Genomic DNA, 144,179 nt, shown 5'->3' on the forward strand with positions numbered 1-144,179 from the left:
TCTGGCAGGCACTGAGGGCACAAGACGCTGCAGTTTTGCCGGCGCCGCAACCGACCCCATACGTTCCCGCCCAGTACCCGACTCCTTTCCAGCCAGTGACGTACGCGGATGTCGTGCGCCGCGCGGCCCCATCTCCTGGGCCTTCGCCTTACACCAAGCCATTTGTCGCGGTGCACTCGCCTACGCCGACTCCTTACTGGGCGGATCGGCGCCAGGCACTACGGAAGACTGACCTCTGGCGCACTCCGGATCAACGACCGCTCTGCTACCACTGTGCTGAGGCCGGCCATCTGTACCGGCGGTGCCCCTATCGCGAAACGGGACTACGCAGATTTTCTATCGACAGCCCCCGTCCACGACCTGGAGAGCGCCCTCAATACATCGCCGAGTATGTCACCCGCCAGCGTAGTTCACCGTCTCCTCCGCGCCGCGAATCGCGATCGCCTTCTCCACGCCGGTCTTCGCTCTCTGGGTCCCGTTTCGCATCAGAACAACGTGGTTCCTTGAGCCCTCGTCGGCAAAACTAGCTCCGGTGGCCTTTGGAGGCGAGGCCGCCGAACGCCGATCCGCCGCAAAGCTTCCACCGCCGCAGCCACCGAATCGCCCCGACGTCGCACACCGCATCGCTGCACAGTTTTCCCCGACGCTCCTTTCCAATCGCCGTGATGCCGCAACCCCAATCGCCGACCAGCTTCCGCCTCCGCACCGACCCAATCGCCCCGACGCCGAACGCCGCATCGCTGCACAGTTTTCCCCGACGCTCCTTTCCAATCGCCGTGATGCCGCAACCCCAATCGCCGACCAGCTTCCGCCTCCGCACCGACCCAATCGCCCCGACGCCGAACGCCGCATCGCTGCACAGTTTTCCCCGACGCTCCTTTCCAATCGCCGCGATGCCGCAACCCCAATCGCCGACCAGCTTCCGCCTCCGCACCGACCCAATCGCCCCGACGCCGAATGCCGCATCGCTGCACAGTTTTCCCCGACGCTCCTTTCCAATCGCCGTGATGCCGCAACCCCAATCGCCGACCAGCTCACGCCTCCGCACCGACCCAATCGCCCCGACGCCGAACGCCGCATCGCCGAAGAGTTTCCCCCAACGCGCCGCTTGAGTCGCCCCGACGACGCAACCCCAGTCGCCGACCACCTTCCGCCGCCGCACCGACTTAGTCATCCACAACAGCCATCGAGGGGCCGCGCTGAAGGCAGGGCCTCCTTGGATATCCCTGTTCTCGTCGACACAAAGGACGTCATTGAGTTAGTCGATACGGGCGCAGATTGCTCTATCCTTAGCGGACGGCTTGCGACGGCCCTGAAAAAAGTGACGACACCCTGGGACTGTCCAGACATGCGTACGGCCGGCGGACATATTGTCGCACCACTCCGTATGTGTGCGGCCCGGGTTACGGTTCGAGGCTGCACATTCGTTGCTACTTTTCTCGTTCTGCTCGAATGTTCTCGCGATGTCATCCTTGGCATCAACTTTCTTCGCGAGCACGATGCTATCACGGACCTCCCGAATCGTTTGGTGACGTTTTCTACCGCAATGGCCACAGAAGAACCTGCACACCAGGATTCTCGGTCCGCCCTGCGAGTCGTCGACGATAACGTTACGGTGCCACCACGTGCCAGCATTCTCGCTAGAGTTACCTGTGATGAGCCACATAGGGGACTCCAGGTTGTCGAGCCTAATGTGTCCCTCGTACTCACTAAGGCGGTTGCGGTGGCACGGGGCCTTGGATCCCTTCATGACGGTTGTACAGAGGTCCTTCTCACCAACTTCTGCAATGAGCATCGACATCTGTTTCGTGGCAATCTTTGCTTACGACGACCACGCTGAGGAAGTGGCCGAATGCTTTGCTTGCGAGGAGGGCACATCCGAAGCTGACGCCGAAGCGGTCACTAACGTCGACATAAATCCAGGCCTTCCACCCGCTGAAAAGAGGCAACTCCAGGACCTCTTGCGGGAGTTTGGTGCGTGTGTAGCTCCACCTCACGTGCCAGCGTGTAGAGGACGATGACACCGAAGTTCCTCCGAATGGAGCTCGACTCTGGTGCCGGCGAGATGCACCGTTCGGTCGCACGCCATCTTACATCTTAGCACTCCAGCCAGTAAATCCATCATTTCCTTCCTCGTGCCGGCCTCATACTTTTCGGGTGCAACAAACTGGTGACTCCGGACGTCCGCTGGAACACCCGCTCCCACCATGGTCAACGCCGACGGCAACGCCTTCGCCATTCCCGGTGACGGACCCTCCAGCACAGTCCCAGCGCTGTCCCTTAGCCTTCCACAGTTCTCGGCCGCCGATCCTCAGCTCTGGCTCACTCTCACAACTGGTGACCGCGTACTTCCGGACATTCGAGGCAAGCAACCACGCCGACTTCCCCTACACAACCATTCCTTCGCTACCTGCGGCGCCATGGCCACGTCACACTCGGCCCGATCCAGCCAAGGCGAGTCCGTTCTAATGCCTTGCAGTCAGACTGACTTCCCTGAGCTGCACGGCTTAGCGCCTTTTTACATCAAAGACCCACCCCTCTGGTTCGCGACGCTTGACTCCCATTTTTACATTCATGGCGTCTCAAGCCAAGCCATCCGCTTCTACCTCGCCAAGCAGCGTCTTCCGTATGGCCTGTTCCAGCACCTCACCTTGCCACCTCTTGGGCCCACGCTATACGATGACTTGAAGGCGGCCGTCATCAGGCACTATGGTTTCGCGCTCGCACGACCGCCGCATTTTCTGCGTACCTAGACGGTGCAAGCGGAGCCACTGCAGTATCGTGAGCAGTCCTTCTGCGTCCCGACGCAATCCCTTCGGACTACCACCGCAGACCCGTTGCCATATGTGCGTCTCAGGAGTTGGTGTCGCCGGATTCGCACCAAGCTATGACCCCTCACCACATCTTTGTGCCTCAATCGCTGAGGTTCTTCCACACAACGGTGAGACATCTAAGGACTTTTGTATCCAAGCTTCTCCTGCGTTCAACCGTAGCTGCGATGTGGAATCCTTGCCACCAAAAGGGACTCACACTGCTCCCGGCCTGGCAGCTCGAGAGGCCTGTTCCACCGCGCAACCGTCTCCACAGCAACGCCAAACGCCTGCCTCCAGTGTTCTATCATCTGCATCCTTCAGCAGGCAACGTCACGGCCCACGCCTACAGACTGTATCGCTGATTTGTTTGATTGAGGTGGCGGATTACAGCCTCCACGTTTCACGAGCACAACTTACAAAGGACACCTATCAATCGCAGCCCCAGGCATGTGGTGCACATCTCTTTACCACACGGACCTCCACTGTGGTGACGCTCCCAGCCTTTCAGCCCGGCGGCGGCGCTACCACCAACGCAGATTGCAAGCCGCCGCGAAGCCAGACTTGCACCGTCTCACCAGCTTTTGTCCGCCATGCTTTGCGAGCGACGTCAAGGTTTGTGCGTGCCGAGTTTTCAGACACAATACAGCCCACGAGAGTGGCTGCCACCTCTGCTGTCCCTTCCATCTTCTGACCGTCTTCCGACTGCGTGCCCGCCCTCACGACGACTTCTGCTTTACCGCAGCGCAGCGGTACCTACTGGCCGCCCTCTACATTTCACTCAAGCGCGACCTCCTGAACTTCGATTTGGTTTTTCCTGATTAGCCATCGGACTACGACCTGAACGCGGACTTACTGTACATACGTGTAAATAGTTAGTACATAGTGTCCCCATCACTCTAATTCACCCCACCCCCTCATCTCTTGAGCTTTATTTTTTATCGACCAAAGGTCTAGGAGGGGGGCCCTGCAGCACCACCTCACGTGCCAGCGTGTAGAAGACGATGGAGTGAGAGGCTTCGAGTGAACGGCCATGGCCGCCTCGCAGAGCTGACGCGTCGTTCAGCTCACCGCTGCTTTCTTCATCAAGTGTCATGGGGCTTCCTCAATAAATGTAGACCACTCCTTCCACACGTGTTTCACGTCGTCGTCTAAAGTGCGACAAACATCGATAGTTAAACACCGCATTATCACGCATGAAGGAGCTCGACCCATCCATCAGCAGCCCTATCGTGTGTCCCTCGTGAGCGAGATGCTATCCAAACACAGGTCGAAGAGATGCTCGCAGACGCCGTCATCCAACCGTCAGGCAGTCCGTGGTCTTGAGAAAAAACAACGCTTGCAGACAAAGGACCAGAAAAAGAAGGACACACAACTGCGCTGACTAACAACTTTTATTTCGGAAGGTTGTTGTTGTTGTGTTGTGACTGAGAGAAGGATGAAAAGGAAATTGCACGGCCCTGCTACTGGCTCGAGCCAAGCCACCACCGCTGCTACGTGCAGATAGAGGAGAGTTAAGAGATCAGAGGAAAGAGAAAAAGGAAAGAAAAGACGCGCGTCGCAGCAACAACTGCGTCCGCCGGAGCGGACGCTGCTGAAAAAATCAGATAAGCGGCCGAAGCCGCGCTCGCCGAAGCCTATTTCGGAAGGGGGCCGATCCGCGCCTTTTATACAGAACTAGAGGGAATGATGCGCACGCGCACAGATCAGCAAAGTGGGAGCATGGAAAGAGCCAACACATAGACCAACTATTCTTATCGTCACTGATAACCAACAACGCAGCCAAAACAAGCGAGAAAAGAAAAAAGAGATAGAAACAACGGGGGAAACAAAGGCAGGGAGCGTAAAGAAACAATTCCAAAAAGTTCTAAAAAGATCCCGAAGAAGCCAACAACCAACACGGCTAAACGAATGACGATGAAAGGTGACAAAGATGAAGGCGTTAAAAACTGAACAGACAAGCATAAAAAGTGCAGTGCAAGTGCAAGCATAAAAAGTGCCTTCATCTTTGTCACCTTTCATCGTCATTCGTTTAGCCGTGTTGGTTGTTGGCTTCTTCGGGATCTTTTTAAAACTTTTTGGAATTGTTTCTTTACGCTCCCTGCCTTTGTTTCCCCCGTTGTTTCTATCTCTTTTTTCTTTTTTCTTTTCTCGCTTGTTTTGGCTGCGTTGTTCGTTATCAGTGACGATAAGAATAGTTGGTCTATGTGTTGGCTATTTCCATGCTCCCACTTTGCTGATCTGTGCGCGTGCGCATCATTCCCTCTAGTTCTGTATAAAAGGCGCGGATCGGCCCCCTTCCGAAATAAAAGTTGTTAGTCAGGGCAGCTGTGTGTCCTTCTTGTTCTGGTCCTTTGTCTGCAAGCGCTGTTTTTTCTCAAGATGTACCCCAACCAACTCGCCCAGCAACACACCTTGCTCAAGTCCGTGGTCGTCTCCTGTCGCCCTCGTGAAAAAGAAAGACAGGGCACTACGATTCTGTGTCGACTACAGGAAGCTTAACAGTGTGACCAACAAAGACGTGTATCCGCTGCCGCGTATCGACGACTCCCTCGACCGACTTCGTCAAGCCAAGTACTTCTCTTCGGTCGACCTCAGGAGTGGTTATTGGCAGATAGAAGTTGATGAGAGGGTCCGTGAGAAAACCGCCTTCATTACACCGGACGGGCTGCATGAATTTCGCGTCCTCCCATTCGGGCTCTGCTGTGCTCCTGCCACGTTCCAAAGATTGATGGACACCGTCTCACAACTTTGAAGTGCCAGACCGGTCTTGTTTATCTTGATGGTGTCATCATTTTTTCCGCAACGTTCACGGAACATCTGCACCGCCTCAGGACTGTCCTCGAAGCCGTTCGATCCGCCCTCCTCTCCCTCAAACCAGAAAAATGCCACTTTGGGTTCACCGAATTGAAGTTCCTCGGGAACGTCATTAGTGCTGACGGAATCCGAGCTGACCCAGACAAGCTTGCTGCCGCTGCTGCCTTTTCGGTCCCAGCCCACAAAAAAGCCGTCCGACGTTTTCTGAGCCTGTACTCCTACTATTTCCGCTTCATTAGAAACTTCGCCCAGCTCGCCAGCCCTCTGACGCTACTAACATGTGATGATACGTCATTTTCCTGGGGCAACGAACAGCAGACTGCCTTCGACGAGCTACGACGCCGACTCCAATCGCCGCCCATCCTGGCACATTTTGACGAAGATACCGATACGGAGGTGCACACGAATGCGAGCAACGTCGGTCTTGGCGCCGTTCTAGTTCAGCGGCAAAACGGTGTCGACAAAGTAATTGCCTACGCCAGCCGCGCACTGTCGCGCGCTGAGTTGAACTACTCTATTACGGAAAAGCAATGTTTGGCGGTAGTCTGGGTCGCCCTAAGTTCCACCCATACCTGTATGGCAGACCATTTTGCATCGTCACCGACCACTACTCGCTGTGCTGGCTGAAAAATTTAAAGGACCCTTGCGGCCGCCTAGCACGTTGCGCATTACGCCTGCAGGAATTCGATTTCACCGTCACCTACAAGTCAGGCCGGAAACACACCGACGCTGATAGCTTGTCACGTGCTCCCGTCGTGCCGCGCCAGAGACGGTTTGTAGACTAGAAGACTGAATCGTTACCTTCGCACCAGGGGTGCCCCGTCAGAGACGGTCTTACGATGAGTTGGGACGCAGAGATAAAAAAGGAATTACTTGAAGATTTATATACATATATTTGCATAACATACAAATTTAGGCACTGGAGACAAATGTAGCGGCAAAAAGAGAAATTAAACAACAAAGATACAAAACAACCAAAAAGTGGATCTGGCTAACACTAGGGGAGGCCCCTACACGGCATAGCCGAAGATGCATAGCATCTGACCTTAGCGCACAACCCTTATTCCGGCTCCGGAGCCTGGTTTTAAAGACCTAGAGGCCCGGCCCACCCTTAGTAGCACCCAATCATGTTATACTCCTAACATGATTGGTTCATCGAGAGCATGGCCAGCCCTCCAGCTTCCGTAGGGTAAATCACCTTCTCCACCACAAAATACAATTAAAAACACACACACGCACAGACGTGCCCGCACGTGCGAGGTAACACATCCTTTCCTTCGCACAAAAATACACGCGGGGCGGGGAAGACCTGTGCTTCCAGGCGCATTGGCGAGCGGCCGCGTTCCGAGAAAGGAGACACTTCGCTTTGAGCGCCCCGACCGCACCTCTTCACGCCTGTGGCGTCCATTGAAGACGGCAGGTGGCGAGGTCGTGAGGGAGAACAACCGGTCCCGATGACCCCGCGTACACTACCGATCCCTTACACGCCCTTCCCAAGATTCTACAAAGGGCTCAAATGCCACTTTTAGAATTGCAACAAAGAAGGGATCGGTCCAACTCATGAAATCGCCGCTAGGGCGACGTACATAGAACAGTCACATATCGTGTCATCACAGGGAAACAAAACCTGACGCAAAATGCACACGTGCACCAACAAAACAATCGAAATGCACACATTCAAGTACGCGTTTCACACGTTCAAATACAGCGCCTTGACTGAAGTCCAAGTTGTCGCGCTACGACCAGTTGCACCTGCATGCACACACTCGTCCTCGCGAATGAGCACACATACACGCAGACACTCGCAACTGGAGCGTTCATTGGCATTTATATGGGGTCCGTAAGCGGCCACGTGAGCCTCCTTAGTCGCACCGAGTGTCCCTGTGTGCGTTCGAGCCAACACGTGTCTCAATCGACACGATTAACGCCTAATGGCCGCTATGCTCACTAGACTGGCGCCACAGCGGGGCGATAACTCAAAAGTTTCTGCCCCCGAGGATCTAAAACGTCCTGGTCCTCGACAGGTCCAAAACCCTGACCACACAACGCCCTTAAGGGCACTCTCTCTCCGGCGCCCCAGCACGAACAGCGTACTGCGTAATGAGCATAGCCCCTGGCCAGTCTAACCGTACCAGTGCGGCCGGCGTTGCTACACTTATTATGGCGTACCGTAGCACGGAACGTACTGTTCCACGCGCCGACTCTCAGTGTGAAAGCTATGCGCCTGCCTCCTGTTACTTTGTCTCGCTTCGAGCCATTTGCACTGCTCCTGCACGGGCAAACCTCGAAGTTTCCGCTCCCTGCATTGTAGGCGCTTGCCGGCTCCGTAGCACCGTTTAACTCTGGGGCTGCATTAGCCCCCTCGCAGTCACACGGCCTTAATTTGCCTTCTGGCAAGTCGCCACGCATTCCCATGTCCTCAGATGACCTGATCGGACATACATCGGGCGCGTTCGACAACTACGCGGCGCTCTGCCCGGTCGGCCCAGCAGGCCCACCTCCGTTCTCTGCCTCGGATGGAATGTCCCTGCCATCAGTAACGCTACGGGGCACTTCATGCCCTATGCCCGACTCAGTGTGTGTTTGCGGCAACGTTAGACTTTCACCTGTTACTAGCTCGCCGATCTGACATGTGTATTCGCTGGCCGTTTCATGCTGAACGAACTGCTCTCTTTCGCAGCTTTCTTGAGACCGCGTGTTGGGAACTGTCAGACTCGTTTCCAGCATTCCTGAACTCGCGTTGTCGCACCTGGTCTCATCTCGAGTAGAGATAACCTGGGCGGCTGGATCATGTGCGAGATCACTGCCTCCAATTTCGTGGGGCTGCGTTCCCTCAGGATGCTTTCTTCACCTCAGATTCCAGTTTTTCTACAAGCTGACTCACTTTTCACTTCTGCCTGGCTGTTTTTCTTTCGTTCTTCTGATATGTCGGAGGTCACAACCTCCGTCATCGAGCCTGCAGGAATTTTATCGCAGTCTTGTTTGTTGTCAGACAATTCGGTCTCGACTGCCCTCGGATCATCAGGATTTGGCCGCTCCTTTTCGTTGCTAGCCGCCCGCGGTGGCAGAAAAGCTGTGATCTTCTCGCGCCTTCGGGAATATTTTCACTTCCTGCGCTCTCTGCGTCCTTTACTAACAAAGAAGCGTTCTTGCATACCGGCAGAATGCCTCCCAGCACAGGTGGCCTCTCCTCTCGGGACTCGGAGTAGTCCACCCTCGCTTGTTCACTAGCTCCTCTAGCCTCCTTCAGCTTAGAGGTCTCAAGCTCTACATGCTGGCGTCTTGCTTCTATTACCTTCAAGACGTATTTAACATCCTGAGGTTTTTCCTCGCGTAGCGGCGCCTTTCCACCATTCACTTTGGCAAGAGCCTGAAGATACGCTAAGTGCACTTTCGCCAATTCTACTTGGTACCTCACATCGAGTGAGGGCCGGCATAGATAACCCTCCATACCGCCTTCCGTACCTGTCAACTGTTCTACCGGCTCGAACACATCAACAGGGACGTGAACAACGCGACGAAGGAAACTCACAGTTTCGATGTGTCGATCCGCATTGCCAGCTCCTTGGCGTCGGAGTCCACCGCCACTTTCACCAGACGCTGCGATGAGCTGTCGCACGCCGCTGGCCCTGTGCACGTTGTCGTCACTTGCTGTGACCCGCCGGTGACCGTCGAGTTCTCAACGCGCTGCTTTCCTTGACCGGACGCAGTCTCGCGTCGCTGGACTACTGCTGTGGTCCTTGCCGCTGTCTCTCCCTGCAGGTCCGTTCTCGAACGCTGACCTGTTCCCTTGTCGTCGCATTTTTTCCCTGCCTTCAGTCTTCTTTCTGCGCCGTCTTCCGATGGCCGCAGGATCCTCGCCGACTGCGCCAGTAGTTGCTGTTGTTGTTGTTGTCCTCTAGATAATGGCGCGTACCCACTGCGGGGGATTGGCCAAGACACCCCAACAAACACAAAACCTCCTCAGGAACTCCAAAAAAGGATGGAATGTCCCAGTCCCAGTACAGCATTTATCAAACGTTTCCAGACCATAGAGGCAAGACATAGAAACACAAGAAAAAAGGCAGAGCTCCCACTAAAGGTCTAGAAACGTTCTTTCGAGAGTTTTAAGCAGCAACAAAAAAGAATTAATGCATTTTGGTCCCAGAAAGGTAACTGGGTATAACGTTTTCGGGACCAATGGTTTTCAACAAGAAATAAAAATTGACAGCTCGCTCTCTTTTCTCTCTCCCTCGCGCCACAAGCTGCGGGGAGAGAAGGTTTTCCTCTTGCACTCGTCGTTTTGAGAGATGAAACGGTAGTTTCATTCGAACAGCCGAAGGAAACGGTAAACCCCGCATCTCTCTCGGCGCACGCGTTTCTCGCACGTGGGCCGTCGGCTCCATGCTGCAGGCAGGCGGCGGCGGTCTGCATTTTCATCGCGGCGCCGGCAGCGGCGGTCACCAGCTTTCACGTCTTCTAGCGTTTTCCCAGCTTGCGCCCAACTTCAACATTATGTGGTGGTCCCTCCAGGCGTCTCCGACTATCGGCACTCCTCGCTGCGCCGCTGTCTACCAGAAGTGCAGTAATGGCCTCCCGTCGCTCGCCCGGCTTCCTCGCTGGACGGACGCCATTTTGCGCGCGCTTATTCGCGCTGCCCCAGACGTTCGAGCACAAGCCCCAGCGCGCGGCAGTTCTTGCTCTCGTCACTGCACCAACTGGGCTGTCGTGGACTTCGTAGCTACGGATTCACGGAAGTTTTCCCGCGCACCTCGGCGTGCCCACACCATTCCTTTTGGCCTTTTGGAACTGATGCCGCGGCGGCGCATCGCAAGATAGCTCCACGGCCCTACTGATGCCGCTCGAGGCGGCGTTCGCGGCAGCGGAGTTCGTGGCAATAGGTGACTCCTCGCACGCACCCTGCATTCCTCAGCGCCTCCGACGACTGCAGCACGTTGGTGGTGGCAGCGTGGCCGTCTACTACGGTCTGAGGCGGGAAGGACCTTCGGAGACCCACCACTCTCTTTCTGCGAGTGCCCATGGATTAGCCTGCTCTACCTACTTCGCCACCGCGCAGCCATCCTGCCGCAGCGGTATAGTTTGTGCAGTGTTCGCGTGGTTATATTGACTCTCTCCCCCTGGATTAATCGTGCCTTGATCTCGACTCCCAAGCTGGACTATGCCGCATGCGCGGTCTGCCGCACCATGGATGCAGCGCGCCACCGCACGTACTACCTGAGCACGTTCACCTTCCCGCCTGGCTCCAAGCAGTCTTATCCCCACACTTAGTCACAAGAAAATAAAACTCCCAGGATCGTTACGAGGGTGTAACGCGTACGTTTGAGCGCTCGCTGTGCTATGAGAAGGCCTGCGCAGGACAGAAGCCTGCGTTTAATTTATGGTTTCAGCTGCTGCAGCCTTGTATTTCATCCCTGGGTTTCCGTAGGCAACGTCGTCAAGGTATGTTTTTTTAATTGTTTATTTAATTTATTTATTTATTTATTTAAGCATACTGCAGGCCCTTTTCGCACTTTTTTTATTTTCGCCTAGTAGAACTAATATTTTTTTTCTGTTCCGATAACACGTCGCTGAAGCTTGCTCCGAGTCTCTAAGCGTGAGGGGGGTTTCAACTTGAAGAAAATCCGTGACCTGAAACTGCGTGTCTGCAGCGTACGCCTATCTCGTCTTTTCTTTTGTCACCCAAGTTGCTCTTTACATACGTTTGCTTTTGCGTGTGCATATCTGCTTTTGTAGCCCTTACAATGCTCGTTTAAGGTGCATCAATTTGCAGCCTGTATTCTGTTTTACTTGCTTCATATTGCAGATTTCTCAGGGCTGGAGAAAAAAGTGACCATCATTATATGCACGGCGCCGTAGTGTTATGTACACTGTGTATTAAATGGTGCATACGTTTGCGTCTGCTGTTTGTATTCATTCAGATTTGCGCCGTTGAACGTAAGTTTTGTTCGGCACGGACTTTCAATTCGGTCTGTATTGTTTTTCTTTGACTGAAACATGAATGCATTTTGATTGTAGTGGTGTATGGTGCGGTCGCCGGCATGGACGACAGGATGCAATTCGTGCTAAGAGCACAGCTAGTAAACTGAAATTACTTCTGCATGGCGCTGCTATTTGCTCTTATATGAGCCAAATCGGGTTACTTTTTGAGTTCATATTTCCTTTGTGTGCAAAATGCTAGGGCATTTCACGTGAACGGATAAGTGCAGAACGGCCGGGCCAGCACGCATTCAGACGAGTGGAAAGGTGGATTACACCACCTGTAACGTAAGTATGCACCTGAAATTTCGCACATATGTGCGCTTGGATGCCTGCAGGCTGCATGAAAAAGGAGGAATAATTTTACTGAACCAGAGCCGAGAAATCGAGCATTAAAGGGACACTGAGGAGAGCACTATTAATATATTTTTTATAGCAAAATCCGATAGTTCGGCATGTCATGGCTTTGTTGCCACTTGGCCGGCAGCGAAAAATGCATTTATTTCTAAGAAATTTGGATTCGAAGTTGAAAAGGTTTTTCCCGCCGCTGTGATTCAAACTTGGGATTCGGCTATGACGACAGAGGACTAAGTGACGTGAAACATGACGTGATGCAGACTCCGTGATTTCTGGTTGCCAGCAGTGCGGCCTAGCAGCAGCCGAAAAGAAAGCTACCGCCGGCCGCACGTTGAAGGCATCTATCGGCTATTGCGGCCGTCGCTACAGTCGCTTCGCTTACGTTTGCACCGGCGTTTTCCAGCAAACCATGAATATGCAGAGGATGTCCACTAATGGTCCTAACGTCCAATGTCTATGTATGATATCTCCCCGCAGGGAGGCGTCTGCAGCATGCAGACGTTGGTGAGTGGCGACACCACGGGGTTAACCCGAGCATCCGCAGGGACATCCCCGCAGGGGGATGATGGTGAACAATGCGTCACCACGGACCCGAGCATCCGCGCTTAGCCGTGCGTGGCATCGCCGTGTCCGGGGAAAAGGGAATCCTGGTGGTTGAGCCGATGCCGAGCGTTTGGACCTTTAAGGCCCCTCGGCGGAGGCAACACACCACTTTGGCCCCAGCTTCCTGTAGACGGCACCTCCGGCCTGACCCGACCGGGGGAAATCGGCAGTCGCCTTTTCCTGTTCTCCTCTCCATCTTTCACTTTCCTATCTCCTTTCTTACAACTCTCCTGTATCCTCCTCCCTTCTTGGTTTTTTCCTCTTTTTCCTGGCGGCGAGGGTTAACCGTGTGTGACCAACTACCCTGTGTTGAGTCATATTAGGTTATAGTTAAGGTGTACAGCTGGCGTGGGCAGGACTTTCTTTCAAGTTCCTGTCGCGTCCCCTTGTTGGACTCCATGGTGGGTGGCTGGCACCATGACCGAAAAACATCAATTTTTTATGGCTCCCCCCCTTTCCAAACCTGATCGCTCTCTTAAAAGAGTGCGGAACGAAGCAGAGAACTTTTTTTCCAAAAAGAAACCAACATTTGCCAAATTCCATGTCATCCAGTGAAGTTCAAGATAAACAGGCCAGAATTCTATCCCCCTTCATGGTATCGAAGTGCTTAACAGAAGCTTTGGGCCCCGGCTACAAAGTATCCAAAATGACCAGTGGCGATTTATTGCTGGAACTCCGAGAAAATGTCCAAACCACCAAACTCTGTAACATAGTGTCTATTGGGGACACACCTGTCTCCATCACTGCACACCGATCCCTCAACACTGTCCGTGGCGTCATCTCAGAAAATGATTTTCTACACCTTACCGAGAAAGAAATGCTGGAAGGGCTTTCCGAGCAAAATGTCATTGATGTATATCGAATCAAGATCCGCAAGGACAACAAAGAAATAGATACCAAACACCTAGTCCTGACTTTTAACACATGCACATTGCCCGAAACCATCGACGTTGGATACCTCAAAGTAAATGTAAGACACTACATCCCTAACCCCCGAAGGTGCTTTAATTGTCAACGGTTTGGCCACGGATAGCAGAGTTGCCGCGGCCACAAAACTTGCGCGAAATGCGCGTCGAAGGAACACCATTCTGAGGAATGCGACGCAGCTCTACGCTGCGCTAATTGTGAAGGAGAACATGCTGCGTACTCCAGGGCGTGTCCGTCCTGGAAGAAGGAAAAGGAAATCATCACCATTAAGACCAAGGAAAACATTTCATTCAAAGAAGCCAGAAGGCGTTTTGCACTGACAAATACATTCTCTTTCACAGCCAAACCCAACTATGCTGACGTGGCGCGCAGGGGCGGTGCACCACGCAGCACTCCGGCATCTGCCGCGGCCACTCCCACCGCGCCTGTGGTAGTGCCATCAACGCCCCAGGCAGAGACAGCCAAGGCTGCTCTGCCAACTCCAAGCCAGGGAGTGCCGGCCCATGGGCCAGCATCCCGCAGGACTTCCCCCCGTCGGGGGAGGCCTGACACCAACACATCCGCGGCTTCGCGGTCCTCCAGCACCTCTGGTGAGGTGATGGATACAACTACCACTCCGCCCGCTTTACGGCGGCGGACCGGCTCTCACGAGCGAAGAAAAGATAAAACCCCGGTAACGGGCCCAGAACAGTAAATTCCTTCAGTTCCATTCACACCCAAAAAAACAAACATGATATTTGCGATTCAATGGAACTGTAGAGGAATGTTAAGGAACTACAGTGATATAACACATATTCTAGGGTCCGTGATGCCTCTAGCTCTATGTCTCCAGGAGACCAATCTTGGTCCACAACATTCAAATATCTTAAAGCATTATACAACTTTTAGGCGTGATCGCGAACATGCAAGTAGACTCTCGGGAGGCGTCGCAATCATCATCCAAAGCGGCGTCCCGGCTCAAGAAATCAAACTGAAAACAAAACTTGAGGCGGTTGCGGTTAGCGTCATCAGCTACAAAACCATAACAATATGTTCTGTATATCTTCCCCCACACATCACATTAACATGCCAAGATCTAGAAGGCCTGATCGATGAACTGCCGGAGCCATTTCTGGTAGTTGGCGATTTTAACGCTCACTCTCCGTTTTGGGGAAGCGAACGCTGCGACTCTAGAGGCCAAACAATTGAAGATTTTATACTTTCGAATAATGTCTGTCTTTTAAATACGGGAAAAGCCACATATTGCTGCCCAAGCTCAGCAAAAATGAGCTCTCTCGATTTAGCCTTCGCATCACCATTACTTTTTAACGATTTTAAATGGGATGTTTTAAATGACCCCATGGGCAGCGATCACTTACCTACCGTCATCAGGCTCTCATCATCCACTCCAATCATCCCCACAAGGCCACGGCGCTGGAAAATTCAGCTTGCCGACTGGTCACTCTTTACAAAAAGTGCCACTCTGGAAAAGGAATTTTGTGACGACCTTAGCACAGATGAAATTAATCAGAAGTTTACTGAATGCATAATATCGGCCGCAACACTCGCTATACCACAAACAACAGGACTTGCACAAAAGAAACACAAAGTGTGGTGGACAAAAGAATGCACATTAGCAAAAAAACAACAAAACAAAGCCTGGAGCGCTCTGCGTCGATATCCCACTGCAGAAAACTTACTTACCTTTAAGAAGGCAAAAGCCAGAGCGCGGTATGTCCGAAGAAATGCAGAAAAAACCTCTTGGCAGAAATATGTCTCCTCAATAAACAGCTCAACAACATCAAAGAAAATGTGGGAAAAAGTGCGTAAATTTACTGGTGACCATACCCCTTTCACACTTCCTCTCTTGACAGCACCCGGGACACAAACATCTTTAGAAGAACAGGCCAACATACTGGGCGAGCATTTTGCTGAGATCTCAAGCTCATCCAACTACACAAGCATGTTATAGCGGGACAATCTTTAGGGCCAAGCAACCCTGAGCTACCATGTGTCACGTGTTGGCGGCTTCCCCGCCAGTCTGTACCCTGCCACCAGCAATAAAGGACGTAACATATAATTGGCGACGAGGTAAAAATGGCAACTGCGCTGGGCACGATTGAGGAATTCGTTCCAACAGAGGCGACGTCTTGGCCCTTGTATTTGGAGCGCCTCGAATTTTTCTTTCAAGCAAACGACATCGACGGTAACGAGAAGAAGCGAGCAACGCTCTGCAGCGTTTGCGGCCCAGCAACGTATGCCATCGTTCGCTCCCTTTGTTCTCCGGATGCGCCGTCGGCCGTGGCCTACGATGAGATCGTCAGGCGTCTCTCAAACCACTTCTCGCCGCGACCGTCGGTGACAGTACAGCGTTTCAAGTTTGGCACACGTCAACAGCAGCCCGGTGAGTCAATTGCTGACTACATCGCAGAATTGCGACGTCTCTCGGAACACTGCGATTTCGGTGCGTCGCTCGATGACATGTTGCGCGACCGGCTAGTGTGCGGGGTGCGAAGCGAGACCCTTCAGCGTCGGTTGCTGGCGGAGCCGGAGCTTACGTTTGCTACAGCTCGGGAGAAAGCCATTGCAATGGAATCTGCGCAGCGACAGACCGAGCAAATTCGCGGCAGTGCCGCATCGTGTGAAGTTGGCAGCGTGAGCGGGCAGCGTTTCGACCCGTGTGTTGCGAAGGTCTCTGCGCCAGTGACAGCCAAGGAGGGTACCCATAAGCAGGCTGGTTCGCCTGGAAGCACAAGCGTATGTTTCCGCTGCAAGGGTGCGCATTCGCCAAGCAGTTGCCCATTCATGAATATGCAGTGCCACTTCTGCAAGCAACGAGGGCACATAGTGAGAGCATGCAGGAGGAAGGCGGCAGCTCGCGCTTCGGCTGAACCCAACTCTCAGAACAAAAAACGGGCCAGTGGAGGCCGTCACAAGAATGCTGCGTCGGACGTTTACGACGTGTTCGTGCTGTCTGGTGAAGAGCCAGCCGTGAGAGTGGAAGTGCGCGTCAACGGAAGTCCCCTAGAGATGGAGGTGGACTCTGGTGCAGTGTGTTCAGTCATCAACGACCGGACTATGCAGAAGCTGCGAATATCGAAAAGGGCGTTGCGCCCAAGTACTCTTCATCTCCGAGCTTACAATAACAAGGAACTACGAGTGTTGGGTGAACTGACCGTGAAGGTGGAATTCAAGGGGCAGGAACATCGCCTGCGATTGGTGGTGGTTAAGGGTGCTAGTATCGGACTTCTCGGTCGGGACTGGTTCAAGTCTTTGGGAATAAGTCTGAGTGGTGTTCACAGTGTGTACGAGCCGAGTCGAACTGGCAGTAGGGGAACAACAGCCTTGCTCAAGAAGTATTCTTCAGTCTTTGAGCCTGGACTTGGGACAAGTAAAGGGCCTCCTGTACGCATAGAGGTGAACCCGGCAGCTCCGCCGCGATTTCTGAAGCCACGACAAGTACCGTTTGCATTGAGACCGAAGGTGGACGAAGCACTGGACAAGTTGGTGAGCCAAGGCATTTTCCAGCCTGTGCGGCACTCGAAGTGGGCAACACCTGTCGTTCCAGTTGTCAAAAAAGATGGATCGATAAGGATCTGTGGGGACTACAAGAGCACAGTCAATCGTGTAGTGCAGTGGGAGACGTATCCCCTGCCGACACCGGAGCAGCTGTTTGCCAGGCTGGCAGGTTGCTCGAAGTTTTCAAGGCTAGACCTCGGACAGGCGTATCAACAGAAGACTGTTGATGAAGAAACAGCTGACTTGTTGACGGTTACAACACATCGGGGACTGTTCCGCGTAACCCGTCTTCAATTTGGCGTGGCAGTGGCAGTGGCTATCTTTCAGAGGTACATGGAAGAACTGTTGCATGGAATTGATGGTGTTCTTGTGTTCTTGGATGACATCTTGATCGGTGGAAAGGATGAGGTGCAGCACAATGCTCGTTTACAAGAAGTGCTCAAAAGAATTCATGAAGACGGTCTGCGACTAAAGTTTGACAAATGTCAATTTGGTGTTGAGGAAGTGTGTTACTTGGGATTCCGTGTGAACTCTGCAGGTGTGCAGCCGACAGAAGACAAGGTGCGTGCTATTCACAAGGCCCCAGAGCCGACATGCAAAAAGGAACTTCAAGCCTTTTTAGGAGCTCTGAACTTTTACAACAAGTTTCTTAAAGGAGCAGCTCATGCCTTGGAGCCACTGTACCGGCTGTTGGACAAGGGTTGCGAGTGGCGTTGGATGGAAGCTGAGGCGGAAGCATTTCGCCAGGCGAAAGATCTGCTACAGTCATCGCATGTTCTGGTGCACTATGATGTCAACAAACCCCTAGTGCTGGCCTGTGACGCATCCCCGTACGGACTGGGTGCTGTGTTGAGTCATGTGTGCGAAGATGGCAGCGAGAGACCGGTTGCATATGCGTCGAGAACTATGAGTGCGGCAGAACGGAATTATGCCCAGACAGACCGAGAAGCGCTCGCCATCGGCTTTGGCATAAAGAAGTATCATCAGTTTCTATATGGGAGACATTTCAAAATTGTGACAGACCACAAACCTCTCTTAGGACTGTTGCACCATGCCAAGCCCATTCCCCAGGTGCTATCACCACGGATGCTGCGTTGGACCCTCATGTTATCGGCTTATGACTATGAAATTGAGTATCGACCAGCGGAGAAGCTTTCCAATGCTGATGCATTCATTCGTTTACCACTGAGAGCCAGTAGGGCAGAGGAAGAGGAGCAGCGTCTTTGGGAAGTACGGATGCTGGAAATGGCGCCGGAAGTAGCATGGAACTCTAGGAAGGTGGCAAGATTCACGTCAAGGGATAAGCTGTTGGCTAGAGTCTGCAATTGGGTGCAGCATGGGTGGCCAGAGGGTAAGCTGCCAGAAGAGTTTGCAGCGTTTGTGAGCCGCAAGCATGAACTGTCGGTGTACCAAGGTTGTTTGCTGTGGGGCAGTCGTGTGGTCATTCCAGAGCCAGCTCGACCGTATGTCATGGACATTCTTCACACAGCTCATCCAGGAATTGTCAAGATGAAGGGGCTTGCCAGAGGAGCCGTGTGGTGGCCAGGAATCGACAGAGATGTTGAGCAGAAGGTGAGAGACTGTGCACGTTGTCAGGAATCCAGGTCTGCGCCAGCAGCTGCAAAGATTCACCCTTGGGAATTCACCAAGCGTCCTTGGACAAGACTACACATCGATTTTGCTGGGCCCTTCCAAGGCAAAGTTTTCCTCATTGTGGTGGACTCTCACTCAAAGTGGTTGGAAGTGTGCCGGATGAATTCCATGTCGACAGCTACAGTTTGTGCGAAGCTTCGTTTCCTTTTTGCTACCCATGGCATTCCAGAAACTGTTGTTTCTGATAATGGCACTGCCTTTTGTTCGGAGGAGTTCAGAGACTTCATGTGCCGGAATCAAATCCGACATGTGACCGTTGCCCCATATCACCCTTCTTCGAATGGTCAAGCAGAACGCATGGTGCGCGAAACCAAGGGAGTACTCAAGCGAATGGTTGGAGGCGATATCGACACACGTCTGGCTAGGTTTTTAATGACCCAGCATATCCTGCCTCATGCTACAACAGGCAAGAGCCCGGCCGAATTGCTAATGGGCAGGAAACTTTCAACTGTGTTAGAGCGTCTGCATCCTGACCTGCAGTCCAGTGTGCAGCAGAAACAAGAGCAGGTGATGCAGCGCCGTAGCCAGGCAGTGCGACTGTTTGATGTGGGGGATCGAGTGTTTGTGCGCAACTATCTCTATGGGCCCAAGTGGTTGCCGGGCATTGTGGATGCTGTCACAGGACCAGTGTCGTACTTGGTCGTCACCAAGGACGGTCGTCGATGGAGACGTCATGTTGACCAACTCAGAAGTCGTTCTGCCAGCTACGCATTGGACAGTTTCGCTTCTGGGATGTGTGAAGAGGAGGAACCGCTGGTTGCTTCCCCGGCAGGGTGTTCCGGGCTTGGCATTCCTTCAAGCCTAGAGGACCCTGGAAGACGGGACCAAGGAGAAAGACTGGAGGAGGCTGCAGCGCCCAGTACCGAATCTGCTTCCTGTGGTGAGGACCGTGAAGCGAGTGCTTCCCTTCAAGTCCAGCGACCACAGCGCCAACGCAGCCGCCCTGCGTATCTGAAGGACTTCGTGACGTAGGGGGGAGGAGTGTTATAGCGGGACAATCTTTAGGGCCAAGCAACCCTGAGCTACCATGTGTCACGTGTTGGCGGCTTCCCCGCCAGTCTGTACCCTGCCACCAGCAATAAAGGACGTAACAAAGCACATTTCAAAAACACAAAGCAATAGCTGAAAAACAAAAATTTCCATCTGGAGCAGGTGTTCATGAGGATTACAACCAGCCTCTCACACTACAAGAAATAAATAAGGTATTATCTTCTGGAAAAAAGACAGCACCAGGACCAGACAACGTGCATTACGCTATGCTTGCACATCTCTCCGAGGCTGCTGTAGAGGCACTGTTAAAATTCTTTAATAAAATCTGGATAACTGGAAATATACCTGACGAGTGGAAAAAAGCAGTCATAATACCCTTTCTCAAACCCGGAAAACCACCAATAAGTCCTAGCAGTTACAGACCAATAGCCCTCACCAGCTGCATTGCTAAATCTTTCGAAAGTGTAATAAACATTAGACTGACCTTCGTACTTGAATCTCGGCAACTACTAGATAAACACCAGTGTGGGTTTAAGAAAACATGCTCCACCACAGATCACCTTGTCCGCCTAGAAAACACCATCCGGGAGGCGTTCATCCACAAGCAGCACTGTATTGGAGTCTTCTTCGACTTGGAGAAGGCCTACGATACTACGTGGAAGTTCGGCATCCTCCGTGACCTAGCAGAGCTAGGTATCCGCGGCAGGATGTTGAACTGCTTGAACGACTTCCTGGCTAACCGCACATTCCGAGTCCGCCTAGGAGCAACTCTCTCCATGACTTTCACCCAAGAGAACGGCGTACCCCAGGGGTGCATTCTAAGCACGACACTCTTCATAATAAAAATGAATTCCTTAGCTAAAGAAATACCCAAGTCCATAATGTATTCAGTTTATGTAGATGACCTACAAATAGCATGCACGTCCTCCAGCATATCAACCTGTGAGAGACAAATACAAATCACACTAAATAAACTAGGTTCTTGGGCAGACAAAAATGGATTTAAATTTTCCCCTCAAAAAACAGTAGCTGTTCTTTTCTCATTGCGACGAGGCCTACAGGTCGATCCCAGTCTATACCTGAATCACACTGCGCTACCAATTAAACAAGAACACAAATTTTTAGGCCTAACTTTCGACAAGAAACTCACATTTCTACCACACATTAACAACCTTAAAAAGAAAGCTTCTCAAGCCCTCAATGTCTTAAAAGTGCTCTCACGGAAGCGGTGGGGGTCCGATAGAGCAAGCCTTTTACAAATATATCGCTCTCTGGTGCGCTCCAAGCTGGACTACGGGTGCATAGTATATGGCTCGGCAAGAGCATCCTACTTGAAAAGATTAGACCCCATTCATAATCTTGGTCTCCGCCTATCATCTGGAGCATACAGAACATCACCAGTAGCCAGCCTATACGTTGAAACTAATGAGCCCGCTCTTGAGGACCGAAGAATCGCACTAACATGCACATACGTCTTAAAAATCCGTTCTCTTCCGAAACATCTCTGCCATCCAGTTGTCACCAAGTGCCCATCTAAAAGATTATTCATCAACAAACCACATTCTATCAGGCCATTACTACTGCGCTTTGAAGATAAATGTGAAGAGCTAACAGTACTAGATGCCCTACCGGATATTGCACAAAGGAATGAATATTTGCCACCATGGTACAGCCTGCCTTCAGTATGTGACTTCACAATGACACATTTAGACAAAAAGCAAACGCCAAACGAGTACATATTACAGGAATTCTTTGCACTACAAGAAACGTATGACACCTACATTGAATTTTATACCGATGGCTCAAAAACAGAAAGTCATGTTGGAAGTGCAGTAATCCAAGAAAAAAATAAACAGATAATGCGACTACCAGAATGCGCATCAGTTTTTACTGCTGAGTGTTATGCCATCTTCATAGCTGTAGAAAAAATAGTAAGAGAGAACATCAAAAATAGCATCATTTACACCGATTCCCTCAGTATGCTCAAAGCACTGCACTCCAGGAATGCTACTGAACCCATAATAGGAAACATCATACATAACATAGTTAAAATCACAAAACAAAAGCGCAACATTAAATTCTGCTGGGTTCCTAGCCATGTTGGAATTGTAGGTAATGAGAAAGCAGATGTATGTGCTGCACAAGCCCGGAATGGCCAAATAAAGCAAGTGAACATACCGCACAGCGATTGTTTAAAGTTTATCTACAGTAAACTCAGAAATAAGTGGCAGGTAGAATGGGAAGAGCACGCAAACAACAAATTACATTCTGTTAAGCCCATTTTAGGGGAATGGCAATCGTGTAGGCATCAAGAACGTTTTACCGAAGTTATTTTATGTCGGCTCCGCATTGGACACACCCACCTCACGCACAACTTTCTGCTAACCAAACAAAACAAACCTCTCTGTGAAATGTGTGGTACTGAACTCACAGTGAACCACATTTTAATTTCATGCATAAAACTAGAAGAACTAAGAAAGAAATATTTCACAACATTTTACAGGGAAAGCATCCCATTACACCCCATGCTACTCTTAGGTGATCGAGCACTGGTTGACATTTCATGTATTTTTAGGTTTCTCAAGGAAGCCAACGTTTTAAACAAACTCTAAGTATTTTTAAAAAAAGCTTCACCATTAACAAAAACTCTAACCTTGTGTTTGGCGCATCATAGCCTCAGTTGCTTTTGCGCCATAAAAATCAATATAACTAACTAACTATGTATGATATCCTCTGCATATTGAGATGACTATCGGATTCAGATATCAGTTAGTGGATATTCAGATGACATTCATACATGTTTTTCTTTCAGCACAGTGGAAGATTTGGAAATGTGCAAACAGCTTACCAGGAAACACATTAAAATTATGTTGCCTTTAGATTTAAATTTTTCTTGCTTTCGCAATCTGAAGTTTTCAGGAATGAATTATTTAAGCAGTCAGCAATTACATGCTTTGATTTTATTTTATGCAAGCAAATGCATGTGCAGTACGATTATTTGAAGAAACTTCTCAAGTTAGACTGAAAGCCACAAACGCCGCGAATTTCAAACCAGAACCATAACTAGAACTCTATTGACATTAGGCAGCCCAACGGCCATGGGCATCATCATTAGCCGCGGCGGCCGCGAAGCGATGTTTTCTTGGTTCCTTTCAGCGTTCCTTTGCACATTTTATTTTTTCGCGTGTTCACATTTTCTTCGTTGTGGCGGCAAGCTTGTGCGCGGCGTACACCGTCCTGTGCCAGCATTGTGCAGTGTACTGGGGGACTACGTGAAGGACGGCAATAATGGTGAGTTTTTGCACACTTTTCTTTCAAACAAGTGTTAGTGTTCGTTTGTGCCATTGTGCAGTTTTCGTGCTGGCGATTTCACCAGCCGGTTTATCGGTTCGTGGAGTGCATAGATAGCTTAAAAATGCGTGGCGTTTAGTTAACTGGATTTGTCCCCGAAGTGGAGACATGGTACAGTAGTGGCGCGGGAATGCCTGCGGCGGCCGCCTGGCATGCTATGACCCTCACTACAAAGGTAGACAGTTTCCAGTCTCCGGCGGCTCCAGAAGACAGTTTTGGCAGATCTTGTGTTGGTGTAAAATTTGCTAACAGGTCCCCTTTCGTTGCTGCTCTTCTCTTCAAAACTAAATGGGCTTTGTTTTAAGTCAAGCTCTTCTGTTTAAATTTGCCTTTTGCGGTCTGACATTGCTTTTTCATCTTTGTGCTTTTAAAAAACCTTTGTGGGTTCTTTCTTACTTGTAATTTTCTCCTATTTCAGTTGTTGCTCACTTCATGATATTTGGTTCTTGACTATTTTTGTCTTTCAGCTTGTGGTTTCTATAACTTTTGCTGAAAATTTCTTGTTATTGCAGTGTGTCAATGCAAGTAGTGCTGTGAAAATTCTTGCTACTGTTCGTGTGCCCCATTACGGGGTTACATTATATAAAATGAGAGTTGCAAATTGTAAACCTGTAATGCAACTGGGTGTGACCATTCTTCTCTCCTGTTCATTTTCAGGTATTTTGGAGAGCATGTTCAGAAAAGAGGCTGTCTGTATGTTGTCACTCACTAGCTGCATTTGCTCCATCAAGACAAAGAGCTGGTATGAAACTGTTTTTTGTGCTTCATTCTTACCCAGCCAACCATGAATACCCTGAGCAAGGCGAGTTCTTTTGTTGACAATGAAATAGACGGTGAGCTTACTGGGTAGCACTTGTGTAAGCTCACCGTCTATTTCATTGTCAAAAAAAGAACTCGCCTTGCTCAGGGTATCAACGTAATCGTGCACTTATCTTCTTGGTCCTGTTAGTCTCGGCAGCTATACTGTGTAATCTCACACATGCAGTTTACTGCCGTGTCATAAAAGCGTTCGAGAACTGTTTGAAGCACTTGCGGTTTTACGAAATAAACAGTTGGAAGTAGCGCTCATCCCTGTCTGTTCCCTCTGCGTCCTTGTTGTTTTAGCGCTTTGAAAAATGTCAAAACTGCACCAACTAGCCCGATCCGCTACCCTTCTGAATAGTGTTGATGAAACAAGAGGAAACAGATGAGCTGCAATATTTCGACTGTTCATTCATTACAGATGCCGTGAAGTCCAACAAGCTGTTCACAACTACAGTGTGCGAAATTGAAGCTAACATTAAAAAGTGGCTTCAGCACGCTTCATGCCGTTTGAAGCTTAAGGAGGAGAGGCGTGTCAAGAAGCAGGAGGAGGTAAGCTGCATATTTCAAGGTCAAGTTTTATGTACACTGTAAAAACTAACAGGACACACATTTGCATTTGATCTCGTATTGCCAAAGCTTATATCCCTGTGCATTGTGCTGCCCACTTTGTTTGGAAGATGGCCACTTTAAGCGCAGTGTGTGCACACGTGTAGCATGCACCAGCTATCAGTTTTCACAAGTTGCCATGTTTGGATATGAATATCTTGACCTATACCGACAGTCATTATTTCAACTGCAAGGTGCTTGCCTGCATTGCTGCTGCTGAGTTACTTTTTCGAAGCCGTGATTACATTGATGAACATGGTTTCCTTCATAGGCACCCATTTTAACATTTTCTATATTTGTGACATTCGTGTTAATTGTGACATCACTACTGTTTGACACTATATGTATCTGCATTGCTGTATTTACAGGCCTCCAGTGCACAGGCCCCGCTGGATGACGCCTAACCACCATTTCAAGAATTTCAGACAGAAAAACGCCGTAGAACATGTGATGAGAAAGAGCACGGCGACACAACGGACTGACTAGCAACTCGATTTTATTCCGCCAGAAGCGAAACATATACAGCTGGGAAAGGTATGAAAAACAACAAAACACTAAGCATTTTAGACAACCTAGATAAAGAAAGTGCAGTTATTGTAGGTGCTTTGCGCAGGTCGAAATGAGAAATAGCATATTTCTTTTTCTCGCGGTTTTGTGGATGGCTTGCTGACGCAGCTCTGGCCTCTCGGGTGAATGGTAGCGCCTCAAAGATTTTCGTTGCTTTCTTTGTTTTGTATTTCTTAATGAGACTTGTGTGGTCCAGGAAAGGTACGCAGTTTTTTTAAGGGGCAGTTCTTGCAGTGTATGATTATATTGCTGCCTGTTTTATGCAACATGGCATGCTCGCTTAGTGTGGTGTTCAGACAGTGGCTTGTTTGCCTCACATACATTCACCACAAGATACTGCCATATCATACACCACACCTCACTGACAGTCAGTTCTTGATGGTGCTTAATGGCTCGTCATTGTTGACACACCCGCGCGCCAAGTTAAGTGCTATGCGCTGACATGTCAACAATGACGAACAATTATGCCCCCTATGTGACAAACGATCAAGAACGTTATACTGACTGTTAGTGTGGTGTGGTGAAGGATACGCCACTATCGTGTGGTGAAATGTACGTCAGGCAAATGGGCCGCTGAACACCACACTAAGCGAGCACGCTGTATTGCATAAAATAGGCAGCAATATAATCATACTCTGCAAGAACTGTCCCTCAGACAACTGTGTACCTTTCCTGGATTGCACGAGCGTCATTCAAGAGATACTAAGCAAAAAAAACAATGGAAATATTTGAAGCGCTATCAATCACCAGAACCCATGGCCGTGTCAGCAAGCCATATGTAAAACTGCTTGAAAAAGAATTACGCTATTTCTTGTTCCGACCTGTGCAAAGCACCTAAAATAATTGCACTTTCTCTATCTGGGTTGTATAAAATGTTTTGTGTTTTGTTGTTTTCCATACCTTTCCCAGCTGTATATGTTTCGCTTCTGGTGGAATAAAATCGAGTTGCTAGTCAGCGCGTTGTGTTGTCATGTTATCTGTTGTCCAGTCTTCTGCGCCGTTTTCCCTTAAATATGATGTACCATGTTGCCAAAGCCTCCACCCAGGTAGCACTGAAACATTGCGATAATGTTACATTTTTGTTACGCTCAAATGTTATTTCAGTGTCCTTTTTTCTAATGTTTTTGTAATGTTACATATGAACGTTCGAATAGCCTTCCCCAAACATTCATGAAACATGTAAACAACATAAATGCAACATTCTCGAAAATGGTGAAGCAGCCCCGCACAAGCATTCAGGCCTGCCAGTGGTGACGGCACACAACTTGCAACACTTTGCAAGAACCAACAAGAGCGACACACTACAGCACACCAACTCGTATTCACTCACCTCCAAACGGATATCATGCCGCCGAGCTTATATACTCGCTACTGCGGGATGCCCCATGAGTGACAGTGGGGAATGGGTAATAACTAAAGTTTTGTGACAAAATAGTGGGGCTCTTCATGTAATCTATGGCGAGTACTATCTAAAAGATGTGGTTACAAGGTACTGTTAGTTGAAAAACATCTTTACTCTAAGAACAGTGAGAAAATGTCTGGAAATCCGTGCTCGAAATATATTTGCAATGTTGTTTTATAGTTGCGACTCTAACATTATAATAAAATTTAGAAGATTACATTAAAACAACGTTTGTTTAGAATGTGAAAGTAACGTTTCCTATGTAACTTATAACGTTATATGTTAATTTTTAATGTAAAGTTATTATGCAACATGTAACATTACTCCAACTTACATAACATTTTTACAACACTATTCTAATGTTCGGTGCTACCTGGGCACATTAACACCTTTTCAAACTTGTAAATAAATTTGAGTACACACAGAAACAATGTTGGTTTTTTTGGCAGCTACAAAGTATTGCGGCCATATAAAACTGATGTAGTATTCTATATATATGTTTAGGGGAGATCCCCGAAAATTAGGTATGTTTGCAATAAGGTAGCAGTTTCTCCTTAATGTCCACCCAAGTGCAGCATCGAGGCTACATTCCAGTTGACAGCAGCACCATAGGTGAAAAAAAGTTGCCATGAAAGCTGTATAGCTGTCCTTTGTAGTTCATATGGTTGCACTTAGGTGGACATTAATGAGTAATTACTGCCTTATTATAAGGTTATGTAGTGCTATAATGTAGCTCCCTGTGCCAAAAAAAATGTTGCCTAAAAGTCTACAGAATGTCATTGAATATTGCATCAATATTGCGTGTGGACATGCTGCGGGTTTTCTATAGATGTCCACTCGGGACAAAGTTGACATTGTATGGATCTTATGTCAACATAATATTAACTTTTATAGACATCATGTGGACATCAAATATCTTATGTCAGATATTTAATAAATGTCCAGTGGATGTTAAGTGGTTGGCTGGGGGATCTCGTTCTCGAAGTCGTCAACGAAGTTCTCGCAAATAGACACCTTTAGCATACCGTGTACCTTGATACCGCTAGCGGAATACCGGGAGCCCGCCTAACGCCGGCGAGCAGGCGCTGATTGGTCCCGATGCTTCAGGCGAGCGCGTAGCTGCCCGGCACGTGGCGCCATCTGGCGACGTCAAGGAGATTTGCGCATGCATTGGCTGCGCCTGAGTGATTTGTGCTCCTCGTGTCCTAGTGTTGCTACAACCATTGGTTCTAGCAACACTGTTTTGTCCTATGACGTCATCACGCTTGTACTTGCGAGTTTGGCCTGTGGCGGCGATACCTGTATTTTGGTTCTTGCTCTTTTCTACGTTACAAGAGCTTTGTTGTCAGTATGAGTGGCGTTTTTGTAATGAGGAGCTGGTATTCTGTCGATACAAGCCAACTTCAATTTCTCCTCAGTGTCCCTTTAACCTTTTGGGGCTTTCCATATGGGACGCACAACTTTTTGGACATTGCTAGTTGTGGGGACGTTTTTTAGATGTGTTCGGGAAAAATGAGCACCTCCTGGGCAGATTCCAGATGTCCCGATGGGTCATTTTTGGGAGATTTTGAGGAGGTTTTGTGTTTGTTGGGACAGGCGGCAACTGATAGGTGCACAAAATGTTAAACAAGAAAATAATGGTGGGGAAAAATAAAATAATGATAATAATAGCAATTAGGAAATAAATGAAAGAAACTCAGATGTGTAATTGAGATAAGCTAAACAAATACTGTGAGATCGGTGACTGAAATAGAGAACGGGGCTAAATATCCCATATTTCGGAAAGTTTTCGTTCCAGAGAAATATTGATCATGAGAAAGAGCAGAGCTTAAGACGGCAGCCGTTTAGTGTCTGTAAGGAAGTTTTGCATGGCGAAGAGCACATTCGAGTTGCTGTGCCCAAGGGAGGAAGCCCCAAGAGACAGAGCAACCCCAGCTGACAGACTTAGACCCAGCTGTCGTAACGGAAGCTCCAGCAGGCGGCTCCGTAAAGAGGAGAAACGGCGGCAGGTCAACAAGAAATGATCTATCGTTTCGGGTTCTCCGCAGAACGGGCACAATGGGAGACCGCCAGACCAGATCTATAAAGGTTTGGTTTATTGGGGTTTAACGTCCCGAAGCAACTAAGGCTATGAGGGACGCCGTAGTGAAGGGCTCCGGAAATTTCGACCACCTGGGGTTCTTTAACGTGCACTGACATCGCACAGTACACGGGCCTCTAGAATTTCGCCTTCATCGAAATTCAGCCACCGCGGCCGGGATCGAACCCGCGTCTTTCGGGTTAGCAGCCGAGCGCCGTAACCACTGAGCCACCGCGGCGGGTTGAGATCTATAAAGGTAGAAGTTTAAGTGAGGCACGCGATAACGTAGACGCGTGAAGGAAACCTCAAGCTTGTGTGATCGACATCCTTTACTGCGCAGTAAAGTTCAGGTTCTTCTTCCTCGCACCAGAGGTGCCCCGCTGTCACCCAGACTTCGCGCACTTTTACGTGGGAAGCTCCCAGACACCCTTAGAACGTGTGGGGGTAGCGGTCTCGGACTCAAAGGAGATGCCCTCGACTCAGCGTGGCAAACTCAGCGGAACCCAGCTACCAAGTGACAAGAGGTTTTTGGGCGTTCGGTGCCCAGCTTTCGCTGGTCGCAAGCCAGAAAATGGGTCGGAGCCAAAGGTTCACAAACAAAAACAAAGTTTATACAGCAAAGAGACGATACAGAGGATTTCACAAGCACTAATACAAACACATACAGAGTGATTAACAAGCAATGCAACTCAGGCAAAGTTAAACTCGAGAGAGAGACTACAATACAGAGGCAATATTGCACCTAAAGTGCACTAACACGAGAGAGAGTTAAACAAACAAAACACAATTTGTTCACCGGGCACTGCGGCAGTCCGACGACCAGAGCTCCACGACGATGCCGTCCCGCAGACTGGCGAACGTTGCCTCGTTGGTCCGTGGCTGGCCGAGTGGTGTTTTCCCCGGGAGTCGAACAGGCGCGCTTCTCCGAAGCTTAAACGGCGGTCCGGACTGACTTCACAGCGGTCAACGTCCTTCTTTTATAGGCTCGCTCTCCCGTCTGTTTGTTGTAGGCGCCAAAGTAGGCGCGTACATACACGCAGCATTTGCAGTGCTGTCTCCCTTCGTTCTTCTCACTGGCCGCTCGTCCCCATAGGTCAGAGGTCGGGGGTCGCATCTCGAAGTTTCGAGCGTACGTGTTCTTGAGTGGCGCCGTCGCCGACGGGCGAGGGGGACGTGCACGCAAGGCTACGCCCTTTCCCCCCGTCTGCTGCAGAAGCAACTCGTATGTTCCAGAGAATTCAGCGTGGATGACTCATTCCCTCGGCACACGCCGTGGCGGTGGAGAGAGAGGCACGCGCTCGGCGGGGGCTTTCCCTCTTTCCCGTTGGGCTCGCGCCGGTGAGACGCCGTGCGCGCGGCGGTTTTTCTTTGTTTCTAAAATGCGCCGAATTTTGTGACACCCGCCAGAGACGGTTTGTAGACTAGAAGTAAGACATGATGTTGGGCTAGTCGGTTCATGGTTAGAGCGAAACACTGAATCGTTATCTTCGCACCAGGGGTGCCCCGTCAGAGACGGTCTTACGATGAGTGGGGAACGCTGGCTCCATGCCGCCGGAGCAGACGTGTTCACATCGGCTCTGTCACTGCTAACCAATTACGCAGTGCTAATTGCCTCAAAACAAAGTTTTCCTTGCACCAATGTGTCCGTGAAGGCGAGCGGCATCGACCGATACCAGCTGACCCTAGACGTGCGTTTTTCTTTGCCAAATTGTGTGACTTTTTCTACCGCTGCCGTGTGATAGAGTGCTAGGCCTAAGCTTGTCCCGCGGACGCTAGGCCCTGCACCGTCGCACCGGTCGCCGCCTGCCGCACTCCTCGGCGGCGGCCGAGATGGAGGCGTCCGTTACGACGAGGGAGGCGTCCGCTACGTCTACAATGATCGTGGACAACCAAATGTGCGTTCAAGTTCAACCGTACTCATCGGCGGCGTCCGAGATGGAGGCGTCCGTTACGACGAGGGAGGCGTCCGCTACGTCTACAATGATCGTGGACAGCCAAATGTGCGTTCAAGTTCAAGGCAAAGAGATATCACCAGAGGAATACCACAACGACGCCGGATGGACGCTCGCGGGGGAACGCATGTCGAGGCTGCGCCAGCGTACCCCCGACGGCGGCAAGCCTGACGGACCCGGCGGGAGTCAAACAAGCCCGAAATCGAAATTCCACAAGAACGTCAGAGCCTCGCCCATCAAGGCAGCACGCATGCCAGCCATGCCACTGGAAGAGAGCAAGATAGTCGTCAGACCCAGAGGGGGACTGGACATCGCCAAGACCGGCACCACCACCATCGCTGCGGCCATATTCGCCGCGGCCAAGATCACGAGCGAGGAAAGCGCCGCGGACACCATCTGCCCCAACACGCAACAGAACATCATGGTCGTCAGTACACAGAACGAAGACAACGCGGCTAGGTACGCTAAAATCCAGGAAATCTATATTCAAGACAACTCCTACGAAGTCAGCGCATATCGCACGGCTCCTCACGACACCGTAAAGGGCGTCATCAGAGGCATCCCCATCGATGCGAGCGCCGACGAGATAGATAGGAACATCGTCAACGAGAGAAACCCGCTAGCAGTGGGCGCAAAGAGGATCGGCAGCACGACCACCGCGATCGTGGTGTTCCAGGGACCCAACCGAACTTCGTCCGATACGGAGTCACCCTGATACCGTGCCGCCTCTACAGGAAACAGATCGACGTTTGCAAGCAGTGCGGCCGAGTGGGACACCGAAAGGACGTGTGCCCGACCCCCAATATCAAGACGTGCCTGGCCTGCGGACTCGCCAACCTCAAAGAAGACCATCGCTGTACCCCTAAATGTAAGCTGTGCGGGGACGAACACCCGACCGGAGACCGAACGTGCAAGGCGAAATACAAGATCCCCTACGTAGTGCGCAAGCGACAATGGGAGCGCCGACAGGCCGAACGCCAGCTGCTGTCGGAGAGCGATTTCCCGCCACTCGACAAGCCACCAGCTGCGGGAAAGTCAAGGACTCCATCAGAGAACCGCGCGCCAAATTCCAGAGACAGCAGCTGCAAGAGAAGCCTCAGTAGGAAAAGGTCACCATCACGTGAGCGAGTCAGCTGGGCTGACGCAGCTAAAGGGAACAATATAAGGAACGTGCATAAAATCACCGAAGCCACGAAGAAAGACGATATAAACAAGATGCGAGAAGCCAACGAGACATTAAGACAAGAGAACGCGGCGCTGCGCACGACCATCAACAGCTTCACGAGAGAGATCGCCGAGATCCGTAAGTTGCTGCTATGCAACAACGAGCCTCCACAGAGACTCACGCCAAGCACAAGCACGACCGACGAAACAACCATGAACACCCAGGAGACAGCCTTAGAGGAACCGGCACCTAAGAAGCGAGCCGTCGAGGCCACGCGCAAGCAAACAGAGAACAATCAAATCGACAACCCCGAGGCCAAATTCGAAGCGACGTTCACCAAACTCGAACAATTAATCACGGCGAACATCGCAGCAGTGACAGCAATGAAACAAACAATGGAGACCTACCAAGCCGAGAACACGAACAGATTCGCCTACATCGAAAGGACCCTACAGCCGATAGTGAGCCACCCGACGTTTGCGCCCCTCTTCGCGCAACATCCACCCAACCAGGGAACCGCGTACACACCAACGCAACCATGGCTGCCAACGCAACAGCAGCAGCAGCCGTAACAGCGTGGCAGTGGAACTGTCGCGGCCTCGGAAGGAAGAAGGCAGTCATCCAACAGCACATCGCACATGTCGCGCGCAAACCAGACATGATCCTATTACAAGAAACACTCACCGACGCACCGTCCCTGCCCGGCTACAGAGTGCACAAGGGCCAGCCCGACGGGAGAGGCCTGTGCACCCTGGTCAGGAAAGGACTCACGTTCGTTGAGCACGAGCTGCAAAGCAATATCAAGATCGAGCACACACTCACCGAAATCATCCCGGGCAAGAAGAGAAAAGGAAGCATTTTTCTGCTCAACATATACAGCAACCCATCGCAGAGAAAACAGAAATTCAAAACAATCCCAAGCAACCACAGATATCCGTCGGACGTCCGAGCTAGATCCGAACGTCCTTTGCCGAGATCGGACGTCCATCGGACGTACGAATACAATCCGATTTCGGATATCCGTATTCATACATCCGCCGGACGTACGGACAGTATCCGCTTCTGTATATCCGCATTAGAGACAAGGTGTACGTCCGAGGGATGTACGGTGGAGTATATTCTCAGGATATGAGTATAGAGTTCTTTTCTAATTTTTCACACAGAAAATTCGCGCCGTTCGAGTATGTATATTGTAGAGTTCGCTTTTTTAACCTAGAAAATTTTATTCGCGAAGGAAATTTTGTCAGTTTTATTGGATAGTGTGCACGAAATTGCGTTAATATCTGCATATCTGCTTTGGAGAAATTATTTCCATGAGCTACAGGGGTTTGACTTGAGGACTTTTGTAAATTCGCGCAATTCCCTAGTTATATACTTGCAGTGCAAGGGCCACTGCTGAACTAAATTTATTTAAGGGTAGGAGCGAGTGCTACACAATTTTACACTAAATCAATTACTAATTTACATCTAGAAAACATCTAAAAATCAGTAGCGACATCGTGTCCGCCGTGGTCAAACGCGATTGAAACCACTTGTAAATTCAAAACTCCCGCCGAACTTCGCTATCATCATCATCATAAATGCAGCTTGTAGTCAGCCCAATCCAATCCATCAGCCACAGAGTGCAGCGGCGTAATGGCGGCGTTGTTAGTTTGGCGCGAAGCGTGGTGCCCCTTTTGAGCTCTGTCACTGGAATGTGTGGCTTTTGTTAGTCTGCGGACGAAAGTGGTGTGTAACTTGAACAATTCGAAGGATGCGGCAAGCGCCTGAAGCCCTCCTGGAGTGCTGGAATATCGTACTACACCGACTTCGGATGAAAGAAGGCCTAGTGTAATTGCCTACGGCATGACCTACGGAGGTAAGTACAGTACACTGCTTGGGAATTACTTTTATGACAATGGAGCAGGATCTGTAACATTCTCTCGCGGGAGAGTTGGAGTTATGTTATGGCTATACTGTGGTGTGGGCTACAGATGGGTTGAGACTTGTGCTACGTCTCTTGCCTCTTTGTGCTGTAGTGGTCTTCATTAACATGAACAGCATTGACTATAAGTGACTAGTTGCCGAACATTCTTGAAGTTATCATTATCTCTTGCAATTTGGCGCAGGCATAATCTTTTTGTCAGCAGTCCTGACACTGGTTTTTGCTTGAGTCTAGGGAAAGGAGGGCAGAACTTCTCTGAAATTAGAGACTGCATGTAACAGGTGGGTTGTAGGGCGGGTGCCATCATGAAAAATGCTCAATTTCCTAGCTCTTGGCCCCTCGCAAGCATAGAATACCTTCTGGTGTCAAGGATGATGACTATGTCGGTGTGTCTCTCACCTCTGTGCTATTTTGGGCTTCGTTAACGTGAATACCAATAACAAAGTTGCCAAGCATTTTTGAATGTATCATGGTCTACTGAGATTTGGCGTGGGCTTGAGTACTAACCTTTTTCTTTTCATTTTTTACAGAAAGCTGTTTGCTTCCGCTTCGTCATGGAAGTAGGAAGATGGTTGTGCGCTCGAAGTTTTACCGTCATGGAAGTAGGAAGATGGTTGTGCGCTCGAAGTTTTACGTCTTATCGAGGAGTTATACACTTCACAGTAACTCAGTCCTGTGCTGATGTACAATCACAATAAAATATTCTCGCTGTACTTTCAGTTGCTTTTTTCATTTTATTGCCCCGCGGACACGAAGAAAGTATGCATGTGCCATATATGCAAACATCCGAGAAAGATCCGGGAACGGACGTCCGAAATCGATGTCCATTGGCCAGACAAACATGTCCCTTTGGACGCCTATAGGACAGCCGACGGACGTCCACCGGCTGTTCGCGGACGTCCGTCGGCCGTCCGGAACATCCGAAACGGACGGCCAACGGCCGGCCGATGGATATCTGTGGTTGCTTGGGATACTACAGAGAGCCAGCACCGCGGCAGGCCGCAACACGCTAATCGTCTGCGGCGACTTCAACGCGATGAACCCAGCCTGGGGCTACAACAAGTACACAGCAAAGGGCCGCGACCTGTACCAAGACGCCATGGAACTCGACTTCACCCTCATCACGGACCCGGCGCACCCGACGAGAATCGGTAACTCTGTGTCCCGGGACACCACTCCGGACCTCACGTTCGTCAAGAACGACGTCCGGGGAGCGATCACCTGGCGAAACACGGGAACCGACCTCGGCAGCGACCACACCATCGTGGAAATCAGCATACCGGAACACAACGACACCAGCATCAAAACACACAGATGGGTGACTGGGATGCCTTCCGAGACGCCAGAAGCCAGAAGACAGACGCTGACGGCGAGATCGAAGACATAGAGACGTGGACGGCCGAAATCACCAAGAGCGTACGCGACGCGACCAAAGAAATTGAAACGGACGCTGCGATTGATAAAGTAGACAGCCGGCTAGCGCATCTCATCGAAGCCAAGCAGTCAATACTCAGTCGCTGGAAGAACCAACGGCTCAACCGCAGACTCAGAAAGAAGGTGGCGGAGGGCCGATGGCCCGATGTACTAGAAATGAAATTTGTTAACACAGATGCTTGGGCAAGTTGGTAACTCATTTTCACCAGAACAGCGCGCACTAAGACACGGACAGGCTGTCTAGTGTTCTTCCTTGACGAGAAAAGCCAATGATCGAGCGTTGCATACGGCGACAGCAATGCAGGTGACGAGAATACATGGATGAACGGACAGACAATTAATAGGGCCCGATGTACTAGAAATGAAATTCGTTAACACAGATGCTTGGGCAAGTTGGTAACTCATTTTCACCAGAACGTACAGCGCGCACTAAGACACGGACAGGCTGTCTAGTGTTCTTCATTGACGAGAAAAGCCAATGATCGCGCGTTGCATACGGCGACAGCAATGTAGGTGACGAGAATACATGGATGGACGGACAGACAATTAATAGGGCCCGATGTGCTAGAAATGAAATTTCTTAAAACATAAGCTTGGGCAAGTTGGTAACTCATTTTCACCGGAACAGCGCGCACTAAGACACGGACACGCTGTCTAGTGCACGCTTTTCCGGTTAAAATGAGTTACGAACTTGCCCAAGCATCTGTGTTAACGAATTTCATTTCTAGTACATCGGGCCCTATTAATTATCTGTCCGTTCCTCCATGTATTCTCGTCACCTGCATTGTTGTCGCCATATGCAACGCTCGATCATTGGCTTTTCTTGTCAAGGAAAAACGTGTGCCAACGTACGTTCTGCAGCTGTTTGGAGGATTCCAGCCTTCCAGCCTTCGCAGGGCCATTGCTCAAGAATTTGCCACATCCTGCTGAATGGAACAGACAAGCTCGGTTTTACAGGTGCAGTCTTTTTCTTCTGCTGCAAAGACCCGAAGCCCCACCACATAGAAAGAAGAAATGGAAAGAGTTTTCTGATTTAGCGAACGCAACAACTGACTTTCTGTGGCACCAAACCTTTTTCTAGCTCCGGGCATCACCGGCCAGAAAGAAGCACTCGACAGAGAATGTCATCCACACCGCAGGGAACGTGTCGCTGCCTACGGAAGTGCGTCGTGTTCTCTCCCAGGGGCCGAAGTACGCCACGGAACCCAAAAGGTCGCCCGCAGAACTTCTGAGCATGGTGAGGCAGGTGTCCAGGTTGGCACCGGTGGCAGAATCCGATAGGTGCGTGTCTGAAAGAGTTGATGCGCTTCTGCGTTGCAAGGCCCCAGTGAACACCGTCTCGGTTCGGCGAACTGTCTCGTATTTGAAGGGAAATTCGCTGCGTTTGCTCCCAGCGGACAAGGAAGGAGGATTCCTAGTGCTACACTCTCAATTGTACGCAAAGAAGGGTAGGGAAGCTATTCTGTCTTCGTTTTCTGCGGCCAAGAACCTTAACCTGAAAAGAATTAACCCCTTCACCGTTTTGTTATGTCAACGAATTTCTTAACAAAACTGCTTATTTTTTTTATTCCTGATTTCAATTAATATTGCAATAAAAACCATGCATTCGATCTTTAAAAAATATTTCAAGCAAACATGAAGTGAAATTAGCATATTCAAGTTTATTATTTCTCGCAATACTGAAAACCAACTTCCTGCAGGTAATAAGTGATAAATATATTCAAGCAAGTCATCAGATGAGCTTATAGTGGTCTAACCGGGAGCTGCGAAAAAAGGAATCCGAGGGAGTCGCGTAGGGATGTTGCTGACGTCGATCTACATCCACTGACGTGCGCTCGCGATGTTGCATCAGAGCTGCCCTCTTCTTCATCAGCACAACGTCATCACTATCGTCCTCGCTCCCTGAAACAATGTACACTTCGGTGTCTGAATCACCATCGTTTGAAGAAGGTGACGAGGAAGAAAAGCGTCTTTTCCGAGAAGACGGCTCAACAAAACATGCATCGCCTCCGCCGGACGCCATTTTTAAAACCCAGGTTGCCATACGAAAAAACGTTTATGCGGTAGAAGAAAACGAAATTATCAGGTCAGTGCTGCCATCTGTCGAGTAAAATGCCATCTAAGCCCCACACGAGCGCTGCTCGTCCAAAACGCTGAAAGGAAGAACCTATTCAGCGAGGACGAGCTACAGTCGTCCAAAACGGTTTGGGGACGGCTTGGCAAGGACGAGCGCAGCTCATCCAAAACGGTTAAGGGGTTAAAGCTAAGGCCAAGAGAGTGTGCAAAAAACTTAACCTTGAACTATTAACGAAAAGAGCCGATAAAAGTGAAGGCCTTAGTTTACAAGTGTTTTTTAGCGCAAAAACCCACAAACCAGAGTGCCCGTTTCGTGTGATCGTATCTGAGAGAGGCACATGGCAGAAAACTGTAGCAGTTTTTCTAAAGAAGATCTTAAAGGGTCCCTGAAACGGTGTCCATGTAGGCAAAGAGAAGTCGAAGTATTGATACACATTGAACGATCCATCATCCTACCGCAAAAATTTTTTATCTACCTTGTGCGGAACCAGAGATAATGGCTATTAAAAATGACCACCAGCCTTTTCCCTCTCAACTCGTACACCGGAGCGAACCATAAAAAAATAAAGATTACAGGCCGGGACCATGCTCCGCCCACAAATACGTCATCGACGAGATCGGTTTGTTTACTTCCGGTTGACGCGCTCTTTCGCTCGATCGCTCGCTCGCTCGCTTTCCCGCTGTCTGCTATGTTCACCTGTGTCTCGCAACCGTCGCTGCGGCTTCTCTCGTACTATAGACCCCGAGCTGAAGGAACGACTTTTGCGGATGAGTGCCGAAATGGGATTTCAGCCTTAAGGCGGGGACACATGTGCGGAAAGTGTGTGCGATTCGCTGCGGCGCGCCGTTGTGAACGACGTCGTAACAACCGATCGCAGCTCGTCGCCTGCGTACAACCTGCTGGATGTCTACGACATGCCGCGCGCGGAAAACGCAACGACGGGAAGCGGGAGTCAATACGAGTGCGGAGAGCGGCAGCGTCATGATGCCGTACAGCGCGCTGCTCAGGGCGCTCGGGGCCGAGCCAGGCCGAGCCACGCCGGACCGGCCTGCCAGCCTTGATGCCGGCCACCGGCGACTGAAAAACGCGCTAGTATTGTTTGTTCTCGTCCATAGCAAGCCCTTGGTTAGATGCATGTCAAAAATGCATAATTTCTGACGATCGTTGGCCAATACCGAGTTGCTGGTAAAAGTGATGACTGCGATACAAGCAAATTTCATCCGATTTGGTGCTGCTGCTACTTGGTGCGGTTCGCCTACCGTCTGCTAGCTCCGTTGCTGAAGGCATCGTGGAAATCGAACATATCGAACAGTAAAGCGATGTGAATAGTAGGCCTTTTATTATAGCGCAGGCAACTTCCGAAGCGCCGTCAGCTGCGGTTTCAATGCGAAACCAGATAGGCCTAGCGACGACTAGGGCAGCCTGGGACCAGCGCGCAGTTCGTCGCGCGGCGTTGCCGCAGGCGGTGTCGTTGCCGAAAGATCCACTTTTGCACAGACATATTTTCGTTGATCGAATCTAGGAAGCATCCTCGCTGGTATCATGGCTGTTTTGCATTTTCTTGTGCGAACGTGATGTACGCCGAGCATGCCGGCCGGCCGGCCAGCCTGGATCCCGTCTGCCGGCGACATAAAAACGAGCTAAAGTGTGTTCTTGACGTAAATAATAAACCCTGGGACAAGAAATGTGAAAAATGTGTCATTTTTGAGGATCGCTGACCAATACTGAGCTGCTGGTAAAGGTAACGACTGTGATACGAGCAAATTTCTTGCCACAACCGTCTCGCAGCTGCCGCTGGCCCGACGTGGGGTCCGGCTCGCCTGGCGCCCACTCGCTTCGCTGCAGAAGGAGTCGCGGAAAGTGACCATACTATTATTTTATTGTGAGATGATGCTGTTGACTGCAAAGCGATGTGTAGAGTAAGCCTTGTATTATAGCTCAGGCGACTTCCGAAGCGCCGGCCGCTGCAGCTTCGATGCCAAAGAGGCAATAGGCCTAGCGACGACCACGGCAGCCAGGCAGCAGCAGAGCTCGTCGCCCGGAGCGCCCGCGAGCGGTGCCGTTGCCGAAAGCTCGCAACATAAGTAGGCGTGCTTTGTCGCTGCTCGAGAAGTATTTCTGATAACAAGGCGATCTTGCCTTGTGATATTTGTACACCATCCCAAGCAGCGCTCAGGCATTGCTGCACGGCGGCGAAGTGCGACACCGGTTGTGAGCGGAGCTTGGGTAGGGCGGCGCAGCGATGCTCACCGCTCCGTGTCTCCCTGCTTGTAGTGGGGCGGCAGTTCGCAAGCGACGATCGGTGCAGCGCGTCGGCCAAGCTTTTAAGGACACGCCGTTCAGAAATCGAGCGCTGAATCCTGACGACGACGACCGCTCGCTCACTTCCATCTTTCGGCAGACAGTGCCGAAGGGCAACATCTTGCCGAACCCTGGCTTTGCAACCAACGACACTGCACGGCTGGTCCATTTTGATTGCGCATGCGACGGAGGTCGCGACAGAAATCAGTAGTGCGGTGACTCCAAATCGCACCTCGATTCTCGATTCGGTTCGACGGCGGCGCCGGCGGAGTGACACAAGCGGCACGAGCAGACGAAAACATTGTAAACCGGAAGTGCAGTACTAATTTCTGACACCGAACACACAATAACTGCGTAAACATGCATATAAACGACAACTCTGCTTGCTGAAATGCGAAATGTTTCCGAAAAGAGTAAGAGTGTGAAGTATCTAGAGCTTCTAGTTTGTTAAATGCGTGATTTCACGTTGGCACCGCGAACCAATCATAGCCCAGCACTTGTGACGTAAAGAGTACAAACTGACGTAATGAGTACGGATTCGGGCGGAAGTTCACCGCCGCTGGTCGCCGCGAGGCTCGGGAGAGGTAGTTTTTGAAAATGTATTGTAAATTATCTACTCGCCTTTGATGTATTGTACGCGGCATGAACGTTCAGTGGCCTACGCTCTACATAATGCAAGCATTTGTTTGCCAACCTCAGACACCCCTTTCAGGGACCCTTTAAATTCGCTCACGTTGGATGATCCTTTCCAGGTAAAAAATCCGCAGGATGTAATCCAGTTTTTAGAAACTAAAAATAACAAGGGACTGATGGCCTGCTCTTTTGATGTCAAGGACCTATATTATTCACTACCACATGACGAGCTTTTCGCGTGCTTAGAAGAATGTATTGACCAGCAAGGAGTAATTGAATTCCAAAACAAGAACGCATATCCGCCAAGGGCTTTTTAGAACTACTTCAAGCTATCAGGTGCTGGGATTCAGAAGTCTGCACTGGCGCTCTGTGATAACACGGAACTATCTCCAAAAAAGGATTAAAACGGCCGGAAAAGATGGGCTTATGTTATTCTTTTCGGCAAGAACACAAAAGATGTTTCGCCGTTAATATTCTATATTTTATATTTTGTATATTTTTCTGTATTTCTATATTCCTTCTATATTTATATTCATGTATGACTGCTGAACACCCCTGTACCACCTCCCCCCCTTATGTAATGTCCCTAACGGGACCTTTAAGGGTTAATAAATGATGATGATGATGATGTTCCCATGCGCGCAATTGTCACGGATGTAGGATCTTGCCAAGGTGTCCTTTCCAGTTTGCTCAAAAAAAGTTCAAATCTCCTTACAGTTATCGACCCATTAGAGTGCCTAATCTGAAGGAAGCAATTTAATTTTTCTCTCAAGAAGGCCTGTCTTTTGGGGGCTAAGCTGGCCTTCTCCACTGACATTGAAAGGCTTTTCTACGCAATTCCCTAAACCAATATTTTAATAACAGTAAAGGAGAGGGCACAAAATAAACACACTGCAGGTTTCCAAAATGATGTGGGAATTCCCCTGATAAAATTTTCAGCGCTTTTAAAATTTTATCTTCCTAGAAATTTCAGTGAGACAAAAAACGAAACAGGCTTCATACTATGCGTTCCCCATGACATCGCAGAGAATGTGCAGGTCCTCGGAAAGTCTTGTTGTGTTAGCTTAGATTTGAAGAGGGAACGGAAGTGAAGAGGAAGCCCATTAAAAAGTTTGCAGTAAGACGGTCTTGCACAGAGGCTTCCTTTCTTACTAAAGCAAAACCAATGCACTGGGCCACAGAAAATAATAATCGGAAAGGTCCGTTTGGTCAGTGTGCTCCAGAGTTCACACTGATAATAGAGCACGCTTCTTCTCTCGCCACCTGACTGCACCAGCATGACGCTAAACACATTTCAAGACAGTGCAGAAACAGTGAGAGTCTTGTTTATTATTGCAGATCTAGAGGCATATTAACATTCATCGGCAATTTCTGAAGCAGGCAACCAGTGACGCTGGAGGGCTTGGATAGAAGCCGCAAGTGCTCACTTGGCCATCAAAGGCCGAAATCCTGGCATTCCGTGGCAGCCTGGTGAGCTGTGACACGTCCGAGATGGCCAGCTTGGCAGCTCCACACAGGGCCCTGGTCACATAGCTGGGACCCTGTGGCGAGGCAAACAGGGAACCCCACGCCTCGGACAGCAGGTACTCGGCCCCCTCCAGTGGCGGCCCCTCCCCAGTGGCCGCCTCAGCCGCCAGTTCCTCGATGACAGTGACGCTGTCGCAGCAGCCCCGGGCAGCAACCGTGTCATCCACCAGGGAATCACCAATGTACAGTGCTCGCCCAGAACCCAGCCAGTGTTCACACAGGGCTGTCCAGTTGCCGCCGCAATACAGCACACCGGGTTTCAGCTGCTGATCATCCTGGCTAAGTGCTCCCAGCGAACCATCATCGTTCAAGGCCTGCAGAAAGCATGTGATACCAATCCAATAAAAAGATTAACTCGAATATGTAAAAATGATAATGTACTCTTAGCCTGCCAGCTGATCCGACAGTGACTGAATGCATACATGCTGCCAGTAAAGAAATGTTCACCACAGCCACATTTAGATGCAACGATCTACACAGTTTTCAACATAAAAGAGAGACAGCAGTCACATACAGTGCCCTCTGCTATTTTGATAGGCAGAACCTCAAGAGACAGGAAGAGGGCAGAGTGGGTCAGCGATCGGACACTGGTTAATGACATCCTATTCAAATCGAGAGGAAAACACGGCTTGAACAGGGCATGTAATGCAAAGGCAGGTCGTCCTTAAAGGAGCACCACGATGTTTTCTTCAGTGCCGATTAACTTGATTAAATGGACTCATCAGGCATTCCAAAGACTGGTGCAAAAAGAATTATTGAAATCTGAGCAAGGAAACAAAAGTTGTCCCACTTAGAAAATTCAAAATAAAATTATGAGACGAACACGTGTTTCAGCCGCTCATCTCACTCACTCAGTCCAGGCATTGGGTGCTACCAATCTGAACCACGCCTAGCACACACACTGCGCAACCTTGCATGTAACTGTTGCTTTGCCGGGGCAGCCAAGCATTTTGTCAGTGTCATCCCCCCGTACATGCGCCCTAGACAGGACAGGTATGAGAACTCAGCAAAGGAAGCTCCCGGGTATTTCTTTAGAATGAAGGCCCCCCCCCCCCCCCCCCCCCCAACCTTGCCTGATGTCTGGCCTTTCTCTCCACATTTTTGGGAAAGGTGTGTCTACCAGCATTTCTTTTCTCTTGCTGCATTCTTGGTGTGTGTGTCACGAAAAGAGTGACGCGTCCCCGATTGGCGAAGGGGAACGCTAATGCGTGCAGGTTTGAAGAAGAAAACAAATGAATCAAACAAAACAAAATGAATCGTCTTGATGCTTTAAAGGAAAGGAGCCAAAAAAAAACGAAAACACCAAGAAAAGCACACACTCGACACGCTACAGGTAAAAGAGTCCACCAGATACACAGCGTCCCAGGTGGAGCGGGAATGCCTTGCAGGCAGCAAGGACGCGGGTTGGCGACTTGCGATGCGTTGCTGGCATTGCATCGAAGGAAGTGGTGGTAGACAGCCAGGAGGTGAGGAACAGAGATGGACACGGGAGATGCTGATGAACTCCTGTCAGCCGCCCCCAAGAACTGGGCAGCTGCAGCAGAAAAACCGTAGCCAGGCCCCGTCGACGGCGTCCCAAAACACCGTGGACTTATGCAGCCCATCCACGGAAGCCTCGGCAGCACGGACCTTCAATCCATTGGCTGCCACTTCCGAACTTGAAAGGGACGCAGTAGGCCTGCGTAGGTGATCCAAGGGAAGTCTCTGGCAGCACAGACCCAATGTCCAACGGCTGCCACCTCCACGCTTGAATGACCAGACTTCCGCTGCGGTGTCTTCATTCACACCTCGGTTTACTGGCACATCAGCTCTCCGCTCCTCGTGCCCGCCTCACACGCACAATTCGCACATGCACAAGAGCAAAGCGGAGCTCGCATGCATGGCACTCCGCTGTCCGACGCACTGCGTTCAAAAATGCCCCGACGATTCCGTGTGCACATCCCCTTCAGAAAAGTTTTTTCACTTAGAAAAAACTGCCGTTGGTGCACACAACACTTATGTTCATGCGGTAAATCGACAAGTTAGATGTCACCAAAGTTGCTTCACACAGTCACATATGGAGGCACATGGAAACGCGCACACAGGGAACATAAACATTATACATCTGGCAAAAGGCAAAACAAAAACCATTCAAAACATCAGACACAAACTTTAAACAGGTCTGTACCACAAAGGTGAATATGTACACACTGAACACTCCATAACCGGAGAACGAAGGAAGAAGAGAGAAACAACCCACAAACACTACCACACTGCATTTACACAGCTTACGCCCCGCCGCGGTGGCTCAGTGGTTACGGCGCTCGGCTGTTGACCCGAAAGACGCGGGTTCGATCCCGGCCACGGCAGCCGAATTTCGATGGCGGCGAAATTCTAGAGGCCCGTGTGCTGTGCGATGTCAGTGTATGTTAAAGAACCCCAGGTGGTCGAAATTTCTGGAGCCCTTCGTTACAGCGTCCGTCATAGCCTGAGTCGCTTTGGGACGTTAAACCCCAATAAACCAATAAACCAACACAGGTTACAAACACCGGATAGTAGTACTGTGCACTGGGCATCACCCTCCAGTAACTCACAAATGACTCATGCAGTCAGCACCTACGTTTTCGGAGCCCTTGATGTACTCTACACAAAAGGTACAGTCTTGTAATGTCAAGCTCCAAAGCAGTACCCTGCTGTTCAAGTGTTTTGCTTTTGTTAAACCTCCAACCTCCGCCCTTTGCATTTACTTCTCATGAACGAGAAGAAATGGGTGTGGGGAAAAGAGCAAGAAAATGCATTCAATGCAGTGAAGCAGTTAATAACATCCGCCCCAGTCCTAGTACATTTCGACCCAGGGAAGCCACTGTGTCTCAGCTGCGATGCCTCACCGTATGGGATCGGCGCAGTTTCGGCACACCGAGAATCTGATGGTCGAGAACTGCCCATTGCTTTTGCCTCCAGATGTTTGTCTCGTGCAGAGCAAAACTACAGCCAACTCGACAAAGAGGCATTAGCCTTTGTATTTGGTGTGGAAAAGTTCCACCAGTACTTGTGGGGCAATCCTTTCACTGCTTATACGGATCACAAGCCTCTACTAGGATTACTGAATGATGACAAACCCATTCCAGTGCAAGCATCACCACGACTAGTCAGATGGGCATTGAAACTTTCTGCATACAATCACAAGCTTGTGTACAAGCCTGGTCTGGACTTGGGTCATGCGGATGCTCTCAGTAGGTTACCGTTGCCTGCAAACAACGTGGATCTACCTGCACCTGCTGAAATGTTCATGCTTGAACAAGCATACCCAGGACTGTTGTCACCTGCCATTGTGGCACAAGCTACAAAAAAGGATCCATTCCTGAGCCATGTAGCTCTTGCTGTCCTGCGAGGGGAAAAACTTCCAGCAGGACCAGAAGGAAATTCATTCACAGCAAGGAGCAGCGAACTCTGCCTCCACGAAGGTTGCTTGCTGTGGGGTTCCCGAGTTGTTATCCCAAAATCTTTGCAAGCCAAAATCCTAATGATACTTCATGCAGGGCATCCTGGTATTGAGAAAAGCAAGACAATTGCCAGAAGCCACATCTGGTGGCCGGGAATTGATGGAGACATCACTAAGAGTGTAAAGAGCTGTGAAACCTGCCAAGCTTACCTGCGTGCACCGCAACGCATCCAGCGCACGCCATGGCCGTTTCCACAGAGGCCCTGGTCAAGGCTTCAGGTTGACTTTGGGGGCCCATTCATGGGTCATACATTCCTGGTCATTGTTGACGCCTATTCAAAGTGGGTCAACATCAGCGGATGCTGTTATCAATGCTTTGCGAACAACATTTGCGCAGCATGGACTGCCGGATCTCATAGTTTCCGACAATGGGCCTGCCTTTGCAAGTGAACAGTACTTGGAATTCTTGGCACGTAATGGAATACGTCGCATGCTTGTGCCTCCCTACCATCCAGCTTCGAATGGTGCGGCAGAGCGCGTCGTACAGACTGTCAAGAACAAGATCAAGAAGAGTGGATCTGGATCTTTCCAAACCCAGATTTCGCGGTTCTTATTTCATTACAGAACCACGCCACATGAAGTCACAGGCACAGCACCGTGTGAAATGCTCATGGGAAGGATGTTCAAGACACCTTTGGATGTTCTTCGCCCAAATCTACACACTTCAGTGCTGCTGAGACAGTTGAAGCAGAAACTACAGGCCGATAAAGGGTGTCCGTTCTTCTCCATTGCCGAATGTGGGAGACAACGCAATGTGGGAGACAACGCAAAGAACTTTCGTCGAGGACCACCGTGGGTACCCGCACGTGTCACGAGCATCACAGGTCAGTCAGCAGCTACAGTCTGTCTCAGTGACGGTACTCTCTGGCATAGGCACGGCGACCACCTACGTCCTCAAGTAGAAGAAATCGTTGAGCCAACCACTGAACTATGGAGGCCTGGACCTACTGGAACACAGGGCGTTTCCAGCCACCCATCAACAGAGTGTGACACCAGCTTGGCTGTTTCTGTGAACTCTGACCTCACCGTGAGTGCTACTAGTGGCACAGAAGAGACAACTGTGAACGTGACTGGTGGTACAGAAGAGACTGCTATGAACTCTCCCAAGTCAGCGTGCAGCACGCCTCAGTTGCAAAGAAGCACGAGAAGCCGCAAGCCAGTGCAGCGCTACTCTCCATAATGTTCTTCTCTTCTTGAACAAACTAATGGGGGAGGACTGTTACAGTTTCGTTTTCATGTTTGTGTTGTGGCGCCACCCGGTGCCGACGGTTTAGAACTTGCGAGGCAGCAAGGCAATAAAAAGGACACAGCTCTAGGAGCAGTTGTTCGTTGCGCAGTGGAGCGCGTGCATCATCGTCCGTTTCTTCGAGCCTAGCCGTTGACGGCGACCGCCGAGCCGGTCCGCCTCTCGGCATTGCTCGGTCCACCAACTCGTTACAGGTTGGTGCTCAGTCTGAATGATGAAGAACGCCCCGCACAAGAATATGTGGAATTTCTCAGCCGCACAGACTATCGCCAAACACTCGCGTTCAATCACTGAGTAGTGAGATTCGCGAGGTAACAGCTGTCGACTCGCATGTGATACTGGGTGGAGGACTCCATCATGCTCCTGCAAGAGAACAGCGCCTATGCTGACCTCAGAAGCATCTCTGCGCGGCACAAACTGCTTACTGAGAACTGGAGCTCTTAACACGGGCCTGAAAGTTATTGCGTTTTTGAGCTCGTCAAAAGCAGCTTGTCGCTGTGGTGTCCAAGAGACAAGGTTGCACTCATTTTTGTGTGTCATCTCCACGAGCGGTTGGACGTTGTGTGCATAGCCAGGGATGAAATCGCTGTAGTATCCGGCGAGCCCTAAAAAGGAACGTATTTGCTTCTTGGTCTTTGGAAGCGGCACGTTCCCAAGCTTTTCTGCCAGTGTTTCCATCAGTCGGATTGTCCCTTCTCCCAGCTGATGTCCAAGAAAAGCGATGTTAGTGACTCCGCTTTCACTTTTCTGCGGTTTGATCGTGAGGCTGGCCTCACACACCCTGCTAAATAGCCCCTTTAAAGTCCAAAGACGTTCTTCCCAGGTGGATGCCACTACAAGAACATCGCCGATGTAATGAACGACATTGTCTATGCCCTGTAACACAATGCACATCAGGCACATAAAGTTAGCCGATGCTGTCTTAATGCTGAAGGGCATATAGACGAACTGATAGTGCCCGGATTGGGTAGAAAACGCTGTTTTTGGTCTCGCAGCTTCCTCCAAGGGTACTTGCAAGTAGCCTTTAGCAAGGTCAAATTTCGAAAACTACCCCTTGGTTCCAACCTCTGTAAATATTTCGTTTTTTCTTGGAATGGCCTCTGCATCAGACACAAGAATATCATTGATGCGTCGAAAGTTGATGCAAGTCCGATAGGTGTTGTCTTTCTTTTTAAGCAGAAAGAGCAGGGAACTGTATGGAGATGTTGAACGTTCAATGACCCCTAATTTGATCATCTCGTCTATCTTCTTTTCGACCCCGTCCTCCATGGCAAAAGGCAACAGGCATCGCGTAGTATTCACGAGTTCAGAACTCAAGAGCTTGAGTTGACACTCCACTAGATTGGTCTACCCGGGAATCTCCGAAAAAATGTCTGCATACGTGTCAAGCTCTGAACCGCCTGCTGTTTGTCACCATCGAGCCTGGTGGACGGCCTCAATTCCTTTGCCGTGGTCCATGCTAAGGGTAGGCAGTTGTTCTTCTGAGTCACCTTCTTTGATTACGAAAGATGACGCCTGCACGGTCTCTTGGGTACCGTTTGAGCATATTAATGTGGAATAGCTTCTTAGTGTGGCCGAAATCAATCTAATAATCCACACCATTCTTTTTGCCAGAAACCACAAAGGGACCCTTCCACTGCATTAGGAGTTTATTGTGGCTACTCGGCAAAAGAATGTGGACTCGATCCCCAATCCTTAAGTGCCGCTTCTTGCTGCTCCTGTCATAATATCACTTCTGAGACTTGAGCACGTGATGTACCACTCGCACAGCCTGCTCGAGACGTTCTCTTAGATCAAGAACATGCCCATATGTCGTCTTCTCCCAGCACTTCCCTTGCCCAGAGCTCTCGGAGGACTCCTCGCACGTGTTGTCCAAAAATTGCGGCACCTCTCTGTGTGCGAACAGAAGCGGAGCGATATAACGATCCCATGTTTTGGGATGCTCCTGACTGAGCTTCCACAGCATCTGCTTGAGTGTGCCGTTAAATTTCTCCACCACCCCATTGCACATTGGATGGTAAGGAGTCGTGCTGAGGTGTTTCACCACCAAGAAATCACTGAGCTCTCTCATCATTTCCAAAGTGAAACAGGAGTCCTGGTCACAAAGATCTCTCTCGCAAAACCTATCCATGAAAACATCTCCACGAAACCTTCTGCCACGGTTGCTGAACCTATCTTTTGCAGAGCCACGGTGTCAGGATACCGCGTGGCAAAATAGATCAAAGTGAGAATGTATCTATTCCCTCTCACTGATGCGGGCGACAGCGGGCCGATAATATCGACAGTGACACAATCAGATGGAGTGTCGATAAGAGGCATGCGTCCCAACAGAGATTTCCCTACTTTGCCTTTCAGGTGTGTCCTTTGGCAGGTGTCGCACGACCTGACATACCTTTTAATCTCCTCCTGCACTCCTGGCCAGTAGAATTCTTCCAGAACTCTATCTGTAGTCTTCTTAATGCCCTGATGCCCCACCAACGGGCTTTCGTGGGCAACGCTCAACACCTGCGATCTGCAAGACTTTGGAAGTACCACCTGTCGAACCTCTCTACCGCAGGCAAGATGATAGAGGCGGTACAGCAAACCCTTTTCGACAGAATACGAGTGCAAACTGCCGTGCTTGCCAAGGAACGTCTTTCCTATTTTCAGCCAACACGCCTTCAATGAACCATCCTCTCTTTGCTCTTTTTCTAACTCCTCCTTGGTGAACTGCAGGGGACCGACGCTTAAAACAGTATTTTCCCTACTTTGCCCGCAAGCTTCCTTTCCAGTTAACACCACTTTTAGGCCCTCGCCATTTTAGCAGGCAACCTCGTCATTGACTATGCCAAGATGCAATTTAGCAGTTGCTTTGATTTCTTCCAATTAATATCTGGATTTAACGGCTCATGGGCCTCTGGTACATTTCCAATTATTACATCGTAAAATGGTGTCTCCATGTCGGTGAAATAATTAGAAGCGATATTGGGAACTTGGGAACTTCCAGGCTACTGCCATCAACGAGGAATACCAAAGAACTCGAGCCGGTGAGAGCTGAGCCAGGAACCCGGGCCCTCCGCACAACCACCGTATTGCTCCCCGTGTCCCATAGAACGCGTGCGGGTGGGCCTCGGAGCTCTCCCTCTAGGACAGCCATGTGTTGTGCGTCTGCTGGATTTTTCCGGACAAGTCCGACCACCACCTTATCCTCAGCTGGTTCAAACCTACCTGCTGTTGTGGACATTCTTTGGCTGGACACAACAGGACGACTGCTTCTGGTTTTTGTGCTTTCCTGAGCAAGAAATGTAGAAGAACTTCTTGCTGGGCGAGTTGATGCATAGCTTTCTTGGGATGGTGTCGCGCACACGAACAAACATACACAGGAAGAGGCAGAAGACAGAAAGAGCGCAAACTATCAACTAGATTTATTGCTTTCGCAACAGAACATATACGCAGCATACATATTCTGTTACGGAAGCAATAAATCTAGTTGATAGTTCGCGCTCTTTCTGTCTTCTGCCTCTTCCTGTGTATGTTTGTTCGTGTGCGCAAAGCCATCCCAAGAAAGACTTGAGCAAGAACTTACTTGATGTCCTGTTTTCCGGCAATAAACGCAATAAAGCTGTTTTGGCTTTGAGCGACAGTCGGCAGCCTTATGTCCTAGACGATTACAGATGAGGCACCTCACTCACTGTCTACTTGATGGAGCATCCTTCCTTCTCTTTCAGGATGCCCTCCTCGAACGATTCTTTGAACGAAAACAAGTTTCTTTGCCGCTGGGCCTCTAGAAAGTTGTCTGCGGTCTCAATCATTTTTTCCAGCGTCTTGCATTGTCTTTCTCGAAGGAAAATCGCCAGATGACTATGGAAGTTCCTCGTGAACCGTTCGGCCACCACCAAGGCCCATAAATCATTGTGCGTCGTGGCTGTTCCCGACATCTCGACCCATCGATCAAAAAGACTGAGCAAGTGTGGTGCTGCGTATTGCTTGCCTGTTTCTTTATCATGCAGCGTAATTTCACTAAACCTTTCGTGATAACCTTCTGCTGTGAACTGAAAATGTTGGAGCAGGGCTAGCTTTGCCTTATCGTAATCCACTCAATCTGCTGGAGATAGCTGACCGAACACACAGAGAGCCTCCCCAGTCAAAGACATACTGAGTGCTGTAGCCCATTTTTCCTTAGGCCAGCTGTGCCCTTCTGCGATACGCTCAAAACGTTTGAGGTAGGCATCTAAGTCATCCCTGCGGTCGTCGGAAGGCGGGATCAACTTGTGAGGGCTAACCGCTGCTGACGGACCCGGTGCGGGTTCTCGTGTTGTGTTGGGTTTAATGACACATAGGCAGCTAAGGCCATCATGCGCCAAGCACAAGGTGTAGAAAAAGTTTTCAGCAGATTTTTACAGAAAAGTAAAATGCGGTCGGTGGTGTAGAGAGCCTAAACGTTAACTATGCTACCTAATGATGCCAAACAAAAGACATTTTAAAAATGGTCAGTAGTAAAAGCTTTAAAAAAGTTGGGAAACCTCTGAAACCATCCTTGGCTGGGCAAGGATGTCGAAGCTCCCAACCAATCGAAAAAAAAAGAAACCTCAGCTTTCTTCTCAGGAACGAGAGAGGCTGAGGCATGGGTAAAAAGAGTCTCCTTGTTGTAATAAATTGGACATATTTTATTAAACCTACAATTTGTTTAAAATACATGTCCTCTTTAAAAACTTAAAAACCTGTGAAATGTCAACAAGTGCATCTTCACCTAAGAGCAAACCTGGACGAAATGGTATGTTTTCTTGACAAAAAACTGCAAAATGTTTTTTCCTCAGTCTTTCTAGTTTTCTGCATGACAGTAAAACATCGTTTACTGTTAGCTCACTTTCGCATAATTCACATTGGGGCTTGTCTTGCTTTGTTAGTAGGAAATAATGTGTGAGGTGTGTGTGTCCTATACGCAGAGAGCAGATAGTGACTTCTTTGAAACGTTCCTGGTGGATGCAAGACTTCCATCCACCATAGTTTGTAATTAGCTTTATTGTTCCAAGCGGACTGCCATTTTTTTCCTTACTTTACGATGTACTAAGTTCATGCAATCTTTAAAGGGAATATTTATTTCTTTTATTTGCCAGCAGTGAGCTTCAGCAAGGCAGAAGTCTACTCCCTCATTGCCTTTAATTCCGATATGACTCGGTACCCAGCCGAGTTTAGCAATTTGTCCTTGGCTCGCGGCTGTTACTATGTTAAGTATGATGCCACCAAGTATAGGAGTGATTGCATTTGTAGAATGAAGAGCAGTAAGTAAACTTAGTGAGTCTGTGTAAATAGTACTGTTTGTGAGGTTTTCATTTACTATTTGTTGAGTGGCTCCACAGTCAGCATAACATTCGGCAGTGAAGGTTGATGCACACCATGGAAGCCTTACTATTTCACTGCAATTCCCTTGTACCACTGCACTTCCAATGTAAACATCTGTTTTTGAGCCATCTGTATAAAAAGGTGTGAGAGTACTGCATTTTTCCTCGAGTGACAGAAATTCTTGTATTATGTGCTGCTGTGGGGTTGGTTTTTATGGAACTTTGTAAGAGTGAAATCGCAGATCGAAGGAATATTGTACCAAGGAGGTAATGGATCTCGTCTTGGAGCACTGCCACGTAATGTGTGTAGCACACCGAGGTTTTCACACATCTCTTCAAAACGCAAGAGCAGTGGCCTAGTAGTCTGCAGTTTGTTGTTAAATAGTGTTCTTGATGGGCATTCTGTGCCTATTTGGTGACAGATGTGTTTAGGTAGTGAACGGATTTTTAAAATGTATGAACAGGTGAGCATAGTTCTTCTGCTGGTAAATGATGGTTCAGTGGTTTCTACATACAGACTGTTTATGAGCGACACCCTGTATGCACCAGTGGAAAGACACAAACTATGTTTTCAGCCCACAGTTTTTCAGCGCACTGGCCTCGGAAAAGAGGCAGGAAGGGAAGAAGGACGAACACTTCCTTCTTCTCTTCCTGCTTCTTTTCCGAGGCCGTTGCGCTCGAAAAACTGTGGGTGTAAATCAAGAATACCAGCCAGCCCAAGAACCAACTCAAATAAATTATGCACTGGGTCCAGTCATTTCAGGTATGATGGCCTCGCTGACCCATCTATTACACAACCATAATCCAGAGAAGAGCGCACTACAGAACGGCAAATTTGTAAGAGACATGTCCTATCGACCCCCCCCCCAGTGTTTCCACGAGAGCACTTTGAGTATGTACAGGGATTGAGAGGATTTCTTCTTCAATGCGTTTATGCGAGGCAGTTTTCTGTCAAATGTTATGTCTAGAAATTTGTGTTCATTTTTTGCGGGTAACTATTTCGTTCAGGTGTCGGGTAGGACCTGCCTGTAAACCTCGTTTGAATGAGAAAAAAATGGCCACTATAATTTCTGTGGAGAAGACAGGAAACCATTTCTGTCTGCCCATGTTGCCAGTTCATTGTTAACTGTATCTGTCTTTACATGTTGATAGGTTTGAGGATGTGCAAGCTAATCTGGAGGTCGTCTACATACACTGAATACATAACGGACCTTGGGATTATTTCACTTAGTGAGCCCATTATTTACAACAAAGAGTGCTTGATATACACCCCTGAGGTACCCCATTCCCTTGGATGAATTTCTTTGAACATGCAGTGAGCGGTTTAGACAGAAAGGCAGCTCAACACCCCGCTGTGGATGCCACGCCCAGCCAAGCCCTGAAGAACCTCCAGGCCGTGCCCCCTCTCCGAACCAAAGAAGACGCCAAGCCACTGCTGCTACTCGGACAGTGTTCTGAAGGCGGACCGGGTGATCTGCAGTGCAGCATCCCTTTTTAAAACCACACTGATGGCTGCCGAGAAGCTCACAGGATTGAAGTTTAATCTCATATTAAGGACACTTTCAAAGGATTTGGCGAGGCAACTGGTAAGGGGTCTATGACTGCTAGGGGAGGGTGGGGGTTTACCAGGTTTAAGAAACGGCACAATAATAGCTTTTTTCCAGGCTTCGGGTATTCTCCCTGGTGCCCAAACCTTGTTAGAAAAACTTAAAAGTGCCTCCACGGCAGGTTTGGAGAGATGGGCTAGCATTGCATAGTGTATTTCATCTGGGCCCGGGAGCAGTTTTCTTTCCAGCAGACAGTACTGTATTTATTTCCTGGAGGGTGATTAATCTATTGTATTGTTGACTAGTACCTCCACTTGTTGGGAGTCTTTGCTTTCCAGCTATAATTTCGTGCTTTAGAAATGACTGTGTACAATGTGATGAACTAGAAACTGCAGTGAAGTGCTCCCCCAATATGTCTGCCTGTTTCTTTATATTTGTTTGCGTACAAGATCGTGTCAAAAGTGGAACTGTGAATGGTGAGAAGCTGCCATTCAATTTTCTTACCCGCTCCCACAATTTTTTTTATGTGATTTGACAGTTTATGGATGATACATAACTCTGCCGTGATACTTTCTTGGCACTACGACGGATATGCCGAGCTTTTGCTCTTGCTTTCTAAAGTTCATGAAATTCTCATGAGTTGCATATCTCTGAAAAATGCCCCAGGCTGTGTTTTAATTCTTTTTTGCATCTTTACATTTTTCTGTGTACCAGTATTTGTGATTTTGTTTTACTATTCCAGAAGTTTGAGGAATAGCAAATGTGCGGCAGCTAAGATACAATTCGTGAATTTTTCATTGATCTCATTGATGACAAGGTTTTCCAAAACTATTTTCTCTAATGTGGCTTCTGCTCTAAAAAGTTGCCAGTTGGCTAAAGGAAGCTTCCAACATCGCGGTTGTGTTGGGATGACTTGTGGTGTGGATATTAAACTGATTATTATGGGGAGGTGATCACTGCCATAGTCAACAACATCCCATTTAAAATCGCTAAAAACAGAAGGAGAGGCAAAAGACAAATCTAGACAGCTCATTTTCCCTGTGTACGGGGAGCAGTACGTGGTTTTACCAGAATTTAAAAGACAAATATTATTGCTCAAAATAAAATCCTCTATAATCTGACCTCGCCTGCGCGTTTTTTCATGCCCAGAGAAGGATGAATGTGCATTAAAATCACCAACTACCAGATAAGGCTCTGGTAGCTGCTCTAAAAGATCTTCTAGTTCTTGTACTGTTACTGATGAGTGAGGATCAAGATATATTGTTTTGTGTGTGAGCAGTGTGGCCGCTACAGCTTCACATCTAGTTTTTAGTCTAAGCTCACAAGCTGGGATGTCATTTTTTACTATGATGGCAATGCCCCCTGAGAGCCGGCTTGCCCTCTCTTGGTCGCGGCAGAAAACTTTGCGTTTCTTGAGTATGTTTGTGTGTTGGGGACCTAAGTTTGTTTCTTGTACACACAAACAAGGACACAGGTGAGAAAGGAACTATTTCGCAGTTTGCTGCAAGGCAAATAACCAGGTGGACGCACTGCAAGAATCCCAACAAGACTAACGTACTCGACGTGTCGGCCAGCAGACAATGTGAATGGACCATTCATTGGTTTGGTTTATTGGGGTTTAACGTCCCAAAGCGACTCAGGCTATGAGGGGCGCCGTAGTGGAGGGCTACGGAAATTTTGACCACCTGGGGTTTTTTGGCGTGCACTCCCATCGCACAGTACACGGGCCTCTAGAATTTTGCATCCATCGAAATTCAGCCGCTGCAGCTGGGATTGAACCCGTGTCTTGAATGGACCATTGAAGTATGTATGACCAGTATGCTGGTGAAGTTGAAAGTGGACACGGGATCCCAAGCCAACCTTTTGCCCTTCGGTCTCCACAGGAAGATGAACCCCAAGCCATCATTAAGGGTGAGCAGTGTGATCCTGAGGTCGTATGGTGGCGGCGTTATCAAACATTTGGGTGTTCCCAGAACTCAAGTGGAGCTGAATAACCGAAAGAGCGTTTGCAACTTTTTCGTAGTACGCAAAGGAAATCAAGCAATCCTCGGTCTCAAAGGATGCGAAGAACTGGGGCTTCTGCCAAGGAAAGTTCACAACGTAACAGTGAGCAGTTCTGATAAAGTCATTCGTGAGCGGCACAGGCTGTGTCACAACCGCCTGGCCCTGTGTGAAGGCGCCCCACCTGCTGTCCAGACAGCGAGACGGGCACCTCTGGCTCTGCAAGAGCCGCTTCGGCTAGAACTTGAACGCATGGAGAAGGCTGGGATCCTCACCAAGGTCACAGAAGCCACAGACTGGGTGAGTTCCCCTCGTCATCCTTCGCAAAAAAGATGGCAATATCCGAGTGTGCATGCACCTTAGAAAGATAAACGAATGCATTAAGTGAGAACACTACGAAAGGCCAAGGCGAGAAGAGATAGAATCCGAGCTAGCGGGCGCAACAGTGTTCTCCAGACTTGACGCAAGCTCGGGGTTCCATCAGATCCCATTGCACGAAGAAACCTCGGGGATTTGTACTTTTGCAACACCGTTTGGTCGATATCGTTTTTTGCGGATGCCATTCGGCATTTTGTCGGCATCGGAAGTGTTTCAGAAAACACTGAATGAAAGTTTTGATTCGCTTCCCAGTGTGAAAGTGTACATCGACGACATGGTAGTCTGGGGCACCTCCCGGCACGAGCATGACAACCGCCTGCGATCAGTGTTGCCAGCACCTGAGTAAGCCGGTCTCACGTTTAGTCGTGAGAAGTGCACAGCTGGCGTTCAAGAAATTGAGTTCTTAGGCGACGTTATAAGTGCAGAAGGCATAAAACCAAGCCCTTCACTAGTGAAAAGTATGTTGGAAATGCCCGCCCCCTCTGACAAATCGGGAGTTCTGCGAATGCTCGGGGTCGTAAACTACTTTGGAAAATTTTTACCCACGCTGGCACAAAGAACGACTCTCCTCAGAAGCCTAATCAGACAAGACGCAGTTTTCGAATGGACAGATAACCATGCGAGTGAATGGAAACTGCTATGCCATAGCATGAGCGAACAACCACTCCTGTCAATGTTTGACCCAAAAAAAACCAACAAAAGTGTCCTGTGTCCGACTTGCGCTGTGGTGCCTACTACCAGGTGCACAAGCATCGCCAGACTGAAAGCCTCAAGCAGCCGTTGGCTCCACTGCAGAAAGGTGACGTCTTTCGGGTGAGGAAGAGCACGTGGTCGCCGAAAGCTCAAGCCTTGCGTCAGTCCATGCTTCCCAGGTCGTACTACGTCCTCACCAAAGACGGAAGCATTCTGCAACACAACCGGCGGCATCTGCTGTCGACCTGCAAATTCTTTGAAAGGGTCTTCGTCGACGACGCAAACAGCTCGAACCATTCGGCAACCTCAGCCCACACTGATCCACCGCATTCGCGTACTACCGTGCCACAGCTCAGCACAGTGCCTCCAACGCAGGATCCCCCGCGTACTGCCTCGCCAGCGCCATCGCTGAGGATGTCAACAAGACAAACAGCACCCCCTCGGCACCTCACATACAACAGTAGTAGTAGTACAAGACCTGTATTCGACCAAAATTTATAGGCCGAGCATGTCGACCGCCTGGGCGACCAGAAGCCGCTGTTCTTCTTCCCCTTTCAGCGCCAAGCCAGTCGAGCCAGGTGGTGATGGATAGAGAGGGTGGGGGGAAGGAACCCGACTGCTGAGCAGCCGGGCAGTAGAAGAGGCAATGGGCCAGGTCCGCATAGATACAGGGGCAGTTGGGACAGGAAGGGTCCGATCGATAGCAATAGAGAAAGAGGCGAGACGGGGTGATGACTGCATTCACTTGGATGTGCCGAAGAAGGCGACACTCCGGCACCGTGAGCGATGGATGAGGGGGGGGGGGTCTAGTCGGAGCTCAAGGTAGACCTCTTTTATGGTGCAGCGAAGGGTGAGTCTCCCACCGTCCTCCGAGAGCTTGGGCCAGGGGATCAACAGTGCCCAGAAAAGTGTGTCGCGGGCGAGCTGATGGGCCAGCTCATTGCCGTCAATCCCTGAATGCCCAGGGACCCAGCGGAGGAAAACGATGGAAGGCTGCAAAGCGGAGACCGCTCGTTCGACCTCCTGTTGGAGAGAAGGGGTTAGGGTGCGTTTCTGTATGTGGTGTATAGCGGCTTCTGAGTCTGAATAGACTGTGTACTCTTCAAGAGAGGGAAGGAGGGCAAATGACTGGAGGGCATGCGCAATGGCGAGGACCTCGAGGGACAATGCATCCGGAGGGCGTAGAAACGGCCCGCTGGTGTGAGTTTCAGGAGCGGGGAGGTGGGGGTGGTACAGGGCGTAGCCGCAGGAACCTCGAGGAGCCACGAAGGAGGCATCCGTGTAAGCTACACCCTGGATATCAGAGAGAGGGGAATGGTGCTGTGCGGCCGCATGACAACGTCCGGCGTGCAGGACGGGGGACATGTTGGTCGGGAGGGGGAGGATACGAAGATTGGGAGCCGGGGTGGGAATAGGAGTGGTAAAAGGGGCGATGGGACTGACCCTGACGGGTAAGGGAAAGCCGGGCAAGCTGCGAGTCACGATGGAGAGAGAGAAGAGAACGAAGAGGATGGAAGAGGCCTGTGGCAAAGAGCTTAGTGGTAGAGGTAGTGATAGAGAGGTTTTGTACAAGTGGCTTAACTTTCCAATGCAAGTGAAGTCAACAAGTGCGAGTGGCATACAACATTCATATTTGTCTGTAACCGAGCTTTCTTTTTCTTTCCGAACAAACGAGGATGTATCGGTAGCTAAATCATTGCGTCCCGGAAGCCCTGGGACATGCGCACACAGTCGGCTTCTCTGGCAGAGGAGGCCGCCCTTCTTTCCAGTAGTGGCTACAAAACTAGCGCGCAATAAAGCACTACGTTCCTTCCCCTGCACCCGTGCTGTTATGTTTTATCAGCTGCAGCCGCTGATACGGTTGTATCGTTGAAAGTCATCACACCTGACTTAGTTGCACTAAAACTGAAATCTAGAGCGTCTCCTTCATCTCCACAACAATTAACCAGAGTTTGCAAATCTTCCTCGCTCTCTACTGACAGTCCGCCTAATCTGTACGACCGATTATAACCTAGATTACTTCCCTGCAGCCTTCTTTCCATATTCATCACATCAAGCATGAACAGCAGCGGTGATAGAGGACAGCCTTGACTTAATCCTTTGTGCACCCCCACAGTTGTGGTACTTCTTACCCCTTCCCATGTAATTTCAACTTTATTATCTCGGTATATTTCCTGTAGAAAATCAGTTACCTCATGACCGATACCGACATCTTTCAATATGCTCCACAGGAGTTCCCTGTTCACGTCATCGTATGCACCGCTTATGTCCAGAAAGGCTGAATACAGAGGTCTGTTTTCCGCCTTAGCTATTTCTATGCATTGCGTAAGCATGAACAGGCTATCATCTAAGTGCCTTCCCCTTCGGAACCCATTCTGAAGTTCTCCGAGTATCCTATTACCTTCTACCCATGACTGCATTTTTAGATTTAGTTTACAGAGGTTTAACGTCCCAAAGCGACTCAGGCCAAGAGAGACGCCATAGTGAAGGTCTCCGGAAATTTGGACCACCTGGGGTTCTTTAATGCGCTGACATCCCACAATACACGGGCCTCTAGAATTTCGCCTCCATCGAAATTCAACCGCAGCGGCTGGGATCGAAACCGCGTCTTTCGGGTCAGCAGCCGAGCACCATAACCGCTGAGCCACCGCGGCGGCTCACTGCATTTTTAATTTCACCACCTGCATTGCAAGCCTGTACATAACAGGTGCTATCATGGTCGGTCGGAAGGATTTCATGTTCATCTTATCTCCTTTCCCTTTGTAAATCAAATTCATTTTACTCTGTCTCCAGCTGTGTGGAATTTGCTTACTTGTTATGACTGTCTCCAATGCTTTTATCAGCGTTTCTTTGCTTCTTGGGCCAAGTTCATTAATCAGCCTAACTGAAATTTCACCCATCCCTGCGGATGTGGATTTAAGAATATTTTTGTCACCTTGTAGCCAAGGGCCAGCGCATTAGTCAGAGATTTAGAAACTGTGAAAGGAGGCATTCTCCTGGCTGGTTGTTCTGCATCTTCACAATGTACGACACGGTGCTGTGGGAAAAGTATTGGTTTTTGCAAGCATTCTGCTGTCACATCGGCCCGCACTCTTTTTTCGAGGTCAATTTATTTATTTATTTATTTATTTGGAAATACTGCAGAGTCGCCTGACTCCAAGCAGGAGTGGACACAAAAAAACAAATCCAAGAATACATGAATACAAGAAACAATACAAGAATACAACTTCACCCCAGCATTTTCAGGTTTGTAACGAACTCTTGTGCACTGGGACTGTCGACAATATTTCTAAGTAATTTATTCCAAGCGCGTATGATTCTCGGAAAAAATGAATACTTAAAGGTATCGTTTAGGGGGCTGTATTCACGATTCACTTTCCCGTTATCAAAACGCGAGCTTGTGCGTAGTGTGTGAGGGGCAATGAAATTATGATTGTTGATGTCTATTATATCGTTATATATTAAATACAAGTATTTTAATCTGCATTCGGAACGCCTCGCTCGTAGTGCGTCGAGACCAAGATAATCAATCATTTCTGTCACACTGTCAGTGCGTTTATATTTATTGCAAATGAATCTGGCTGCAGTTCTTTGAACCCTTTCTAATTTGGAAATATTTTTCTTTGTATAAGGGTCCCATAGACACGAGGCATACTCCAGACATGGCCGGACCAACGCTTTATAGGCTGCTAGTTTCACGTGCATGGCGGCTTTTGAAAGCTTGCGTCTAATAAACCAGAGAGATTTAAAGGCTTTGGTGCAGACTGTATTAATATGAAAATCCCAACTCAGATTGTGTGTAATAGTAACTCTGAGGTATTGAACAGACGGCGATTCCTTAAGTGCAGTGCCATTTACAGAATAAGAATGTTGTAAAACGGTTTTGTTCCTGGATATGCGGAGGACTAAGCACTTATCAGCATTTAAAAACATGTTCCAATTTGCGCACCAACCTGAAACGTCAGCAAGGGCTTTGTTAAAGTTTAACGTGGTCAGTTGCACATTTAACAGAGGTGTAAAGAACGCAGTCATCTGCGAAGAGCTTTATCTTCACATCACTGTGTATGACTTTCACGATATCATTAACGTAAATAGGGAATAAAATCGGTCCCAGAACCGAGCCTTGTGGTACCCCTGATGTTACCTGCAGTGCCTCCGAGCAGTACTTGTCAACTTGGGCGTACTGATACCTGTTTTCTAGGTAAGCCCTAATGAACTCGATAAGTCTGCTATTTATTCCCATGTCGTAAAGTTTCTGTAATAATTTATTATGTGGTACTTTATCAAATGCTTTCGCATAGTCTAAAAATATAGCATCAATCTGTTCTTTGTTATTAATCGCGAGTGAAAAATCATGGCATGCACTAAGGAGCTGCGTTACAGTCGACAAACCACGCCGAAACCCGTGCTGTGTGTCTGATAAGTTTGTTTTCTTTGAGAAATACGGTGAAGTGCCGGCAGATTATATGTTCCAATATTTTGCAACTAGTTGAGGTCAAGGAAATTGGATGGTAGTTGGATACACTCAGGCGATCAGTTGACTTGAATATGGGAATGATACGAGCACCCTGCCGGAAGAGAACACTGTGCTGTGACGCGTTAAAAATGAGGAACACGTAATGCGAAATCCATTCCGTGTAACGGTGCAGAAAAACTGTAGGAATGTTATCTGGGCCGACGGCTTTTTCAGCGTCAAGGTTAAGGAGCAAGTTTAAAATACCTTCCCGACTCACAATGACATCAGACATAGAAGAAAAATACCCAGCAGGTTCGGTAACAAGATGACTATCCTTCTGGGCGTATACGGATTGAAAGTACCTGTTAAATTCATCGGCTACTGGTTTTGCCTCTGAGACTGGGTAGCTGTCAACCATCAACGAAATACTATTGGATTTGGTGCCACCTATATACCTCCAAAATTTCCCTGGTGCTTCTTTCACGAAATTGCCTAAAGTTGTAGTGAAGAAAGTGTCCTTAGCTTTTGTGGGAGAGGAGGAGCCAAGAAATATATGCTTTAGTCGGCCACCCACCATGGAGCCCAACGAGGGGACGGGACAGGGACTTGAAAAACAAGCCCTGCCCAAGCCAGCAGTACTCCCCAACTGCAACACAATATGGCACAACTCAGGGTGGTTACACCCCACAAGGTTAGCCCTAGCCGCCAGGAAAAAAGGAAAAAACCAAAAAGGGAGGAGGATACAGGAAAGTTGTAAGAAAGGAAATAGGAAAGTGAAAGATAGAGGGGGAGGACAGGAAAAGGCGACTGCCGATTTCCCCCGGTCGGGTCAGGCCGGAGGTGCCGTCTACAGGAAGCTGGGGTCAAAGTGGTGAGTTGCCTCCGCCGAGGGGCCTCAAGGGTCGGCATTGGCTCAACCACCAGGATCCCCTTTTTCTCGGACACGGCTAAGCGCGGATGCTCGGGTGGCACACTGCTCACCATCATCCCCCCCTGGGGGATGCTCGGGAACCCGTGGTGTCACCACTCACCAACGTCTGCGTGGAGCAGATGCGGGGTGGTCCTAGGAAGGCACAGTCATCGTCGTCCAGCAGTGGTGCACCTACAGGCGCTCGTGATAGGCAATCAGCGTCAAAATGCTTCCAGCGTCTGGACTTGTAAGCCACGGAGACGGACTGTTGGAGTCGTAAGCTCGTCAAGCGAGGTGGCCAGATGGGTCTCCTAAGTTGGCAAGCCACCATAGCATGTGGAGGTCAGCCATAACTTTGAAGGGCCTGCTGTGCAAGTACGGGCGGAATTTTGCCATAGCCCAGATGATGGCGATACTCCTTCTCAATCGTCGAATAGTTAGCCTCGGCCTTGAACAGGGAACGGCTAGCGTATGTGATTACTTTCACTTGTGTGTCGCTTTCCTGAACGAGGACAGCGCCTGGGCCCACACTGCTTGCATCGGAAGGGTAGCGGATCGGGCTAGTTGGTGCAGATTTGACATTTTCAGAAGCGCTAAAACAACAAGGACGCAGAGGGAACAGACAGGGACGAGCGCTCGTCCCTGTCTGTTCCCTCTGCGTCCTTGTTGTTTTAGCGCTTCTGAAAATGCTTGCATCGGTGTCAATTTCAGTCTCGGTGTTTTCATCAAAGTGCCCGAGAACCTGAGGGAACTGTCAACACTGGTTCCTTGAAGACCTCTGCTGGCAACACTTCCCATTTGTCAGCTGAGTCAGGGGCTCGGCGATGCACAAAAAGTTCTTGACAAATCGTCGGCAATGCACGCACAGCGCAAAGAACCTGCACACACAGCTTTCCTGTCGGTCGGCGGCAGAAACTGTGACCTAGCCCGGCCAACTTGATTGCTTCCACCACTGCTCGAAGCCTCTTCAAGTGGTCATCAAAGTTAGAGGCAAAGACAACAATGTCATGCAAGCATACGAGACAAACCTGCCGCTTGTGGGGATTGAAATAGGGGGATAATTACGTTCTTCCCACTTAACCCCAGCTGACAAAGTTCACAACCACCCAGACCTCACACGTGATCACGCGTACACTACCGATTGTACGACAACCACGGCGGTGATGTGAGGGAAACAAAGGAACAACACTCTGGCTGACACAACATCTGTTGCTACGACGACGACAGCCAGCAACAAAATATGCTCAGCAATCGAGGCCGTCTCCTACTCAACATTACAGTCACGAGTGAATGTTTGCCCATGCTGGGCAAGAAACTCCCGAGGCCAGGCAGGACGAGCTGGCGGAGAGCGAAGCGCCAGAACGTCCGCGCTTGCAGAGTTCCTGAGCCGAAGAGAGAGTGCTATCTCCTGCACCGTCCGTGGCGTTTGTGTTGCAATGACACAGGCACCGTCTCTTGTTAGTTAACTCTTTTGTTACAACACCACTAGGCTTCGATCACCTACGACAGCATGACTGCGGCCGCTATGGACTTGCTGAGTCATCTGGTTTGCTGTTGGCACACTGAACTTTCATTTCCTGCTTAATTTGTATTTTTGCCGCAAGGTGGTAACTTTTTAAATGCTCCAATATACTGTAGCGCAGCAAAAGACGAGGACACAAGAGACGAGAGACGAACAACACGAGCGTCTCTCGTCTCTTGTGTCCTCGTCTTTTGCTGCGCTACAGTATATTGGAACTATGTACCAACAAGCCCAAAAAGCCACGCTACTGAACTATATTTTTAAATGCGCTTGAAGTTGAGAAGGCGGTGTTGGATGCTCCGAGCAAGACATCAACGTTGGGAATGGCGCGCACTTGAAACAACCCCGTTGCACGCAATTCTGCTCCGTCTGCACCATACATTTTTGATGGAACAAGTAGCAGGGACTAAGCCAGACGATGTTGCCATGTGACATCTTGTTTACGAAGCTCAAACTGCCCAACCAGAGCCCGGAACATTGGCCTGTTTGTTTATTTTCTTGTTCCCGGTCCGTCTGTGCAAACCAGAGCGCTGCTATGGAGCCGTTATGGTGATGCCGCACCGCCTAGTTTGTTCCTCAGAAACTACAGTTTTGTTTTCTGTGTAGAATGGAATTGTCTCACGAGGCGCAAATTTTTTAGATGCCCTTGAAGCGAAGAGTACGGTGTAGGGCACTCCCAGAGCGGCGATGGTGCGCGCTCACAAAAAAACCCGCTGGACACAATTCTACTGCATCGGCAGCAGGTATTTTCGATGCAATGAGTAGCAGGGTCTCTGACAATGATATTGCATCATCAGAGTTTGGTTTCAACGCTCAGAACTGAAGAAACAGAAGAGCTCGGAACGTTGGCCTGTTTGTTTCACTTTTGGTTTCCAGTACGCTTCCGTGAGCAGAGTGTGAGCGAGCGGTGTCATCTGGTTTGTTGTTCAGAAACTAGTTTCCTTTTTTTACGTAGATTGCAATTTCCCCACAAGGCGTGAATTTCTGAAATGCCCTTGCACCAGAGGTTGCGGCATAGGCCGCTCTAAGAATGGTGTCAAGCGTGGGGATGGTGTGCGCTCCAAAGAAACCCCGCTTCACACGACTCTACTTACTGCACTGGCAGCAGATATTTTCAATGCATCAAGTATCAGTTTGTGTTCACTGAATAGGCTCTTCTAAAGCAAAGCATCTGATTGCCTTTTTTTTAAATTTTCATGAGGAGACCCTGCCAAATAATATAGCGGCTATACTTGTATTTGTATAATACTTGTGTTTGCATAACTTCTCTCGGTGTTAAAGGGACACTGAGGAGAAATTGAAGTTGACTTGCATCGACAGAATATCAGCTCCTGATTACAAAAACGCCATTCATACTGACAACAAAGCTCTTGTAACGTAGAAAAGAGCAAGAACCAAAATACAGGTATCGCCGCCACAGGCCAAACTCGCAAGTACAAGCTTCATGACGTCATAGGACAAAACGGTGTTGCTAGAACCAATAGTTCTAGCAACACTAGAACACGAGAAGCCACGAATCATTGAGGCGCAGCAAATGCATGCGCAAATCTCCTTGATGTCGCCAGATGGCGCCACATACCCGGCAGCTACGCGCGCTCCTGCAGCGCCGGGACCAATCAGCGCCTGCTCACAGCGGTATGGGGGCTCCCGGTATTCCGCCAACGGTAACAAGGTACACGGTATGCTAAAGGTGTCTATTTGCGAGAACTTCGTTGACGACTTTGAGAACGGGATCCACTGTAACGCTGGCAAAACGCCGGTGCAAACGTAAACGAAGCAACGGCCGCAATAGCCGATAGATGCCTTCAACGTGCGCCGGCGGTAGCTTTCTTTTCGGCTGCTGCTAGGCCGCACTGCTGGCCGCCAGAAATCACGGAGTCTGTGTTACGTCATGTGCACGTGATGTGCACGTCATGTTTCACGTCACTTAGTCCTGTGTCGTCATAGGGGAATCTCAAGTTTGAATCAGAGCGGCGGGAAAAACTTTTTCAACTTCGAATCCACATTTCTTAGAAATAAATGCATCTTTCGCTGCCAGCCAAGTGGCAACAAAGCCATGAAATGCCTAACTATCGGATTTTCCTATAAAAAAAAATATTAATAGAGCTCTCCTCAGTGTCCCTTTAAGTCAGGTTCATCAACATGTTTATTAAAACTTCATTCCGGCCCCAGCCTCGACAACAGTTGAAAAGACAGTGCATTATCAGTGCCGCTGTCACACCACCCAGGTCTCCCGCTGATTGTTGCCAGCCTCAGAGCACCACACTGCGGCCGTAACGCACAACTGCCACACCACTAAACTCAGAACACAGCACCCCTCCCCCCTTAGTTCGGACTCAACAGCCGGCCAAAAGCAGCCCAAGGTCTCGCAGAGGCCTTCCGAGCTCGAAGTGAGCGACGTAGGGTTGGTGGCCCTTTGCTCCGCTGAAGACACTGGCAGAGGCACTATTTGAGGGGGGGCGACTGTATCATCAGAGGGAAGTTCAGCAGTCGGCTGCTCATCCATTGGCAGTTTGTCCTTGGGTGGCTCGCTGCTCACTACCTCCGGTGGTGTTCCTTGCATAGGATATTTACTTTATTTATTTATTTATTTACTCTCAGGGCCGAAGCATAACAAAGAGGAGTGGGTGATATAAAATAAAAACAGAACAGGTAACGCAGCACTACAATGTAAAATCAGTTACAGCATTCTTAAACAAGTCGGCATTTGTAATGGAGGCGATGGAAGCGGGAAGGTGGTTCCATTCCTGAGCAGCCTTGGGGATAAAAGAGGCGAAGTGTAAGTTGGTGCGACTGCTGGGTACACCAACTTTTAACTGGTGGTCGCTGCGGGATGAGATGTAAGATGGTGGTACAAGCACCGTATCTCTGAGATGATGGTTTGAATGGTAGATTTTGTGGAATAGGCATAGACGGGAAATTCTTCGACGAATTGAAAGATCCGGTAAGTTTAAATTTGCTTTCATTTGAGTTACACTTGCAGTTCTATGATAGTCCCCCACCTACACAAGGTGTGACGGCCCGGCGACGAAGCTGGTCCACATGCCGGCGCAACACTCGGCCATCTGGAAGAGTAACAGTGGCCGCATTTGTTTTTCCAGTCCCGGACTACTTGCTGGCAGGTCTCGGCTTCCGCTCGGACAGGAAAAGCGTCATGGTCACATGACCTACTTGCCATAGGCTGCTTTCGAACACGGCGCCAGAGCCGGGCTCCCCCTCGGTTACCGTACAAGGACGCTGTCATCTGCTAGCAGACGATGCAAGCCACGGCCAATACGACGCCGAAGCAACGCCGAAGCAACGCCGTGCGCTCGATCATGATACTGAGTCGATTTAAAGACTGTACTGTCAGCTTAGCGTAGGTGCATTACAGAACTCAGCTTCGGAGGTATGCTCACCGCTACTGCTTGCGGCGAAGTTCGCACAAAGTAGCCCAACTCGTTGCGGAAAGGCGGATAGACGAAAGCCTCCGCAAAAATGTTGACAACAAGCTCTATAGCTGCTCCAGTATACGAGTGGTTCACCTGCGATGCTTTCAGGTAAGCGTACAGACAGCATGTGGCAAAACAAGCGAACAAGAACCTCTTGACGACACGAGCAAACAATACGCGCTCGCAGCTTTGAACGCGCGTCCGTGTGCGGTGGATTTCAAGAAATTAAACGAAGATGCAAGAACAAAAAGTCTTGCGATGGCTCAGAGAGGAGCTACGGAGCTCATGTGAAGGTTTAACGCATGATATCAACCTCCAGGAACACGAAAAGCACTCAAAACGCACACGGAGTCTAACTTAATATGGCTGCCAGCGCGGCGCGCAGCTATCGTCTGCTGCCTTCTCAGCAGCCCCAAGCAGCCCGCGGACTGCCATAGGCTAAAAACGAACGCGTTGCTATGGCGATGCAAGCAGGTGGGCGGAGCTTTCGGGCTGCCCGAGAAAAACAAATATCGGACTCGAGTCCGCAAGTAGTCCCGGACAGTCCGGGACTGAAAAACAAATGCGCCCAGTGTAGGAGATTGGGCCTGTGGCTCGGGCTACCACAGCGGAGACCCACGGAGGACCCTGGCCACAGTTGCATGCAAACACCGGTTCTTCAGGCTGGAATGAACGCGGCATCGGCAGCGTCCCTGTATGCTGGGAGGACCTATTCGGGGCCCTGTCCAGATGCGGCCGGTCCAGCATGGTGAACAGCCGGCAGCCCACCAAGAGTGATCGCCCTGTGCCTGTGTGCGGGGTTACATGTTGCTCTGACATGAAATCTGCTAGCCGCCGCGTCCAATTTCTCTGAATAATGCGGGACAGTGCTTCTTTAATGGTTCGCACCATCCTGCCAGCTTGGCCATTTGTGGATGGGTGAAAAAGTGCAGAAGTCACCTGGTGAATCAGGTCGGCATCGAGAGACCCCCAGAACTCAGCAGAAGTATACTGCGGCCCGTTGTCCAACATGATAGTGGCTGGGAGGCCATGTGTTGCAAACAGTTTCCGTAAGGCATCGATGAAACTGGAATGACCTCCAGCCACTTCGAATACGAGTCCACCGCAATCAAGAACGTCTGCCCTCAAAGTCAATGTGTAGGCGGGACCATGGTGTCCAGGTTGTCTCCCACGGATGGACTGGTGCTCTGGGCATCTCTGGCCGTGTCTCCTGGCACGGAGAGCATCGTCACACCCATTCCTCAATGCCTGCATCGATTCCCAGCCACCATACATAACTGTGGGCTTAACTGGCTAGCAAAACGTGTCGGGCGGCTGTGCAAACACAAAGTTCGAGTCAACAAAGCACTTTCTTCAGTTGACTGCTGAGTACGTGCGAGGTTGCAAAACGGGTGGGGCAGCAAAGTGCGCCCCCTCTCAACTCCACGCTCCGGTTGTCATGCCTCTTCCAACATGGTGCAGGCAGCTCTAAAAAGCCTTAGGCCTCACTGCCATTGTGAGACCGACCCTCAACAAAAGACCCAAAACGGGTTTCGTGCGCGCAGCTGCAAGGAGACATCAGCTCTGTGGGGTGGTCCTACCCCGCTCACTGCACGAAGCAGCTCCTGAGCGGTCAGCGCCCACCGTATTTATTTATTTATTTATTTATACATACTGCAGCCCTATTGGGCTATTGCAGGGGTGGGTGTGAACAACAGTGTACGAAAACATGGAGCACAACAATGGGAAACATCCGAAACAGTACAAGTGAAAACAAGAAAAACAAAAAAAACTATTCAATAGCCGCTAAAAACAGCTCTAAAGGAAGAGAGCGAGTAGAACCGGGTAAACAATTCCAATTTTCGATTGCACGCGGAAATAAACTGTATTTAAAAGTGTCCGTGCGGGCAAAATAAGGCGTGATGTTTAGGCTGTGGTGACTTCTAGTTTTAGATGGTATAGCAGGGATTAGGTAATCATTTGCAGAGGTCCGGCAGAAAGAGTTAATAATGCAATACAAAAATTTTAAACACTCAGTCCTTCGTCGAGATGAGAGTGGTTGCAGGCCCAGTGATGAAAGTGCTGTGGAAGGCGAAAAATCTCTACCAAACCTATGACATATGAAGCGAACGGCTTTCTTCTGCACTGCCTCGATTTGGTTAATTTCGCGTTGTTTGTGCGGGTTCCATACAGGGGAGGCGTATTCAAGTAGTGGACGGATTAGCGATTTAAACATCAGTAGTTTCGTATCTCTAGGAGCAGCTTTTATTGTGCGACGGAGGTATCCTAACTTTTTGAGTGCCTTTGAGGTTATGAAATCTATATGTTTGGACCATGACATACTGGGTGTGAAAATAAGACCAAGGTATTTGTATTGACTCACACTCTGGATGGGGGTATTGCTAATTGAGTAAGTAAACACGGAAGGTGTCGTTCTATTAGTGAAAGTCATAACAACGGTTTTGCGGATGTTAATAGTCATTTGCCATGTAGCACACCAAGAGCTAAATTCTGAAAATGATTTCTGAAGGTATAAGTGATCATCAAGGCAGGAAATTTTGTGATACAACACGCAGTCATCAGCATACAAACGTAGGTTACAGGTGATGTTACAAGGTAAGTCATTTATAAAAATCAAAAAAAGCAATGGGCCCAATACAGAACCCTGTGGGACTCCTGAGGGCACGTCTGCTACCCTAGAATTAGTTCGGTTGAAGGACACAAATTGAGAACGGTTGGAAAGAAAACTTGAAATCCAATTGAGAAGGCGGGGGTTATTGAGGATCATGTCAAGTTTATACATAAGTTTTGAGTTAATCACTGTATCGAATGCCTTCGAAAAATCAATGAATATTGCATCTATCTGATTGCCTGCATCAAGGTTACTGCGAATGTCGTGAGTAAATTCGTTAAGTTGTGTCAAAGTGCTGAAACCACGTCTGAAGCCATGCTGAACATTTGTTAATAAATGATGTGATTCGAGGTATTCCATGATGTGTTTGTAAATAATGTGCTCTAAAATTTTACATGCATGAGAGGTTAAAGAGATTGGTCTATAATTGGATATAGTTTGCTTGTCACCACTTTTGAATGACGATGTCGGAGCGCCAGGTTCTCTTTTGCTCGGGACCGGGGAAGCACGTAGACGTTCACGCGTAAGGCTCCGCTCTTCGCCGGCTTGCGTGAACCCTCGTGGGGAGGAACGTTCACCCCGCATCTCGTCCCGTCCGGCCTCAGAGTTTTCCTCTGCCCTACCGTGGGCGAACATTTGCTCGTATCCGTGCTGGAGAGTCGGACATCCTCGATTCCTCAGTGTATTTTGTTGCTAGCTGGTGTTATTGTTGTTATAGCAATAAATGCCTTGTTTGTGTCAGCCAGTGTGTCATTCCTTTGTTCCCATAGAGCAAGGCCCGCCGTGGTCGCCGTGCGCTCGGTAGCGTACGTGACCACGGGGTGGGGTCCGCGCGGTTTTGAACTCGGTCAGCCGCGCTTAAACGGGGAGAACGCATTTACCTCCCCCGATTTAAACCCCATATCTGGCAGCCCAACGTGGGGCCTGCTCTTGGAACATTGGACGACTGTCTGTTCGGTTCGAGGAACGCTCTTTGTCCGGACTTCACAAGTGCTAGGCCTAGTGTGAATTTTGATCACTAGGACCTGCGGCATGTTTTCTTGAGTACGAGGTGTATTGCACTGCAGCATGTTTGAACTTTTCGACATGCTCAGCATGTTTTTTTGTCAAGTTTTTCTTCCTGGAGTTCTTCAAGAACCACTTGGTCCGCATCGAGGGAGCGCTAGGCCTAGCGCCCGCGGAGTTGCCGAGCCCGAAGCGAGTGAGTACGAAAGCCGCGTAGGTGGTCCGAGTTTTCTGTACATATTTTCTCGCTGTCTCTTTCGACTCTGGGAGTCGCGGCTCCGGGAGCCGGGTGGCTGGGGACCACGGGTGCTGCTACGAGCTCGCTGGTATTGCAGCTCGGCACCAGGCGCTCCGACACCGTCCGATACGGTTGGCACCGACCGCTCAGAAGCTGCTTCGTGCAGTAAGCGGGGGGAGGACCACCCCACAAAGCTGATGTCTCCTCGCGGCTGCGCGCACGAAACCCGTTTCGGGTCTTTCTTTTTTTTTGAGGGTCGGTGTCACAATGGCAGTGAGGCCTAAGGCTTTTCAAAGCTGCCTGCACCATGTCAAAAGTGACACGCCACCGGACCGTGAAGTTGAGAGGAGGCGCACATTTCTGCCCCACCCATTTTTTTTTAACCTCGCATGAACCGAGTAGTCTCGTTCAACTCAAGAAAGCGCTTTGTTCACTCGAACTTTGCATTGCACAGCCGCCCGACACGTTTTGCTAGCAAGTTGAGCGTTGACCAACGAGGCCCTTGTGTACGCCGTTTCCCCTCCCGTGACCTACGTTAAAGGCGTGTGGAGTGTATTTCGAAAATTTTGCAGATCCAGTGCACATCATCTCGCTGCCACCTGCTGTGATGAAGCAGCCTGTATCCTGTTCGCCGCATCCATCCGGGGCAGCCATGGCGAGACCAGACAGCAGCCACCTCCGGCTGCTGTTACCATGGCGACTACTGCAGAATCCTGGCCTGCAGTGGTCAACCGGCCCTCCTCTTTGCAGGCCCCTATGCGAGACGTCCCACAGGAGACCTTCACGCCGTCTTCGGAATACCGCGGAAGTCTGCGTGCACGCTGTCGGCGTGACCTCCGCTGCACGACCTGCCTACTGCGCATGAAGACCAGGAGACTCCTCCATAGCATGTAACTTGCAGGCGCGTGGGTCTATTTAAGGTTGGGGGGATGTGCGGATGCACTCGCCTCCCTGTGGTTCGCTTTCCCGCAATGCACCCCAACTGTGGTTAGCTCCCCCGCAACGCACTCTTCTCAGTTGGGTTACTTTAACTAACAGGGGAGGGCGCTCGCGTCGCAGCAACACCAGCGCCACGGATGGCGTGTTTTGCCGCTCGCGTGCGGGGGAAGACGGGTTCTCTTTTGCTCGGGACCGGGGAAGCGCGTGGACATTCACGCGTAAGGCTCTGCTCTTCGCCGGCTGGCGCGAACCCTCGTGGGGAGGAACGCTCACCCTGCATCTCGTCCCGTCCGGCCTCGGAGTTTTCCCCTTGCCCTACCGTGGGCGAACATTTGCTCGTATCCGTGCTGGTGAGTCGGACGTCCTCGATTCCTCAGTGTATTTTGTTGCTAGGTGGCGTTATGGTTGTTATAGCAATAAATGCCTTGTTTGTGTCAGCCAGTGTGTCGTTCCTATGTTCCCTCAGAGCAAGGCCCGCCGTGGTCGGCGTGCGCTCGGTAGCGCTCACCACGGTGGAAGAATATACTAGGTATCTGAGCAAAATGGTGGTTTGAGCTAGTTGGTACATCTTTAAAATTTCACCAGCGCTGCGACTAGGAACAAGAACAGAGAAGGAAGACAAGGACAAGCGCTACTAACAACTGAAAGTTTATTTGAAAAAACACAGATTATATGCACACAACTGACAACCCAAAGCGCCTGCGCTTCCCGCAAAAAGCACGCAAAAGAAAGTTAAGAATCTAGATACAAAATTTCACATTCATGTAAGTGCACAGATGGTGTGCTAATGCACGTGTCGCTGTTCTTGTGAATGTGATAGGCTTCACACAACTCCCTAGTCAGCTGATCTGGATGTCTGAATTTAATCTTTGCCCTGTTAAGCAGTGGAAAGCATGCTTTTTTATTAGACACACCGGGTTTGTTCAGATGACAATCTCTGTAATGAAGGGACAGATTTGATGAAGGAGCACCATTCAAAGAGGTTTTATGCTGACGTAAGCGTGTATTTATGCATTTCCCAGTTTGCCCAATGTAATTCTTGCCGCATTTAAAAGGTATGTCAATACCACTCCCTCTGCACATGGCACAAAGGGCGGCAAGAATTACATTGGGCAAACCGGTAAATGCATAAATACACGCTTACGTCAGCATAAAACCTCTTTGAATGGTGCTCCTTCATCAAATCTGTCCCTTCATTACAGAGATTGTCATCTGAACAAACCCGGTGTGTCTAATAAAAAAGCATGCTTTCCACTGTTTAACAGGGCAAAGATTAAATTCAGACATCCAGATCAGCTGACTAGGGAGTTGTGTGAAGCCTATCACATTCACAAGAACAGCGACACGTGCGTTAGCACACCATCTGTAAACTTACATGAATGTGAAATTTTGTATCTAGATTCTTAACTTTCTTTTGCGTGCTTTTTGCGGGAAGCGCAGGCGCTTTGGGTTGTCAGTTGTGTGCATATAATCTGTGTTTTTTCAAATAAACTTTCAGTTGTTAGTAGCGCTTGTCCTTGTCTTCCTTCTCTGTTCTTGTTCCTGGTCGCAGCGCTGGTGAAATTTTATAGGTGCCTGAACGACAGCGCCTTTCCAGCAGTCGATGTTGACGACCATCGGCTCGTGTTTTCTGGGAGCGTCGTTAGATGGCGCTAGCAGATTAGGGGGTCAGCGGGCGTGTGGGCGGCGTGTGTGCCGGCGACTGCATTTGGAGTAGAGGTAGTGATCGCTGCGCTCGTTTTTGTGCCACGTGTCTTTTTTTGCCCATTATATTTTCCGTCATACACTCCTGTGTATTGTGTGATGGATAAAAGCTGTTTCGTTCCTCCCTGTTGATGACAAGCGTAGCCTATTTGTCTTTTCGGATGCTCCGCATCTTATGAAGTGTGTGCGCAACCGTCTGCATTCCCAATAGGTTCTAAACTTTCCTGGTGGCCGTGTCCAATGGGCACACTATGATAAGCTTTTTGTTCAAGACCAAAAGCAGCCTGGACACTTGCGTGTTTGCCACAAGCTCACATGTGCCCATATTAATCAGTCGAACACCGAGAAGATGCGCGTAAAACTCGCTCGCTACCCAGCTGTTCAGGCGAAGTGTGGCCAGCGGGCTGGAGTTTTACTCGCAAAGAAAAACAGTGGGACTGGAGAATGTTAAAGGCACGGTAGAATTCACCTTGAAATTTAACGATCTGTTTGACGCACTCAATCGCAATCATCCCAAAGAAGGCATCAGCGCAGGCAGCAAAGATCTCAGAGTTCTCGCCTCCTTCTTGTACTGGTTCAACAAGTGGGAGGGGGAAGTGGTGGCCGGAAGGATATCTCGCGATCATTTTCTGACAGAGCAGGCTGTAGCAGGCTTGTGTGTCACAGTTTTGTAAGCTTTAGAGCTGACAAGATATTTGCTCAAACAATGTGGCTTCAAGTACGTACTGACTGGAAAATTTAACCAGGATGTATTAGAGCTTTTTTTTGGGACAATCCGCCAAGCAGGCGGTCAGGATGACCATGCCACCTTACCCACATTTCTTCAGCTATATAACATGCTTTCAGTGTATAGCCTGATCAAACCACCCAAGCTTGGGAACTGCGAGGTAGAGCAAGCTCGGGAAACACATATGCTTAAGTTGGCTGATCTAAAGCTTGCGTTCCAAATGGACGGAAAACAAGAGACTCGTCTTCAGCAGCTAAAATGCAAACTGGATGGATTGGTTGCTGCGGAGGTTGAGCGTGATGAAGCGTTTGGTGAGGTATGTGCAGAGCCAGAGGCTGCTGACTGCATTGTGTATTACCTGGCTGGGTTTATGTGCAGAAAAATGTTGAAGGGCTCAACTTGCCCCGGATGCCGACAGAGCCTTGTTGAAGAAACTGAGGTCCATGCGCAGCCTGAAAGCACACTTATGCAATGTAAGCATAAGTAATGTAAGGTGGGCTCCTGCACCCAAATCTCAGGATTTTTTCTTCGCTGCAGGTCGCTGAAAAAGAATTTCAGCAAAATGCCCCACTTATGAATGCGTATGAGGTAATAATTGAAGCTATGCTAGCAAAGCATACATTCTCGTTCCCATGTGAGGAGCATAAAGAAGATATGATGGCAAATTTTTTGCACTATTACATTGCTATGCGAATGACGCAGGTCTGCAAACAGACAAAAATTGACTCGAACGCGAAAATGCAACATCTTAGGAAGCTTTCAAAGCTTGTCTAGAATGCCAAACACCTTGAAAAGCACTGCAGTCCTGAATTTAGGTTTGGATTGGTTTATAGGGGTTTAACGTCCCAAAACAACTCAGTCTATCCGTAGTGAAGAGATCCGGAAATTTGGACCACCTGGGGTTCTTCAACGTGCACTGACATCGCTCAGCACACGGGCCTCTAGAATTTCGCTTTCATCGAAATTCGGCCGCCGATGTGATATTGTGTTGGCGACGTCTGCATGAATGTGAAAAATAAAATCCGTCTTGTGTAGCCGGTTGTCTTACAAGACATTTCGAGAGCACGGCCTTCAAACTTTACTTCGCGTGCCTGTACGCTTGTGGCGGCAAAGCAAAGGTGGAGACAGTGCATTCCGGGAACACGCGGCAGCCCGCAGTTTGCGTGGGGCCACTATTTTCGCGCAGATATGGAATTGGAAAGCGAGCACCTACATGAGCAATAATGCCCGACACAAAACCAAGCGGGAAGCAACGATCACCATCCGTTATCGGGAGCTAGCGTATTTGACATGCGTGACTAGGATTTCTTGACATCTTAATAGCGCGTATTTGGAAATTTCTTTCCAAGAATTCTGCATTCCGCACAAGCCAGATTGTTTTGCGTTTGTACAAGCTGAGCACTAGTAAACACGCGGGCGATTCCACTGTGGTCGATATATTGGACGTTTACGAGTATCAAAGCACGCTTAGGTATGAATAGCATTTCTAAGCTGAAATAATCATCAGCATATACTTAAGCTTGCTTCCAAAGGCTTGCTGGACGTTTAGTCTAGTATACAGACATATATCGGGCAATTAACTTGTCATTCTTACGCGCGTGCGAATGTTTGTGGAGGTCCGCGCACCGCGTCGGGTGCTACGGTTGACCCCTCAATGATCCACGCCATCTGCCGAGAGAGGCGTAAACTACGATCAAAAAAGTCGCCGGCGCGGCAGCCGCGTTCAGACACCTGGTCTGTTTCTTCCACCGTGGCGCTCGCGACCATGGGGTGGGGTCCGCGTGGTTTTGAACTGGGTCAGCCGCGCTTAAACGGGGAGAACAGATTTATCTCCCCAAGTTTAAACCCCATAGTACTCACTCGCTTTGGGCTCAGCAGCTCCGTGGGCATTTCTTCCACTTGGTCCCGGGGGGGGGGCTTGGATTTCTCTGGGCGACACAAGGCAGGGGTTTTGGCAGTGTGTTCGTCAGCTACAATGTGATGTTAGGCAATGGGCATTTGTTGGACCTTTGATGGCAATGAGAATCACTCGCTGTAGCTGTGAAGAGTGCGTACCTACTCTTCTCTGTTCCTGGACAGCGCTGCGTTGACGTTGAAGGAGAGCGATTCCTCTTGGTTAGATGACTCTTCAGCAGACAGGTCGAAGAAGGTGAAAGCGTCTCGAACCGCAAATAGTTTGTCTAAGAAAGAAATTGTCGGCCTCTTGAGGTGTCGGTATTTTTTGCTGAGGTTTGTCTAGCATTTCAGCTCATCCATTTTGGACATGGGCGATGCCTCTAGCGATAGCCAGTCCTCGATCTAAGAGCAAATGCGTGCTTCTCTTGATGATGCGTCGGTAAACGCAGCAGCCACAAGGATAATGACGCTTTACCGGGGTGTAACGCTCACTCAGCACACACCCTGGCCGGGGTGTGTCGTATGGAAAAAGGCCCCTTTGCCAGCACAGGCAGTGATGAAGGATGTGCTGGGGTTTGCCGCAGTGATGCAGGGGGGAAGGCACTGGTCAGAACCATGGCGGTGCGGGTGGTTGGCCGTGGCCATGAAAACGGTTCGTAAGGTGCATGGCTGGGACTAACGGAGGAGCAACTTTGGGTGCAGTGGCGTTGGTCATGGCCCAGGAGACACCATTTGCACTCGTCGTCTGAAGGCTTGGCAAATTTCTTCATGAACTGCATCGATAAGCGAGGCAACCTGAGGTGGTGAAGAAGGAAGGAAGGAATCACCTGGAAAGGCGTGCGGGTGTCGCTAAAGAAGAAAGCTGGCTTGTTGGCCCCCAGGACGACCAGGTCGAAGAGGCCCCGCCACTGGGGGCCCAGGGCGTGCGACGCAATGGCCGGGGCCAGGGCCGGCTCAGAGCCCGTGAGGAGGAAGGTGCGCGTCCCAGCCGCCCGCAGGCTGTGGATCCAGGCAATCACCGACGGGGGGCACGGCCGCACAAGCCGATCAGGGGTCTGGAGCAAGGTCCGAGCCCTGGGGCCATGCGGACGGTAGAAGCCGATGATGCCCTCAAGGAGATCAGGCCACAGAGGCCCTGCTGGTGCCTGTGTGGACGGATCACACTGTTAACGGCACGCCTTTCTTGCCAACGCACGCAGAAGACCGCTTACAGGGGCCCCAAAATTATTTGGACACTTTTCTAACACACAGAATCTGCACAGGAAGTACACTGGAGTAATGTTAAAGGGATAGTGAACACAAAGCCTGCCACCAAGGTTTGTGGCCAAAATGATAACTGTGGCACTCAGAGTGACCAAAACAACACTCTTTCCAAGAAGAATTATTTTACCCATTATAACTGAAACTGCTGCAACTAGTGGCCACCAGCAAAAGCTCCAACAATACGGGATGTAATGTCAAGCCTACGCACTGCACAAAAGTGGATGCACTTAATGTGCTTCTGTTTCACTGTAGACATGACCAAAAAAAAAAACGCAAACGAAACACCAGGACGAGAATAGGAAAGACACAGACGAGCGCTAACTTGCAACTGAGGTTCAATCGAGAACGGAACGAAAAAGGAAACATAAGATGCAAAAAAGCATGCACATACATGGCCGCAATCTCCACATGGCACCCCTGGCAAAAAACCCAAGTGATGACAATAAAACTCTCTATCGGAGAAGCCGACTGATGCAGTTAGCCCTTTCTAAGCCTCCATTAGGATATCACGATGACTGAGAAGAACTGTTGCCCTCCCGATCTGCAGGGTACTTTTCCTTGTCATTGGCACCACACGCGTGGCAATGCTTGGGCAGGTTGTCAAAAGAGGCCCCCCTTCTTCTGTGCTCTCCTAGCCTGGCCTATGTACACAGGGCGTACCAGCTAACTTAAGAGAGAAATGAATGCAAACCAAGTTTTTGCAAAGAAACACCATGTTTTGCAACCTTACTCGGTTTCTTCATCAGGTTGTGGTAGCGGGCGAGTTGCAGCTAGCTTGGCTTTGAAACACACGTATAGTTGGTCACCAGTTCACTGAACCTAATCTGCAAATCTAGGAAGAGCGAACGTTTCCGAGTATTTTCTGGCATAAGCTGAATGCGCCACGAGTGAAGCAGCAGCCTTGTGTGCATATTTGGCTTGGTTTCCAGTGCACAATGATTGCGTCACTATCCTGTGGTCACATGCCTCGCAATGCTTCGCCACTGCGCTTCACTCATTTCAACATCAACTTTGTGCTGCTTCATCGTTTCCTTGAAATATTTTCTTGCCCCAACCCACAACGCCGGGTACTGAGAACAGGACTTTTGTACACAACGCTTTGGGCCTTTTCTTTTGGCTGACGCTCTTTCGGGCAAGCCAGGAGGCGTCCGGTGGTGGTAATTGACTTGAGTATTGTTCGCACCCCTTCCTTTCCGAGAATACGAGCCAAGGTTGTGCTGGCACCTTTTACGCATGGTCTGCATACGCGTCTTTCACACTCGCATATGCTTGTGCTAGGCGTAGAATTTTTTTCTTGCGTCTTTTTTGGTTTCAGGCGACACATGGAATGAACAAACTGCAGTATCCTTTTCTTTGGAGGTCAGTGAAAAAATAGTCGCCATATTCGCTTCTGCAACAGCACGGAAAGCTGCGATCTGCACTCAACGCAGAGCCGGATCCACATTGGCAGCTTCTCCAGTCCTCAAAGTGATGTCACGACCTCTCTTGACCAATCACGGGCGGCGGCGCCGCAAGGTGTGTCCCGTGACACAGGCTGCTAAAAAAGGCAATTCACGCTTGTTTCTGCCTTATTTTGATGCGATATTCCAATGTACAGCATGGAAAACTATAGGACGCCACTGCCAGCCTGATTTTCAAAAAAAGTGCTTCAGTCTCCCTTTAAAGCAGATAGCTGGAAAATATGTCACTCGTATGCGTTGGTCTCAGCAGCATACTGATCTTTTTTTTTTGCCTTTCTTTTTGCCATCATGTCTGGCAGAGGCACTTATTACCAAGAAAATTCTTGCTCCAAATAAACTGAAACTTGCAACACGATCAGCACATTAACTCTTACCTTACCACACCCACTGAGCATCATTAGCCCGCTAATGACGCTTTCATACTATGATTTCGAAACCTCCCGCGCAGCTAACGACTAAGCTATGAGCCTTGCTCGTAGTCAAAGCACCCAAGCTTTGTTTCCATGTAGTTTCCTTTTTTCCCGCAAGGTGGCATGTTTTACCGTGCTCGCTGCTAAATATTGACCACATTTATGTCTTTGTTGTGTGGAGTTTAGCAGTGAATAAGCACCTAAGCCCATCATGCACCAAACACAAGGTACAGAAAAAAAGTCTTTTAAATGGCTATTGCTAAAATCTTTAAAGAAGGCCAGGTATCCCTGGTGGGCCAGGGATGTCAGCAGTCTTCTCTCAGGAACGAGGAAGTCGCCGAGGTGTGCCAAAAACAAGTGGGGCGCTGAGTTAAACTTTACAGTTTGTGAAGAAAACCAGCTTGTCTTAGAAAGCCAGAAGCATAAGGTATCTCAACACCTGCATTATCACCCAGGAGTAGCACTGGGTGAAAAGGAATGCATTCACTATAGAATTGGGTGAAATACTTTTTTCTCAAGTTTTTCGAGTTGTGAGCATGACAGTAGAATATGGTTCAGAGTGAACTTGTCTCCCCGTCTTTCCCAAGGAGGTTCACCTTGACTGCTGAGTAAAAAGTTGTGCCAGGTCCCATGCGGAGACTGCATAAAATTACCTCCATAAAGGGGTCCCGGTTAATGCAGGTCCTCCATTCCCCGAAGAGAGGCTCTACAAAATGCAGCTTGTGGTTTATTTCCTTACCCCAAGTTGCCTAGCCTCCAAGTTAGAATGCATTGTTTTCATGCAGTCTCTGTGGGGCATGTTGACTTTCTTGATTTCATGACTGCGAGCTTGTGCAGCACATTTGCATCCATTCCAACATGGCTCAGCACCCTGCACATTTTCAACATATATGTCCCTTTGCTCTGACTTTGTTTCCCACAAAGGGTTCGACTGCACTTCTGCAACGCAATGCCGTGAGCACGCTAAGTGAATCTGTGCAGGTTACGCTGTTTTGGATGCTGTTGTTCATTACTCTGCCTACAGCTATGGATGCACAGTTAGGAAGCCTTATCATTTTTTGCCAGTTTCCTTGTATAACCGTGCTTCCAACATAACCACAGGGACAGGGACAGAGACAGAGTGACAACAAAACAAGTGCTCACTAACAACTGACAAAGTTTATTAAAAGCACAAAAAATATATAGACGAAACCTATGGTTACATGCACAGTCATAACACGGTTACAAAGGTTACAGGCAAGAACACACGTTAAATCACGACGAATCTACCTAGCTGTTATCATGGTTAAGTGTTCGTTGAAGATAATCAACCTCGGCGTCAGGCAGCAGCAAGGATGGCAAACTCACGCATACATCTGCCGACTTCCTTATGCGGAAGGCCTCCATAATCTCCCGGGAAGTCTTATCTTTATGCTTCCAGAGAACGCGCGTCTCCTTGAACAACGGGGCACACTTGTGGCTTTTGACATGCTTAGTCAGGTGCGTCCCCGAACCCCCGTCAAGGGACCTGGCATGCTCCTGGAGGCGTACATTCAGACAGCGTCCAGTCTGCCCCGTGTAGTGTCGACCGCAAGTTAGGGGAATGGAATAGACCACACCGCAAGCACAGTCCACAAATGGGTTGGAGTGCTTCACCCCACAAGCGTTCCTTCTCTCCCGCGGTGCGTCACACCTCTCAATGGCGGCACATATCCGCCCTACCTTATTCTTGGCTGAAGATACCAAGTCCACCTCATAACGGCGAGACACCTTTTTTAAGGCTGTGAGACACACCATGTATGTAAGGGATGCAGGCAAGCTTTTTCCTTCCCTGCGTGATTTGGAAGGAATGGTGACAAAAGTTTTCCGTTATGTTGACGATTTTATAGTTTTTGTGGACTGTCGTGACACCACCCGGCCAATGGTCGATGTTTTGACCATTGTTAGTGAGCACTTGTGTTGTTGTCACTCTGTCTCTGTCCCTGTCCCTGTGATGCCACACCAGTATGAATTCGTACCAACTCGCCCAATTCTCAACCCTTTTCAACATAACCTCCTGTTTTTGAGTGCAACATTCTGTGTGGTTGACATGTTTTTCTTGTAGTGTCTCCTGTGTGGCGCATGTTTCCGTCGGATTAACGTGAAGTCGCACACAGTGGGGAGGCTGCACCAGGGGGGGTTCGTGCCCTGAGGTGGCATCAGGGAGGGTAACCAGGGGCTGCTGAATCCCCGACAGAGTTCGCTCTGACGTAGGCATTGGGGGGGGGATGAGGGGGCCCATCTCGGTTGCTTGTTATCCTTAGGGGGCCATGTGCTGACTTCGGTTGACCTCCAAACGAACCCCGCGAACTTGTCACCCAGAGCTTGTAAAAAAAAACAAACACAGAATGTATCCTGAGAAGGGTTGAATGCTTGTTTCCTTTGTGTTCCCGAGGGGGCGCTCTGTTTAGTGTTTAATTTCAGTGTTTGCGAGGGGGCGCTGACCTTTTTGAACTTTGTGCGGGAGACTTCCCACGTGGCGGCTTGACATTTCCCCCAGTCGGTAGAGTAGCACACTTTTCCTCGTTGGTCTGAGTATCTTAGCTCTTTGCCTAGCCAGCCGGCCCTGCGACAGCCTGAAGAAGAAGGGCCTTTGGGAGGAGGCAAAGGACCGCTGATGCCCCTGGCCACATTCACCGCATGCGGAGGCATGTTTCTTCTCTCCGAGTTCCACACAGAGCGACCAAACGCCCTCACTTGAGTGACAAGCCTCGTGACATAAACAAAATCCGGCCACCCTGAAGTGACGTCAGCGTGACGGCCACTCACAGCCTGTGGAGCCAGGTGGCACGAGAGAGAAAGCAAACACTCTCGTGGATTCGGCCCCGTATCTCACACTTTTGGCAAATGTCCCCAAAGCAGAGGTCTGGCGGACTGGGGCTTGTTGCTGAACAGTGTTGTGGAGGGGCACTTGGTATACTATACACTGTTTAATGTACGATGTTCCCCATTATGGGTTCAGCCGCATATCTGGAGTGCAGTGCTCTGAGCATACTCAGGGAATCAGCGTATATGATGGTGTTTTCGATGTTGTCTTTCAATATATGCTCGACAGCTACGAAGATGGCATAACACTCACCAGTAAAAACTGATGCACACTGTGGCATTTGTAACATTTTTTTCCTTTTCCCTTGAATTACTGTGCTTCCAACAAGCGCTTCTGTTTTGGAGCCATCAGTGTAATATTCTCGAAATGAATTTATACAGCTTTCTTGATTATACTGGGCCACATGTATTTAATCGCGGTCAGGTAGATGCAATCTACTTTGATATGACTAAATCTTTCAATATGGTTTCCCACAAGGTACTTCCGATGAAGATGGAAAAATGCGGACTTCACCCCATGTACTGCAGGTGGCTCAAAAGCTACCTTGGCAGCCGCCGCAACATGGTCCGATTTTCCGGCTGTGTGTCCAACGAATTTCTATCATCTTCGGGAGTGCCTCAAGGCTCCAACTTAGGACCGCTGTTGTTTTTACTGTTTCTTAATGATCTGCCGTTACATGTCAACAACTCGAGAATTTTGCTCTTCGCAGATGATTTCAAATTATTCCGTAATATTGGAGATGTTGAGGACTGCCGCCAATTGCAAGCTGACATTAACAACGTCGAGAATTGGTGTTTGATGAATTGCTTAAAACTGAATATTAAGAAGACTTCCGTCCTGTCTCTAACTAGGAAACGCGACACAGTTACGTTTGATTACACACTTTTGGCGGGTCAAATTTCTCGCGTGGCCCATGTACGAGACCTTGGTGTTGTTGTTGATTCAAGGCTTGATTTTAGATTGCATGTAAATTCAATTGTGTTACCCACATTGAGGCATATTGCTCTTATCTCATTTCTTCATTTCATTCATTTATTTATACTGTCAGCCCAGATCACGGGCTATAACAGGAGTGGATAATCAGGTATGAAAAATTGCAAGAACACAAACAATTGAAACGGGTACAAAATTCATTACATAAAGCGTTCACCATTTATACAAAAAATAAAACACTAGCATATATTTCACATAGACAACAAAACATCACGCAGCTTATCCAAAAATTCCCTAAGTGATTGTGAGGTGACAACAGAGTTTGGTAGCAGCACATTCCATTCCTGAATGGTTCTTGGGAAAAAAAACTAAGTTTAAAGCAATCATTCCGGACTGTGGGCACTGGTATGTACAAGCTGTGACGATGGCGTGATATTTCTCCAGTTTTAATTTCAAAGTACCTTGAATGGTTTATTTTCAAGTTGCGGTTAATAATCTGAAAAAGAAACTTGAGCCTGTCACATTTGGTTCTAAAATCGAGCGCTTCCAAATCAGCACGTTTACACAAAGACGTTGGGGAATCAGAATGGCGGTACCTAATAAATATAAACCTAACACCGAGACGCTGAATTCTTTCCAGCTTAGAGCAATTGAATGCAGTGTGGGGGTCCCAAACAATTTTTCCATATTCGAGAATGGGCCTTATCAAGCTCTTAAAAACCAGACATTTGATTGAAGGGGTTGCACTATGCATATGTCGTCTGAGGCTCCAGAGTGCTTTGGAGGCCTTGGAACATGTATTATCTATGTGTGAATTCCAACGCAAGTCAGAAGTAAGTGTTAATCCAAGGTATTTGTATTTATTGACCCTGGTTATTATTCTATCATTGATACAATAACTATAATCTCAGATAGTTTTCTTTCTTGTAATGGTCATAAAAACTGTTTTATTTGGATTTAATACCATCTGCCACCTTTTGCACCATTCGTTGATTTTTTGCAAATTTAGATTTAGTTCAACGTGATCTTCCAGAGTACCAATTTGTTTATAAATGATGCAGTCGTCTGCATACAATCGGACCGGTACGCTCAGTTCGTTAGGAAAGTCATTGATGAAAATCAAAAACAGGAGCGGGCCCAGGACACTGCCCTGCGGAACGCCGGAGTCTACTGGACTAATGCTGGATTTATGAGCATGAACTTGAACATACTGTGCTCGACAGGAAAGATAGGATGTAAACCACTTAGTTATGTTTCATTTTTAAATATACATCTGATTTTAAGTAACAGTTTCGGGTGCGAGACTTTATCAAACGCTTTTGCGAAATCTAAAAATACTATATCTGTTTGCATGCGGGAATTAATTGACAAGCAGAGGTCGTGTACAGTTTCAGTGAGTTGTGTGTTTGTGGAAAGTCCCTTGCGAAAGCCATGCTGATTAGCAAATAACAAATTATTACAGTCCAGGTAAGTTAATAAATGTTTGTAGATGATATGTTCAAGTATCTTGGAGCAAGCACCAATGAGGGAAATAGGTCTGTAATTCTCAATGTTCGAAGTAGGACCACTTTTAAGCACAGGCACTATTTTCGCATTTTTCCAAGCAATGGGAACGCAACCACTGTTGACAGATGACTGAAAACAAACTAACTAACTAACTAGACTAACAAAAAAAAATTCAACAGCACAAATGTCTACGCACTCTATACTGTGCCCTTGTGAGACCGTGTCTTGAGTTCGCGTCAGTAGCCTGGGATATCTGTCGCCTCCTGCACGAAAATTGAAAATGTCCAGTGTAAGTTCATATGCATCTTTTATGATAGATATATTGGTCGCTGTTGTTTCTACGACTATGATTCTCTCCTGGCAGACCTCAATATGTGTACCCTTGGCGACAGGCGACGCATACGTGACATGCAGTTTCTGCAAAAAGTCATGTGGGACCTTACTGATGCCACTGAATTTTCGTGTGCCACATGAAAGAGCCGCAAAATGTTCTGACACATTTTATCCCGATTTGTACGCCACCTGTCCAATGACTCGTTTACAAATCCTGTATAGCAAAACGTTTATTGACACGGACATATTTGCCTAATTGCTGTTTTCATGCCTGGTTTTAAATGTTTTTAAGTGGTCATTCTGATGTATGTGACCCAGCGTGCGCTCGTTTAGGCCACCTGGCTGTTGAGGCACACTCAAATAAGCATTATGTATCTATCTATTTATCTATTCTGTGCAGGTGCCACATTTTTCCCGCAGTGCAAAGAATTCGTGTGGCATTTGCTTTCCGTCTAAATGTGTCAGTATGAAGTCACACACTACGGTGAGGCTGTACCATGCAATGATGCAATGCTAGGCAGAGCATCTAGTACAGCTAACTCTTCACTTATATCTTTAAAGCACAGCAATAATGGACTGATAGAATGTGGTTTGCTGTCTTTTGGATGGGCACTTGGTGACAATTGGATGGCAGAGATGTTTCGGAAGAGAACGGATTTTCAAGACGCATGTGCATCGAAGTTTGATTCTTCGATCCTCAAGAGCAGGCTCACTAGTGTCAACATAAAGGCTGGCTACCGGCGATGTTCTGTATGCTCCAGCTGACAGGCATAGACCAAGATTTTGTAGAAGAACGGTAGATTGGGCGAGTTGGTGTTCCATGGCGAAAGTACATATAAACAGCGCTAAACGACAGGACTAGAAGAGGAGTAGACAAACACGGCGCTGAACTTACAACTGAATTTATTGGAAGGAAAAAATTTTCAATATATACATACAAAAACGCGCACACGTGCGCACAGTCAATACATCAAAGTGGAGATACAATCAACAAGCCACGTTGGTCACACGTGTTGTACCTGCCTACAAGCTACCCTTTGTGCAGCAATGTCATTTCTTTCTTTGACAAAGCTAAAGAAGTATTGCTAACGCAACCTTTTGATTTTCTAGTGATATGAAATGCTTCAGCGACTTCTCTTGTAATCTTGTCAGTATGAAAAAATAACAATTCTGTATCGTCAAAGAACGGCACGCATTTGCATACACTGCAATGACTTGACAAGTTAGTATCTTTTTTTTTGCAACGAATTAGCATGCTCCATAAGCCTAACATTAATACATCGGCCTGTCTGGCCTATGTAAGTGCGACCACATGATAATGGAATCTGGTAAACTACCCCCATCTTGCAATTAACGAACTTGTTCACATGGTTAACTTTGCAGACAGACTTACATTTGGCACCTTCCTGCTTTCTCTGAACTGCTGCTCCTAACCTACCCAGTTTATTAGGAGCAGAAAAAACCACCCTCACGGGTGCTGAGGGGAAAGAAAATGCTGAGGGGAAGAAAACAGTTGTCATGCCTTATGTGCACGCGTTGTCACATCGTTTTAAAAGGGTAGGGGCCAAGTATGGCGTGAGGGTGGTTTTTTCTGCTCCTAATAAACTGGGTAGGTTAGGAGCAGCAGTTCAGAGAAAGCAGGAAGGTGCCAAATGTAAGTCTGTCTGCAAAGTTAACCATGTGAACAAGTTCGTTAATTGCAAGATGGGGGTAGTTTACCAGATTCCATTATCATGTGGTCGCACTTACATAGGCCAGACAGGCCGATGTATTAATGTTAGGCTTATGGAGCATGCTAATTCGTTGCAAAAAAAAGATACTAACTTGTCAAGTCATTGCAGTGTATGCAAATGTGTGCCGTTCTTTGACGATACAGAATTGTTATTTTTTCATACTGACAAGATTACAAGAGAAGTCGCCGAAGCATTTCATATCACTAGAAAATCAAAAGGTTGCGTTAGCAATACTTCTTTAGCTTTGTCAAAGAAAGAAATGACATTGCTGCACAAAGGGTAGCTTGTAGGCAGGTACAACACGTGTGACCAACGTGGCTTGTTGATTGTATCTCCACTTTGATGTATTGACTGTGCGCACGTGTGCGCGTTTTTGTATGTATATATTGAAAATTTTTTCCTTCCAATAAATTCAGTTGTAAGTTCAGCGCCGTGTTTGTCTACTCCTCTTCTAGTCCTGTCGTTTAGCGCTGTTTATATGTACTTTCGCCAAGATTTTGAACAGGGCCCAATCGTTTCAGGTAGGATGCTCTTGCTGAACCGTATAGTACTACCCGCCCATAGTCCAGCTTAGAGCATACCAGAGAGCGATAGATTTGTAAAAGGCATGCTATATCCACTGCCAATATCCACCGCCCCGCCAATGAGGCCTTGAGAAGCTTTCTTTTTCTTTTTAAGGTAGTGAATGTGAGGTAGAAATGTGAACTTGTTATTAAAAGTGACGCCTAAAAATTTGCGTTCTTATCTGATAGGTAGTGCAGTCTGGTTCAAGTACAGATTACGATCGACCTGCAGGCTCCATTTCAATAAGAACAGAACAGCTACTGTTTTTTGAGAAAAGAATCCATTTCTGTCTGCCCAAGCAGCCAGTTTATTTAGTGTCATCTGTCTCTCACAGGTACCGGAGGAAGTGCATGCTATCTGTAGGTCATCTACATAAACCAAACACAACAGGGGATTCATTTCCACCACGAAGAGCGTCATGCTTAGAACACACCCCTGGGGCACACCATTCAACTTCGGTGAAAGTCATGGAGACAGTCGCTCCTAGGTGGACTCGGAATATGCGGTTAGCCAGGAAATCATTCACAAGTTTCATTCAATTTTCAGTGATAATCTTGTTATGACAAATTATTTTTTGTCGCAACGCGGAATTCACTTTTCAATTCTACATGCCTGAAAAGCATATTTCCTTAGCTCTGTTTCCGAGTATTGCATCAAATTTTAAACGCAGTAGTTCTTGCAGAAAAAAAATTTGAGAAACGGCACTGAAACATAAAAAAAATGGTCGTTTCCCCAATGCTAAGGAAAGACCATCTTGACGCACCACAGTCTGCTTGCAAAAACGGCCCATGGTGGTCGACATTTCGGTGTCTGCCGGCTCACAACTGAGTGAAACCTGTGCTCACTGCCCCTACTTTAAAGGAGATGATTGCACCCAGTGGAAACTTCTCAATACCTTCCGTTTGGAAGCACCAGTGCAATAGTAAGAGGAGGACGCACCCCTGGCCCCAGTCGTGCCACCATGTCGGCGTACAGGGCCTGGGTGGGGGTGGTGAAGAAGTCGGCAAAGTGGAACCACTCCCCTCCTCCCCCTTCCCGGGAGGAGGGCCGCAGGTCCCCCCCGAACTCCAGCCCAGCGTACTCCCGCTCCAGATGCTCCACCTGGGAGGAAGGGGGAATAGTGCGCTCCATCCATTCCTGCTTCTCTGTGGAAGAATCAACACAGGCCCACTCCAACCTGTCGTTTAAAGACAGGCGCTTAGCACTGGTCCAGCAAAAGCAGCCGACACACAAGAACATTCAGCTGGCTATGGGGGCTCAACTTAATCCAACACTATGGAAAAAAGAAAATGATGCCAGCAGTGCACAGGTCAGGGGAACACACGCTGGCTAACGTCGTCGTCACACGACTATAGACACCCAATTTTGTTGTGCATTTTCAAACAATGCGTTAGACATTATAATACAAGGATCACTGGCCTGCAACCATTAAATAATTTATAATTCAATCTCTTCCCTCACTTTCACCAACCGAATGATCACTTGTGACGTCAAGTTCATGTTTTGGTCACGTGATACACTAGAAACAGTGTAATATAATCAGTGATATGCAGCTTCAATCGTATGTTACACATTATGTCTCCTACTATGGCTTGAACTGCATTTCTGAAGTCAAGTGCTGCAATTACTGCTGTCATATATTTTCTGTATTATTTGGAACACCTGACGTTAATTTCACGTCAAACTTGTTATTCTTCTTATCTTTGTTATGTTCCCATGCCTTTGTATGACCACTTCACACCACTGTCTTTTCCCCCCCTTATGTAATGCCCCAGATGGGATCTTTAAAGAGATACTGGGGTGGTTTTCGAATCAGCTAACCTTCCAGGGTTTTGGAGTAGTGTCATTGCTAATAACGTCTGTGAAGTTACTTTTTCGATTTTGGCTAAAAGAGTGGCGCAATCACCAACTGAAAGCACGATGTTCAAATCTTCCACGTCCCGCACAAGAGGAGAACAGCGGAGAGGCAAACCTCATCCATGTCGGCCAACGCGACGTCACGTTCAGGAGCAGGGGATACTTCGACGCACCCGAGCGAGCTTTCAGTGCGCGTTGTTTCTTGCACTGCATGCGTTGTTCCTCGTATTGCGTGCGTTGTGACATACAAAGCGTGTCAGCTGACCTTGAGAATCAGGTTCAACACGAGGTACTGCTCTGCATTTGTCTCCACAAACAACTACGGCCGCGACTCAGTCGTCTTCCACTGTTTTCCACAAGATAAGCTCGCAACCGCTGTGCTCACAACGCAGGCACTTGCTGCTGTGATGAGGGAGAATTAAAGCGGACCAGAGCAAGCGTACTCTGCTCGAAGCATTTTCGTCAGAGCGGCTGCATGCAGGGCTTGTCCTTATATGATCTCTTGAGATTTCTGTCAAGAAGTGCTAAGGGACACGGTTTTAGTGGACACACTTTGATACTCATTGTGTGTGCGTGAGTGTTGAGTATGTTTGATGTTACCTTTTTTTTTTTCTTTTTTTTCACCCTTTTCTTTCATCCTCATCTGGAGTAGCGTGCCGGGCCTATAACCAGGCAGGCCTCTCCATTATCCATTAAAGTCTCTTTCCTCCTGTCAAAAAGGCACGGCTGAACCATGACACAGTTCCTTCGATTTTCTCGCGTATGAGATGCGTGTCAGCACTGCCAAGAAGCGCCTCTTCTAAAAGTAGAAACATGCTCACTTAACCCCTGCAGAAACCTTTATAGAGTCTCAAGCATGTGTCGCTCTCCTCAGCTTAGGCGCGGTCGGACCACCTGAGGCGTGCTCAGCAAGGCTCTATCAGTGATTTTATGCTCAGTTCGACATATCCAAGCAAGAAAGAACCGATGTCCAAGCAAGCAAGCTTTGAAGCTCTTCATATGTGGCGTCTCGTTTAATCGTAACTAAGCGATTAAAATGAAGGCATTCGACAGAGGTCTGTCTAATTTCGGATGCAAATGTAAGAGAGAAATGAATGCCAACCATGTTTATGCAAAGAAACACCATGTTTCGCAATCTTATTCGGTTTCTTCATCTAGTTGTGGTAGCGGGCGAGTTGCAGCTAGCTTGGCTTTTAAACACACGTATAGTTGGCCACCAGTTCACTGAACCTAATCTGCAAATCTAGGAAGAGCGAACGTTTCCGAGTATCTTCTGGCAGCTGCTGAACGCACCACGAGTGAAGCACCAGCTCTTGTGGGCGTATTTGGCTTGGTTTCCAGCGCACAATGATTGCGTCACTATCCGGTGGTACTTTCTTGCCCCAACCCACAAGGCCTTCTGCCGCAACAGGTTAAAAAACAATTATATTTTGCTCTGGTTCACTGCCACCTAGTATGTTGCAGTCTCGTATGGGGTACCTGCAATAAAACTGATTCATATAACTTATTTTCTCTCCAGAAAAGAGCCTTACGTGCCTTGTGTCCAAGTACAACTGATGAAACAAATCTCTGCAAAACTTTCCACGGACGCAGTTCCCTTATCTCCTACAACTTTAGTTCAGCGATTCATATTTTTCATAAAATTATGGAGGATTTCACTTCTTTCCGAAATATGCATCTTCCTAGAAACATTAAATACGAATTGCGCATGGTTTCTCTGTCTACCAAAAGATCCAGAACGAATTATGGAACACAAAGTATAAATAATCAAATTGCAGCTTCATGTAATCCATACCCATCTTTACTGGAAATAGCTGAAGAAGCTACGAGTTCTATTGCCTTTAAAAAGAAATTGAAGTTGCTCTTTCCTGTTTTGTAATTTTGTGTTTATTTGAGTGGGTTGGCACTGTTTTTTGTTGTTTTATCAGTGTTGTGGATTTTTCTATTTCTTGCATATTTGTACTCCAGTGTCTGTAGTCAATTTTGCAAAAGATTTTCTATTTGCTAGTATTAGTTGTGTTGTATTTTTCTGGTGAGACAGTTCAGTCGTAACGGTGTCATGTTTCTGTTTTTTGTTAAGATTTTTAGGAGCGTCTTTCTTTGTTTCTCTTTTTGATTAGGCATGCTGCCCTAAAATATGCTGTTCTTTTCTTGTAAAGTGTTTTGCCATTAAGTCACCTGTGTCCTGATGTGTTAGCCGGGGTGTAGGCCTCGTCAGGAGCCATGCCCTGTCTGCCTCCTTTTGCCTCTCCCCGGGGGCATATTGTAAATATGGCCGAATAAACTTTTCTAACTTTTACGAATTGGAAAAACAGCGCAATCAAAGACGAGACACAAGAGAAGGACAAAACACCAGCGCTGACTAACAACCAAATGGTTTATTGCTACAGGCGAGGCAGCATATAAAAGGAAATGGCACAAGTAAAAACACACGAAAAGCACGAGAGAAAGATACCACACAACTTGACTAAAAAAAGGCAGGTCACTGATTAAGATAAGCAAGTTCCTTTGATAGTAGATTTATGGACGGGCTGCTGATACAGGTGTTCCGAGCTTTCTGATATGGCAAGCCTCGGAAATGAGCCTTGTGGTCTCATCTTTATAACGGGCAATGATAGTGGTCCGATTGAGGTGCCCTTCACAATCTTCACACTCAGCACAGTGCACAGCAAGGTGGTTTCTGCGATGAGGGAGGCTCATTTCGGAGGCTTGCCATATCAAGAAGCTAGGTAACACCTGTATCAGCAGCCCATCCATAAATCTACTATCAAAGGAACTTGTGTATCTTAATCAGTGACATGCCTTTTTTTAGTCAAGTTGTGTGGTTGTGCGGTATCTTTCTCTCGTGCTTTTTGTGTGTTTTTACTTGTGCCATTTCATATATATGCTGCCTCGCCTGTAGCAACAAACCATTTGGTTGTTAGTCAGCGCTGGTGTTTTGTCCTTCTCTTGTGTCTCGTCTTTGATTGCGCTGTTTTTCCAATTCGGAAAACATGTACCAACCAGCCCGTATTTGCCCTCTTCTGGTTTTCAAACTTTGCGCCACTCCCTGCCGCAAAGTGCGGTGATCACAGAAATCAGCAGTGGCATCGACCATCGCGGAGTTACGAAATTCCAGAACTCTAGTGGTATGAACGTAAGCATGCTTCTAGAAATGCTCCGCTTTTATTCACAGTCCACGTTTGCTAGAGTTGACAATGGCTTTTTCCTCCAAAATCAAGGTGTTCGTATTGGATACAGCCTCGCTCCCGTTCTCAGCGATATGTTCTTAGCTTCGTGCAATAGACAACTTCAAGCCACACTTGACGGCACAGTTGTTAAGGTTATGCGTTATGTAGATGACTTTCTAGTATTTTATCACAAAGGTGACGCCCAACAAACTGTTGCTCAGATTTCTGACGTGTTCAGTACTGAACTTAACAACCTACCATTGACCACAGAGCTGCCTACTAACAACAAACTAAGGATTTCAGATCTGGAACTTGTGCTATCGTGTGACCATGTGTGTTGGATGTACAGGCGCGGCCATAAGTAAACGGAGCATGCTATTGCGTTCGAAGTGCAATCACGCTTTCTCCATTGGTAGTGAAGAAGCGTTGTTTGTCTACAAGAAAGCCCGCCAACCTCTTCTACCAGCATGCGCATACCACTGCTGGAAATTTCAGTTAGGTGACGCGTGAAAAATATTCGAAGAAAGTTGCGTGCTCCGTTTACTTTTGTCCGCGCCTGTACTCCCCACGCTCCCAGAGGAGCCTGCTCCCCTTCCGGTCGGCCCACTCTAAGATAGTTAAGCGCGAGATAGCAAAAGCCGCTCTGTTTAGATCATGCGCACATAAAACCCAAGCCAGCTTTGACGCGCAGGTCACTAGGCTTACTGCTGCAGGCATCCTGACGAAGATCTTATCTAGTGTAGCAGAGTTGACACCAAAAGAATGCAGAATTCAGAAGGAGCCGTGCAAACTGGACAATAAGCACATCACGTGTATTCCGTACGTTCACCAAGTATTGCACAACCTGAAAAAGATCGTCAAAAAAGCCGGCGTGAAGCTCCTTTTCTCTGCCAGGAACAGGTTGGGAGGCCTGTGCAAGAAAGTGAACCAGGGAAGCGGAGAGAAAGTGTGTCAGAAGAAGCACCGAAATAAATTTGCCACCTGTTGCTGTGGTGTGGTCTACACTGCCATGCGGCCGTTTTCACATCGGGGAGGCCGGACGGAGCGTCACTCATTCCGCAGACTGCGACGCATGTGAGGCGTCTCTGAACCGAACCACTGTCATCGCCCAGTACGGAGACCACACCTCGCGCCTGATATCGGAGGCCTTTCACACTCGCACATTAGGCAACCCGTGTGCAAGCCAACCATCGGTGGCTCTATTCCCACAGGAGACGGCCTTTCTTAATCAGTGATGATTTCCCGTATGTATGTCCTGTCATGTTCGTCCCGCATTTTCTTCCCTTCCATGCCCCCCTCTTTCTCAACACACACCATTTGGTTGTTAGTCCAGCACATGTCTCTGTCTCGTCTTCTTCCGTCCGTCAGCGCTGTGCCATCCAACAGGAACCAACCAGCTCGACTCAGCCCTCTCCTTGGACACACACACTCTGCCCCTTCAGGGTAACAGTTTGTGGCAGCACTCTGCCGGCCTATTGTTGCAACAATCGTTAGATGAACTTGAGGTGGACGATCCGTTTCTAGTTTGTAGTGCACATGAGGTCACATATTTTCTTTGAAGCAATGCTTTTCTAAAGGGAGCAAGAGCCTTTTCAATAGACCCTGAAAGACATGTATTATTCCTTGCCGCAGGGTACAGAGAATGCACTGAAGAACAAGCAGCTACTCGTTGCCAGAATGCTTGCGGTGCCAACAGAGAGAGCTTTCCGGAGCTGTTGTCCTTTTACTTGCACTCCACCTTCGTTGGGGCAAGTTGTACGTGCAGCGAAAAGGAGTCTGTACTGAATCCCGTGCTCAGTGACCTTGTGTTAGCAAGAGTGGCCCTTTGAGGCAGCAATGGGTTTACGTTGATAGTTTTCAAGCACGGGCTTCTTACAGGACGTATACTTTTCCGGCCCCTTGGAAGAGGTCACCAGGGTAGTGCCCGACGGAAACAAACTTGAGTTTCTAGGCACAAACCTCTTCTTGGAGCAGTCACACCTATGCTGGTCATGTGCCCCACCATCACGGAAGGGCTTTCTGCCATTTTCGTCTGTGCACTCCAAGGTGGTGAAATGCGAAGTAGCAATTAGTGCCTTCAGGAATGCGCTCAACAGGTTGTGCCACCACCGCATTTTACGAAAGTTTGGTTTGGTTTGCTTTATTGGGGTTTAACGTCCCAAAGCGACTCAGGCTATGAGGGACGCCGTAGTGAAGGGCTACAGAAATTTCGACCACCTGGGGTTCTTTAGCGTGCACTGAAATCACACAGTACACGGGCCTCTAGAATTTTGCCTTCATCGAAATTCAGCCGAAAGCATTGAGAGGCAAGCTAAAAGGCTTAGTGCTGTGAGCTGCCCTACAGACACCATCAGCAGCGTGTGCTACCAGCTGCTGAAAGAGAAGATCCCTCCAAACCTTTCGAATGAAGTTCCACGAGGATAGCTTCCATTCCATACGGTGTTAGCCATCGGCTAAAAAAAGATTGTGGGTCGTGGCGGAGTACATCTGGTCTTCTCAGCTCCCAACAAACTGAGCTTGTTGTGCAAAAAAGTAAACGGTCCTCAGCAAAAATGGGTTGAATGCAACATAAAGCGCGTGGGAATGCAAAAGCAAAGTGATCTATGAAATATCCCTCTCTCGTGGGGTGCCACTTATGTCGGGCAGACCGGTCGTTGCATTAACGGTAGATGAAGAGAGCATGCAAATGACTTGAGGAATAGCAAAGCTGTTGCCATTTCCAGACACGTGACTACATGCGGTTGCATTCCTCATTTCGGGCAGTGCAAAGTGCTGCGCACGTATAGCAGCCAGATGCAACGGGGGAAGCCTTTATCATCCACCGCAGAGGAGGTGGGTAAACCGTCTCCTCACTTATCAACGAAAGAAGCAGCGTTCTTGGATGATTTCAGCAGTGTTTCCTCGTGCTTGCGTTCTGCACTCGATGCGCTGCCAGTGTCACACTCTCACCTCGGCGGGCGCGAGCCGCGTGAAGCCCCGGAAGGCGCGCTCGACCCTCTGGCGGGCGTCGAACTTGACCAGCAGTCCCCTCCCGGCGTCCAGGAGCAGGCCCCGGTGCGCGAACCCGCGCGCGCTGGGCCAGGCGCTGCCGTCGGCGCGTCGCCCCGCGCCCCGGTCCAGGTGCTCGCGGACGCTGCCGTGGATGAGCTCGAACAGCGCCGGCAGCCGGTACCGGGCCAGCGTGTTGTCCAGGTCGAAGCCGACGGCATCGTAGTCGGCCAGGCAGAAAGTGGCCGACGCGGTCGCCGACCTGCGGCGAGGCCCCAAAACGTGGGCACGGCGCCAAACTCGCCCGCCGCCGAACACCGCTGCGCGCATCATGAGCGGGTCGCGAGATGATGCCACTCACGCAAGCGACACACACACGGGCACGCACATCGCAGTGGACTCCTTGCAGCGACCCAATCTTGTTTATCCCCCAGTCACGGGCAGAAACGAAACTGCCGTGGCGCGTGCTGCCTGTTCGCGCGTTCTCCAGCCGCAGCAGCGGAAGTTCCGGTTGTGTCACTGAACACACGAAAAACGACTACACGTTTACGCTTGTTCGATAATGCTGTTTCTTGTGTCAGAAATGTATTGTTAATAAAATGGTTTGCCGCATACAACTTCTTCATAACAATCCGCCGCTTACATGATGATGATGGTATTGTGGGTCATTTTTTGTACCTACACTGGCTACACTGGTGTAGCAAGTGTATAATGAAATTAATTAACACTGGCTACACTAGTGTAGCCAGTGTAGATAAAAAAAATTGGCCCTAGGGGGGACACACATACACACATGGAGGGAGGAAGGAAAAGAAGAGAACCAACACCCTGGGAGAAAAGTGTGGAGGAAATCAAGTGGTTTTTTTTTTCTCGATTGGGAGGCCATCTTGCTCCGGCAGCTTAGCAACGGCTTCGTAGTTGCTGTTTACAAGCCGGGCGATAGCAGACGGCCGCGGAGTAATATTTGCGGTGCGGCGTAGGCGTCTTTTCCTCAAACTGCTCGAGTTTGTTTTTGATCGTGGTCACAGGCTGACGTTGGCGCCGTTCACTCATATCTCAGGTGGAATTCGCTGCATAACTCTCGTTGTTGCGTGCATTGATTTCAACGTGCTCGGCGACCACGATCGCACGGGCATTTCGTCTACTGCGTCACTCCTCAGAGCCGTCCGGAGACCGCCGCTGCATTCGCGCTGTTTGATTCAATACGGCGTGCGCTAGAGCGGTCGTCGGCGCATTGTGCGTACGCTTCGCGTCCTGTACGTGCAGTGTGTGTGTGCCATTCGCGCTCCCGTTTACTTCGGCAGTGATACCTCGTTGCTACCTATGCGTGTTCTTGCAACGCTCCAGCGATTGTATAACTGTCATTTTCGTTTTTGACGATTGCGCTTGTTTGAGCGGCGGGGGCCATATGGCATAGGCGGAGAGCGATATGCAGCTGTGCTCGCTTTGCTCTTAGTGCCGGCCTCAAGTGTATTCGTTCAAACGCGAAATCGAACACCGGAGCAGAGACGAAAAAACTGCGGCGGTCCCTCGACTGGTCCGAGCGCGCGAGGAGCCAACTATAGCTTCTTTCTCTTCTAGTGCATGCGCTACTTCTGTCTTCGAATGCATGTATCAATATCGTGGCCAATTCTGTGGTTTTGGTCGCGCGCTATGTTTAGACCGGTTTCCTGCATGTAGCAGGTTTGTAATTGCTTTTCTATCTGATGTCATGGTCAAGAAGTGCGAAAAAGGCGATGCTCTAACTGAATTTGGAGGCCTTTTCTCACATGTGTTTATTGTGGCCATGTCCTGTGATAGTGTTATTTGTCGTAAAAATACGTAGTGAAATGAGGATCCACATGTGCGCTGAATTTCATTGATTCCTGTGGTGGTTATTGTGTTCAGGAAAGTAAAAACAGCGCTAAATTTTACACAAACCACACAAGATCTTGTGTGGTTTGTGTAAAATTTAGCGCTGTTTTTACTTTCCTGAACACAATGTCACACCAACTAGCCCAGCAAAAGGTCCTGTGTGTGGTTATGTTGAAGAAAAATAATTTGATGCGTTCATTGCGTACAACAGATCGACTTTCATTGCCTGTATTTTTGATCACGAGCTAGAATTTCATCAAGTAGAGAAAAGCGGAGCGTACAGCTCCAGCTCTGCACATTAAATATGAAACACGCATTGAAATGAGGCACAACACCATGAAACTTATACTGCAGCCACTGGGGACTCCTACTAAACTTCTAGAAGTCTGAAAAGCTACGGTCATATATTGCCACGTATCATTTTAGTGTTCGTTCGTTCGCGCTCAAGGCCGCAGGAAAGGGGTACATTTTTGTTTGTGACGCGAGAAGCGACCGGCCCAAGCAACCACAGATATCCGTCGGACGTACGAGCTAGATCCGAACGTCCTTTGCCGATATCGGACGTCCATCGGACGTACGAACACAATCCGATTTCGGATATCCGTATTCGTACATCCGCTGGACGTACGGACAGTGTCCACTTTTGTATATCCGCATGAGAGACGAGGTGGACGTCCGAAGGATGTAAGGTCGAGTATTTTCCCAGGCCATGAGTATGGACGTTTTTTATTTCACAGAAAATTCGAGTCTTTCGTGTATGTATACTGTTTTATTTGCATCAGTTGGAGGGTTTGACGCGAAGACGTTTGTAAATTGGTACGATTCCACTCCTACCTGCAGTGCAAGAGCCGCCAACGAGCTAAATTTATCTAAGAGGAGAAGCAGGTGTTGCAGAATTTTGCAAGAACTCAATGACTAGTTTTATATTTATAAAACTTCTCCAAATTAGAGGAGTTGCGCGACATGTCCACTGTTTTGCTAGCTAAACTTCCATTGAAACCATTCGTAAGCATCAAAACTCCCGTGCATTCTGCTATCACCATAATCATAGATGTCAGTTCGCGGTCAGACCAATCCAATCCATCAGTACGGCTCCGTAGCGCTGTTGTTGATATGTCGCGTAGTGTTGTCGCGCAGATCTTTATAGCTCTGTTATTATAAAATGTGGCTTTGTTCGGTCTGTGGACGAAAGTTGTATGTAACTTAAGCAATTCGAAAGATACGGGAAGCGCCTGAAGCTCTTCTGGAACGCCGGAATCCCGTACTGCGTCGACCTTGGTGTAAAGAAGGCTTAGTGCACATGTGATTGCCTACGAAAGTATGTATCCAGTACACTTCTTGGAACTTTGCTTCTAGGACAATGCAGCATGCTCATATAACATTCGTTCACAGGACAGTGGGAGCAGTAAGCGCGAGGAGATGGCTTCCCCAAGTGTGTGCTGTTCTCACACTTTCGGGAGCCTACTTCACACAGCTGCGGGAGCCCTCAACTCGCGCGACTAATTCCCACTCCTCTTCAAAGTTGCGGGACGGAGTGTTTTCGCATCTTGTTAATTTTTTAAGGCGTCGCTATGTTCACTGTGCCTATATAAAGAGTGACAACGCGCGAAAGGCAGACCATAGGAAGCACGTGAGGTCGCAGTGGTTCGCAACGGAAGCTTTGCGGCTTTCTGTGCACAGTCGCGTACAGTGCTGCGCAAGTTAGTGCCCTAAAGCCCATGAAAATAAATAAAGAACAGATACATTGTCAAATATGGTGTGGAAAAGTGAGAGCTGTTATTGCCTTATACTTATTGAGGTGTTTGTTAAAGTGCATTGTCTGTTATACTTGCAGCATATTAAACACTTCTATTAATTGGTTCCAATGTTTTTACTTGGGCTACTGCATTGTGCCATTTGTTTCACATGACTGATGTTTGCCGCGTTCTTTTTTATTTCAGAAATCCTGTGGGTGGGAAGATTACGGATGTGTCCCAAGCTTGCCACATTTGAAGAGTCACAATTAAGAAATTTTCCGAATGTAACCCATTGCTCTGCTGATGTATCATCAACCACAATAAAATATGCGTGCTATGAATCAATTTGTTTTTGGTTTTATTGCATTGCGCGGAGTGAAAAAAGCACGCATGCACCATATATGCGAATATTCGAGAAAGATCCGCCAATGGACGTACTCAACTGGACGTCCATCGGCGGGCGAACCGTATACCTTTGGCCACCTTTCGGACGGCCGACGGACGTCTACCGGCTGTTTGCGGATGTTCAGCGGACGTACAGAACATCCGAAATAGACCTCTTTCGGCCGTCCGAAGGATATCGGTGGTTGCTTGGGGGAATAATCTCGATTGATCACAGCCATGAAGAGCTGCATCTACGTGTTTCCAGATTACTCTAGATCAGGGGTCCTCAAACTTTTTTGCTTGGAGGAACCCCAAAAGCCTTCAATAAGTTCCAGGGAACCCCCCCCCCCCCCCTGCCCCCCGCCCCGCTTTCACTCACCAGCAATGTGGTCGAGTGCATTTTTGCAAAGAGAGAGTTGCAAAAGTTAAATGTTTATTGCACAGATTAATACAAATACTAATGTGATGGGTGGTACTGCTTCCCTTTTAAGAGCAAGTCAAAGCGTGGCACAGTAGCACTCAGAGCCAGTCTCATATCAGCTGCCGGGTCAGGGCCGGTGAGTGTTCTCGCGGAACACAAGAAGACAGCCCGCGGAACCCCTGTGTTCCGCGGAACCCAGTTTGAGAACCCCTGCTCTAGATGATCTCGACCTGTTATCTCGAAGTTTCTTTGCCGGCTTTAAATTGAACGATGCCGCGAGCAGCGGGCATTCGTAGTTCGACGACCGACGAGCACGTTTGTTGCTTACGCCGCCGCCGAGTGATTCAGTTCTTTTGCGGGCGCAAGTCAGCCAAGGGCGTCCGCAGAATTTTTTGCAGGGGGGGGCCCCGTTGGTGCCCCGGGGGGGGGGGGGGATGTTCGTAGCAAAAAGGCGCTATTTGCGGAGTAAATTTATTTATTTATATGTAAATAAAAATTAAACAAAATGCACACATGAAAGAAAAATTACAAACAGCAAATTAAAGCGCGGCTAGGAGAGGTACATTGGAGTTTTTCAACGAAGAAACAACTAAAATTAATAAAAAATGAAAAAAGATGCTATATCACTTCGTGGAGAAGAGTGCTCAGTCTTTCTGCATACGGGTTCTCGACTCACCCGGATTGATGACCAGCACACAGCACAATATGTTCACAAACACGCAACTACAGTCACTCAGTCAGTCTTCCTTGAACAGCAACTGTAGGCGCCTCGGATTTTTCTGGGCGAATTGCGTAATTACACGTGTGATAAATTCACTTCTGTGCTTCATTACACGCTCTCGGTGCACACTCATCATACACATTGATTGGAAAAGCTGTTGAACGCGTACATTGAAAACATAAGATGACTATATATACAACGAAAACTTATTTACAAGATAAATGCACGCTCGCAGCTTCATACACCTCGCTCCATCTTGCTTGCGCATCCGCACAGTCGAGCAACCGCACACACACTGCTCGCCGCTCGTCGTTTTCTCGTCCGCTGTCTTGGTTGTTCTCAGCTTCGCTGACAACCGGCCACTAAAAACACCCAAGCACAAACACAGAGGCGCGCACACGTGCAAGGGCTTACTTGCCGCAGTATCCCCGAATGCGCACTCTGGGGGTGAAAGGAACGCCGCGCAACTTCCGAGGGGAAGGGACACTCGCCACTCCGGTCGGAAAATTTGTTTTTGTGTTTTTATGGGGTTCAGAGCCCCAAAACGACTCAGGCTATGAGGGATGGAGTAGTACAGAGTTCCGGGTAATGTCGACCACCTGGGTCTCTTTACCATGCACTGACACGCACAGTACATGGGCGCTGTTGTGATTTGAGGCCCAGCCAGAGGTGACAGGCGAGCCAGGCAGGCGCCATCGGGCTGCGTTGACCAAAGGCGCTGGTTTTCGCAGAAGACGCAAAGAACGCTGGTGTGGGGGCGCCTCGGGAGACTGCGTCGCCGTGAACAAAAGCAGCTAATCCCCTTTGCCGGAGATTCTGAAAGCGGCGCTTCTACCGAACTGCGCTACCCGTGGATCGGAGGAGACAGCGAGCGGCGGCGGCGCCAACTCATCGCCCGCTTGGCCCGGAGCAGCCCGACAAAGCGGGGGTGGACACGGCTGATTTGTCCTTCCCTCCTTAAGAATTCATCGGTGACCGGCGTAACGATAGGCGAAAACAAGATGCCCCGTGCACTGTCTGCCTCCGTGTCGCTATCTCTCTAGAGATCAAAGAAACAGACACCCATCTCAAGGCGGCTCGAAACACATGCTCGCCGGTGCCGCTGTATGTCTGGAACAGGTCGCCCTTCAGTAGAGCTAACGATGGCGTGGTTTGAAAACGGCGTAACGACGCACGCCCGGACGCGGCATTTCGCAGATGTGACCATGCGGGGCTGCTTTTACCCTTTTGACTGAGCGCACCACCGCCCCTGGCGTGCGGCCATCACTCACGGTTCGAGTGAGTGATTTTCCAGGGGGGTGCAGCCGCCCCCCCTTGCCCCCCCCTCCGGACGCCCATGAAGTCAGCCCAAATAAAGAGCTTCGTTTCCAAGCCTGGTTGGTGTCTTCCTGACCGCTGGACTGCCGTCACTACAACGTGACAATACATATATTATGCACAATACTAGATCTGTGGATGTGAAACATATGCGATGTTGCCATGCTACAAAGGGTGGTTTTACGGAGGGGGCAGTCACATTTTAAACGTATATTTTCTGAAATTTTTTCATTGAGAAAAAGGTGTTCAGAACGGTTGTCCTATGTAAAATTTCAGTATTTTGGAGGGGGGCGAGCCCCCCCCCCCCCATCCATAAATCCTCCCCTTCCATCTACTATATGCACTTTGGCCCTCTCCGTTTCTGTCGCCTCTATGAGTGGCTTTTGGAGTTGTGAATCAAAAGTCATTGTTGGCACGGCCACCATTACAACACGTTATGATACTACATTTTGTGTTCAGGGTCAAGAACTCAAACTTTTTAGTATAGTTGCCCATCCTCACTGCTGTATGAGAAAGCATTCCTTGCATGGTGTTGGGAGAATGGGTCGTTGCTAGCTCGCTGCTTGACAGAACCGCGGTCAGGCTACCGACCCGTTCCCGCCACTACCAGGACAGGAGTGCCGCTGAGCGAAGAGGTTGGGCGATGGGAGGAAGGTTACAAGAGGGTTTATTTACATTTTTACATCATGGTTAGAAGTGAGACTGAAGTGAAGCTGAAGTGAGGCTCAAATGAGGCCCTCCTGCCGCATTCGTTGTCGAGTCTTATACTGTTCTCCTTCCCTAAATTCCCTAGGTTGAGGACGCCCCCGCCTGGGTGGGAGGGGGCCCAGAGCACAAACAACACGAACTTGTGCGCACAAAGACACCACTGCACTTAGAGTCCCGCCCCCGTCACATATGTTGAGTCTGAGGGAAAGAAGGTTTCCGTCGAAGCAGCGTCGACTGCGGTAGGTGGTGGTTCCGGCCAGCCCGCGGGTCACCGACATCTGTTGTTCATCAAACGACACCCGCCGCTCGAGGCCGGAACGCGAGGTCACGAAAAGGCCGAAAGCGGTTCCTCGTGCTTGGAGAAGTTCGCGAGGGTCGGAGATGATGCTCGCCGGCTTGTCGCGGTGCCTGGCACGCCAAAGAGCCACAGGAAACGAGGCCCTTTGTTCCCCGCATGGCCACGGCAAATGCGGAAGATAACGTTCGTCTCCCCGAGGCGGCGGCGGCGTTCTACACGTGCAGGCACTTCGGAAAGGGGGCCTGGTTTTGCTTAAACTCAGCCCCTTCGTTTTGGTCCTGTACTCCGACCAGGCAAACTCCGTAATTGAAGTCAGCTGTCACCTGGGTCCTCTCCGTGCGTGCGGTATATGGTGGCAGGCCCGAAAGTAATCACGCTGAAGTTGCTCGCAGCCATATCTATACAGTAGAAACAGGTGTGCTGGCTGGCTCCAAACGAGACCCGCTGACGTCGATCTTAATAGCTCCTCCGCGGCCCGGAAAATCTCGAATGGCCAGCGTTCCCCACCGCTGGGCAGGAAGAGATGGGCTCGCGTCCACGTTGATATCTTGGCTTGCAACATCAACTTCCAAGGCAAACCCAAAACACCGAACCACCAACAAAGGAAAGCACAGATGGGACGTTCCAAACAACAAAGCACCGCTCCACGCGCAAGCGCTTGGAATCCTCTCAAGACCCACCAGGCTTCCTTTTAGTGCCGAAACAAAAACCTGGTCCAGAATACTGACCCCTCAATTTTGCCCAAATTTAGGGTCAAAGCGAGCGTCCGCGTCACATCTGTGGTCGCCAAAGACAGACTGCCACGTTGTACGATAAGCTGTGGTGTGTCAAAGCCTACAAATTTAGAATAGAAACTCCATTCCTTATCAATCAAGCTCTGATCTCCCTACACCACCCGAATATCGAAAGTCTCCTTAAAATTTGGCCCACGCTCAGTTTAATCCCCTGGCTCTTCTCAAAGAACCTTGATCTCTCGAGACTGAGAATCAACTGCTCCAGTTAAACTCACAAAAATGCGACTGCTCATCAAAATCGGTACTCATTCCAGTACAGGCGAAAGGCTTCCCTTAAACTCATTGTGTCAGGCGCCATAACCTATACACAAGCTGCTACAAGCGTTCTCCACAAAATTCTGCACTTTCAGTTCATTCGGTTAATCTCCGAATACCGCAATCGGATAACTAACCACGCGCCAGTAAACACGAGTACGCAAAGGAGCACAAATACACGCACTTTGCCTTTCGCAAGTCATTACCCAGTAAACCATAAAACGTCACATAGACATCAGCGAGATATTTACGCTGGACATTAGACACCTCCATTAGACATAAATTTTAGTATCGTTTACGAAAAATCTACGTACCTACAACATGAAAATTGGGGTCCAGTTCACGTTTTAGTACGTACTGCAGGTATCACGCTCGACATTTATCAGACATTTGTGAACATGTAAGTACGACCAGTCTACGTAGTCTAGACGTCTATATAGAGAGAATATGACTATACATAAATCAATACCCAGGTGAAAATTTCTAACTGGTTCCAGTCCAACTGTTTTAAGGCGCATATTTCCAGTTGTTGCAACTGGAAATTTGTTCCTTAAACCAGTTGCGACTGGAACCAGCTGCAATACGAGATGCAGCTGACACCTGTTACAATTCCAGATGGAACGGAGACCTACTGCATCCCAGCCACAGACTTCCCTATGGAGTCGTCGGGACGTCCAAGCTCTCCAGCTAGCTCAAATACAGTTGAGTTAAGCGAGTACATGGCCATCACGGGAGCCCAAAACGCTGCAGATGACTTCCGAGTGCGTCAGTATTTTATTGCGCTCGGCGCTTTCACTGAATCTTCTCGTTGAGCATAGTCGTCAGGTTTACAGCTGCGGCGGCATCAATACTCTTCTGCCGAGCCCAGCAAGTCAGGGTTGCTGCAAAAGAAAGCATAATTGTTCACTTTTACAGGTGACAAGAGAATAGCACAGCAACCACAACAAACAAACCCAGTAATTTACGCCACTTTTACCGACGCAAGTATATATGAAGCGTCAAAGGTTGCCCTTGCAGCACTAAAAGGCAGTCGTGCTGAGTGGAGTGTGCTTGCACACGCACTTCGGCACACCATCCGAACGCATGCCCACATTTCGGTAGTAGAGGCCAGTTGCATACATCACCAGCCTTTGTTTCAATACACAGCGAGTTAGCGTAAAAATATAACGTGCCGATTAATGCGTTAGAATTTTTCTTTATGAACGCAAAAATAGCATAAAATACAATTCAATGAGCGAACTGAATAAGGTCGAGATTCCAGCCGCTGAAAACGACTTGTAGTCCTAATTCGTACTGACGGGTCCACTTCGCCGAGTAGTAAAAGCAAGCAAACTGTCTTCCTTCAGCTCCATCAAGGAAATAACTGTTGAACAATCTCGGCAGCAGTAATAAGCGAATAATTAATTTTATGTCGAGGTTCTTCAAACACAACGTTCCCACGGAACACGATGACAAATCGCACACGCCGTGCGCTCTACCACTGCCGCCATGGCTGAACCTAGCCTCGTGTGGAGTGTGCGACACTGACACATATTTTGTATCGTCTCTTTTTTGTACTTAGTAGCAGGCTTGCTGTGGCACGAAAAAAAAGGTAATAATTTTTAAACTGTAGCATATTACTTTTTTCACAGCTGCAATCGCCATGCGCAGTTTGTGCTATTATTGATAAAATACGATACGAACTACAACGCGATGGCGGCGTAGACAATTCACCGCGCTTTCCCCGCCGCCGCCTGTCCGCGGCACTGAACAGGCATATGGGCAGCGCATGTAGCATGAAGGCAAGATAACCAATTATCATTAGGGTAACGGGCTGAATTCAGAGAGAATGCAAGCACAGCAGAGAGGATCAGGGCAGGTGGGTGTCGTATCGTAGTAATGATAATTAGCAGTAAAACAGTACACGTAGCATACGGTCGAGCCGATCTGTATTCTGCTACTTCGTCGTCTTCTCTACTCCCGTGCGCGCGAGTGCGTGCAGCGCACCTTCCACACTTCATCTTTATCACATTTCCGCCGCACTTTAAAAAAAAACAAAATGTCTAGCGGATGTCATAGTCTTTGAACCATGCGGGCTGCTTCTTTTTGCGAGTACTTCGGCGTGGCGGCGCAGGAAGTGAAGCCGCAGTTGCCGCTGTGGATGTACTACACGAGGGTTGAGGAGCGGCTGCCGATTCCGGAGCGGGCGAAACCAGGTGCGATGAAGGGCCCGAGCAGCTAACTTGAGCGGCTGGCAACAGATGGATTGAAGGCGCGTCCGAAGAAGAACCCTGGACCACGGTTCCGGACTGTGAACTGGGCGGCAGCATTCTGTTGCCGTCGATAGGCGGCGAAATATCAGCGAAAAGGGCCGCTGGAGCTGGGGAGGACAGTTGCTGCTGAACTACTACTTCTGGGCGAACCGCAGAAAACTTGGACGAGTGCCACACTCGCCCATCATCCAGCAGATAAGATGCAGGTCCACGCTGCTCCACAATCTTCCGAGGCTCCGAAAACCGAGCTGACAGTTTGCCTCGCACATTTGGTTTGCGGACACGCACGTACTGGCCAATCTGAAAGTCACGACACTTGGCGCCACTCCGACGGTCCGCATAAAGCTTGTACTGCGCTTGCTTCTCCTCAAGCCTCTGCCGCAAAAGCTTAAGCGCTTTTGTCGGATCCACTGAGAAGCACTGATCCGGCAGTCCTATGACGTTGAGCCTTGTGCGGGGCAACCGGCCATGAAGTAGGACAGCTGGTGCAATTCCTGTCGTGGCATGGGGCGTACAGCGGTAGACACCGAGGTAATCCACAATAGCTGTACGTAGGTCGCGTCGCTCGCACATAGCCAACTGAATATAGGACTTAAGCACTCGATTGAATCGTTCCACGAGTCCATTAGCTTGGGGATGGTACACTGAAGAGTAGCAATGGCGTATCCCCCGTTCGCGGAGGAAAGTTTGCATGGCCATCGACGAGAATTGAGGTCCGTGGTCAGAGACAATCTCTTGAGGGTAACCCTCACGAGCAAAGAGGCCAAGCAGGAATTCTTGAACGGTTTGAGTTGTGATGGCATCAGCGAAGAAAACCTCTGGCCACTTGCTATAATAATCCATTAGAGTAATCGCGAAGCGGCAACCACTGGGAGCTTGATCGAAAGGCCCCACAATATCAATGGCAACCTTATCCCAAGGTTTTTCTGGGAAGGCGACAGGTTGCAGAGGAGCAATTCCGAGTTCCTTGGAGAAGAGATGTTCGAATTGTGGACGTAGCTCAGGAGGTAACAGAGGCGTATTAGGCGTCATGGAAAGACATTCCAACGATGCAACTTTGATCTTCATTTGTAGGGCTGCAATGGAATCCAGACCCAGCAGCGTTGTGCCTCCCGAGACAACGTACAACAGGATGCAGGCGGTACGGTCGTGAAACTTGGCTGTGGCAACAAAACAGCCTTGGACTATAATCCGAGACTTTGAATAGTCCAATAGTTGAACTGCAGTTGGTTTAAGCGGGAAAATTGCAGCGAAGAATCGGTGGTATAGGTCTTCAGAAATAATTGACACAGATGAGCCGGTGTCAATCAGGAAGCGGATGGACTTGCCTTCAATCAGGACCGAGGCGAAAATTCCGTTTTTTTGACTTTCAACATTGAGAATAGATGCACTGCTGAAGCCATCCGGCATCGACGATGTGTCAGCAGTATCTGCAACTTGCTGAACTTGAACAGGACGGTCGGACGACTTGCAGAGAGAGTCGAAATGGCCCATCTTGCCGCACCGACGACACTTGCGGTTGCGGGCTCGGCATGCAGGGTTGTTCGCCAGGTGGGCCGTAGAACCGCAACGGTAGCACATGCGCTGTGGTATTGCAGCAGCAGGTTGTGACGGTTGACTTTGGCACTTGCAGCAATGGGCCTGAGGTGGTGTTTGTCTCGATCCGCGCTCGCATCCCACACGATGTACTGGAGCGTCCTCCTCAGCCAATTCCCTGGCTTCACGGGAAGCTTGCTCGCACTATCGAGCAAGGAGCACGGCGCGCGACAGAGTCAAGGAGGAGCCTTCCATGAGTAGGCGCTCACGTAGATGGCAACTCGAGGTCTTCTCCACCAGCTGGTCCCTGATCATATCGTCCGCCATGGTCCCAAAGCCACAGTCGCCGACGAGGCTGCGAAGGACAGCGACGTACTCATCAGTTGTCTCTCCTGGAGCCTGAACTCGACGGCGAAAGCGATGACGTGCGGCGATTACATTCACGGACGACTTGTAATGCGCCGACAGGATGGATATCGCCGCATCAAATTCGTCAAGGCGCGGCGCCTCGTCACCGGAGTGCGATGCAGCTGCTGTAGGCGCTGGAGTGGACGACGGCGGCGCCAAGGTATAAAAAATGCGCTGACCTTCCAGTCCGATGCAGTTCAGCAGGATGGCCTTCCGCCTGTCCGCGCCCAGAGTAGAGGCACCAGAGGCCAGCATGTAATTCCGGAACGCCAGCTCCCATTGCTCCCATGGAAGGGCAGGACGACCAGGAGTCGGCAGGAAGGGCGGTGGTGGCTGAAGCCCAGAAAAACTCATGACGGATGGTGAGCAGTCCACGTCAAGGTCCTGAATCAAAACAGCATCCTCGTCGCCAAAATATGTTGTATCGTAGTAATGATAATTAGCAGTAAAACAGTACACGTAGCATACGGTCGAGCCGATCTGTATTCTGCTACTTCGTCGTCTTCTCTACTCCCGTGCGCGCGAGTGCGTGCAGCGCACCTTCCACACTTCATGATGAGGTTCGGAAGTGGGCGCGGCGAGAGCTTTGGAACCATGCGTCTAAAGAATCCCTTCTTGTTCTTGATACAGGCCGTGATTTGCATCAGCCACAGCGATGCGGCTTCAGCTACTGAGTGCGACCCAGCTACGGTGAAGCCGACGGAATTGCACGACCACCAGCGCAATGCATCGACAGGCTTTCCTGCTGACGACACACCGGGTCTGCGCAGCTGGACGACGCACTTGGACCGACATCGAGCGCCACCATCCGCTACGTCACCACTGCCAGAGCGTATAAAAGGGACTCAAGCGTGGCAGACGATCAGTGGGCGCGGCGAGAGCTTTGGAACCATGCGTCTAAAGAATCCCTTCTTGTTCTTGATACAGGTGAGAGACTACCGCCAGGCTTATGGCTATCGTAGTGACGATGTGTGCCTTTTGCTCTTGCCGTGCCCACGGCCGTTTACTGATTTGCTAAAAAATGTATACCATTGTTTTGTTAACTTACTGGCTTCCTGCGGGGACGTTGAATTAAATCCAGGCCCCTCTACCGAAAGCATGCTGCAGGCAATTATGAATGACTTGCTCAAAGAAAGCGTGGCCACAACAAACCGACGCCTAGATGAAAGCATTGATAAGTTAGCTTCCATTGACCGAAAAGTGGAGGATATTTCGACCACGTTTAAGACCTACACAGCCAAGGTGGACGATCTACAGGAAACTGTTGACAGCCTACTGTTGAAAGTAGATGATCTAGAAAATCGAAGCCGGAGGAACAATTTAATACTTTATGGTTTACCGGAACCAACGGAAGAACCGTCCCAATCTTTGGAACAAGAGGTTTCGAAAAAAATCTTTCAGGACATACTAAAGTTTCAAACGTGTCAATGGAGCGCGTCCACAGAATAGGGAAGCCTAGAGACGGCAAATGTCGTCCAGTAATACTCAAGCTTTTGGACTACCGAGACAAACTAAAGATACTGAAAGTATGCAGCGCCTTCAAAAACACTGAATATAGCATTTCTGAGGACATCTCTCCCAGGGTCCAAGCAATAAGGAAAAAGCTTTGGACTTGGACCAAAGAAAATCGAGACAGAGGAGACAAGGTGTTTCTAACCTTTGACAAAGTTAGAATCAATGGCAAGACTTTCAGATGGGACGAAGCATTGGATAAGGCAGTTCCGTCTGCGACGAATTGACATACCCGGTCTATTTCCAGTCAAAAACAGCGCAAAAGTAAAAGTAAATCTCTTTCGTTGGAATCACCCCATGCGTTCAGTCCTCTATCTGTGTTAACTGTTAACGCCCGGAGCGTCGTGAACAAGTTTGACGACCTTGAAAGCCTTCTTCTTAGTTACAACCCGGATGTCACGCTACTAACGGAAACATGGCTTCATGATGCTATTCCTGATTCCGACATAATACCCAGCTCATACAACATACTTCGCCAGGACCGTGGCTCGAGAGGGGGTGGTGTTGCGGCCATAATAAAAAAGAGCATTCCGTTCACATCCATTGCTCACAATACTTGTGCTGAGATGGCTTGGATCCTTGTGCAACGCTGTGTTCAGGTGCAACGTTCTTATTGGTGTAGTATACAGGCCTCCGAATGCAGACACCTAAATCTTAGAATCGCTGCACGATTTTCTTTACACCCATAGCAAACGCTACACTCGTATTATCTTGTGCGGCGACTTTAATTTGCCTATGATCAACTGGGATGATCTCTGTGCTCGACCTTCTTGCCAGCACGCTGAATTGTTACTCGATTTGGCATTTTCTTTTAATCTTAAACAGGTAGTAGGAACACTTACACTTGTTACTTCAAACTCGCAAACTATGCCGACGAATAAAGCGACAGGTTTAGACGGCATAAGCAATAGGGCTGTGATAGAAAATTTTGACATCCTTGGTCCCGTCTTGTGCTCGCTTTTTAACCATTCTGTTAACGCTTGCAAGTATCCGTCTGTATTGAAAACAGCGAAGGTAGTGCCAGTATATAAGGACGGTGACCGGAACGACGCAAATTGCTACAGGCCAATATCTCTTCTTAGCACAATTAATAACATCTTTGAAAAAATTCTTGCAAACAGATTCAACAAGTTTTTAGATAAATACGGTATCCTCAGTACACAACAACATGGTTTCAGGTCACACCATTCAACTTGCACAGCAGTCCTGTCACTTACCCAGAAAATTAACACGGCTTTGCACAATGGCATGTTAGTTGGAGTAATATTTTTGGATTTAAAAAAGGCATTCGACACAGTTGATCATTCTATACTGATAACAAAACTAAAACACTACGGCTTTCGTCATAATATTTCCGACCTACTCACTAGTTATATCACTGACCGTCAACAAGTTGTGGTGATGAATTCCTTTACATCCTCACCGCACAAGCTTTACACTGGAGTTCCGCAAGGATCCGTACTTGGTCCATTATTGTTTTCCTTATACGTTAATGACTTACCTTCATTTATCGGCTGTTCAAAACTTCTGATGTATGCTGATGATACATGTTTAATTATAACGGCAGATACAATGAAAGAGCTAGAGGAAAAAGCGAATCAAGAAGTCCATAAAATAGCGCAATGGTTCTCAGCAAACAAGCTGACAATAAACACGAAAAAAACTAAATACCTGATATTCCATTCAAGAAGAAAACTAATCGACCCAACTGATGTCAGAATCCTTGTAAATAATGCACTAATAGAACACACATTTTCATTTAAATATCTAGGTGTCACATTTGACAGCCACTTACACTGGCAAGACCAAATTGAGGCAGTCTGCGGGAAGTTGGCATCTGGATGTCATGCTCTTCATCAGGTTAAGGAATTATTTGACATCTCTACATTACGAATGCTTTATTTTGCCTTCATCGAAAGCCATCTATCATACTGTGTCGAAGCATGGGGTGGAACTTACCATACGTATTTAAATCCTATTATCCGTCTTCATAAACGTGCATTAAGAACAATAAACAAGTCTAACCGTTATGAGCACAGCAAACCGTTATTCCGCAAGTCAATGATCCTTCCATTTGATTCATTGTACCGATTAAAAATCTCTGTATGTATTCACAACATAGTAAGACACAACCACCCTTTTCATGCATCAATACTTCATCTCCCGCTTCGGTCCACTAGAAACCTCTCTTTCGGCAATTTCAACCTCCCTCCCATCCGCAATGTGTATGGTGAGCGTTTATTGGAGTCTGCTGGGGTAAAAATTTGGAACGCGATACCCATTTCTCTTAAAAAGTCACACAATTTTGCTGGTATGTTTAAAAACACTTAATTGAAATAATTGATTTAACCTGAAATTCTTTTTTCGTCACAGTTTTCTGTTATTATGTACTTTGTATGTAACACGATAGTTTTTACTAACACTTGATGTCCGAAAGTTCTTTTTGCATGTCATGTTTTTAAAGCTATTTTCTTTCTTTTGCCGCGCCGAATGTTATCTACCAGTGTTATTTAGACTGCTTTGCTTTTAATCTTGTACAACGCTTACGCTTTTCTGTATATGTCCGCCGTTTTTGAATTTGCTTTTACGTGTTTCGTGTACTTGGACCCGAACTAGCCGCTGGCTATGGGTCCAAAAAGTGTTTGTATTTCCTGTAAAAGAAATTCGAAAATAAATTGAAACTGAAATTGACCTTGTTCTTATCTCTGAAGCTGTCAGTGAAACAGGATTTACTGTAGAAGTTTTGCCACGCATATCAGATCATGGTGCGGTCCTGTTTAGAAGCAATCTACCGCAAAACAATGATACGTTGTCCAGAAAAAAAATTCATGGATTTTAGGAAAGCGGCAGATGAAGTTGTACTAGACTACTTAGAACAAGATTTCGACACTTTTTCTCAAAAATTTATCCAGGGTGAATTCAGTGTGAATGATTTATGGTTGCATTTTAAACACGCAGTCCAAGAATGTATGCACAGGTACATTCCAACAAAACGCAAGAGAATGGCTCGCAACGACCCTTGGATCACTCGTGACATATTGCAACTAAAGCGCCGCTTAAAACGCCTATCACGTTCCAATTCATCTGTCGACCGTTCTCTGCTACAGTCAATGCGCACAGAACTTAGGAACAAAATTTAAAGACTCAGAGTATCATTTCTTCAATGTTAAGCTACATCATTTTTTTACTAACGCTCCAAGGAAGTTTTGGATGCACATAACGGGAAAAAAAGGATCCGGTCACCAAAGTTAGAGTGAATGATACCGAGTCAAGCGATAACCAGAATATTGCCGAAGCGTTCAACGAGTACTTTGCCTCGGTATTTCTACGCGGTAGTGAAGACAATAATCCAGAATTTTCAGGTTCTGGCTGTGAACTTCCGGACCTTTTTGTTTCTGAAGAAGGTATTCTTTCGTCCCTACTAAGCATAGATATAAAGAAATCTGCTGGTCCCGATGACATACCAAATAATTTTCTTTTTAGGTATGCGGAGTGGTGTGCGAAATATCTGTTTATAATATTTAATGAAAGTCTAAAGCAAGGTGTCCTTCCTAATGATTGGAAAGCAGCAAAGGTAATTCCCATTTATAAGTCCGGAGATAAACTCAGTATTACTAATTACAGACCCGTCTCTCTTCTGTGCACCGCTAGTAAGGTGATGGAGCACTTTGTTTTTAAGCACGTGAGCAGCTTCCTGGAAAATAATAGTTTCTTTTCCGAAAAACAACATGGATTTCGGCGTGGCCTATCCACAGTTACACAGCTTCTACACATTACCAATGAGGTCATGGCAGCGCTGGACCGGGGCGGGCAAATAGACGTGCTTTTTCTTGATTTTCAGAAAGCGTTCGATCGTGTTTGTCACAATAGACTAAAACTGAAGCTACAATGTGTGCTAAAAAATGAACAAATTCTCTGCTGGCTTGACTCATATTTATCTAACCGAACACAATACGTCCGTATAGGAAACTCAATTTCTCCACCTGCTCCAGTACTTTCTGGTGTACCGCAAGGTTCAGTACTTGGACCCCTTCTCTTTTTGATTTATCTGAATGATTTGACCTTTGATTCCCCGGTACGATGCCGGTTCTTCGCAGATGATTGCATTGTGTATCATAACATTCGATCATTGCACGATCAGACTGACATACATGATTACCTAACTGCAATCAATAATTGGTGTCAGTCCTGGCGCATGAACTTAAACGTCTCAAAATGCACACACATGGTCATTACAAGGAAGAAAAAACCATTAATTTGTACATATAAAATCAACAATGTAGCAATTAAGCCGGTTGACAAATTTAAATACCTGGGTGTAGTAATTGACTCGAAGCTAACCTGGAGCGCTTATGTTCAATACGTCTTTTCGGCGTCGCTAAGGAGACTATGGCTACTTAAACACCGGCTTAAACATTGCACTAGTAGGACTAAACTCGCTGCCTACACGACACTCATTAGACCATTGCTCGATTATGCCGATGTTGTGTGGGATCCCCACACAAAAAATGACATCAGTAACATTGAAAGCGTGCAAAAGAAAGCCCTTAGATTTATTTATAATACTTACAGCAGAAGAGCCTCGGTCACTGATCTCAGAACACGGTCTGGCCTCCTAACATTAGAATTTCGGCGTAGACTACATCGCCTTCAAACTATGTTTAATATAGTTAACAAACTAACAAAAATGGATTCCGACATCTACATCAATTTCAATAAAAGAAGAGAAACAAGAGGCAAGCACAGCAAAACAATTTTGATGCCACAGGCTAAGACTAGCGCCTATCGCTTCTCGTTCTTCCCTCGAACTATTGCAAGAAGTCGCCAGTCTGACTTCGGTCGAATCCTTTGCGTCTGCCGTGCACTCTTTGCAATGAAGCGCGTTAGTTTTAGAGTGTCCAGTTCTCCTGTATTTGCAGTTTGCAGATGTGTGTTTTTTTTTGTTCTTTTCAATGACGTCAGTGTCCGTCTTTTTGTAATTTTGTATAAGCTGAATTTACTCACGCAGTAGTCTGTATTGCAAGCCATTTCCTTATGCTTTCTTGCCACTCACATTCTTCTTTATACCTTGATTTGTAGTGCCGACTTTGACTTGTCTTTCCTGTACTTACTCACTCCTGCCTGGACTGCCAATAGGCAGTTGGCAGTATCAAATAAATAAATAAATAAATAAATAAATAAATAAATAAATAAGTTTGCTGGGATAAGGGGGCCGCCGCTGCAACAGGGTTAACGGAGAAATTTTTGGCCTGCAGTGGACATGATTACCGTGTTGACATGATAAAAAGCGGGACTCAAGAAGTTTATTCTCAAGAAATATGAGGTCACACATTCAGCTACACAAATGCCTAAGCCTTCCTCTGTTCAACATTCCAATAGTTAGTTAATTATCATTGCTAGCGCGATTAGCAGATTTAACACATTTTTGAGAAAAAATAACCCCCAAAAATTGAACTGAACCAATTTTTGTACTTTAAATAGTTGGATAAGTTGAATAAAACATGCTTAATCAGAAAAAATGGTTATTATATAGTCCTGGCTGCTAAATAACAAAAAGTTTTTTAGTGTGTCCTCACTTTTCAGTGTGGTTGAGATTGCAGGCTGTAGCACAAGGTATAAATTCAATGTAAGAATAGTAATGAAATAACAATGCGAATCCTGACCAAATTGACTGGCATTTCAAACCGACTGCGTACAGTTGAGTCAGAAACCTGATGCGCGTGCATTCAGATTTCTCTTTACTACTTCCCGTATTTTTCTTCTTTCTAGGTAGGATAATGTTGGCGTGAAGCGAGCACGAAAAAACACAGGCAGCGCTGGTGATGCCTCCAATTTGTAGTCAACAGCGATTTCCAACTTTAAATGCAGTAAGGCAACACGAAATATCGAACGATTGAAAAATATGGAATTCTTAAATTATATATCTCAATTACATACCCAGGACGTGACAAGTAATATCTACGAGGAGTCTAGGTTAAGGCAGATATAATGTCGTGGGAACGTCTCCAGCTTTTCCACGAAAAAAGGTTGGTAGATCCCAGTAAACCATAAAACGTACCATAGACATCAGCAAGATATTTACGCTGGACATTAGACACCTCCATTAGACATCCATATTAGTACCGTTTACGAAAAATCTACGTACCTACATGAAAATTGGGGTCCAGTTCACGTTGTAGGTACGTACTGCAGACATCACGCTCTACATTTATCAGATATTTGTGAACATGTAAGTACGCCGTCTACGTAGCCTAGACGTCTATATAAAGAGAATATGACTATACATAGATCAATATCCAGGTGAAAATTTCTAACTGGTTCCAGTCCTACTGTTTTAAGAGACACATTTCCAGACTGGAACCAGCTGCAATACGAGATGCAGCTGACACCTGTTACAATTCCAGATGGAACGGAGACCTACTGCATCCCAGCCACAGACTTCCCTATGGAGTCGTCGGGACGTCCAAGCACTCCAGCTAGCTCAAATACAGTTGAGTAAGCGAGTACATGGCCATCATGGGAGCCCAAAACACTGCAATGACTTCCTAGTGCGTTAGTATTTTATTGCGCTCGGCGCTTTCACTGAATCTTCTCGTTGAGCATAATCGTCAGGTTAACAGCTGCGGTGGCATCAATACTCTTCTGCCGAGCCCAATAGGCCAGGGTTGCTGCAAAAGAAAGCATAATTGTTCACTTTTACAGGTGACAAGAGAATGGCACAGCAACCACAACAAACAAACCCAGTAATTTACGCCACTTTTACCGACGCAAGTCTATGAAGCGTGAAAGGTTGCCCTTGCAGCACTAAAAGGCAGTCGTGCTGAGCGGAGTGTGCTTAGATAGATAGATAGATAGATAGATAGATAGATAGATAGATAGATAGATAGATAGATAGATAGATAGATAGATAGATAGATAGATAGATAGATAGATAGATAGATAGATAGATAGATAGATAGATAGATAGATAGATAGATAGATAGATAGATAGATAGATAGATAGATAGATAGATAGATAGATAGATAGATAGATAGATAGATAGATAGATAGATAGATAGATAGATAGATAGATAGATAGATAGATAGATAGATAGATAGATAGATAGATAGATAGATAGATAGATAGATAGATAGATAGATAGATAGATAGATAGATAGATAGATAGATAGATAGATAGATAGATAGATAGATAGATAGATAGATAGATAGATAGATAGATAGATAGATAGATAGATAGATAGATAGATAGATAGATAGATAGATAGATAGATAGATAGATAGATAGATAGATAGATAGATAGATAGATAGATAGATAGATAGATAGATAGATAGATAGATAGATAGATAGATAGATAGATAGATAGATAGATAGATAGATAGATAGATAGATAGATAGATAGATAGATAGATAGATAGATAGATAGATAGATAGATAGATAGATAGATAGATAGATAGATAGATAGATAGATAGATAGATAGATAGATAGATAGATAGATAGATAGATAGATAGATAGATAGATAGATAGATAGATAGATAGATAGATAGATAGATAGATAGATAGATAGATAGATAGATAGATAGATAGATAGATAGATAGATAGATAGATAGATAGATAGATAGATAGATAGATAGATAGATAGATAGATAGATAGATAGATAGATAGATAGATAGATAGATAGATAGATAGATAGATAGATAGATAGATAGATAGATAGATAGATAGATAGATAGATAGATAGATAGATAGATAGATAGATAGATAGATAGATAGATAGATAGATAGATAGATAGATAGATAGATAGATAGATAGATAGATAGATAGATAGATAGATAGATAGATAGATAGATAGATAGATAGATAGATAGATAGATAGATAGATAGATAGATAGATAGATAGATAGATAGATAGATAGATAGATAGATAGATAGATAGATAGATAGATAGATAGATAGATAGATAGATAGATAGATAGATAGATAGATAGATAGATAGATAGATAGATAGATAGATAGATAGATAGATAGATAGATAGATAGATAGATAGATAGATAGATAGATAGATAGATAGATAGATAGATAGATAGATAGATAGATAGATAGATAGATAGATAGATAGATAGATAGATAGATAGATAGATAGATAGATAGATAGATAGATAGATAGATAGATAGATAGATAGATAGATAGATAGATAGATAGATAGATAGATAGATAGATAGATAGATAGATAGATAGATAGATAGATAGATAGATAGATAGATAGATAGATAGATAGATAGATAGATAGATAGATAGATAGATAGATAGATAGATAGATAGATAGATAGATAGATACTTGAGGCCGTACCCTTTGTAACGGGCGGGCACCACTAAAGTGAGCACCCAGACCAAAAAAACAAAAAATCACAAAAAAAACGAGATGAAAGCGCACAAGAAAGGAAAGAAAAAATAAAAAAAAATTCTCTGCCTCTCCCGTAACCGAGAGTAGAGTAAGCATGAAATGTTTACGGGCCTAATGTCATCTCGGTGGACACCCGAACCGCACCGTACAGGAAGGGAGGAACGCCACCACCCGTTCAGCGCGATGCCTTGCCATTTGAACGCAAGGTTTTTTGAGGAAAGGAAATGGCGCAGTAATTCTCTGCCATCTCGGTGGACACCCGAACCGCGCCGTAATGGAAGGGAGGAACGCCACCACCCGTTCGGCGCGATGCCTTGCCCTTTGAACGCAGCGCTTCTCCCCCGGATAACGTATGACAACGAAGTGTAACGTGGCATTTATGTGCTTTTTGCACGCGTTATTAGAAATCGGAAATTATAATTCCGTGCATTATCAAACCCACAGCTCCACTGATATCTTGATAAACATTGAGAAGGCACTGCCAGCAGTTATTTTTTGTCTCGTTTGGAGACCAACCGGCGCTTGCATGCCGGTCGCGTAGGAGGGCTTAGAGAGTCTCGTTAAATCTCGTTAAGTCTCGTACGGTGCCCGGATGTTCTCGTTTCAGAGCCCGGATGACTGGAATTCAGTGCCCGGATGAGTGGATTTCAGTGCCCGGATAACTGGAATTCAGTGCCCGGATGACTGGAATTCAGTGCCCGGATGAGTGGATTTCAGTGCCCGGATAACTGGAATTCAGTGCCCGGATAACTGGAATTCAGTGCCCGGATGAGTGGATCTCGGTCTCGGCGTGACGTCACCACACTGCCGACAACGGGAGCTAAAAGCATTTCATGCTTAAAAACGCAAAGTTCAAAGCAAGGAGTTCGCTCATCGACCGCGTTCACATCCGACTGCGGTTTCGCGCGGTTAGACAGTGCGCCACCAAAGAGTCAGTCGACGCTTGGTTCGCAGCACACCCTCGCTCTTGTGCTTGGAGTTGTCTCCCTCGTCGTCCACCGCAGGGTCGTCCACACGCACTTCGGCACACCATCCGAACGCATGCCCACATTTCGGTAGTAGAGGCCAGTTGCATACATCACCAGCCTTTGTTCCAATACACAGCGAGTTTGGCGAAAACAGCCAAACGAATGAGCGTAAAAATATAACGTGCCGATAAATGCGTTAGAATTTTTTCATTACGAACGCAAAAATAGCATAAAATACACTTCAATGAGTAAACTGAGACTGAGTACGCACCAAGAAAGGTCACGATCCCAGCCGGTGAAAACGAGTTGTAGTCCTAATTCGTACTGACGGGTCCACTTCGCCGAGTAGTAAAAGCAAGCAAACTGTCTTCCTTCAGCTCCATCAAGGAAAGAACGGTTGAACAATCTCGCCAGCAATAATAAGAGAATAATTAATTCTGTGTCGAGGTTCTTCAAACACAATGTTCCCACGGAACACGACTGAAATCGCACACGCCCTGCGCTCTACCACTGCCACCATGGCTGAACCTAGCCTCGTGCGGATGTGCGAAACTGTCACATATTTTGTATCGTCTCTTTTTTGTACTTAGTAGCAGGCTTGGTGTGGCATTAAAAATAAGTTAATTATTTTTAAATTGTAGCATATTACTTTTTCACAGCTGCAATCGCCATGCGCAGTTTGCGCTATTATTGATAAAATACGATACGAACTACAACGCGATGGCGGCTTAGACAATTCACCGCAGTTTCCCCGCCGCCGCCTGTCCGCAGCATAGAACAGGCATATGGGCAGCGCATGTAGCATGAAGGCAAGATGACCAATTATCATTAGGGTAACGGGCTGGATTCAGAGAGAATGCAAGCACAGCAGAGAGGATCAGGGCAGGTGGGCAGATGAGGTTCGGAAGTTTGCTGGGATAAGGGGGCCGCCGCTGGCACAGGGTTAACTGGAGAAATTTTTGGCCTGCACTGGACATGATTACAGTGTTGACATGATGATAAAAAGCGGGACTCAAGAAGTTTATTCTCAAGAAATATGAGGTCACACATTCAGCAACACAAATGCCTAAGCTTTCCTCAGCTCAACATTCCAATAGTTATCATTGCTAGCGCGATTAGCAGATTTAAGACATTTTTGAAAAAAAAAAATTAACTCCCAAAAATTGCACTGAACCAATTCTTGTATTTTAAATAGTTGGATAAGTTGGATAAAACATGCTTAATCAGAAAAAATGGTTATTATATAGTCCTGGCTGCTAAATAACAAAAAGTTCAAACACTGAAAAGTGTCCTCACTTTTCAGTGTGGTTGAGATAGCTTGCAGGCTGTAGCACAAGGTATAAATTGAATGTAAGAATAGTAATGAAATAACAATGCGAATACTGACCAAAGTGACTGGCATTTCAAACACTCTAGTACAGTTGAGTCAGAAACCTGATGCGTGTGCATTCAGATTTGTCTTTACTACTTCCCGTATTTTTCATCTTTCTAGGCAGGATAATGTTGCCGTGAAGCGAGCACGAAAAAACGCAAAAACAGGCAGCGCTGGTCATGCCTCCAATTTGTAGTCAATAGCGATTTCAAATTTTAAATGCAGTAAGGCAACACGAAATATCGAACGATTGAAAAATATGGAATTCTTAAATTATATATCTCGCATACATACCCAGGACGTGACAAGTAATATCTACGAGAAGTCTAGGTTAAGGCAGATATGATGTCGTGGGTACGTTTGCAGCTTTTCCACGAAAAAAGGATGGTAGATAAGACGTCTGAGAGATTTTGGTTTGGTACATAGACGTTCAGACTTAATCTGGACATCTATGGGAGGTTTGTGGTTTGCTGGGATAAGACGTCTGAGAGATTTTGCTTTGGTACATAGACGTTCAGACTTAATCTGGACATCTATGGGAGGTTTGTGGTTTGCTGGGTAGCTACACTGTCGTTAATGTAGCAACAAGATCTTGGTATCTCAACCAAGTTTGACACGTCTGAATCTACTAAAGATACAAAGGAATCGTGCGCCGAGATTCCAACACAAAGACGCTTGCTCTAAACGGTTCCACGTTAGCAAGCAGCACATCGTCTACGAGGATGTCTTCGCTGCACTCCTGCGAACGCTCTTATTTCTTGGTAGCATGGCATATTAACACTCATTGTTAACTAGATGAGAAGATAATCTTTGTCGAAATTACGAGAAAGTACAACCCTATCCGATAAACTCTAAACCTTCAGCCCAAAACAAAGTAGCCTTTCCTTTTTCGATTCCGCGCACAAAAAAGGGCATAAAAAAAACGCTTCTTCGAATGGCTTCGCGGGGGCGAAAGCTGACTCACCTCCACCGTGTTGAAGGGATTAGCCCTTCAGACGCGCCCGCTGGGGCCGCGCCCTAACTGATGGTACTGCGGTCATTTCGTGACAAAAGGCCACCGAAAAAAGCCATCTACGACTCCCTCTGTCGTCTCCGCGCCCCCTCGACACGCTCAGAATGCCTTGGTAGCCCATGCTAAGTCGGGAACCGGCCCTTGGCGACGAACAGCGATCAGCGCGAGAAGTTGCTCTTTGTTCTCGCCCCCAGCACTAAGCTCGGCTACCTTTCGCGATGAGACGACCGCTAGGGGACCGTGCGGGGCGGACGCGTTTCGCATGGGCTCCGCAACAAAGTGCCGAAATCCTGTGAAAGTCCTCCCCTGGATTCCCGAATTTTGTTTCGAGGACCTTTATAAAGCCTTCCGGATTCCATCGAGACGACAATCAAGTCTGTGAGTGTTTTCCGGACTCTTTTATGGACTTGTGAAGTTTCGAGGCGGCAGGAGACGCGCTAGGCTTAACGCAACTAGGAGCTCCCTAGGATTTCCATAGGAGCTACCTAGCTCCCTAGCCAGCGCGTGGTGTGTCCAAACGCAGCCGACCGAACCCCATGGCTTCGTCTACCCAAGCGACAGCTGGTCCCAGCGGACTCCAACCGCCTTCCGTTGACCACCTGAACGTCCAGAATTATCAGGGAATGGATGTAGACCCCACCAACAGCAATCTTCAAGTGACGGAAGGGGTGCGTTCGTGGACGCCCGACGACCCCAACTCCAACTGGCATCTCCATATGTGTAAACGCAACCAGAAGAAGCTTGCACGAGGGGAAACAGTCGTCATCGCAGGAACGGCTTATGTCCCCCCAGCTCATTTGTTGAAAACCTTTGTGAAACCAATTACCACTCCCCAGCCGGAACGCAATGTGGCACCGAGCAAACCGCCACCGAGGCGCAGACGCCTGCCACCGCTACCCAAGACCGACTTGAAGGTAATAATCCGACCAAAGAAAGGCCTAGAAGTCAAACAATATACGACCCTCCAGTTTTCCCGAGTCATCGTAGCTGCCTGCAACGACCGGGAAAAATGCGATCACACCAAATTCCTGGTGAGACTTCGCGTGGGCTCCAATATAATCATCGCAGTACTCCCTACGGCGACACGGCTGAGGCTCTCCGCTGCATAACCAAGCTGGTCCTAGGGGGCAAGGAATATCACGTCAATGCTTATGTGCAGAGCCGGAAGACGTCGTGCGGGGCGTGATTCACGGAGTTGACCCAGGAACACCGTCCGAAGAACTTTTGGCCAACCTCCGTATCCGAACCCAGGGAGCAGAAGTACTACAAGCCCGCATGCTGGGCCAGACCAAAACAGCGGTCATTACGTTTCGCGGCCCGATCATTCCCCGCTATGTCATATATTACGGGGGTGAGATGGCCTGCTATCCGTTCAGACCTACCCAACAAGTATGCCATGTGTGCCTGAGACTGGGGCACAGATCGGACGTCTGCCCGACCCCCAACATCAAAGTATGCCAGAATTGTGGCCAACACAACCCCGAGCAAGACCATCCCTGCACAGTAAAGTGTGTGCTATCTGCGGGGGAAAACACCCAACGGGATCCAAGGAGTGCAAACAGCGTCTGAAGACCAACACTACTCCTCCCACCTCCCCCCAAAACGCCAAAAAGCAAGGCAGGCTCAGCCGAATCGACAAGTCCAAGCGAGATTTCAGGTGGTTCTCATCGGAAGACGAGGAGGCCGAGTATACCGACCGCTCCAGCTCTCGATCCAGATCCAGAGGGCGATCTAGTTCCCGGTCCAAGTCAAGGCCAGGAGACCTTTCCCTCCCAAAACACAAGCAAGACAAGGCGAAGCAGGAGACCAAGACCAGCCAGGGCCAAGGACCTTCACCAGGGAAGAAAATTGACTCCCCCGACAAAAGGGTAAGCTGGTATCAGGTTGCCGTCTCCCCTGCTCAAAACAATACTAATACATGCCAGGATTGCAAACAGCTAGAAAATACTAACAAACAGCTCAGAGCAAAAATAGCGGAGCAAAACCAACGCATACAAAGGTTAGAGGAAAAGGTCAACCAACTTCTTAGCTCTCGCTCAGCAACACCTAGCCCAGTACAAGCATTACCAGCCCCAGCAAGCATGGAAACTGAAGACCTTAGCAATCTACGGCCTCAGACGCAGAACACAACTCCCCAAGCCTCTGTTCAATGCCCTCCCCCTGACACAAATGTTGAACAACCAACTCTCCAACAAATTATGGTCCAAATCCAGGCTCAGATGCAAGCTCTGCAACAACAAATGCAACAACAATCCCTCCAGATGCAACAGCAAATTTCCGCTGTGCAAGAAGAATTCAATTCTAAAATCCAAGTCGTCACGCAGGGAGTCAGGAAACGCGCAGGACTGACTGACAACCCCCGGGCCAAAGTCAACAGAAGACACACAAGCGTGACTGACGTCAGCGATTGTGAATCCGTTGCTAGCAGTCAAGATGGCCCCCTCCCCTAAACAAGCACAAAACCACTTAGAAATCTGGCAATGGAATTGTAGAACTTTCAAAAATAAGGACAGTTCCTTGCTTATGTTCATTCAAAAGTCTCCTATACCCCCGGATATAATCTGTCTCCAGGAAACCCGCGTGGCTCCTTACCTTCGTGGATATTATACAATGGCACCTACGGACTCGCCGAGAGTAGCTACTCTTGTGGCCAAATCAGTTACGACAGTCCCACATCAACTCCCCTTCATAGATATTAACCATGTTCTAACTGAAGTTCTGCCGCAAAAGAGGGGAAAGCAGAGCATCTTTATCCTAAATATCTACAGCCCTCCAAGCCGCAAGAAGGAAGATTTTCTGCCTATACTAACAGAATGCACCAGAATAGCCCAGGACAACCCCTTGGTGGTTCTGGGAGACATGAATGCAAGACACAGCTCCTGGGGCTACATAAGCGACTCTCAAAAAGGTGCTAATCTACTTGAAGCCGTGGAAATGCTAGGTTTAGAACTCGTCACTGATATTACCTCTCCTACCATAACAGGAAACAGTATTAGCCGAGATACCTGCCCAGACCTCACCTTCATTAAAATCATTAATCACGCAACCTGGACTAACCTAGGGGAATCCTTGGGCAGCGACCACAACATCAGAAGTCTCTCTATACCAACTGCCAGAATCAGAAGAGCTCTGGGAAATGTACACATCACGGACTGGACAAAATTCAGACTGCCCGCCGCCAGAAGGAGGCATTAAAAATATTCAAGAGTGGACTCAACTAATCAAAGATGCCCACTCAAGCAACACTCGAACCATCCAACGGACCGTAGAAGCACCGGACGTAGATCGCCACCTATTGCATCTATGGGAGGCTCGAAAAGGCCTCACTAAACGCTGGAAAAAGCAGCGTCTCAATAGAAAACTAAAACTACGAATTGCTAAGATTACACAGCAAGCGCAAGCATATGCTATACAACTGTGTAGACAAAACTGGTCTGAGTTTTGTGCTTCCCTGAAAGGCACTCTAAGCACAGCCCAGACATGGACCATCTTAAGATGCATGCTCGACCCGAATAAGGCCAAATCAGTTACCAGCCGAACTCTCCAAACAGTTGCCCATAAGTTTCAAGGCACAGACCAAGACCTCATAACAGCCATGCATTGCAAGTACATAAGAGACCACACCCCTCCATGCACCCTGACCTATGAAGGACAACAAAATCCAAGCTTAGACGCCTCCATAACGGTATCTGAAGTTTATGCTGCAGCAAGAATAGCTCAGCGGAACACAGCACCGGGCGGAGACAAGGTTACCAACGCTATAATTCGAAATCTCAGCAACGACCATCTGAAAGACCTAACAGAATACATTAACAAAGAGTTATGGGAGAAAGGCCAGGTTCCAGCTGAGTGGCGCCATGCGGACATCATTATGATTCCAAAGGCCGGGAAACCCCCGGCAGTAGAGTCCCTCCGTCCAACCTCCCTAACCTCCTGTCTGGGCAAACTGTATGAAAGAATCATACACACCAGACTCCAGAACTATATAGAGGTGAAGTCCGTTCTCATCCCTTCCCCATGCCTAACAAGGGTACTCCTCAAGGGGCTATAATATCCCCCCTCCTCTTCAATATTGCCATGCTAAAGCTAGCAAGAAAGTTTCAAACGCAGCCCGACATAGGCTACACGGTCTATGCCGATGATATAACTCTATGGGCCACACACGGCTCCTTAGCCCAAAAAGAAGAAGCCCTACAAGAAGCCATACACAGGGTTGAAGAATTTGCTGCGGAAAGTGGTCTGGAGTGTGCCCCGGAGAAGTCTGAGGTCATTAGACTCCACAAACTCCCTTACACATCCCCAGAAGAAGTTGAGCTTTTCCTGGGTGGACGCAAGATTAATGAAGTGGACAAGATCCGGATACTGGGGCTCTGGCTTCAAAGTAACCCGACCATATGATCAGAACCATCAAAACAACAGTTAATCAAATGTCAAGAATGATCCGCCGCATTACCTGGCACCGCAAGGGTATGAGAGAAGAGGACACCCTTAGACTCGTCCAGGCCCTAGTTCTGAGCAAGATAACATACGGCCTCCCTTACCAAAAACTGGGCACTGTGGAAACCAGAGCTATCGATACAATCATAAGAGGGGTTTACAAAACTGCCCTCAATCTTCCAATAGCCACTTCTACAGAACGACTTCTAGAGCTTGGTCTGCACAACACTTTTACCGAGCTCCAAGAAGCCCTCTTGGAAAGCCAAAAAGAACGCCTTCTAAAAACCAATGCGGGAAGGACGATCCTGACTAAATTAGGGACATGGCCGGGGCTGGAGACAAGAGGCAGTAAAACCTCTCTTCCACTCCAAACCCGAGAAAAGATCACCGTTAGTCCAATCCCACGTCACATGCATCATGCTCATCAGCAAGGCAGACGACAAGCGCGAGCAAAGGCACTTCAGAAACACCTAGAAAGCGACCGTAAAGCCGTTTACGTAGACATTGGGGCCTACCCCACGCCGGGAAAGTTCTCAGTCGCTGCGATTAACCACCAACTAAAACCGGCTCTCCAAGCTTCTATATATGCAGAAAACCCCTCCTCTGCAGAGGCTCTGGCAATAGCTATCGCCATCAAACATAAAGACCAAAGAGGAGAGTCCTCCCACGTTATAACAGACTCCCAACAAGCCTGCCGAGACTTTCTTAATGGCAGGCTTCCCTCAAGAGCAACACAGCTACTTGGCAATCTCAGCCTAACACACAGACTAACATGGACACCTGGTCACGAAGGACGATCTAGCCCGAGATTTAACCCACCGGGTGGATCCTCATCCCTACCCCACGCCCATGCCTAGCACCTATGGTGACAGATTAGAACATATTCGGCTCGAGCGCAGAAAATACCCACCCCCTCACATAAAACTAGACTCCTCCGCAGCCATAGACTGGAGGAAAATTCAGACCAACACTTTCCCTAACTTGTTCATCCTACACAAGATTAGCCCCACTCAATATCAGAATACATGCCCTTGGTGTGGAGCTTGCCCTACGCTCTACCACATATCGTGGGAATGTACAACGAAACCAAAACACTTAACTGTATCCAACCCGACATATGAGCAGTGGGAGGTGGCCCTGACCAGCGAGACCCTGGATCAGCAACTTAAGTTGGTTCAGCAAGTCCGTCAGTCAGCTAAAGCCAGTGGCGACTTGGACTAGGGGTGCCACCCAAGTTGCTCGAGCAACCTTCCTCTTTTTAAATAAAAGTTTTCTCTCTCTCTCTCTACCTTTTCGCCCTGCGCGCTTCCCGCAATACAGTGCCGAAAGTGAAGGACGCATCTTTTTTCTCAATGGCGCGCGCTGAACATGCCATGCCTGCGTCGTCTCTTCTGTTTGATCCCCGCGCTCGCATGCTCTGAGGGTCGCGCAACTTAGCGTCTTCCGGTCTCTCGGGCCGCTTTGCCCTTTTCCTTACCGCCTTCTTGTCAAGTCGGTGTGGTCTTCCCGTAGGCCGATGCCCTTTGAAAAACCTCGCTCCTGTTCTGCTTTGAACATGCGGTCTCTCCTTCCTGTTACGGCGGTCAGGTTTAGAACAATCCACGCGTGTCGCCTGACCATTAACTTTAGCCGCAAACTTACGAGCTCTAATGCGGGAAGGCTTTTCTTTTCCTTCTGCCGCATTTCCACCTGTGATAACATTATCACCTGTCCGCGCGTCTGAATTTAGGGCCTGATATATTTCAACCGTTTCGTTTTTGTCCTTGCCCTTTTCTTTTTTCTCTTAGAACTTTGCGCGTGCATCGCCTGAACACAGACTGTTTCCTCCAGCCCTTGACATGCATCGCGTGAGCCTTCATTAGGCACCAAATTGACCTCTTTGCCTTCGCAACGGATGGTCATCTCCCAGAGCTTACAGGCGGACCTTCAGCTGCGCCCCGGAAATGAGCAGTTCGCTCCCCTGAAGGTAGTCCTCCGCAGCTGGCTTATCGCTCTCAGTGCTTTCCTCTGAAACGCACTGCTCATCTATAATCGGAATCTCGTCCTTTGTCTCAGCATGGCGTTCAGTACTGCGTTCTAACCCAACAGCAGCTTCACACTCTTCATTCGCCAGCTTCGCCGAGGTAGCCACAACCCTGGCTTAGTCATTGGCACCGCAGTGACGCCTCAAATATCGGAGTTGCCACGATTCACAATTCTTAAAGGGCTCCCCTTTGTTTCCCTTTTGAAACCTCTACCTTTGCATGGGGAAGTTATCCCTTTCACATCCGTGCCGGTTAGTCGCCTGTGCAGGCCCCTTTCTAGCGTCCTCGCGCTTAACCGAAATCGGCCACGGTTCCTACTCTCACTGCACGGCCTCTCTTGTGAGCTCTCTCTCTTCTAAACCGCGGGTGCCGGTTAGACTCCTTTTCTCGGCCCTTAATCGCAGGTTTGCGACTATCTGACTGGGCAACAGTCTGGCTAGGTAGCCTCGGAGGTCTCTTGGCTCGGCTTTGTCCGACGCCATCCGTGCCCTCTCCACACGTTATCTGAACGAGCTCTAGCGGAGTTACTCCTAGCTAACTCTGAGACTGTCTCTGTAGCCTCTCTACTTTGGCCGCGCTCTGTCTTGTACCATCCATACCGATTGTGCGCCATTTCACAATCCTCTCTTACGGCGTCACGTCTCTCCAGCTCGGCGATGGACTGGAACGTTAAGGGCTCTGTCTGAACGGAGATAGCGTCACTCATTGCTACTTCGTTCCCACTAAGCCCGTAGAGCTTTGCGAGCCGCCTTTTCTCAGCCTCGAGTTTAAGGTCTTTTAGCTCCGCTGCTAGTTTCTCCATAGCCTCTTCCCGAGCTTTTTTCTCTCCTGTAGCTGTGCCTCTACCCAGACCACACCAAACATCCGTAGGACGTCCCAAAAATGTACGCACGTCCCACATCCCTAAGAGGATGTTCCTGGGACATCCGTATGAAGTCCGCACTGGAATTATCCCGGAAACAGTCGCGGCTCGAACGTTATACGGACATGACGTCCGTATAAAAGCTGCGGTGGGATCATCCCGAAAACAGTCGCAGATCGGATGTTATAAGGAAGTGTTTATATTCAGAGGGTCTGAATCGTGCAGATGGCCATACAATTCTCATGAGCGCTCGAGTGGCACGCTCCACTGTCCTTTTCCGACGTCTTTGGCTAGCGGGCTTGATGCAGCTGTTTGGAACAAGTAAACAATAATCCATGCGATGTAAAAGCGCAAGGTGTCACAAAGTAATACACAACCAAGGACTTATTTTTTGATAGAGCAAAAAAAAAACGGTTAAAAGCAGGACGAAAATAAGCAATTCCAAAAGGGCCATTAGCTGAATACAGAAACTCTAAACTTTGTTCTTTGAAATTAGGGTAGGGCGACCTAATTACTGAACCTGGCTCAAATAGTCTAATTCCCGTTTTGTTATAGCTTTCCAGGGTGTGCTTACACAATCTTCTCCTCCAAGCTCACAACTTAACCACCTTGACGGCAACTGTATTCCCGCCTTCCGACCACAACAGCCACTGACGACGACAGTGACGCCACAGCAAAAACTGGCTACCTGATCGTCTTCTTAGAGCAGTGATTATAAAAATTAATAACACACATACTTTTTTGCAGTTATTTTTTGTTTTATTTAGGATCACAGTTTTATTTTTGTAAAAAAGGCTCTTTGCTCATTAGCTAAATGGCACCACCATCGTCATCGCACTACTGAAACCATAAAGTTTCTTACTATTACCTAGAGGGAAAGCTGGCGGCGCTGCACTTCAGCCACCATGGGCGCTCAAAGCATCATGGGGCGGTGAGCTACTTGTTGCGGCACAGTCGTAATTTTTCGGAAACACGGAGTGGTACTACTAAGATGTTTCATTCCGAAAACGCTGTTCGTGTGTGCGCAGACGACTTTCGCGCGAACGCAGTGTGCAAAACTCATAGTAGTGAAAACGCAACGACACACAACGCCAATAAAACGTTTCACTTTTTTGAAATGCCATTAAAAACCTCTTATAGTGTTTAAGCAACAACATTTTTTTTAAACATATTTACTTTTAGAAGTGCGCCTGTTAATTACGAAATATTAATTTTTATTGTGTTCTTTACTTGGCCAATAGGAGAGCGAGTCGTCTTTTATTTTGGGCAAACTTTGCACTTAAATGCTTTTCTGCTCGTTTATTGCAATCATTAGACCAGATATTGAATGTTAGGACGTTTGTTTTTTCTCTTAGAACTGTGCGCGTGCATCGCCTGAACACAGACTGTTTCCTCCAGCCCTTGACATGCATCGCGTGAGCCTTCATTAGGCACCAAATTGACCTATTTGCCTTCGCAACGGATGGTCATCTCCCAGAGCTTACAGGCGGACCTTCAGCTGCGCCCCGGAAATGAGCAGTTCGCTCCCCTGAAGGTAGTCCTCCGCAGCTGGCTTATCGCTCTCAGTGCTTTCCTCTGAAACGCACTGCTCATCTATAATCGGTCTCTCGTCCTTTGTCTCAGCATGGCGTTCAATACTGCGTTCTAACCCAACAGCAGCTTCACACTCTTCATTCGCCAGCTTCGCCGAGGTAGCCACAACCCTGGCTTAGTCATTGGCACCGCAGTGACGCCTCAAATATCGGAGTTGCCACGATTCACAATTCTTAAAGGGCTCCCCTTTGTTTCCCTTTTGAAACCTCTACCTTTGCATGGGGAAGTTATCCCTTTCACATCCGTGCCGGTTAGTCGCCTGTGCAGGCCCCTTCCTAGCGTCCTCGCGCTTAACCAAATCGGCCACGGTTCCTACTCTCACTGCACGGCCTCTCTTCGGAGCTCTCTCTCTTCTAAACCGCGGGTGCCGGTTAGACTCCGTTTCTCGGCCCTTAATCGCAGGTTTGCGACTATCTGACTGGGCAACGGTCTGGCTAGCTAGCCTCGGAGGTCTCTTGGCTCGGCTTTGTCCGACGCCATCCGTGCCCTCTCCACACGTTTTCTGAACGAGCTCTAGCGGAGTTACTCCTAGCTAACTCTGAGACTGTCTCTGTAGCCTCTCTACTTTGGCCGCGCTCTGTATTGTACCATCCATACCGATTGTGCGCCATTTCACAATCCTCTCTTACGGCGTCACGTCTCTCCAGCTCGGCGATGGACTGGAACGTTAAGGGCTCTGTCTGAACGGAGATAGCGTCACTCATTGCTACTTCGTTCCCACTAAGCCCGTAGAGCTTTGCGAGCCGCCTTTTCTCAGCCTCGAGTTTAAGGTCTTTTAGCTCCGCTGCTAGTTTCTCCATAGCCTCTTCCCGAGCTTTTTTCTCTCCTGTAGCTGTGCCTCTACCCAGACCACACCAAACATCCGTAGGACGTCCCAAAAATGTACGCACGTCCCACATCCCTAACAGGATGTTCCTGGGACATCCGTATGATGTCCGCACTGGAATTATCCCGGAAACAGTCGCGGCTCAAACGTTATACGGACATGACGTCCGTATAAAAGCCGCGGTGGGATCATCCCGAAAACAGTCGCAGATCGGATGTTATAAGGAAGTGTTTATATTCAGAGGGTCTGAATCGTGCAGATGGCCATACAATTCTCATGAGCTCTCGAGTGGCACGCTCCACTGTCCTTTTCCGACGTCTTTGGCTAGCGGGCTTGATGCAGCTGTTTGGAACAAGTAAACAATAATCCATGCGATGTAAAAGCGCAAGGTGTCACAAAGTAATACACAACCAAGGACTTATTTTTTGATAGAGCAAAAAAAACGGTTAAAAGCAGGACGAAAATAAGCAATTCCAAAAGGGCCATTAGCTGAATACAGAAACTCTAAACTTTGTACTTTGAAATTAGGGTAGGGCGACCTAATTACTGAACCTGGCTCAAATAGTCTAATTCCCGTTTTGTTATAGCTGTCCAGGGTGTGCCTACACAATCTTCTCCTCCAAGCTCACAACATAATTAACCACCTTGACGGCAACTGTATTCCCGCCTTCCGACCACAACAGCTAGTGACGACGACAGTGACGCCACAGCAAAAACTGGCTACCTGTTCGTGTTCTTAGAGCAGTGATTATAAAAATTAATAACACACATACTTTTTTGCAGTTATTTTTTGTTTTATTTAGGATCACAGTTTTATTTTTGTAAAAAAGGCTCTTTGCTCATTAGCTAAATGGCACCACCATCGTCATCGCACTACTGAAACCATAAAGTTTCTTTCTATTACCTAGAGGGAAAGCTGGCGGCGCTGCACTTCAGCCACCATGGACGCTCAAAGCATCATGGGGCGGTGAGCTACTTGTTGCGGCACAGTCGTAATTTTTCGGAAACATGGAGTGGTACTACTAAGATGTTTCATTCCGAAAACGCTGTTCGTGTGTGCGCAGACGACTTTCGCTCGAACGCAGTGTGCAAAACTCATAGTAGTGAAAACGCAACGACTCACAACGCCAATAAAAGGTTTCACTTTTTTTGAAATGCCATTAAAAGCCTCTTATAGTGTTTAAGCAACAACATTTTTTTTTGAAAACATATTTACTCTTAAAAGTGCGCCTGTTAATTACGAAATATTAGTTTTTATAGTGTTCTTTACTTGGCCAACAGGAGAGCGAGTCGTCTTTTATTTTGGGCAAACTTTGCACTTAAATGCTTTTCTGCTCGTTTATTGCAATCATTAGACCAGATATTGAATGTTAGGACGTTTGTAGTTATCAAACAGCTTTATTTTTCTTTTATTTTTTGGCCAAAAGTTGCAGTTCCGCAACAAGTAGCTCACCGCCCCATGATGCTTTGAGCGCCCATGGTAGCTGAAAAGCTTTCGAGGGGTCGCCATGCAAACTCCCATAGACGGGCTGCCAGCTTTCCCTCTAGGTAATAGTAAGAAACTCTATGACTGAAACCATGGAGCAACCATGGAGGAAGACATATGAGCTCTATGGAGGAGAGAATGCAAGTTATATTGGCTTAGCTTGGTGGTTTGAGGCGTGTATTAGCCAGTTTTCCGTTTTTCGGACCAAAATTTCAGGTAAATATTGACCTTCCTACTGCATGCTGGCTGCGTAACGAGTGTAGTTTTTTTACGTATTCAGCAAGGTTCCAGCGGCGGGAAACACGGATGGCACATGCGGCAAGTAAAAGTAAGTGGCAGTAGGTAGTCCTTGCCTGGTGTGTGAGCCATGTAGCGTGACTTCTAGCTTTTGAAGTAATTTTAGCGGCAGTATTAAAGTTCAGTGTCACTGATGCTGGCTCAACATGAACAGAAGCTTGCTGGGGGCCAGTATATTAATCTGGTAACAGCATAATGGCTACGGTGCCGAGGAGTACTGCTTACAGGCGTGCACGCCGAGAGGCACGTCGTGATATTGAGCTAATAGCGTCGGCTGCTGGCGATGGTGTTGCATACGACCCTTCTTAATCTGATCCGTGTGCTGCTACAAAGCCGCAAGAGCAACTAGATCCTAGCTCGTCGCATGTTCCGTGCCTTCAACATTCGACTGAATATGCGCCTAAAGTTCCTGTTTTAATTTCGATTTGGTTTATTGGTTTGTTCGGGTTGAACGTCCCAAAGCAACTCAGGCTCTGAGGGGTTCCGTAGTGAAGGGCTCTGGAAATTTCGACCACCTGGGGTTCTTTAACGTGCACTGACATCGCGCAGTACACGGGCCTCTAGAATTTCACCGCCAACGGAATTCGGCCGCCGCGACGTGGATCGAACCCGCATCTTTCGGGACAGCAGCCGAGCACCGTACCCACTGAGCCGGGGCGGGGCTGTTTTAATTTTGTATTCTGTTTATAACTGTTGCATGCGCACAGATTTCATTTTATTGGTTTGTAACCTAGATATATATAGTACTGAAGAGAACTATTGCAATTTCATTTGAACTATATGTGTTGTTTGGGCCTTTTGCATCCAAAAAATGAGGTCATGCATGTTTTTACACATGAATTTTTTTGCTGGCGAGGGCCAAATCTGCCCCTGTGTCATATGGAGGGCTCATAATGGAGGGCATATGCATGTTTAATTGTACCACCTAGGGATACCTCACAACAGCATGCCAGGTGCCTTCAATATGATAAAAACTGACTATAGCAATAGAGTTCCCCACTGTTAACTTGAGAAATCCTGATTTTATTTTCTTGGTCTGATTTCAAACCTAATTCTGTTTTGATCTAGAGAAATCACATAACTGTGCAAGATGGAGACACTGCAAGAAAAAGACATCTCGCATTCTGCGAAGTATTCTAACATCTGAACTGGCTTCTAGCTACAGCTGGTATGGTGCCAAGGGAAGAACAGGCTCTGTGAGCTGAATATATGCGAAATCATGTGCAGTATTATTTGGAGGAAGCTATTTCAAATCTTAAAGGAACACAGGTATAAAATTTTAAACTCAAATAAGTGATCCGATTTGTGTCCTGGGCACAAAGGGTTTTACTATTCCAAATGCTCTGATTTCACTGTTTCCACATGCCAAAAATCATTGACAGAGGAGCTGTTGGCCAATGCTGACATCGATCATCTATATATGGACTGGTTGGCAGAGTCACTAGCAAAACATGGGGTAAGTCCTAACCATGCCATCACATATGATGCCATAATGGACTCCAGCACTGGCATTGACCTGACAGAGGCCAAAAGTACTCATATAAAACAGTTTAACTGTTCACACTGTGCACTAGATATTTAAGCTCATTTCTATGATTAATAGGCTTTTACATCTCGTTAAAAGCAGAAAAATGAACACCCCAAAACACTATGTCTGTATCCCTTTAAGACTTCGAATATAAATCAGATCAAAGAATCAATATCTACATTAAGTGTTTATAATTGAATTTGTAGGTCTTGCATCAAGACCAGTGATATTTGCTTTAAAAAAAATGCCAAATTTTCATTGTTTATTCTCAATTTGCACATTCACGCACTTCACAACTAGCCACATGGATTTTTGTTGTCATCTGGTCCATTGGCTCATTGCTGCAGTGCCATGAATGTTACCACAGGTTAGAACAAGCTAGAATTACAGCTTTCATAGTGTGCATTTGGGATTGTGTTCATACTGCCTGCACAGAAGGCGTGGTCCAGCAATGGAATTGGTAATAAGATGTGTAGAAATATGCCAGGGTTGCCAGATGGCTCCGACCTCAGGTAGCCAAATTGGCCTCCGTAGTAGCCCAAACGTAGCCAAAAGCAAAATTTTTGCGTAGCCCAAAAGTAGCCAAAAATATTTGTTTTTTGACGACATTTCTTAAGCATATTGAATTAATTTTCGGCAAGAATATTTACATATTAGATTTATTTCACGCAGATGATGTCTGAGGGGGTGCGCACAGCGTGTTCTTTGCGTTGTTACGTTTCCCATCCGTAATGCGCGCTAACCAGTGCGGCTAACAGGTGCGGCTAACCAGGTCCTAAAGACGGAGCCGCAGTTCCAATTTGCAGGCGCGGCAGTAGGCCCTATCACCTGAGGCGGGTGACGCCAGCCAGTCTGCATGCGGAAAAGAAAGGCGGCGCTAAAAAACGCAATTGCAGCTCTAGTTTAGGGATATTTCACCTTTTAAATGTTCGCGCGCAGATTAGACACATCGACAGTGGAAATACCTTACTGTATACTTACGCAGCCTCACATTTCAATTTTATGATTTAAGAGAAAGGTTCTCACTGAGAGCGTCGCCTCAAAGCATCGAGCATGCGCCTTCTTGAAGCTACATTCTACGATATGCATGAGCTCAGAATAAATCAAGGATATATGCCATTAGATGATAATCTATGTCGATTTTATCTTCAGTCTAACAGTACGTTCACAATAATTAGAAAAACAATTACCCTTGAATTCCGGCTCCTTTTTTCATTTCTTTTTGTAGTTCCGGATGTACCTACATCACCCACTTGCCCATTCTGAAAGTTCTCGTAGCGACGGATCTAATGCCATGTCATGCCACTAACTTCCGCCGCCTTCGATAGTTACAGTGGGATCCGCGCAGCGCCGAAGGATGGCTCCGCATGAGTGCACGCAGATGACGCAACGGACACGGCGCTCTCGCGTCGCTTGCAATGAATCTCGAGGGCTGCACGTGTGCCTCTTGAGGCTGCAGAAAAAGCGTAGGCTCTTGCGAGTGGCACGCTTGCTGTGTCCACCACGAGAATAGGAAGAAACAGAAAAGGACCTTATTAATGCACGTAAGCATTACTTGCCTCATGCGTGTCTTGAGCAGAATGTGTCCACAGAACCAGAATAAACAATACAAGAAAAGAACATGCCTGCCGGTGGGTTTCCAACCAGCCACCTACCGCAGCCGAAGCGGACGCCCAAACCACTAGGCCACGTCTATGGTTAACGGTTAACACGTGAGGATCACGAAACCAGGCAACAGAAGCGAAATAGTAGCATTTAATGCTTACGCATTCGCACCACGTAGGGAGACTTAAGTTCTCTTAATGTTTTCTCTCTATTCTGGTACCATGGTTGTCATGGTCACCCGAGGTGCACCGTCAATGGGAGAACGCTCACATGTGCAGACGGCAACAGTCTATATTCGGTGGCGCGCGCGCGCGGGGGGGTGGCGTTAGTTCGCGGATTAAGTGGAATCCATAGGCCGTGAAGTGTTTCCGGGGGGCAACTTTCACGTAGTGTCCACTCTTTAGAAATCGAAAGGCCATGATCCTTGACCGCCTGAAGTACAAGTTTTTTCGAACACAGCGTTTACAAATTGTCATTTTGTAGTAGAGGCTTTCAATTTCTTTAACCTTCTATGGACCGTTTTCGGCGCGAGGAGAAAAATAGCCTCGAACCGGCGCGCGCGCGCCGCCGCTTCTCCTCCTCCTCTCCTCCTGGTATGCGCGGGCGGCGAGCTACGCGTTGAGTGACGTCGTGTCCTGCTGTCTTTTGCACGAGAAAACAGCTTTTACGTGCTTTGACGCTCACTGTGAACATGAATCGTGAGCCGAGGTCATCAGGATACCACTGCGCTGTTGTTGGCTGCACCAACAACTACCGCAAGCGGAAAAAACTAGTCGCAGAGCCATGTGCACAGCATGAACAGCCGGAGCGTCAGTGCGGCTGCGACCATCTGCATCGCTTTCCGTCAGATGAAGACGAGCGATGTCTTTGGCTGCCTAGCGTTAACAGAGAAGACTTTGTGCCTCCTTGATGTCACGTGCTTTCTTCTCCAGCAAATAAAAAATGTTATGTGGCATCCGAACGTGTGGCCACTTCAGTCAGCGACAACACTTGGATGCCTGTACAGCTTGTGACCTGCAGACAAGTATGTAGGTCACAAAATCAGAGCAATAAAAGTAGATAGCTCAGATAAGCAGGAAAAAGACCTTTAGAAGAATGGCCTGAGGGGCGAGTTGGTGCATGATGAAATGAACGGCGGCGCAACAAGAAGAACACAACAAGAGAGGGGACACCACATGCGCGCATGCGCATGTGGTGTCCCCTCTCTTGTTGTGTTGTTCTTGTTGCGCCGCCGTTCATTTCTTCAAAAAAGACCTCTCCGAAGTTATTGGTGCATGCTAAATATGACAGCAAATGATATGCGATATTACAGCACTGCCGAGTAAGCAATATTGTAGCAGAGAAAACAGAGAAAGTTAGATGAGAGGTTGCATTGGTATTTGCCACGCGGCAGTAGAAATTCGCCACGCCACCCGCAGCTCGATTGTGCTTTGATGAGCAAGCGCGTTTAAGGTCGTCGTTAAGCACGCTACGTGTCTTCACACAAGTTTTGCAGACTTTGGTATCTTGACAACTGGTGCAGTCAGCACGCTCTTTTGCTTCTGCCAAGGCCCGGTTGTTCGAGGTAACAACACTGCTGCTACAATATTTTCTTTTTTTTATTCGAGCTGTTTGCCATCAGGCATAATGAAAAAGGAGAGAAAGTTATAAAAAGGAGTGCAAACAAACCTCGCTTAAAAAGCGGCACAAGTTCGTGATATAGCGATTATCTAGAGTCCACTTGGTATAGTCGTCTGCAACGTCCCATCGCAGGCCAACCTTTCTTAATAAACGTCGTCTCACGGAAGCTGTAGCCGGGCAAGTCCACAGCAAGTGTTTTTCATCACACAGGTCGGGCGCAGCACCACAATGGGGACACTTGTCTGTCACTTCGTAACGTTTGTCACGCCACCGATGACGCACACAAGGAGTCAGAGCCGCTCCTGCCCGAATCCGGCGCACAGATACCTCCTCCTCCCGAGTGAGACTCCGGGGGAGAGGGTACGAACACGGAGGAATTAGAGCGCGTGTTCGCTGACGCAAAGACTGTTTCTCGGAAACATGGGACAGGAACGGATCTGAGGGAAGAGGGGAAGGTGGCGGGATATCGGATGTGTCAAGGTGTGTCATTGCATCCACATGAATATTATGCGGATCCTGGGCATGCCCGCGAATCCAGTGTATACGCACAGGACAGGGGTATTTTGTGCAAAGTTGGTGAATGGATTGTGTAACTTGGAATGTGCGCCGGACAGCCTTAAGCTGTTTAAGGGCGGCAAGGGAGTCGGTGTAAATGTGTACAATATTGAAAGTAGGTACGAGTGGAAGAGATGCAATGGCATTGTGTATCGCCTGAAGCTCCAAGGCCAGGGGGAGCAAGTATCCGAGCTATATGTAGCGCGGGAGTTGAGATGAGGATGTGAGGGACTGTAAACTGCAGTAACTCCCTGCACTGCTGTGTGTGATGCATCGGTGTATATTATGCGCCCTGAAGGAAGATGGGCGGCTGATATCGGCGTCGAAGCAGAGGGGCGATTGTCTGTGAGCTGACAGTATGACCATGGGGGAAGAGTCTGTAAACGATGAAGCTGAAGCGACATCTTGCGTGCTCTGTTTGCCTCACGCTGGTCGATAAGTTCACTCAATGTATTAAGTTGAGCGTACTCTTGGAGAATGGGTATGGGTGTGATACGCGGAAGATAAGTTATGGCGCGCATAGCCTCCCGATTGATTGATTCAAGGGAGTCCCACTGTCGTCGGGTGAGGCGATGAAATTGCGCAGGAGAGGAAGAAGAAGAAGCCCGAGCTGAGACGTGTTTGTTCTGAGCTCCGTGTTTCATTCTCGTTTCTCTTGTGCACGGACATCTTCTAGAGGCTACGACCTGCCGTCTGTACCACCGGAGGTCAAGGACACCCCTCTGGACAGATTTCCGGCAAGGTGGGCGACATCTCAAGTACGAAAACATAACCGACAACCCCAGGCGCAAGCTAGGCTTAGCTCGGCGCTGCGGAGCGAGGCCGCGCTGCGCGCCTGTGGCATGGATTCGGCGTCATTGGTGGTGGCCACGAGGCCGCCTGCTGCCTCCACGTCAGTGCATGACTCGGCGGCTACAGACTTGCCCGCTGGAGCGTCTTCCGATTCTGCGGATTGCGACATGGACTGCACCACCGCCCCCGTGTCTCTCGCATTGCCACAAGGAACTGTTCCCGTGGCTGCAGTTTCGTCTCCCCTTCCAAGGTCAACTGTACCGGTTGAGCCCGTGACACCTCGTCAGCTACCGCAAGGAACTGCGCCTGTAGAACCAGTTGCGTCTTCCTTACCAAGGCCACCCGTACAGATTGAACCGACTGAGCCCCTGCCACCTCAACTGACACCACCGGTGAGTAGCGCCTCAGGTGCGCTTCTACCGACCCCAAAACTGTTCCGCGTCACCATCAAGCCTACATTGCGGTTTGACATTACTGCCATCCCTCCCCGTTATGTTCAGGCCACTATTGATCACGTTCTCGGCTCGTCTAACTATTGTGGATTTGTTGTGCATCGTTCTTCCAACACTATCACAGTGAACTTACCAACCTTAGCGGCCGCTGAGAAAATGTGCAGTGTGACGCAGGTCCCCCTGGACTCAAGCAAACATGTCCCCGTACAAGTCTATTATGCATCCGGGCCTGACACCCTCCGATGCATCGTCTACCACCTCGACAGCACTAGCCCTCCCCAGGAAGTGAGAACAAATATCCGTTGTTCTACACACACAGTACTCCATGCCCGGCCTATGGGGCGCCGGAGCACGTACCTCCTCACCCTTCAAGGCCCGTCCAATCTACCAGACTTCATGACCTATTACGGCGCCATTGTCAAGCCGCAGCCCTTCCGTCCACGCCGTATCTTTTGCTACCACTGTCATAAAGAAGGGCATATGCAGACTACCTGCCCCAATCCTGCAGCAGTGGCCGATATGGACCAGACAGCAGGCCTTTGTGCCCTGTGCAAATTACCAGGCCACGACATTCGTTCTCCTAATTGTCCAAAGAAGAAGGCAAAGAAGTCGAACAAGCCGTCCGAGAGCACTGGCATCAGCACAAGCAATCGCTTCGCTGCTCTTGCGTGTGCTGAAGACGACTTCCCTGCACTTCCTACACCTGACTCCCCGACTATCAACGTGCCTGCTCAGCCACTTTCCTACGCACAAGCTGTTCACCGTCGAGGAAGGAAGCCCACATCAACACGTAAAGCCACGGACACCACAGATGAAGACACCGCTCTCGACAATGCCATCGCAGAGGCTCGTCGCCACTTAGAGGATCTCACTAAGCGTCGAGAACAGCGGCGCTCACAGCCATCTCGAAGAAACATAGCGAACGAGCTACCTCCTCACGACTCATCTCCAAACAGCACTGAGCCACATAACGGCGCCGAGGTCCCATCTAATGTGCACTCCCCGGCAGTGGAGAAAATAATGGCACTCATGCAGCAGTTGACCACCCTGATCGTTGAAGCTCTTCGGCCTCGCCATGGCTAGTGCATCATCTCTGGTGGTGCAATGGAACTGCCGTGGCTTTGCCAATAAATCATCTGAAGTGAACATCCGCCTGCGTGACGGCAAACTCAAGGCCTGGGCCTTCCTTCTTCAAGAGCACAATTCCCTTCCTCGCCTCTCTGGTTTCTGCGCGTACCATTCTCCTTCCATCCCTGATCGCCGCTGCATCGCTTCCTCCCTCCATCCCGGTAAATCTGCAATTTATGTTCATCGTTCGGTTCCCCATACACCGATCGATCTTTCACGGTGGTGCAACACTCGCCAGGAGGTCGTTGGCCTTCTCGTAAAACCTGCACATACACCACTGATACTTGTATCTTTCTATGGTCGTCCGGGAACAGTGTCTCCCAACCTAGGTTGGATTCGTTTTCTCCGTAATAACTACTCGGGCACCCCTATTTTAGTTGGCGGAGATTTCAACGGCGCTCACACATCGTGGGGCTACCCTTTGGATTCCTCCCGGGGTGCTCACATTCATGGCACCTTTCTAGATCATTCATTTCAACTACTAAATCAACCGCAAACTTCAACGCGCCCTCGGGGTGGTCCGTATTCGCCTGATTTGTCTTGGTGGTTAGGGCCCGGCTACCCTCGTTGGAATGTTGAACCAGACACTTGGGGCAGTGATCACAGCCCTATTTTAATCTCCATCGCAACTTCGCGTCTCCGGAAAATACGCCGCAGCGTGCGCTTTACATCATGGGATTCCGTACGCGCCGATAATAGGTTGTCTACGCTGAACCCATCTACTGTTCTGTCTACCCTCTCAGCTGTTTTGTCCACTCATACATTCGCCACTACTGTAAATGAGGATGATCCGAACCCGGACATGCATCTCCTTAATCTCTGGGCTCTTCGTCGCAGGGCGGATCATTATGCTTCTCGTAATCCCGACGACCCTTCAGCTCTTCCAGCTCTTCATCGGGCTACTGCACGTGCGCGGCGCTACTCAAAGCGACTTAGCAGACAACGCTGGGCTGCATGATGTGCCCGCCTCTCCTCTACACAGGGTAATAGACATCTTTGGCGGGTATTTCACGCCATGGAACGCACTTCTCAAGTAGCTGATTATACCGAGAGCATTCGCTTGGCTCTGAATGTGGATGAAACTTCATTTGCACAACAAGCAGCCCGTCAGTTTTTCCCACATCATGACTGCCTCCCCACCCCTTCTCCCATATTATCGATTTCTGAGCCCCCTGATGAGGTTACTTCAGATTTTACCATGGCAGAATTGCTGGCCTCCATAGATCGCCTCAAAACAAGCACTGCTCCCGGGCATGACGGTGTACCTAACTCGTTGTTTCGCAACTTGGAAGGACCTGCTCTACATTCCCTCCTTGATACATTCAATGAGGTGTGGCATTCTGGAGTTATTCCTGCAGAGTGGAAACATTCAATCGTTGTCCCAATCCCCAAATCAGGTCAGCCGCCGGTTTCTCTTTCGGCCCTCCACCCTATTTCACTTACGCCTACTATCTGCAAGCTTTATGAACACATTCTAGCAGCTCGCTTGTCGTGGTGGCTGGAATCGAATGATTGTTATCCAGAATCTCAAATTGGGTTCCGCCCTCACATTGGAACAGAAGACGGTCTGGCTGTTTTGGCTGCGGACGTACTAAACCATTCTCCCCATAGTCATCTTGTTCGCACGGTGATCGCGACTGACATCACAAAGGCATATGACAACGTCCTACACTCTTCTATTCTTGGCACCCTTCAAGATCTCGGTCTCCCGCATCGCTTTCTCCTTTCAATTCACTCATTTTTAACAAACAGAACCTTCAGTGTACGTATCCATGGGAAGCCTTTTGGTCACTTTACCTCCAACCGCGGTGTACCCCAGGGCTCCGTCCTCGCCCCCACATTATTTAATGTAACTTTTATACCTCTTGTCCGAGCCCTAGAGAAAATTCCTTCTGTGCGCGTCCTTGCGTACGCCGACGACATAACCTTGTGGTCCTGTAATCCAGATGCGTCTGTGCAACAGTCGGCGCTTCAGCAAGCGCTGGATGCCTTAACATCACGACTACCCCCTTTGGGTCTGACCCTCTCGTGTAATAAATCTTGTTTCATTCGCATTGGCAACAGAAGTGGCTTACGGAAAGCAGCACCTTTTACCTTTACGGTAGACAATTCTCCAATTCCTCAAGTTGAAAGTGTGCGTGTTCTAGGTCTCCTACTTCATACATCTGGGACTGGGACTCCGTGGCAAAACGCGACCCGTAAATCGGCTCACGCTACTCTCGGTCTGATTCGACGCATAGCTATGCGCTCTGGCGGAGCGCGTTTTGATACTGCCCGTCAGCTCGTGCGCTCCATCCTTCAGCCGCGGATTGTGTACCAAGCGCAATTTCATCGCCTCACCCGACGACAGTGGGACTCCCTTGAATCAATCAATCGGGAGGCTATGCGCGCCATAACTTATCTTCCGCGTATCACACCCATACCCATTCTCCAAGAGTACGCTCAACTTAATACATTGAGTGAACTTATCGACCAGCGTGAGGCAAACAGAGCACGCAAGATGTCGCTTCAGCTTCATCGTTTACAGACTCTTCCCCCATGGTCATACTGTCAGCTCACAGACAATCGCCCCTCTGCTTCGACGCCGATATCAGCCGCCCATCTTCCTTCAGGGTGCATAATATACACCGATGCATCACACACAGCAGTGCAGGGAGTTACTGCAGTTTACAGTCCCTCACATCCTCATCTCAACTCCCGCGCTACATATAGCTCGGATACTTGCTCCCCCCTGGCCTTGGAGCTTCAGGCGATACACAATGCCATTGCATCTCTTCCACTCGCACCTACTTTCAATATTGTACACATTTACACCGACTCCCTTGCCGCCCTTAAACAGCTTAAGGCTGTCCGGCGCACATTCCAAGTTACACAATCCATTCACCAACTTTGCACAAAATACCCCTGTCCTGTGCGTATACACTGGATTCGCGGGCATGCCCAGGATCCGCATAATATTCATGTGGATGCAATGACACACCTTGACACATCCGATATCCCGCCACCTTCCCCTCTTCCCTCAGATCCGTTCCTGTCCCATGTTTCCGAGAAACAGTCTTTGCGTCAGCGAACACGCGCTCTAATTCCTCCGTGTTCGTACCCTCTCCCCCGGAGTCTCACTCGGGAGGAGGAGGTATCTGTGCGCCGGATTCGGGCAGGAGCGGCTCTGACTCCTTGTGTGCGTCATCGGTGGCGTGACAAACGTTACGAAGTGACAGACAAGTGTCCCCATTGTGGTGCTGCGCCCGACCTGTGTGATGAAAAACACTTGCTGTGGACTTGCCCGGCTACAGCTTCCGTGAGACGACGTTTATTAAGAAAGGTTGGCCTGCGATGGGACGTTGCAGACGACTATACCAAGTGGACTCTAGATAATCGCTATATCACGAACTTGTGCCGCTTTTTAAGCGAGGTTTGTTTGCACTCCTTTTTATAACTTTCTCTCCTTTTTCATTATGCCTGATGGCAAACAGCTCGAATAAAAAAAAAAAATATTGTAGCAGCAGTGTTGTTACCTCGAACAACCGGGCCTTGGCAGAAGCAAAAGAGCGTGCTGACTGCACCAGTCGTCAAGATACCAAAGTCTGCAAAACTTGTGTGAAGACACGTAGCGTGCTTAACGACGACCTTAAACGCGCTTGCTCATCAAAGCACAATCGAGCTGCGGGTGGCGTGGCGAATTTCTACTGCCGCGTGGCAAATACCCATGCAACCTCTCATCTAACTTTCTCTGTTTTGTGCGGACATTTATTTAGGGCCGCAACACTTTTCTTTCGACGAGTGAAGAGTGGACACGTACGCGAAAAAAAGTGGCGAGGCAGCGAGAACGAGCATTGCTCGCGCTCGCTCGGTGACATACACGCAGACAGTGCTTTCGTTCGGTGCCTGCATGCTCTGGCTTAGTAAACAATCTCGCACCTAGACCTGCTCGTAGGCGAGCATTTATCTCGAAGTGATAACCAGCTGAAACGCAGAGAGGACACCAGGTATCAAGCGCCTGAATCTGGCACGACGCGTATCTCGCTGAGAAGTGCACTGTAGTACCTGCCTGAAATTGTCAAGTGCATACGGGTCAGCTTTCACGAAGGAAATTCATCACCGTGAGTGGTCCAACAATGCAGTAACCGTCTGCGCACCACGCACACTTAAGCAAAGTGAAGTGCGGCTAACGTAAACATTCATGAAGTGACTTTGTTATGCTGGCTGGTAATCGTAGTCTATCGAACTCAATCAGATAGCATAAAAGAAGCTTGGCGGCTGCCTGTATCACTTCTTCGACCGCCGTCGTAGATAGCGGTGCGACCGTTGCTGTGCACTAGAGCAAACAAACAACTCGTAAACAAATTTCGTTTGCCTAGGTCAATCATCGGAACGACGGTGGAAGTTCCTCC

General features: G+C 48.4%; 1 protein-coding gene, 2 long non-coding RNA genes and 1 pseudogene across 10 annotated transcripts; 3 read left to right on the plus strand and 1 right to left on the minus strand.

The window, feature by feature from the left end:
- The first annotated feature begins 22,704 nt into the window (after positions 1–22,704).
- Positions 22,705–24,929, plus strand: LOC149334710 (uncharacterized). The gene is made up of 4 exons (XR_016285017.1): positions 22,705–22,922; positions 23,640–23,724; positions 24,205–24,335; positions 24,761–24,929. It is a non-coding gene; the product is annotated as an uncharacterized LOC149334710 (long non-coding RNA).
- Positions 24,930–29,910: 4,981 nt separating this feature from the next.
- LOC149334711 (uncharacterized) lies at positions 29,911–32,525 on the plus strand (annotated as a pseudogene).
- Positions 32,526–41,236: 8,711 nt separating this feature from the next.
- Positions 41,237–95,122, minus strand: Nt5a (5' nucleotidase A). Of its 8 annotated transcripts, none has more exons than XM_089555308.1 (6): positions 95,011–95,122; positions 94,584–94,884; positions 87,547–87,708; positions 84,174–84,240; positions 76,388–76,705; positions 41,237–41,768 (listed from the first exon to the last, which is right to left on the minus strand). In XM_089555308.1, the coding sequence occupies exons 2-6, from the start codon at positions 94,841–94,843 to the stop codon at positions 41,286–41,288; spliced, it is 1,290 nt and encodes a 429-aa protein (XP_089411434.1). In that variant the 5' UTR covers positions 94,844–94,884; positions 95,011–95,122; the 3' UTR covers positions 41,237–41,285. The 8 variants fall into 8 exon arrangements, 7 of the variants coding, with proteins under 7 accessions (XP_089411434.1, XP_089411433.1, XP_089411435.1 ...); XM_089555307.1 differs by having other exon boundaries at positions 94,984–95,107; XM_089555309.1 differs by lacking the exon at positions 84,174–84,240.
- Positions 95,123–96,610: 1,488 nt separating this feature from the next.
- On the plus strand, positions 96,611–98,553 carry LOC149334713 (uncharacterized). Its single transcript, XR_016285018.1, has 2 exons — positions 96,611–97,794; positions 98,417–98,553. It is a non-coding gene; the product is annotated as an uncharacterized LOC149334713 (long non-coding RNA).
- Positions 98,554–144,179: the final 45,626 nt, after the last annotated feature.

Source organism: Amblyomma mixtum, chromosome 8 (assembly GCF_055824585.1).
Source record: "Amblyomma mixtum isolate Tamu chromosome 8, ASM5582458v1, whole genome shotgun sequence".
NCBI classification, from domain to species: Eukaryota; Metazoa; Arthropoda; class Arachnida; order Ixodida; family Ixodidae; genus Amblyomma; species Amblyomma mixtum.

Coding starts and splice junctions, on each gene's coding strand:
- Nt5a (XM_089555303.1), bottom strand. CDS start 94,955: ATGATGCGCGCAGCGGTGTTCGGCGGCGGGCGAGTTTGGCGCCGTGCC. Junction 76,706..87,546: donor TGGCACGACTGGGGCCAGGG/GTGCGTCCTCCT, acceptor CCGTCCACACAG/GCACCAGCAGGGCCTCTGTG. Junction 41,769..76,387: donor ACACCCGCACGCCTTTCCAG/GTGATTCCTTCC, acceptor TGCTTTCTGCAG/GCCTTGAACGATGATGGTTC.